General features: G+C 54.7%; 28 protein-coding genes and 1 non-coding gene across 29 annotated transcripts; 19 read left to right on the top strand and 10 right to left on the bottom strand.

Annotated features, from left to right (window-relative positions):
• Positions 1-4,028: 4,028 nt before the first annotated feature.
• ColSpa_08529 (vegetative incompatibility protein HET-E-1) lies at positions 4,029-5,444 on the top strand (the record flags this gene model as incomplete). Its single annotated transcript, XM_049274741.1, has 1 exon — positions 4,029-5,444. The coding sequence occupies one exon, from the start codon at positions 4,029-4,031 to the stop codon at positions 5,442-5,444; it is 1,416 nt and encodes a 471-aa protein (XP_049130698.1).
• Positions 5,445-6,455: 1,011 nt separating this feature from the next.
• ColSpa_08528 (cell division control protein 16) lies at positions 6,456-8,003 on the bottom strand (the record flags this gene model as incomplete). Its single annotated transcript, XM_049274740.1, has 3 exons — positions 6,456-6,579; positions 6,636-7,432; positions 7,509-8,003. The coding sequence occupies 3 exons, from the start codon at positions 8,001-8,003 to the stop codon at positions 6,456-6,458; spliced, it is 1,416 nt and encodes a 471-aa protein (XP_049130697.1).
• A 3,016-nt stretch (positions 8,004-11,019) lies between these two features.
• Positions 11,020-11,963, top strand: ColSpa_08527 (sulfide:quinone oxidoreductase, mitochondrial; the record flags this gene model as incomplete). Its single annotated transcript, XM_049274739.1, has 2 exons — positions 11,020-11,442; positions 11,493-11,963. The coding sequence occupies 2 exons, from the start codon at positions 11,020-11,022 to the stop codon at positions 11,961-11,963; spliced, it is 894 nt and encodes a 297-aa protein (XP_049130696.1).
• Positions 11,964-11,980: 17 nt separating this feature from the next.
• On the top strand, positions 11,981-13,608 carry ColSpa_08526 (sulfate permease 2; the record flags this gene model as incomplete). The annotated part of the gene is made up of 2 exons (XM_049274738.1): positions 11,981-12,032; positions 12,086-13,608. The coding sequence occupies 2 exons, from the start codon at positions 11,981-11,983 to the stop codon at positions 13,606-13,608; spliced, it is 1,575 nt and encodes a 524-aa protein (XP_049130695.1).
• Positions 13,609-17,295: 3,687 nt separating this feature from the next.
• Positions 17,296-18,750, top strand: ColSpa_08525 (uncharacterized protein; the record flags this gene model as incomplete). The annotated part of the gene is made up of 1 exon (XM_049274737.1): positions 17,296-18,750. The coding sequence occupies one exon, from the start codon at positions 17,296-17,298 to the stop codon at positions 18,748-18,750; it is 1,455 nt and encodes a 484-aa protein (XP_049130694.1).
• A 408-nt stretch (positions 18,751-19,158) lies between these two features.
• Positions 19,159-20,877, bottom strand: ColSpa_08524 (uncharacterized protein; the record flags this gene model as incomplete). Its single annotated transcript, XM_049274736.1, has 1 exon — positions 19,159-20,877. The coding sequence occupies one exon, from the start codon at positions 20,875-20,877 to the stop codon at positions 19,159-19,161; it is 1,719 nt and encodes a 572-aa protein (XP_049130693.1).
• Positions 20,878-28,343: 7,466 nt separating this feature from the next.
• ColSpa_08523 (SCF E3 ubiquitin ligase complex F-box protein grrA) lies at positions 28,344-30,123 on the top strand (the record flags this gene model as incomplete). Its single annotated transcript, XM_049274735.1, has 4 exons — positions 28,344-28,398; positions 28,458-28,633; positions 28,670-29,140; positions 29,230-30,123. 4 exons carry the CDS (start codon positions 28,344-28,346, stop codon positions 30,121-30,123), a joined length of 1,596 nt encoding a protein of 531 aa, XP_049130692.1.
• Positions 30,124-36,787: 6,664 nt separating this feature from the next.
• ColSpa_08522 (TBC domain-containing protein C1778.09) lies at positions 36,788-38,204 on the top strand (the record flags this gene model as incomplete). The annotated part of the gene is made up of 4 exons (XM_049274734.1): positions 36,788-37,035; positions 37,094-37,448; positions 37,507-37,676; positions 37,760-38,204. 4 exons carry the CDS (start codon positions 36,788-36,790, stop codon positions 38,202-38,204), a joined length of 1,218 nt encoding a protein of 405 aa, XP_049130691.1.
• Positions 38,205-42,246: 4,042 nt separating this feature from the next.
• Positions 42,247-42,963, top strand: ColSpa_08521 (uncharacterized protein; the record flags this gene model as incomplete). Its single annotated transcript, XM_049274733.1, has 2 exons — positions 42,247-42,812; positions 42,864-42,963. The coding sequence occupies 2 exons, from the start codon at positions 42,247-42,249 to the stop codon at positions 42,961-42,963; spliced, it is 666 nt and encodes a 221-aa protein (XP_049130690.1).
• A 99-nt stretch (positions 42,964-43,062) lies between these two features.
• Positions 43,063-44,630, top strand: ColSpa_08520 (3-phytase A; the record flags this gene model as incomplete). The annotated part of the gene is made up of 6 exons (XM_049274732.1): positions 43,063-43,192; positions 43,321-43,388; positions 43,447-43,708; positions 43,757-43,845; positions 43,897-44,013; positions 44,064-44,630. 6 exons carry the CDS (start codon positions 43,063-43,065, stop codon positions 44,628-44,630), a joined length of 1,233 nt encoding a protein of 410 aa, XP_049130689.1.
• A 1,122-nt stretch (positions 44,631-45,752) lies between these two features.
• ColSpa_08519 (vegetative incompatibility protein HET-E-1) lies at positions 45,753-49,597 on the bottom strand (the record flags this gene model as incomplete). Its single annotated transcript, XM_049274731.1, has 3 exons — positions 45,753-47,045; positions 47,099-49,075; positions 49,121-49,597. 3 exons carry the CDS (start codon positions 49,595-49,597, stop codon positions 45,753-45,755), a joined length of 3,747 nt encoding a protein of 1,248 aa, XP_049130688.1.
• A 1,019-nt stretch (positions 49,598-50,616) lies between these two features.
• Positions 50,617-50,732, top strand: ColSpa_rRNA_030. Its single transcript, XR_007414261.1, has one exon. It is a non-coding gene; the product is annotated as a 5S ribosomal RNA (ribosomal RNA).
• Positions 50,733-53,389: 2,657 nt separating this feature from the next.
• On the bottom strand, positions 53,390-55,099 carry ColSpa_08518 (uncharacterized protein; the record flags this gene model as incomplete). The annotated part of the gene is made up of 2 exons (XM_049274730.1): positions 53,390-54,763; positions 54,908-55,099. The coding sequence occupies 2 exons, from the start codon at positions 55,097-55,099 to the stop codon at positions 53,390-53,392; spliced, it is 1,566 nt and encodes a 521-aa protein (XP_049130687.1).
• Positions 55,100-58,097: 2,998 nt separating this feature from the next.
• ColSpa_08517 (putative threonine dehydratase) lies at positions 58,098-58,871 on the top strand (the record flags this gene model as incomplete). The annotated part of the gene is made up of 3 exons (XM_049274729.1): positions 58,098-58,450; positions 58,528-58,771; positions 58,830-58,871. The coding sequence occupies 3 exons, from the start codon at positions 58,098-58,100 to the stop codon at positions 58,869-58,871; spliced, it is 639 nt and encodes a 212-aa protein (XP_049130686.1).
• Positions 58,872-66,387: 7,516 nt separating this feature from the next.
• On the bottom strand, positions 66,388-66,648 carry ColSpa_08516 (uncharacterized protein; the record flags this gene model as incomplete). The annotated part of the gene is made up of 1 exon (XM_049274728.1): positions 66,388-66,648. The coding sequence occupies one exon, from the start codon at positions 66,646-66,648 to the stop codon at positions 66,388-66,390; it is 261 nt and encodes an 86-aa protein (XP_049130685.1).
• A 1,124-nt stretch (positions 66,649-67,772) lies between these two features.
• ColSpa_08515 (uncharacterized protein) lies at positions 67,773-69,953 on the top strand (the record flags this gene model as incomplete). The annotated part of the gene is made up of 3 exons (XM_049274727.1): positions 67,773-68,336; positions 68,484-68,709; positions 68,809-69,953. 3 exons carry the CDS (start codon positions 67,773-67,775, stop codon positions 69,951-69,953), a joined length of 1,935 nt encoding a protein of 644 aa, XP_049130684.1.
• Positions 69,954-71,343: 1,390 nt separating this feature from the next.
• On the top strand, positions 71,344-72,269 carry ColSpa_08514 (uncharacterized protein; the record flags this gene model as incomplete). Its single annotated transcript, XM_049274726.1, has 2 exons — positions 71,344-71,917; positions 71,986-72,269. The coding sequence occupies 2 exons, from the start codon at positions 71,344-71,346 to the stop codon at positions 72,267-72,269; spliced, it is 858 nt and encodes a 285-aa protein (XP_049130683.1).
• Positions 72,270-73,110: 841 nt separating this feature from the next.
• On the top strand, positions 73,111-74,767 carry ColSpa_08513 (FK506-binding protein 4; the record flags this gene model as incomplete). Its single annotated transcript, XM_049274725.1, has 4 exons — positions 73,111-73,197; positions 73,323-73,790; positions 73,845-74,505; positions 74,562-74,767. The coding sequence occupies 4 exons, from the start codon at positions 73,111-73,113 to the stop codon at positions 74,765-74,767; spliced, it is 1,422 nt and encodes a 473-aa protein (XP_049130682.1).
• Positions 74,768-78,472: 3,705 nt separating this feature from the next.
• ColSpa_08512 (inositol phosphosphingolipids phospholipase C) lies at positions 78,473-79,981 on the bottom strand (the record flags this gene model as incomplete). Its single annotated transcript, XM_049274724.1, has 1 exon — positions 78,473-79,981. One exon carries the CDS (start codon positions 79,979-79,981, stop codon positions 78,473-78,475), a length of 1,509 nt encoding a protein of 502 aa, XP_049130681.1.
• An 879-nt stretch (positions 79,982-80,860) lies between these two features.
• Positions 80,861-82,715, top strand: ColSpa_08511 (WD repeat-containing protein 82; the record flags this gene model as incomplete). The annotated part of the gene is made up of 2 exons (XM_049274723.1): positions 80,861-82,002; positions 82,076-82,715. The coding sequence occupies 2 exons, from the start codon at positions 80,861-80,863 to the stop codon at positions 82,713-82,715; spliced, it is 1,782 nt and encodes a 593-aa protein (XP_049130680.1).
• A 444-nt stretch (positions 82,716-83,159) lies between these two features.
• Positions 83,160-89,632, bottom strand: ColSpa_08510 (E3 ubiquitin-protein ligase ubr1; the record flags this gene model as incomplete). Its single annotated transcript, XM_049274722.1, has 2 exons — positions 83,160-83,427; positions 83,496-89,632. 2 exons carry the CDS (start codon positions 89,630-89,632, stop codon positions 83,160-83,162), a joined length of 6,405 nt encoding a protein of 2,134 aa, XP_049130679.1.
• Positions 89,633-92,098: 2,466 nt separating this feature from the next.
• ColSpa_08509 (actin-related protein 2/3 complex subunit 1) lies at positions 92,099-93,313 on the bottom strand (the record flags this gene model as incomplete). Its single annotated transcript, XM_049274721.1, has 3 exons — positions 92,099-92,139; positions 92,193-93,020; positions 93,091-93,313. The coding sequence occupies 3 exons, from the start codon at positions 93,311-93,313 to the stop codon at positions 92,099-92,101; spliced, it is 1,092 nt and encodes a 363-aa protein (XP_049130678.1).
• Positions 93,314-93,915: 602 nt separating this feature from the next.
• Positions 93,916-94,634, top strand: ColSpa_08508 (U2 snRNP component ist3; the record flags this gene model as incomplete). The annotated part of the gene is made up of 2 exons (XM_049274720.1): positions 93,916-93,998; positions 94,046-94,634. 2 exons carry the CDS (start codon positions 93,916-93,918, stop codon positions 94,632-94,634), a joined length of 672 nt encoding a protein of 223 aa, XP_049130677.1.
• A 1,994-nt stretch (positions 94,635-96,628) lies between these two features.
• On the top strand, positions 96,629-98,871 carry ColSpa_08507 (mannosyl-oligosaccharide 1,2-alpha-mannosidase; the record flags this gene model as incomplete). Its single annotated transcript, XM_049274719.1, has 3 exons — positions 96,629-97,220; positions 97,292-98,631; positions 98,689-98,871. The coding sequence occupies 3 exons, from the start codon at positions 96,629-96,631 to the stop codon at positions 98,869-98,871; spliced, it is 2,115 nt and encodes a 704-aa protein (XP_049130676.1).
• A 661-nt stretch (positions 98,872-99,532) lies between these two features.
• ColSpa_08506 (uncharacterized protein) lies at positions 99,533-100,249 on the top strand (the record flags this gene model as incomplete). Its single annotated transcript, XM_049274718.1, has 1 exon — positions 99,533-100,249. The coding sequence occupies one exon, from the start codon at positions 99,533-99,535 to the stop codon at positions 100,247-100,249; it is 717 nt and encodes a 238-aa protein (XP_049130675.1).
• Positions 100,250-101,798: 1,549 nt separating this feature from the next.
• ColSpa_08505 (general amino-acid permease GAP1) lies at positions 101,799-103,773 on the top strand (the record flags this gene model as incomplete). Its single annotated transcript, XM_049274717.1, has 2 exons — positions 101,799-102,652; positions 102,711-103,773. 2 exons carry the CDS (start codon positions 101,799-101,801, stop codon positions 103,771-103,773), a joined length of 1,917 nt encoding a protein of 638 aa, XP_049130674.1.
• A 976-nt stretch (positions 103,774-104,749) lies between these two features.
• On the bottom strand, positions 104,750-106,545 carry ColSpa_08504 (uncharacterized protein; the record flags this gene model as incomplete). The annotated part of the gene is made up of 2 exons (XM_049274716.1): positions 104,750-106,177; positions 106,243-106,545. The coding sequence occupies 2 exons, from the start codon at positions 106,543-106,545 to the stop codon at positions 104,750-104,752; spliced, it is 1,731 nt and encodes a 576-aa protein (XP_049130673.1).
• A 1,663-nt stretch (positions 106,546-108,208) lies between these two features.
• ColSpa_08503 (putative oxidoreductase) lies at positions 108,209-109,240 on the bottom strand (the record flags this gene model as incomplete). Its single annotated transcript, XM_049274715.1, has 3 exons — positions 108,209-108,638; positions 108,707-109,142; positions 109,213-109,240. The coding sequence occupies 3 exons, from the start codon at positions 109,238-109,240 to the stop codon at positions 108,209-108,211; spliced, it is 894 nt and encodes a 297-aa protein (XP_049130672.1).
• Positions 109,241-113,378: 4,138 nt separating this feature from the next.
• On the top strand, positions 113,379-114,848 carry ColSpa_08502 (uncharacterized protein; the record flags this gene model as incomplete). The annotated part of the gene is made up of 4 exons (XM_049274714.1): positions 113,379-113,558; positions 113,616-114,112; positions 114,172-114,249; positions 114,308-114,848. 4 exons carry the CDS (start codon positions 113,379-113,381, stop codon positions 114,846-114,848), a joined length of 1,296 nt encoding a protein of 431 aa, XP_049130671.1.
• Between the last annotated feature and the right edge of the window lie 5,642 nt (positions 114,849-120,490).

Below are 120,490 nucleotides of genomic sequence, written 5' to 3'. Positions count from 1 at the left end.
TGCGTGCGTTCATGCAAGGAGCAATGACACTCTGCTAATTCGACCCGCAACCTTCAGCATCCGTCCCGCGACAACCGCACACTTACTTACTGTCAGGGTCGGGCGAGCATTGGTTTTTCGTCTCTCAGTCTTCAATGACGTCTCAACCAACTCAGAATGTCGGGCCTGTCGATCCACGCCGGACTCTAAGATTCCCGCGACCGCCACCATTGTTGTCCCCTTGCACGTTGTCGACTTTCTGCCCACACGAACAACCACACCCCAGGGGAAACGAACTTACTGGGGACAATGGCTTGAGCCAATGGAGGATTGAGACGGTCTTCGTCCCGTACCATACTGACGCCGTCTTTGGGTACCGCAGACTTCAGCTTTTGTCAGCTCCAACTAGCGACGAATCAACACGGAGCCAGGTCCGTCCCCATTCGGCCATCGCTCCTCTAGCTTCCTGGACTAGTGCCCTTTTCGTAACCCCTGGAGATGGCGAGTCGCCTGAACTGGGACTATTCGTGCGGCACTTCATTCACTGGCAGATGATGCTACCCAAATGTGGCTGAACCATCCAAACAGGCACAGGAACAACACGACGACTGGGACGCGGAGGCTTTTCTACGGCTTGCAGAGTCCCGCAGGCCGATCCCACGATTGTTGTCGGGTCGTGGCCCATGGGTCATGTTCCTCACCTCCGTCACTCACCTCTCGCCGCATATTTCCTATCGAACCACGTCGAACCACGCACGGCTACTTCTCGTTTCGTTTTGCGCCATCATGATTACCGAGAAGAAGAGTCTAGTCACAAGGCTGTAGTGCACCAGTCAATCTCACCATCAACACCCTGCGGACGCGAGCGCCGAGAAGTGCCGTCTTATGGGGCACGCCTCTCTCGAGTCTGATTCGCCGCTTTCCGCTGTTTCTTTTCTCTCCTCAGCCTGGCAGGGAATGAGAAAGAAATGCTGAATGACACGGCAGCCCCCAAGACGCTGCGTCAGCTGATCCGCGATCTAGCCACAGCTCATTCCGCGCCCCTGCTTGTCAACATTCATTGGCCACTGACATTTACGCTGCCGATCCTTCTCTACTTACCACGGGACAGCACGTTCTGCGCTCGCCTGAGCTTTCCAAACCTGTACCCTCCTCCGCTCATCGTCATTAGTCGTCCGGCTCGATGGCGCGCAAAGCTCGTAGCGGCAACTACAAGAGCGAAGAAGGATGCGCGCCTCGATGCACCAACCGCCGCCCTGCCCCGTATCGGCGACGATCGTACTAAGTGGCCAATGCCATCGCGAATGGGCGTACGACGTCATTCATCGTTCTCCTGGATATGTCCCAGGCTGACTGCAAGCGCAGTCGCATTTCTGCACCGAGCCTTGCGAAAACCCGTACAGTTGTGGAGGACGACCTCGTCAGATGCCTGGCCAACAACGGTGGCTCCGGAGTACCCCCTGTCACAACTGAGAGCCGCCCGACTTCATGGACGCTATTGTATCCTGCCCAGTGACGGCAAGTAAATCGTCTGCCAAGCAAGCCCAGTTGAGCCCTGCTAGGCAAGGCAAATCCAGCCTATCACGTGAAGCCCGAAGACCTCCCTGGAAGTACATAGCTACCTTGTAGAGTGCAAAAATGTTACGTATGTTGACGGTTGAGGGAGTGGGATGGAGTTCCTATGCTATGGTATCTTCCCTGCCGGTTTTGCTTACTATCGGTCAGTTACACGTTCGAACTGTGCCGTAGTTTCCGAACTCTGATGCTCACGTTAGTGATGCCCTGCCGATCGAGACAGTACGTGGATGAGCCACTAGAACCGCGCATATGGAGGAGCCAAGTCATCGAAAAGAAAGCAATTGGCTTTGTAGTTATCCTCCACCAGGACGCAGGTTCTGGCTTCCACTAGACATGATCTCGCTCACAATGCCTGGGTCCTAGCTCTCCATTGACCGCTATGTCTGGCTTGCCGTACAGTCTTGGATTAAGACGTTCGACGGTAAGAACATAAGTGGCAGCATGGACTCTTTTACCTTCTATCCTATAAGATAAATGGTTCTTAGCAAACAAGCACAAAGTGTTCCCTCTTTTCGTTCTTTGAGGACTATCCGACGTTGCTATCCTCGCGACTGGTGCTACTTTCTACGACCGTGTCCCGGAATCTGCCTTACTGCTTTTCTCTATGCACTTGCGTCGAGTTATAGTGTTGGCCAATCATGACGAGGCTGCGGCAGGAACTGTTGTATCTGCAGCCGAAAGAGTCTTGTTCTGCATGGGCATGTCATGTGACGATGACCCCGCAAGTGTTTACAACTGCCTGTTGTGCTGCATCCTGTTATTGAGTAACCGTTCATCAAATCTCGTAGCAACTGTCGATAAGATGGATTGGAAGCTCCGCCCGAGATTCAATTGGTCCCAGCTCGATAAGGCGTCAAGGACTGCAAACGCAGAAGACGGACTATGGGCTTCACACGATTGTTGACAAGGATCCGGAGGCTGAGGGATGTGTCGACGTCGTCGCCATTCACGGCCTGAATGGCCATTACCTGAAAACATGGACAGACGAGGAGACCGGCAACAACTGGCTCAAGGAATTCATACCCCGGATTATCCCCGCATCAAGAGTTATGTCATTTTGGTACAATTCGACTCTCCAGTTTAGCAAGTCGACGTCGGACCTGCTTGTCTTCGCGGACTAGCTACTGGAGAACCTCCTTGCGGAGCGGAGCTGTATGGGGGAACAATATCGCCCGCTCATTTTTATATATCATTCTCTAGGCGGTCTTGTCTTCAAGCAGGCAAGTCATCCAACAAAATAGGATACATGTATGATGCTCATGCTTTTGTTTAGGCATTTCTCACGGCATCGGAAGACCGCAACTACATGCTTCTCAGAGAGAGCATTAGCAGCGTGAGTTTCTTTGGCACGCCTCACAAAGGCTCTTCGCTCGCGCAATGGGGAACTATGACAGCCCAGCTTCTCAGGACCGCCTCGCTAGGCACAAGCACTAACATACGACTCTCCAAGGACTTGGAGCCGGACTCAAGTCTGATGGCCTCAATCTCGAAATCTTTCCGAAACCAGTGCCGCGACCTAAAGATGGTGTCTTGTTACGAGACCCGGAAACTAAAATTTTTGAATAGTCTGGTGAGTCTACCTCTTTCCCTTAATCCATCGCGTACACGTACCATTGTTGACAAGAGGGACTTTGACGGGCCGGCAGGTTGTTGAGAAAGATTCTGCTGTCCTGGGTCTTGACTCTGAAATTGTGATTCCTATTGAAAGTGATCACCGTGGCATGTGCAGATTCTCGGATATCAATGAAAAGAGATTCCTTCCGATCAAGTCGAGGTTAGATACGCTAGCTCGGAACATAGGGAAGCCAAGCATCGTCATCGCTAAGAACGCTCTTATGGGACGTTTGGATACTTCGAATCATGAATCACACAAGACTCGCAACCCGCTCCCTGTCAAAGGAACATGCACTTGGATCTTCAATCACCCGAAATATCAGTCCTGGTTGAAAATGAGCGGCTCTTCTCTTCTGTGGATATCAGCCGATCCTGGGTGTGGTAAATCAGTCTTGGCGTCTTTCCTAGTCGACGAACTCACTACATCTCCGGAATACAAGGGGACGAGCGTCTGTTACTTTTTCTTCAAGTCTGACAACGTTGATCAGTCAGACGTCTTGAACGGGGTTCGCGCCATCTTGCATCAACTATATACCCAATAGCCGAATCTCATTCCTTTCGGCACGGAAGTACTCCAAGGCCACAGCCTTGATAACGTCGATAAGCTGTGGGCGGCGTTTGTGCTGTCTGTTCAATATGCCGAAGCCAGGCCGACGATTTGTATTCTGGACGGCATCGATGAATGCGAACCCCGGCCGCGTGGCCTTCTGCTACGTTGCATCTCTGACTACTTCGCCTCCCAAGACAAGTTACTAGAGAGGCAGCAAACCTCCAAGCTAAGAGTCTTGATAGCAAGTCGACCAGAAAACCAGATCAAGGTGTCGCTAGATAGGCGACCTAGGAACAATAGCTCGAAGATGTCGGTCACCCCTTCGGAACCATACGATACGATCAGGCTGCGAGCCGAAGACGAGACGGACGCGATCAGTCACGACGTCTCCATGGTGATCAAAGCCAGGATCGACGACCTTATAGACCGGGGATTCCCTGTCGCTCTTCTGGAGAATATTCAACTCGAGCTGATAAAACGTGCCGACCGGACATTTCTTTGGGTATCGCTCGCGCTGGGCTTACTGGAAGAGAAAGTCGAAGGCGGCGCCTCGCGCCGCGAGCTCGACAACATCCTCAGAACCCGCGACATCTACAGCATCTACGCGGAGCTTCTCGCCTCGAGACCCGACTTGCCCAAGACGCGGAAGATGCTGAACTTGATTCTTGCCGCGGCCAGGCCGCTAACTGTGAAGGAGACTAGCATAGCCCTCGCTGTGGTACCCGAGAGCAAACAAATCAACCATCCACAGAGATTGCCGAGGAAAGCCAAAAGCCCTGGAAAGCTGACTCTGCGCGACGTAGAATACGAGCTCGTGTACCCGTTCGAGAACCATTTGAAACTCATCTGCGGCCACTTCATCCGCATTACCAAGAACAGGGTGTATCTTGTGCATGAGACAGCCAGGGAGTTCCTCCTTGAACCCAATGACTCTAGCGACATTCCTCAGCTAGATCCCTTTTTCTCACAACCCTCAGCTGTTTTGGGTGGGCCAGAGACTACCTTCCAGCATACATTCTCCCTCATCGAGGCCCACGCCCTTCTCCTCGACATTTGCGCCGCCTTTCTCTACTGCCTGGCCAAACAGTCAAAGACCTCGCAGCCGGGCCAAGCAAGTATTGAAACACAGGCCTTCCTCCAGTACGCGGCCCAATCATGGACTATACATCATCACCGAGCTAGAAAACGGCTGGACGTACTTGATAGCCGATACTATCAGAACCTCTGCCACCCCCTCTTCCCGGGGTTCCACCGCTGGATGGAAGAGTTCTGGTCTCCCGAGCGACCGCCCCACCCCTCAACGAGTGCGCCGGACGACATACAGGACTACTACATTGACCTCTTCAACCTCGAGAACCCGTCGTCGTCCTTGTGCGGCGCGGATGACCCGGGCGACGTCGACGAGTCCTCTGGCGATGAGCCGGAACTTACGGGTGCTGATCCGGAAGTATCCGAGAGGCAGAAGCCCAGAGGGATCTCGTTTGATAGAGCAGATCATCATGAACTCCGCTTGCCGCCATGGCAAGGCGTGGCTGAACGTCTGTCGAGTAACCCCGGTTCCCTGAGCAATCACTACCTTTTCCCTCAAAGTGGACGACGGCGGGATGGTGTCTCTGGACTTCAGAAGAGGGTCTGGCGAAGGCTCCCCAGAGTGCCGGCAATAGACCACTTCGCGGCCAACGTGTTCCTTGGTTTGGCATCTTTTGGTTCTCGCCCGCCTTGACCGACGGGAATCCACACACTTTTATGGAGAACACACGACGCGAAGAGTGCTCCATGTATGTGCTGACACAGAAGGACTTGTTCCCGTTTCCCTTTCCTTGAAAGCCAAACCGGTTTGTGGAAGCATGCTGTATGAGATCGTCCCCAAAGACGAGCTCGCATCAAACGTTTTCTAGGGGACAACAACACTCTCAGAGGGAAAAGATACAGAAGAAGCCTCGGCAACGCACCTCAAGACTGACCTAGCTTTGGGGCATTCGATGTACCCCTCGTCCCACATCGAACAGATCGGTCGGCTTTGTTGACACAACAGAGGGCGACTGGTGACGAACAGGTTTATGATAGACATCCCACCAGATATCTTGGTCGAGCAGGAGTGAATGATACCTCAACCATGGTAATCTTGCTGCAATCCGGAGCAGACCGAAGAGATGGGTCTTGCTCCCCTGGTCTATTATCCCCGGCATTCGTTGTGCGCCCAAGGCAGGAGAAAACATCGCAGTCACTGGCCCGTCTTCCCTTGTCTGTCAAATATCAAAGTTTGCATTAGTTAGGTCGGTCGCCCAGTACGAAGCGGCGAACGTATGCTACTATTTTCTCTGCCTCTGCTTCTCACGGAGTCATGGCAGCGTCCCTCGTCTACCTCCTCTCTAGCGCTCGTGATACGACGCTTTCGTCTCGTTCCCGTTTTTGTGTGCTTTCAATCATCAAGTCATAAATCCTAATATCGTACAGGTACAAGGCATTCCGTATTCGTCAAACATCCTCTCCTCATTAGGTATCCCGCCCCCCTTTGGAGCCGCGCCAGCTTATCTAGCGTCTTGCATCAGTCGTAGTTTCGTGTTGGTTGTTTGAACTGCGAACTTGGGGATGTAGCTGCCCACGAGCGCGTGTCCAAGATAATGACCAACGAGGTCTCATAAATAGCTGCAGTTGTTTATGACGAACAGCGTCAAGTGCTGGTCGTTAATAACCTTCATAACCTTGCACCACCTTACTGAGTCGCGGATGTTCAGTGGGCGTGCGCAACAATAGCCGCGTACGTGTCGTCTGGTATTCTCTCTATGATCCAGAGCGTGCGTTCAATGACCTTATCGGCCTGCAGTGAAGGGAATGAGCGGAGCAGCTTATTGGGGCTATCGCATGGTCAGTACAGTACTTTCAACAACGATGACTTGCTGGGGGTCCGTACCTTGGGGAGCTCATCAGCTGATCCCGCATGCCCATCAGCTGGGCCACAATACAAAGAATGTTCAAGTGAGGCCCGTATGCAAAAAGAAAATCCCACAAGCGAAGCACCTCGGGCAGCGGCGGGGTGCAAGCACACAAGGTTAGAACAGAGGGGAAGGCGTAGATCTCAGCCGTCAGACCCTTGGAGTGGAGATACCCGCTAAGCTTTGAGTCGACAGTGGCGAGAACCTTGTCGACCAAGGCCAAACCCTTGTGTACACCGTCCATAGCGCCGCGTATGTAACCGGGGCACTCACGTGTAAGCAGGGTATAGAAAGCGATGAAGGCCTCGGACTCGCTCCTTGCTGCGTACAGGAAGGGCGCGGCTAGGACGTTCATCCCTTGGACGTATGTCCCCGGTTCGCCTGCATGACTGGTTTCGGAGCCTTCTGTCGTCAATGTCAGAGCCCTTGCTCGGTTCCTAGCGCTCGGCGACGAGGCCGGATTCTGCGAATGCGCGGTTGCTGTCGACGTTGAGCTGTCCTGAGATATAGAGCTCCTGCCAGTGCTCGGCCGTTCTCTACGCTGCTCCTCCCGCGAATCATGTAGACGCCAGGCCACGGCATTGAGGAGGCGGATCAAGCTGGCCTCACTGACACGTCGTCTAAAAAGGGGATCGGTTGTGAGAGTGCGAAATGTATCGTTGCGAATCTTGGAGTAGGCTGGGGAGGCCCCGCGATGAATGAGGCCAAGGTAGTCGTCGGTTGGGAGGACGGGAGTATCCAGCAGGATCAGCCAGACGTAAATGCGCAAAGTTGACTGCGTGAACAGGCATTAGCTTCAGTTCACGGAACAGAGGTACAAAAAGGAGGGGGGCAAGAAGGAGATGATATACCATGCCATCGCTATCGCTCTTGATGCCCTCGCTCAGAACCTTACGGCGAGCCATGCCCAGGGCTTCAACAGTATCCCCGTCGGGCGGCCCTTCTTTTATAAGTTGTTGGAGAGACATTGTCGCGTACTTTGGATTGATACCCATCATGCTACGCTTGCTGGAGGCCAGAGCAGTCATGTGATGGGCCACCGGAGCCGGCGCATCGCTGTTGGATCGTCCTCGAGTGTGTCGAACCATTGTGGAAGAGGCACTCGGATCGCGACGCGTCGGAGAAATATTTCGTTGAGTCAAGCGCTGCTGCGCAATCAATGAGGGCTGATGTTGGGGCTGCAGCTGGAGGGCGGCCTTGGAACCCAGATTGTGTGCCGACTGCAGTTTGCGCAGGCGATGCGTTCGCGGCGATGGCGGTGGAAGCAGTTCGGTCGTCATTGCTTGCGACTGCACAAAGTTGTGCGCCGGAGCGACGAACGGATCCCCTGTTGGACTCGACGGCATCTTTGCGACTGAGAAAGATGAAGATGGTCAAGTTCACTTTTGAAAGTACAAGAGTCTGGAAAGGATTACAACCGATTATACAAGAATAGTCAACAATTGGCAGGGCAAGGGGTCAAAAGAATGCCAGAAGGAAAAGGGGCAACTGCAAACGTAGCGAGGTGACGAACACCTCGTGGGCTACTATTTTTGGCCCGGGGCGGGGGGAAGAGGAGGTTGGTGATTGCGGTCTTGGTGGTGTCGATGGCAAGCATTACAGGTGTTGGTGGCTTGGTGTTGCTTTCTGACTAAGGCGCATCACCTTGTTGCCCGGGGAGAGAGGGGCCCGTTTGAGTACTCGCGACGGCCAGCCGCCGTGTTTTTTCGCGTTCAAGCGCAACCATTCTGACCACTCGGTGCACTTCCAGCGCCGACTCGCCAATGCACTCGTTCAGCTTCACGCTCAATCAGGTACAAGCTGTGTAAGCCCAGCCCTGCTGGTTGGAAGGTTGAACGTTATACGCTCCGAGCGACCACTTTTCGCTGTGACCTCATGTTGAACCGATTGTGGTTGAGAAGACGACGAGACTATCGATGATTTCTTTACCGAAACAGAATCAGCCATCAGGAGGAATTGACAAGCCTGGGTCGGGGCTTTTGCAGCGAATACAGGAGACTACGGAGTACTTGTTCCGACCTGGATAAGGGTTCACTGCTGCGCCATAGTTTGAACTGACCTTGAGCCACGGCCCACGATCCAAGCCACACCAGCCCGCAAGATCGGATCTCGACTCCGGACTCCGAACTCTGGGGCTGTATAACTGTACAGGTATTCGGTATCGGGGCGGAAAATCATTGTAACGGCAAGAAAGGCTCTGTCAGCGCCTTTCACAACCTTGTCGTCATGGGTGCGTCTTTAGCTGTTGGCCTGAGCTGAGCGAGATAGGTATGACGTTTGGTCATCCGTAAACATCCACCCAACGGATCCCATTAGCAATGTGTAACTCCAACGCGGATGCTGCCCCAAGATGTCAATCACACTGTTCCGACTCCCCCCCCCATCGCTTCCACCTGGGGGGGCCGTGGGACCCCCGATCTCTCCAAACTCTGAGCATTTCTTACTTTTCCATTGCAACTGAAATCTGACCAGTCTGATTTGCATGCCCAATAGCTCTCATGACGAATGCAACACAACGCGTTCCGCAGAATTCGGCCACCTGCTAATCTGCTTTGGGGGATCAAGGAATAGCCCGGTAGAGAGAGTCATGTTGGAAAAGCTTCGCATCACACTTCGCCAAATAAGCAGCCAGCCCAAGGGAGAGAGGCTTAAGAAGGGTCCAACCAGGTAGAGCATCTCCGCACCCTCCCACCCCACTACTTCATCACCTCAAACCAGGATGCTATTGCACCATCGCCAGGTTGCCGAAGCTGAATCTCATTGGTCAGACTTGTAGGCACCGGGCCAAAAGCGGTAGTTCTCTGGATACTCGTTCCTCCGCCATGGAAACATGTGTTGCACAACTGGGAACAGCAACACAGCATTGTACGTACCTCGTCCGACCGTCAGCTTCTCGAGTTCTGATTTTTCAGCATCCCCATATTACCGTGTCTGACAACAAGGCAGCTCTTTGCCCCGTCCCCATGACTGACGACATGCAGGTATTGGCATCCTCCAAATTGCGGATTCTGCGCAAGGAGAAATCCGAGCTTTCTCCTGCTTCTGCTATGTCTCTAACAGTGTCGTCGCGTAGTCGCGAGGTGAATCAAGGGCCCATGGAGGTGAGCGAAAGGAAACCACGCGACTAGGTCTCCGAGACCGCAACTCACATGGTCTGTTCCCCCACGCCGACATGCTTCGTCTTATGGCGCTTATTGGAAAGCTTCCGCAGTCGTCCCGTCCGAAAGTCATTTCCATATCAAATAAACCCAAACGTGCAGGTCCCTCCCCGTGTGGGTATAAGATAATTGGGCTCGCAGCAATTCCCGACCCCATCCACCGGGCCCCACTAAGCTTTGAATGGCAAAGACTCGATGGCGACATCGCCCCGGTTTCTACATCGCGGGAGGAGTGCGGATACCACCACCGACAAAGAGCCTTTACTGACACCAACATTGTCAATTGTTAAATCCGCGCCATCGGCCCCTGAAGGTACGACTTGAATGGATTGAGCCACACCCTGTCAGGATTTTCTCTTTTTCGCCGTCGGAACTCTCCTCGGCTCTTCTGCAACACCCAATTCTTGGCTGCCGCCGTCATCCCGGAGCCACATCTCTTGGCCCACGAGATCCATCGTCTTGTCCAGCGGGAGTACCAAAGAGCCTCTCTTGGCGCTCCACTACCGAAGTCTCTGAAGTCAATTAAAAGCTTGTCTGTCGGCCTCTCTCAGCTTACGTTGAAGAGCTTCCGAGAGTCTTTGAAGAGCTTTGAAGAGCTTCCGAAAGTCTTGAAGAGCTTCTGTTCCAGTTGCACAACCCCTACCTCACTGGCAACCACCCGGACCTCAGAATCCCCGTATCTTGTCGTCACTGCTGTGTACACGGCATCCCCCTTACTTGGCTGTTGGTTGCAAGCACTGTGGTTGGCATCCTAGACGCCGCCAAATCACGGCCATTTTCCTCAGTCGGGAATCTCCAAGCTCGTCATCGAGTCGGCCTTGAACCAATTAATGTCCCTTTGCTCGATTGCGCGACCTTGCAAGGGCTTTTGGCAGTGTCAATTTCGTACCTCCTGCCTCAAATCGCCACCCCCGTCGAGGCTCAAAGGCTAGAACCGCTCTAGTCACCGCTTGCGACATCAGCTTCTGCATATTGCACCCCCTGGCTCCCATTCCTACCGCCCACCTGCGAGCGCCCATTTCCGCGGTGACTCGCGTGGACCCGACTCTGTGGTACAGTAACTAACCAGGCGACTCCTATATATCCTTGGGACACCTTCGCCCAAGGAGAAGTCAGCTTTTGTTCCCGGCTAGCCTTTGTAGCCGTGCGCTCGAAAAATCACCTTCAGAGCTTTTCCAAACGCTCTTCAACCCATTCAGCTACAATGTCGAGCATAAGCACCAAGATTGGCCATGGCCTGGCCAAGGTCTTGGGCATCAAGCTCGAGAAGCCCGAGAATGAGGAGATTCTTCGCGGCGAATCCATCCTTTCGGTTCAATCATCTGACACGTTCGTCGAGGAGGAGCCCACAACCGCCGAGTGGTTTCTTGAGCTCTTGCCCGACGGTCAGCAAGTCCTTGACTACCTCCGCTCTCTGTTTCCCTTCCTTAACTGGATCGGACACTACAACCTGCAGTGGTTTCTCGGTGATTTGGTCGCCGGTGTCACCGTTGGCGCTGTAGTCGTACCCCAGGGTATGGCTTACGCTTTGCTCGCGAAGCTTGATCCTCAATTCGGTCTCTACTCGTCCTTCATGGGCGTCATTATCTACTGGTTCTTTGCTACTTCTAAGGATATCACCATCGGCGTATGTTATCGTCCCTCCAAAAGTTGTCTGCTTTTGCTAACACATTGCAGCCTGTGGCCGTCATGTCAACTGTTGTTGGCAATTTGATCACGGATGTCCAATCAGAATTTCCGCAATACGAAGGCCACCAGATTGCATCAGCTTTGGCTATTATTGCCGGTGCCATCATTCTCTTCATCGGTCTGATCCGCATGGGATGGATTGTCAACCTGATCTCTTTGACCTCGTTATCGGCTTTCATGACTGGCTCCGCAATCAGTATTGCTGTTGGCCAACTGGTCACTTTATTGGGCATCAAGGGCGTCAACACCAGAGATGCCACTTATCTCGTCTTTATCAACACTCTCAAGAATCTCCCCAAGACGAAGTTGGATGCTGCAATGGGTCTAACCGCCCTTACCATGCTCTACCTCCTTCGCTTTATCTTTACGACGCTCGCGAAGCGGTACCCCAGAAGTCGAAGCTCTTCTTCTTCCTTTCGACCCTGCGGACTGTTTTTGTTATTCTTCTCTACACCATGATAAGCTGGTTGGTCAACATGCACAGACGATCAAACCCCATGTTCAAGATCTTGGGAAATGTTCCTAGAGGTAAGTTTCGGTGCGAGTTCGGTGTCTGTAGCCCCCAACTAACCAGTACTCAGGTTTCCAGGATGTTGGCACTCCGAAAATCGATACCGACCTGATCAGTGCCTTCCTACCTTTCCTGCCGGCCAGTGTTATCGTGTTGGTTATCGAGCATGTTGCCATCTCCAAGTCCTTTGGCCGTGTCAACAACTACACCATCAACCCCTCCCAGGAGTTTGTCGCTATCGGTGTGACGAACGTCATCGCTCCCTTCCTTGGCGGTTACCCATCTACGGGTTCCTTCAGTCGTACCGCCATCAAGTCGAAAGCTGGCGTCAGGACCCCCTTTGCCGGCGTCATTACCGGTCTTATTGTTCTACTCGCTATCTACGCCTTGACGGCAGTGTTCTTTTACATCTCCAGCGCCTCACTGGCTGCAGTCATTATCCACGCCGTAGGAGACTTGATTACGCCGCCCAACACTGTCTACCAGTTCTGGCGTGTGTCTCCTCTCGAAGTCGTCATTTTCTTCATTGGTGTCTTTGTCACTGTCTTCTCGTCCATCGAGAACGGTATTTATGCTACGGTCTGTATCTCCGCGGTGCTGCTCCTCTGGCGTATTTTGAGAGGTCAGGGACGCTTCCTCGGCAAGGTCAAGATCCACTCCGTCGTTGGCGACCATGTTATCGGCGAGGACCATAAACAAATCATCGGCGAGTACGGCACTTTCAACGCCAGCGACAACGCGGCGCGTAACGTGTTCTTGCCCATTGATCATGGCGATGGATCCAACCCCGAGGTCACGCTCGACAGCCCGTACCCCGGCATCTTTATCTACCGCTTTTCCGAGGGCTTCAATTACCCCAACGCCAGTCACTCCCTCGAATACCTTACAGACTACATCTTTGCACGGACTCGCCGGACGAATATGGAAGCTTACGGACGCCTTGGTGACCGACCTTGGAACGACCCCGGCCCATCGCGCAAGGCCAAGAAGGCGCAGGCTCAGATGCACGAAGAGGAGAACAGGCCGACGCTCAAGGCGATCATCCTGGACTTTAGCTCGGTTAACAACGTCGACTTGACCTCGATCCAGCAGCTCATTGACGTCCGCAACCAGCTCGATCGCTACGCCGCTCCGGATAAGGTGAACTGGCACATCGCCTGCATAAACAACAGATGGACCAAGAGAGCACTGGTCGCCGCTGGGTTCGGCTACCCCGTTGATCGCAGCGACGACCTCCAGCACCAATGGAAGTCTATCTTCAGTGTCGCCGAGATCGGTGGCTCTGATTCTGCTGCCGCCGTGGCGGAGAAGGAGGCCAACGAGAAGGAAATCTCGTCCCACGGCAAGTCATCGAGAGCAGCGGATGAGGAGACGGGCAAAGACGGCGCCTACGACCAGATCGATCCCGTTTCCTCAGGCTCCAGGAAGGATGCTAGCCGGAAGCGGAGGGGAGTTGTCATTAACGGTCTCAACAGGCCGCTGTTCCACGTCGACTTGACAAGCGCGTTGCAGAGTGCCATTGCGAACAGTGAGAGCACAGGTCATATTGACGAAGAGGCCGGTCCCAAGAGCCCGAGCAGCTCCAGCGATTAAAATGAGATTTGCGATACAGGATTTAGCGATTGATACCCTAGGTGGGAAAACATTTGTTACATTGACATGGAAAAATATGTATTGTGGTGCAGTCATGACCAGGTACACAGAGCTGTTTATTAAGAATTTGGCCGTATATAGAGCATAGCTCGCATTCTTCAATATAATGTTACGATGAGCGTTTACGAAACCTACGGGCTCCTTTCGTAGCCTTTGTGAGACAAGCCTTAGCCACGGCAAAGATCTTCAATAAGTACTGTCACCCTCCAAAATCTCTTCAGGCTTCCCTAAATTTACGTTGGATGGTCCTCTTTCAGTATCATTTTCATGGTACTCCAATACCTATCGGTTGTCACATCAGCCTCGATTCCGACCACAAGTGTATGTATATCCAATGGGCCACCCACGCTTTATCTGAATATTATGGATGTTCCTCGTTGAACCAGGTACGCAATAGATCACTGCCGCCGGTATGTCGCCAAGTGCTGAAAAGTCCCTTTCCTCCCGCCAAATCCGCCAATCGGCACCGCAGGTACAATAGCGTTTTGCGTACAGCGCCTACGTGAGGACGTGAAAATGCAGGAAAACATGCAACACTAGGCATCTGCTTGTCTTCGACGACCAACCAATTACCCGGCCCTCAGAAATGTTTCTGAAATTTGCCCGTCGTGTTGGTGTCACCAAAATCGAAGTCCAATCTGTTAGTTATAATCGTGTCGCGTCCTAACTTGAAAACCCTTTGCGGCCATCGCCGTAAGGCGCTACTTCTCCCTTATTAGGCTTCAGAGGCAAAGTTTAGGCCACCAAGGTTTTGATCAAGTTCATCTTTCAGAGGCAGGGGGACTCTTTTTTCATCTCTTCTGGATTGGATCGGAGTCTTGTAGAAGATTTCAAGCGTTCGAAGATGACTACTAACCCTACTAGATCCGATGTAGTATCCAGGTTAAGGATTACAAGTCTACGCCCCAAGACCAGACACGCTCTTTCAACCATTTTATCTACTTAGAGGCATCGCATTCCCACAAGCAATTTTCTCTTGTTGGCTAATTTATCGGAGAACGGATAAGCTCCTGACATTTTTCTTTGGAATGGTAACATATGCTAGGAGGACGGAAAAAAAAGGTTGGCTTGCCTTGCTTCATCGAGACGCCAAGACGATATGAGGGCAACCGGACCGGAGGGGAGCATTTAAAAGGATGGGATCAACTCCCATCTGACCTTATTTGCCAAATATCTAACACACGCGCTGCTTAAGTTAAGAGAGAATCAGTATTACTCCTACCCGGGTATGAGTCGCGAGTTAGTTTTCCAAGGGGGCGTTTTGCGTGAGAAGTGAAGTCGCCCTCCCTGGTTCTGGAAAGTGGAATAACCAGGGTATGGCCCCGATCCGTTTTTCGAAACTCACCAAGACGCCGACAACCAACGTCAAAATTCTGTCATGTGATACGAGACCATGGTATTTCCTCCAACGCCAGGCAACCTCATCCAGACATGGGACATGTCACTGCCTAAGTGCGTCACCACATTTACCTTCTCTCCTGAAGGTTGCAGAACCTCGAGAACAGGCGCGATAGCCGCCCATCCAAGGCTATGACTCGACGCTTACAACTATCTTGAGAGCTCTCGAGATGAGACTATGAATAGCACTCCCATCATACGCGCGGGGTCATTGGCCAATGATCTGGAACAGCCCCTTTTGCCCTTGACGTCTGCCTCATGGAGCTGTTGAAGCTTGGCCTCGTCCAGCGCAGCCGGTTGGTCCGTCCGGGTTTCTGTAGTCATCAGCCGCAGAGACCCGATGTAAGTTCAACGGCCCAAGTTCGCTGGCGATAGTCTCCTTGATTGGACGATGACCGCGACCGCCGAAAAAGAAGAAGAATATGATGATGCTGATGGAGGTCGTCGGGTTCATGCTGCAGCGACTAGTTCGAGTGCCTTGACCAACCCCTCAAGAGGCCTCTTTAGACCGTCATGTTGCATCCAGCAGCAAGGCATCCTCCAGCGGTGTAGCCAGAGATTTGGATCTACCGGCTCCATTGCAGAGAGAAAGCCTTGTGAGGTGGTTATGACGGCCCAGAGGAAGCACAGCAATGATAGCCAAAGAGGCCGCATTTTCGATGCGGCCCACGATGCGGCCCAAGGAAGGCTGTGAATGTTCTGAGAAGCACCGTAGCAAGGCTCTGATTCTCTCAAAACCATTCTGAAAATGGGGCATCCACGACGCGGTCGCAGAAGCGGCCGGCCCGTTCGGCGGCCGGCTCGGGGCTGTGGTTCCCCTTTACGGCGTAGTGCCGGTGGGGCATTAGCGGCCCGTTTGCACGGCCCAGAGGGACCGCCAGAAAAGCAGATGGGGGAAATACGCCTGTGGCGGGCGCCCGGTTGCTGACCTGCCATTGCGGCATTTCGCCAATGAGAGGCGCACCGAGACTGCGAGTAGTGGCTGAAGCTGCCTCCTTGGGCGAACTGGCACAAAAAAACTAAAAAAAAAAGGCTGAAAGCCATGGTGCCGAGCAATGGAAGACGGGGAGAGCAAGGCAAGGGTCTACGGGGAGCATCCCCTTCGGCGTCGGCCGTGCAGATTCGGCCTTTGTAATGCGACCCCACATTTTACCTCTTCACCCAGCCCAGGGTTGCTGGGATGACGACCGCTGCAACTCTGTTCACCTACTCAACTTCGACTTCGCTTCATATCGTCGACCAACAAGCCATCGTCGCACTCTGACGAACCACGAGCCCGGGAGTACAGGATCAGATATCATTGACCGCCGTAATGTCGACATCCTACTTCTCCACCCGCCGTATGCTGCCCTATGGAATTGTGCCTGAGAAGAGCTTCTCGGTCTCTACCTTACTGTTTAAGCATTCGTAGCTTTTTCCAACCCCTGGCGAAAGCGAGGCCCTTGCTCACTCCATCCCGTTGCCGTGCGCGCAAAGACCTCGCTGCGCGATTTCTGCATTACTTGCTCCCGAGCTTCCACCATCACAATCTCCTGATCTGGAGTTTCACAATCCAAAACTCTCTCCCAACTCTAGTCAGCTTCCACTGCCGCAGTACATGGCGCTGCGTACGCCGCGCCAGTTGGGACCTGCCTGGGCGGCCCCCACACCACATACCATCATCCTCTCGCAAGATACCGGAATAACGGTCCCGGGGACCAGGGTTCAGGTGGAAAGGCAAACCAGAACAGGAAACGGAATTGTTTCTAGAAGGTGACCCGTTCAACCCTCACAATACTGGGGATGCCAGACCAGCCAGTAGCTACTCTTCCTTCCGTGGTGTCTCCCACTTGCCGCCACCCTCCTCCTTCCATACTCCAAACTGTTCACTCTATGGGTCCCAGATGCCCACCACTCATGAGCGAGAACCTGGCCGTCCTGCTCGTGTCTTCATCTCCCTCTTCCCACCCCCTGTTCCAACCAAATCCAGCATCGTCGACTTGCCTTGGATCTCTGGGCCTCTGGGTCTGGTCATCGTTGGCCTCACTCCGCCCCCCTTTCCATCATCCCCCTGCCATCTGAACTCCCACTCTATAAGTAACCGCGAACCGTATCGCCATGGAGACCCCTTCCTCATCCACAGCCTGCCTGAAACATATAGATCTGTACTGCTCCTTCGCCTTATAAATGTCTTCCTCCTCATCTCCCGCTCCCGTATCAAAATTCAGAGAGCTCTCTCTCGGAAAAAGGATGCCTCCTACAACCAGATCCCAGGCGCACAGGCAGTCCCTCGGCGACGTCACGTCAGACTACGACGACGAAGACGACAACTCCAGCTCCGAGCCCGAGACAGATTCGGACTCTTCCCTCGTAGACAATGACGACCCCTCCGTCGTCCGCTCCCCCTCCAGACTTACCTACATGGTCGACAAGCTCTCTGCCGACGCCCGCCTGCGCGTCCGCGAGGCTTTCAGAGACCCACCCCGTCTCTCCCTGCAGTACTGCCGCCTCCGAGACGACGTCTACGCCTTCCAGATGACGGAGCTTGTGCCCCGCTCCATCCGAATTGGGTCGCCTGATAGCCCCTTCGCGACGCCCCGTTGCTCATGCCGTGAACAGCAGCAAAAGAACGGGCCCCCCTGCAAGCATCTCCTTTGGCTTCTGGACCAGCTCGTCAACCAGACGCTGTATGATCATGACCCGACCTCCCCGTTGACCATGACCCCTGATGGCTACCCAGAGGAGATCGGCGATCCTTTCACTAACATCTCGGGCTTCCACCTAGACGTCCTGGCGGATGGCCTCCGCTGCGACGTCGTCAATCCGGACTTGGAAGAGGTCTCGGAGGATTCGGACGAAGACGAAGAGCATCCGAACCCGCACCGCGTCCAGGAAGCCCGTGAGATGCTCGCCGCTATCGCCGCCTCCTCCCCAGAAGATTACCGTCCAGACCTCTTCTCCGACCCTCCGACCCTGGGCAAGAAGCCCGTCAAGCGCCACGACCTCGAGGGCACAATCTTCCGCATGCTCCTCGACAACAACGACTTCTTCCACTATTTCCTCTCCCAGATGCGCTCCACCGACCCTGTGAACGACCCCTTTCGCAAGCTCACCCAGCGTGTCGACCGCGTCCTGCGCGAGCTGGACGCCTGGGCTTTCTCCCCAACAGCCTCGGCCCCGAGAGACTCGGTAGAAAACTCCCCTGACGTCGCCTGGGCAGCCAGCCACATCACCGGCGTCGTAGGCCTCATCCGCACCGCAATTTTCAAGCGCGACCGGCCCCTGGAGCCCCAGGAGCGCACAAGCGCCGCCCGCGCCCTGGTCCACATCCTCGCCGCCGTTGTCGAGCGCAACCGCGACTTCGTACCCCCTCGAGCCACAGCAACCACCGCAGCATCCCGCCAGGACCGGAACCTCTACCTCCGCCTCGTAGGCGACCGCGACGAAGACTTCGTCCTCGGCGTCCTCAACCTCCTGCCTCCCGACGCCGCGGCCCAGTTCCTACACACCCTCGAGGACATCTTGGACCAGCTGGGCGTGAACGGCGCACCGGCTTCGTACGTCGAAAAGTTCCGCTCCCTCATCTCTCGCCTGAGGAGGGCCGGCGGCAGAGGCGGCGGCGGCGTCTCGTCCTCGGCGGGCGCGGGCTCAAAGCGTCAAGGTCAGGGCCAGGGCCATGGCCGAGGATTCAAGAGGATGAAGTGAGGCAGCCAGCTCCCGCGCAGTTGCCAGCGAAGGTTCCCTTCAAGGCCGAAAGGTGGTTCGAAACATGGTTCCAAGTATCGCGAGGACGGGCTCCTCACTCGGTTTCGATTCTTCTGTATGTCTGCGACACCCATCCTCTTCCAACCTGTTTTTTTATTCTTCGTTTCACTCCACATACTCTCTCCACCTTTTATCCTCTCCTAGATTACCTGCCCATTATGTAGAACCCCCCGGGCGCGAGGCTTTGAGGCATCGGCCTGGGACGGCGGGGTCACGGTTTCGGCGTTGTCGATTTCGCTTGATGTGCAATACAATACCATTCTTCACCTTGGACACATTACGCTGTATTCTCCTAGTTGTACATGATTAACCTCCGTCCCCCTTCCGCCACCCGCCCTCTCTAGGCATTCAAACCTCATTGCGCAACTTGTTTAGCTCCTCCAGTACCTCCTGTAGACTTGGTCTACCAAAGTGATTCTCATCCCATTCCCCCGCTGATTTGGAGTTTTCTCTCAAGGCCAAGAATGTTTCTGCCCACAACACCTCTCTCTTCCACCACGTCGCGGCAGCTGTGCGGATATCTTCCGGATCAGCCATCTTTTCGGAACCTTTAAAGACAAGCCTGTTGCCATCTCTGCTGATTTGGCTACCCAGTGTGGGTCGACGGCCATTGGTACAGCGGTCGATGAGGGCCCTTACTTTCGGCGGCGTCCTTAGATAGGCTGGAAAGTCGACTTCGGCCTCCCACCGATAAGACTGCCAAACAGCAGCTTGCTGCGGAGCACTGGCCCCCTCAAAGATACACCATAACACCCTTCCAAGCATGTACACCTCAGAGGCTTCCTGTTCTTTCGGGCTGAGGCATACCCAGCAAATGTTGTAGCCGTTGGCGGGGTTCGTATACTCCTCTCTGCTCTGGAGAGCCTCGAAATCAGGGCACATGCGCCTCAGTATCTCGGCATAGCGATCCTTGACGTCTTCGGGTATGTCCTCGTCAATGGCCAACAAGCGGATGTACTCGATGGCATTGATTTCAGGGGAAGCAAACTCGCACCATACCCCGCGCTGCTCAAAGTCGACCATGATGGCATCTCCATCTTTTGACATGACAACGTTGTCGAGACGAAGGTCCGGGTAAAACGTGCCAGAGGTTTCCCGGTGGTGTAATACGCCTGAAGTGATTTGTATGGACCACTTGAACTGCTCGGCGGGGGTAAACGTATTGTGGATTCTCTGGAGTGGCACAATATCTCTCATGGTACCATGGCGGTGGTACTCGAGTGTGAAGCCAACGACGGCTATCTTGCTGCCAAAACTACATCGCTTCGTGATGAGGTGAGCTGGTCGTGACATGACGTTTGGATGCGGCTTCGCTGACAAAAGTAGCTTGAGTTCGTGATACAAGTACTTGGTGTAACTCGTCAAAGTCTTGAGAATCCAAAGGCGGCCCTGGATCTGGACAAGGCAGACACTGTCATGGATCTGCTCGACGACGTGAACCTCGGAGATGTCGAGACAATCTGGCAGTTGGACTGCCGCGCCCCACATGTCAGCCAAGGCAGACTCTGAGAGCAATTGTCGTTCCAGGTAGTACGTTGGCGCAACATCAATTTCCATGGCTCTGACATCCAGAGATAGGGTTTTGAAGACAATGCGAGATCCAAACGGTACAGAATTGAAGAGTGCTGTAGGATCTGGTAGACTTTGTGTCCAAAGCTGTAAAGCGCGGAGAATGTGCTTGGATATGTTGAGCTTTTGGACCCGAGCTCGATCTTTAGTGTGGAAGGCTACATCCAAGTCGAGCAGCTGTCGAATCTCATACGGCTGACTCGACTGTTCCGGAATGAAGGCATCGATGCGCATGGGCGGCACGCAGTGGAGAAACAACGGGAGAACGTAAAACTGGGTTCCCAGTCCTGTGCAGCCATCGATACGCCAGAGAGGATCAGGGAGAGGATCGAGGCTGTCAACGCGGTTCTTGGGATTTAGCTGGGAAGCCTCCCAGTTCGCTGGCGACAGCCGATATGAACCGCCGCCATCGTGGTGGTCCGCTCGAGTCCGAGTGAATTCGGAGAAGGCAGCCGTGGGATGAACGATGTCGTGTATTATGTCCGACCCCAGCTCCATTTTCCGATAACAGTGAGTGAGGGTTGGCAATGTAGGAATTCTGGTTGTCCAATGGCGCTCAGCGTCATGTAGTGAAGGTGTTCCACGGCATTGAAAGGAGGTTAGTGAACGACAAGGTCACAGAATGCGACAGGTGGCGCGTGGGGGAGGACAAAGTGGCCTACTGACGAAGTGACGAAGCAACGATAGACGATGGAAGCTGGTGGGCGTCGTGGTAATGCTGTAGAACTGAGCGGGACTGCGTAGCAGCAAAACCACACGAACCCTTCCGCTCTATTTCCAGATTGATCCGTGTCTTCGTGGCGACTGGTCACTGGCAAGCAAGTGGTTGACCGACAGCGGGGCGATGTTGCACGTGGCCCGATGTTCTAGCCTCCTGCGTTCAAGTCTTCGATACCGGTGACAAGGTGTCTGTGGGTTGAACCGGACAATTGACTCAGGACGTGATCGTGGGCGTGGGGATTTTGCACAACAATGCCGGGATCCTATTTGTGTGTTGCGCTTTTGCCCTGCAAGTAGCTGCAGCTGGAGGCGAGATGCGCCTGGTTGAGACTCGTGACACGTGATTGGTCGAGAAGAAGGATTGACAGTGATGGGGGGCAGTGTTGGTTGACTGCAACAGAGCTGCTTGCGAGCAAAGCAGAGAAGCGATGAAGAAAGCATCAAACCGTGTGTCGATGCCGTAACGAAAGACTCTCAAGGCCATCTGCGCGCACGTATGTATGCGGCGATGCTGCTTTGTTAGCTGGACTGATCCTACCCCAAGTATTGTCCTTGCCAAACCAAACGCGTTTCCAGAGGCAGCTGCCCTCTGAGCCGCATCAGTTCTCCTCCACTTGATTGGCGTCAGCCGTTGCGATTACCTCGCGGGGCAGGAGGGGATAGATGAGGCGACCGATTAACGCAGGGACGGAAGCTGCACTTTCCTACGCGTTGCCTTGGTGTTCTGTGGTGTAGGATAAGAAGGCAGGGAGGGCTCCATGGAGACGGAAGAGCGATGAGCTTCAGGTCCAAGTCTGCATCAGATGAAGTGCAGTCTGCGTCTAGAAGCCGTTCCCCAGCTCTTTCTTTTTTCTTCTAGGCCAGTTCCTTCGCCCCGTCAGCCTACCTTAGGTATCACGGCCACTGCTTCCTTTTTCCCCCACATGAAGCTGCCACTTGGTAAGTTTCCGAAAGACAGCACAAGGTCGCTTGTTGGAGCAGCTAGCCGCTTGGGAGGACAAGGCGAAATGCACAGTCAGCTGCATCGACTCCCGCCCAGAAAGACTCTTCGTCCCATGTATCGGTCGTCCCATAAACATTATTTGTATCGAAGCCGCAGCAAACATGATGCAAAGGAGTAGGTGGCAAGGCAGGTGACATATGATTGCGACGTCCTTACGGCCGCGCGACTAGGCTGGCCCAAGGTCAGCATCCGCCTGGTGGTCGAGATGAGCATTGCAATCACAAACAGTATTCGGGTCGGGAGAGCGCAGCAGTCACGCGTGTTGGTGCGGATGATCTTGATGCAGGTTGGGAGAACAAGGAGATTGTATTTCAAGACCGGTGAAGTGAAGGCGACTCGATCCCTTGGCTGCCCGCCTTGCCTCCATGTCGGGTAGGCACCTCAATCGCCAAACAGGCCATAGCAACTGGAGATCGGTCGGGAATCGGTCATGGTGTATCCTAGGATCAGGTACTCAATTTGGTATGGGCACGGCGAGGCAAAAGGTCATATCCAATCATGCTGGTCCTTCCCCATTGAGACATAGACGCCAACCCGAGGATGAGGGAAATGAACAGAAGGAACAGGAAGGGACGGGACGAGCCATCCCTCCTTCCATCGCCTCCACTTACATACCTATAACGTCGCAGTATCTCAGCCAAAAGGAAGGTACCCGTCTTGACTACCTGTCTATATACTTTTGTTGCGAACCTGACCAGTCGTATTTTACTTTGTACCTTAGGATCCTTCCGTCATACCACAGCCACGGGTAGCGTGCCTGACCCGCCGCTCAACGCTCGCTCTTCGAATTTGGGAAAGGCACCCATCCTCCGATGCATCCACATCTTCCCGCCCCAGGTTCCCACGTTTCCAAGCCATAGCTGACTTATCTAAGGAGGCCTTTCCTCGTCCGGCCCAAGTGTCAGGAACACCTGGGCTGCCGGTGCCCTCCACATGTTGATACCCGCGCGCTAACGACGCACTTGATTTCGTCTCTTCCCATACCTAGTGTTCCGGCCTGCCACAGGAAGCTTTGACTCTGCATCCGGACCATAGGAACCGGAACCGGGAATGCGCTCCACGTGATGGAGTCGGCACGGAGAGGTCAGGTACCTCGCAGCGGAGAGGGGAAACCTCCCTCTCATTCCTCTGCCTCGACGTCGGCCCCGACCTCTGCCTCTGCCTCTGTCTTTTTCCTTCTGCCGCCACCCTCTCTGCATACGCGCCTCCCGCATCTCACCACGCTGCGTTTACCTGGAATGTCTCTATGCGCAGTCTACGACGTTCCTCAACATTTACTCTGTCAAATCTTGCACCCAAGATCACTCAGCTACTGTTTCCTCGCTGCATGACGCCTGTCCATCACACCACTCATTGGCCCGTTTGCGGTGACTCGCAGATTCTGTGGGGGCGCACTTTGCTTTTCGATGCTCTAATCAGTGCCGGCAGTACCGTCATTGGGGGTCATATCGAAGAGGAAGGGGGTTGCATCTTGAACATCCATTGCGTTACCTTTACTCTCCGTTGAGTCCAGCCAACTCGGAAGCACCTTGGAACGCCACTACACCCACACAACGAAGACGCCGGGATGACTTGATGACTTGTGGCCGACGGCGCAGGTACGACCCTTGTCCTTCCCCTCAACAACCCTCCAGAACAAGTCCAGACGCCGAGGACACTCTGCATCTCGGGAAGAAGCTGCTGCTCGCTGGAGCCCATGCGGCCTACCGCATTGCAGGCCACGACTTTCCTACTTTCGCCAAACTAACCAGACAAATAAATATTTGCCACGACATTCATAAAACGACAAGAGTCACTGCCTCCCTGCCACTCATGCGCAAGCTGGCTGCTGGCGTCGGCTCATATTGCAGCCTCGGACCCTCATCCTCACCGGGTGGATACGTCCACTCCATGGCCAATGCTAGTACCCGGCTTTCCCGTCCGCCCGGCCACCATGGTTTAACTGAAGTACAAGGTTGTCCTTGTTCCGTTGGAGACTAGAGCAACGGAACCCCTTCCGTAACCACCGGCCCATGCAGGTGCGCATGCACCTGTACTGATGAACGAGACACCGAACGGATAGGTTAAATCGACTCAAACAGACCCCCGTGGAAAAATTGTTGACTGGAAGCTCCAGGTCCCATGCTCTATCCAAAGGTCCCGTTGATGCCTTTTTCGCATAGTGCCTGACAAGACTGGTTGTCTGCGAGTTGCAGCCTACCTTGGCCAATGTCAGTGCCCAGACCCGAGAGCAACAATGGTATGGGTAGCTGCTGACACCATCGCCTCGTCCATTGTTCTTTAGGGGGGTTGTCGATCCAAGTTGACGCTTTTTGGCCGCCCTAGCATCGATGCAAGCTGCTAGCGAAGTTGTTGAATTCACGATTCATGACATATGGAAGGCTGAGCCTGTTGCCAGTGATTCGTCAATTCGGGACATCGTCGACTGCTCGTATGCGGCGGTGGTTTCTCCTGGCAAGCGTCTTACCCCCTAATACCTCTTCGTTGGTGCTTGGCGAATTGTATGCTGATGGAAGTGGGCCACACAACAATTAGCGCAGCGAAGCGGGCATTGTACACAGACATCGCCCGTCATTCGACTGTCGTGCAGCCCCCCTCGGACGGTGCATCCATACTCTTACGGGTCGGGGCTTTGGGCCTGTCGAGCAGCTATCCACACAAGAGGAGGCTCCAGGCTCACCGGTCGCCTATTTGAGCTTAAGTCAGCTACGGTCTTCGTCCCACCATAGCGTCGGCCTCCCTGAGTCTCTCTCCAACAAACGTGCTTGCAAGTCACAACCGTATCCGTTGGCGAGACGAACTTGTGCACCCAGCAAACATCAAGGCTTGGTTCAGGGATCATGTAGAGAGAATATGCCCGTTTGATGACCACCACCTAACGACCCCTTCGCGTCGTCTCACTGGCTAAACACGGTCGCCTGCAGAGAAACGTTGTACAATGATTTGGTAAAAGACGGTTAGTGGATGGCTCCCTGACCTCATCAGCTGCATCGACTGAGGCAGCCGTCATTGGCAGCGGTCGCCCCTGCATGGCATGCGTTCGACAGGCGCCCTTGCCAGTGGAATGGCCGAATACGTTGACCGGCATATTTTTCCAAGATGAAAGAGGGGAATCAAAAGTTTGCGCTCTGCCGAGTTACCAATTCGTACGACGCTACGGTCTGCATCCTCTCGGCTGTCGCCAGGATGGCACATGCGATTTCCTGGCAAAGACCATTTCTTCCTGGTTAAGGAGCACAACGCTTCCCGCTGTGGGTGGGCCGGACCCATTGCCAGAGTCTCTTCGTCAGGTGTCTGGATCGTCTTTCCGCGGTGAAGTCTGGTCCATCTCTTTTGCGGTCCAGCGACCGTCCGCCACGAGGCAGTATACACAATAAGACCAGGGTGTGTGGGGACGTCGAAGGCGGTCAAGGGCCTGTGGGCAGACATGGGGCGGCCGGGACGCATCCTGCAAGCTTCACTTTCTCATACTTAACCGACAGACTCCTTGACGGAACCCAAGAAGCCAACTTAATAATGCCGCCAGCCATGTCGAATTAGGCAGTGGTGACAGGGTGTTGGTGGCGGTGGACGTTCACCCGGTTCCTGGAGCTGAGCGGCTACGTTTTTTATCAAGGGTTGAATATGCTAATCTCTCAATCCTGTGTGAGCCTTAGCACTATCGACTCATCGATTGGCCGACGGACTGTTGTGTGAACCAATCAACAGAATGGCGAGAAGCAACTGACCGGTCCCGGGTTCAAAGAGGAAGGAAAAAAGCGTCTTCTCAAGGCCCTGCTTTTCTGCTTTGGGAATCTTCATCGTGCCCATCTAGGCTATACTAATACTATGGTACATAGGCGGCGTGCGAAGTCATCATATCCTTACTGGCCCATGCTCGATATCCTTCGGATGTCTTACGGATAAGCGATGACGGTCTCCGGATGAGTACGGGTGTACCTCCCCAAAGTAATCCAACGACGAGGCTGTTCCGAGTTTCCTTGGGCACACGCTTCAACTTAGCCACGCAGGCGACCTACCAGAGGTAAGCAAACAGGTGGACGGTGTCAGACTCTCGGGACCGTGGCGCTTTCCGATGGAACGTCGAAAGCGTGGAGGTCAGACTGCCAGGCAAAAAAAGGATGAGCCAAATACCCGGGGGTTGCGGCCGCCCCGCGAGGTGGTTGGCTGCCTCGGCGTATTGGTAACACAGCACACGCTGTTAGCGGGGCGGGATCATGATGACTCCCAGTCCTCGATCACGTCGTCTGCCGCATGGGATCAATGATGACGCTTCACATAAAGCACATACATCCGAGGATAGCCTTGGGCAGCCTTCCGCCTCCCGAAAACAACCGGCCGCAGTCCTTAGCCAGAAACTACACCACGGCCATCGCCTCGAGCAACAAGCAGGGCATAGTAGATCAAACGTTAAGGCAGCTCTTGAGCACTGAGTCGTTCCCGAAAACCGCTCCTTCGCCTGCAGAGGAAGCAAACAGCAGATGTTGGTTACACAAGAAAGACGGAACAGAGGTCCAGAAACAGGATCAGCAGAACTCACGACGGTCGGTACCGTGGGCATCTTTCCCACCACCCCTGTCAGCCTGTTCCCATCAGACGGGCAGCCTGAAATCCATCCACTCGGCAGGGGCGGGAAGATGCTCGGCTCCTCTTCTCGCGTGGCGTGGTCTCAAGAACCCCTGTCCTCTCACGAGTACCCCTCAGACCGGTGAAATACAATTCAGCACGGGTGCAGCCCACTTCCTCAACTTCCTCTCACCGAGTCTTCTCACTCCAGCCTCGACTCCTTCTCCAGACCGACCGACCAGCACAGGCTACGCCAATCGCCAGCAACAGAGTTTCTATCGGCACGCTCTCTGATCTTAGCCTGCCAACGCGCGCGCAACGCTGTGCTCCACCGCAAGAGACATCGCACAAGCCAGCAACGAGGGCGACAACGTCTCAAAATCGCGCCGGGTGGGAAAAACAACGAGACGGGCAGCGTCAGACCACAGGCAGCAGCGACCGTCTGCGACATCAGCAAAGCACCAAGGAAATCGACGCAGTGCTCCAAAGCGAGGCAGCAGTAGAAGCAAACCCCCAAAAAGCAGAGCGACATATCCAAGCCCGCAGGCGCACGTAGTCTTGCCGTCTCTTCCTTTGGTTCTCCCCCCCCAGTTTCGGCCGAGTGTCTGCTGTCAAGCAGGGCCTATCTGTCTCTCTTCACAACCCCATTCTAGCCCGACTCCCTACTTTCATTTCCACTCCTCTGTTTCCTACCTACGTTGACTTGTTCTTCACTCCGCCTTTTGCTCCTGGCCGAGTCATCAACCCTCCTCTCGTTTCCCCTACCTTACCCTTTCTCCCGTACTCCACTCGCGCACAAGGGGTGCCATTATGTGGCAATGGCTCTCGTGAGACCGTAGCTCCCCCACCCCCTCCCGGTGAGGCGCAATTTTCAACGCTCCCCTTGTGCTTCGCTGTGCCTCCTCGCTCACTCCTGCTTTACTGCTTGTCGCTGCCGTATACCTCATACATGCCACAGATTGTGGTACTTGGTCTCGCTACTAGGCTTTGTCCAACACACCCTCTCTTATTGCATCAATCATGGTAAGAGATGTCCCTGCTTCCCGGCTGGCGGCAGCGTGCATGGGGATATATCACCGATCTTCCCCATTATCCCTCGCGCCCAGCTGCCGTCCATCACCCGCATCATTACACACACGTCGTCCCCTCATATCTTTGTTGGCCCCGGCTTGTTCATATTTGCTGATCAGCCCCCTCCCCCGTCTGCCCTATTCCCCCCTTCTGAATGTGCGGTGAATTGATTTCGTCTTAGAATAATAATCCCAGGAAGCGCCGGGCTGCCTGCCCCAAGGACGACTCTATCAAAGTGCTGGGATCTCAGCAGAGCCCGTCATTTTCTTCATTCCTCGACCCTGACTTCTCTAACCTCTCACCCGAAACCCAATTCCTCATCTCACAAGTTGCAACGCTTTACGATCTCCCTGGGGCTCAACTTCACCAACTGCTCTCACACAACTTGTTGCAAAGCCAATACAATCACAAAAGACAAAGGCTCATGCAATCTTACTCCATGTCGCCACCATACCAATCCAGTTCTCTTTCTCCGGAATTCGAAGATAAGTCTCGACCAGTCGGACATCACGGACATCATGTTCTCGACGGCATTGGTCCGCAGCAATACCCTCCGGGGTTTCAAGGTCCGGGTCTCAACGGGCTGACTGAAGGACTACAAACCATGGCACTGGTAATGTGCCGGAGCTGCTGGAGCCCTTGCGGCGTCTCTAATGGCGGTATGTATCTCGACAAATGATACAACCACTTGAAGTAGGTTGACTGATGTGCGCGGTAGTTTACGAGCCGCTTTCTGGGACGGATACCAACGCCTACGACTACGGGACCAGCATCAATAGACCCTACGAGGTCGAGAAGCCACCTTCGGCGCAAGTCTCTCAGCCAGACGTCTATGTCCCTACTACCATCGCCTCCAATGTACCAAACCCCTTCCCCGTCACAGATCCTGGGATGGTGAGCACGTACGTGCCACAATATCAACCTATACAGGAGAGCCCCAATCACACTATGGCTCCTCAGAACCCCGGACATGACCCCATCGTCTACCCGGCTGATGTATCGACGGCTGTGTACTACACTAACACGACTGTTATTTCTGGCGGTGATCCTATCAACTTTTCCAGCCTTACCAATGATCGTCATCTTTCCGCAAGAGAAGGCATGCCAGGCCCATACAACGACAACATGATGGGCATGACTGTGTCTCCCGCGCTGCATCAGCCATCATCCATTCCTGCGAGGACGGCAAGTTTTACAATGCCCCCCGCCTATGCTATGCAGTGCGTCAAAACCGAGGAAGTGGATATATCAGCCCACAGCAATAGCCTCGATGTTGTTTTCCCTCATCAGCGACCGCCGGCTTCCAAGCGCGGCCCTTTCAAAGATCAGAAGGCGCGGGAAGAAACTGCTGCAACGAGAAAGCATGGATCTTGCATTCGGTGTAAGATGCAACGAGTGCGGGTAAGTGACGTGCAGTCCTTTGTTGATCGGATGAAATACCATGCAATTACTGACGAAACAAGTGCAAAACTGACCCAGAAGACCCGAAGGGTCCATGTGTGGGATGCAAGCCCAAGTCGTCCAACAATCACCATAAGCAACTCTTCAGACAACCTTGCGTGCGTCGCAAGATCACAGAATGCAACTTCTTTAAACGAGGCCAGGCGCCTGGCTACGAGTGGACACGGCGCTGGGGCAACGGCATCGTAGACAATATCAACAATTGGGCATCGAGTGAAGTGAAGACAATCCGTCTATGGGAAGGATACACGCCGGTCGAAATGTGCGTGCAATTGCATGTGCGAGAATTCATCCCGCAACCTGGTGACAAACTGGAGCGCACTTGGGTCGCTAAAGGCGTGAAGAAGTCGGTCGCAATTCCTACATACGCCATCACGAACCTTGACGAAGCACAAACAGCCTACGAAGACTACATCAAGAGGGGTGTCGTTAGCTGCTTCAAATCAGTCATTGAGAGTGTGATGGGCGTCCGGATGGGTGTCCAAGACCAACTGATTTACACCACCTATCTCAAAGCCTGGGAGTTGTCGCAGAGCGCCAGCACGCCGCCAGAAGAACGGGACCTTTTACTCCAAACACTGGAACTCTGGATGGCAGTACGCTTGACGACCAAATCAATCGAAATTGTAGGCGACGAGACGCTTGGCATGAGTCGCGACATACTCGACAGCAGTAGCCCGCAACACGGAAGCATCCCTCTTCCGCCAGTAATGGGAGCACAATTGGACTTGGTTCTCATCCAACACATACAGGCCAGACTTCGACGAGAAATGCTGGAGAAATTGCAGAAGATGACGCTTCAGAACAAACAGAAGACGTGGCTGACGACGTACCTTGTGACTTTCATTCTGCTGCACAACATCGCGCTCGTTACGGACCATGATGCCTCATACGCCCAGAAGCATGGCATGGGTGTAAGTTGACCTGTGCAGACTTCCTGCGGGCACCCCGCCAGATGAATAAGAAAGAAAAAAAAACAGTGCTAATGGTTGATGTCGCGTTTGTTGTAGAAAAAGTTCGCGCGAGAGTCGGACGTTCAAGAATATCACTTAGGTATGGAAAGCAGAGGGCTGGGGCGATATTTTATCTGTCGCGGTGTTCCTTTCTCGTTTGTTTCTGTTTCTGTTGAGTAAGACATGCTGACGAAAGACTGACGGGCAGGAGGCACAATTCTCCTGGCGTATTTCCACTACTGCAATAAGGGAATCTACCCGTTTTCCGATGAGTGCAGAGACCAAGATCTGCGGACACTGGCACAGCTGGACGAAGACGCGGTACAATTTATCCACTGGACGCGGTCACAGGCCATGGCTCACAGTGAGTGATAACCTTCATTTCCCCTTGCGAAGCTGCCACTCCACCCATCGGGGTTCCTTGACGTGCAGGGAGATGGCTCTGAGAGTCTCCCTTCGGTCGGCAGTGACGGACCAACCACCAGATGGGCTTGGTGGCTAACACGTTGACTCTAGAGCATGAATGGGAAGAAGTTCAGCAGGCCAATCAATACGAGCAGCCATACTTTTTCGTCAGCCAACTCTTCCAGCGAGACTGGCAGCCCCAAACGTGGGCATATTAGTCGAAGCTCTAGGTGGGGAGGAAGTGCGTGTCAGGACGTGAGGGGGGAGGCGATACTTTCCGTTTGGATCATTGTTTTGGGGCAGGGATGCACTATCAGCGACGTGCAGAGGCGCAATGCGGGCGGGCCAAAAAAGACAAGTCATTGGCTTTGAAGGTTTGGCATGGAAATCGGAGTTATTTTTTCCTTCCCTCTCGTTTCTTCTCCATTTTCCAAGCAGGCCGTTTGATTCTCACATGTTCTCTTTATTCGACCAAGGCTCTTATTTTGGAGGCCCAGTAACGTCTGTTTGTTTCATAGAGGGAACGGGAGAACGCATTCCGGTGGTTTTGTTTTTCTCTTTCTTGTGGGGACCAGTACGGAAGGCTCGTGATGAGGCCAAGGTGGAGATGGCAATGAAGTTGACGATCATGACGGGGTGGTGAGAATGAGTATGGGCTGGAAGATTGTCAATGTCGTTGTCGTCGTAGCTGGTGTTGTCTATAGTCAATGTGTTTCTCTGCTCATTCGTTTGTCCGGATTCCGTCGTCGCGTGTTGCAGTAGCCAAGGCGTACGTATGCGGTCTGCATATCCAGTCGAGATGTCCAAGGGCTTCGCGGATGAAGAAATTTTATGCGAAGCCCGCACCCAGAACCCAGAACTCCGGGGTGAGCAAGGTACATGATGTTCATCTGATCGCAAGAGCGGATAGACTATATGTGTCTGAGGTCGGATCTGCTGGCCCAGTGATGCTCACTTCACAAGTCATACCGTGATTCTTTGTACCATCCGGGTACAAGACGAGTTCATGCCTTAGACACCAGCGAGACTGAGACCTGGCAGCCAAGAATCAGCATTCCTTTCCCAAACTATGAAAACATTGCCTCGACGGCGGGGGTGTGTGTTTGCGAACTGAGATTTGTCGATCAGCAGCCATGTGCACCGTTTGACAGGGTCCTGCAGGTGTCCTTGCAGACGGGTGTTCCGTCAGAGGTGTGGAGTGGCGCGGTGCTATTCGTAGAAATCCTTCACCGGCGAATGCAGCCCCCGCCTTCGATCAGATTCATCTGCAGCTCTGGTTCGCGGCCGGGCCAGTGTTGTCAAAGAAAAGCTAATTCCATCTCAGACAGAATCAGAAGCCAGACAGCAGGCAGGGACACACGTACTGCTGCGTGTGCGTCTATGCCTGTGCTAGATATGGGAATGTGTTTCGGCCGAGTGGCAATCTGAGAAGAACGATCGATCATCGGAACGCGGACTAGGTATCGGGAGGGTGTTTTGTACAGAGTAATGGGAATGAGAAATGGGGATTAGGGAATGGGGATCATGGCGTGGTGTGGACCATCCGCCTTTCACACTAGGACATTTAGGGGATGGAGCGCGGAGGATATCCAGTGACTATTCTGTTCATTGGGGAGTTTACACAACCCTCGAGCGCAGTATTCTTTTCCAAAAAAACTTTGGCCCAGGACTTGAACCAAAATCTTGACTTACATAAGGGGGAGGGGCGACAAGGAAGTAGAGGAAGCAAAAGCAACCCCAGAAGCACGACTGTCCAACAATAACGCGGAATCGAAAAAGAATAGTATTTTCCTGAGGCCCATCTACTGTTTGTCCTAACCCTACCTTCAAGTCTCGACTGGGTAAATCATTCGGCTCACCGGTACGGATAAGCACCCGGAAAGTTGCGCAAACTGGACTAAATAGCGTTGCATCGCACCTGCAAGGTCGCATTGCTTGGGCAATTCTCTTGGCCATTGACCTAGACGGTCCAGAGGTGACCAAGTGAAGCAGAGCGCAGCGGGTGAGACGAGGTGAGGTTCAACCAGGAGCGGTGGAGCCCAGCGGAAGCTGGACGATACGTTCCCGGCGAATCCACTTTCCCTCCCTTTCTCGGGACCCACAGCAACGTCCCGACGAGGAAGTCGCCGGGGTGGCTGCACAGGGACCCTCCCTCTTTGGAAAATACGCTAGTGAGACCGAAACTGATTACAAGTGGTTCCATCATCGATGACAAGGGTTACGGCTCGCAGGTCCCGTTCGCCTGCCCCTCGGCTACTTGCATATTTCACATGGGCCCAAGTACAAAAAAGGAAGAAAAGAAAAGAAAGGATAGGTCCATGGTGCATCATGCGAGGTGGGATTTGCGAGCCACATCGGACATTCTTCCTCACTTTGCACTTTTCGCCGACAAATTCGACATCGCCGAGGTTCGAAGATGGGGATGTGATGCGATCCTCTCTCCCTTCTCCCCCTACAACCACTTTCTCAGTCTCCCTCCCCCCTCCGCGCCGTTCTTCTCCAGATCCACCCTCTTTATGAGCCTGTTCTTCGTTCTCTTCTGGGTCATGGTGTTTTCCTCCTTTCTTTTTCCCGATATGCTCCCCTTCCATGCTGTTTTTCTGCATGCCTCCGGTTGCGTGCATTTTCTGGGACATGCACCTCTACCCAGGGACACGAACTACTACCTAGACACCAGTACCGCGCCACCATGTACAGTATACAACTGACAGGACGAGATATGCGGCGGACGCATCCTGGGAATATTCTTCATTGCTTTTCTTTGTGGAAACAACTTACGTTGTCCATGCTACCGACTCCACGTTCCAGACATGGATAGCTTAGACACACACACTTCTTAGCCCAACTAGCCGGCCAACTAGCCATCTCCGAACAGCTAGCTGTCTCGTGCTGCATTTGAGCCCCTGGCGATGGTCATTTCCATCGTTGAGCTTGTCCTCATTTTCCACTTGTCATTCTTCTAGTCCAGTCCCCTGCAGGCCATGCAAGTCCCAGTACCCATTCGCGATCCGCCCTCGTCCACGTCAGATGCCCGGCGTCTCCTTTGGTCACTCGGGATCGAGCATGGCTAGACAAGCAGCGCGACCAACAGCAGCAGGGCCGATTAGGATGGTCCACGTCTTCAGAGTAAAGTGGATCTCAGCTTCAGATAGCCGTACCTGAGCGCTAACCAGCTCGCCTACCCGTATTATCACCTGGGGTCGCAAGCTGTCACAAAGAGGCAACACGAAGCACAGATCGGATCGGTCATCATTCATTTCCGATCATGTCCTCGGAGCGTGCAACTTGACTGCAATGCCGGGCCTAACAAGACGGCCGCCGCCAGCCAAACTAACTGCCTTTGCCGTTTCCTAGTGCTCCCGAACACCCGCGAACCCGTCATCGCACCTAGTGTTTTATGATGGCTCTCGTTACACGAGGAGCCACAAAAAGCTCCGGGCGGGTAAGGGCGAGCCACGTCGCTTTTTCTTCTCAATTCTGACCTCTTTTCCGCCCTTCAAGTTTGCATTTCAGATTCCACTCACTTCCTACCTCTCCGCCGATCGCCCAAGCACTGGAGGCGCCGGCCACAAAACGTGGTTTCTGTTTGGAGGTGGCATCGATATTGTCTCTGATCGCACACCCTTTCCCCTACCGGGATGCTACCACTCCCTCCCATGACTGAGCGTTGGTGATTCAGGTTCATCCAATGTCGGACCCTGTTTGCTAGTGTACAATGCCAATCCATCGTCCTATTCACCATCCGAGCTCACATCTGCATGGAAGCGTCCGGTTGCCCACCCACTCCCTCACCTAATAGCACATCACGCACCCGCCTGTCTTCGATCCCGTCAAGATCCCGTCAAGATCCCGTCACAGTTTCAGCGGTTGAGTAGGCGCTACGCGTTCCACAACGAGCCATCTTCCCTGCCATGGCAAAGTGAGTCAGTCTAGCTTTCTTTACTGTGCATCTTGGTCAATTCTCTGGCGGGCTGCCGCTGCCGAAGCCTGCCAGCAGGTCCTTTACGTGCGTAAAATGGACGCATGAAGTACACGCACCACGTACATGCATATGCAGGCAGACAACGGTAGCGGCATGTCGGATTGGACTAGATGGTGGGATCTGGTGTTGTCTGCTCTGATCTGATCTGCTCTGTTTGTACCGCGAACCTTGCACCCATGTACTGCACATCTCTTTTTCGTCGGTTTCCTGCGTCCTTTGCCCTTGCTATCCCTCGCCACAAGTCGAATATCGCGAAGACTGCCCTCATGGCAGCGCAGACCCAACAGTTGTCTGGACCCATCTTACCCCTCCTTACTTGGGGGGGGGGGGGGGGGCGCTCTGCCTTCTTCTGCCAACAGCCTCCACATTTCGTACCAGTTCTCCAACCCATTCAAACCCCCGCCGCCGCCGCGCAGGAGTCAACCAACATCCCTTAGTTTGTGAAGAGATAACCCACCAACGCGACCATATTTTTTGGTCCGGAGGTAATCCACGCCAGGTGAGAAAACAACGGCAGGGCATGAACAATCGAAGCCATATAGCCTCGGGATGGGGCATCTGTGCGCATCGTATTTTGCCTTCGCCCTACACCGGGTTCAGGTAGTGCATCTCAATGACGGCTCAGCTCAGCCCAGACCAGCCCATATCTCCTCCTCCTTTCCTAGCGTTTCTTCTTCGTAGGTACCCGACGAAGGTACCAAGCGCTTCTCATCTCACGTCGTGGCACTGGGCCGCCTGGTAGGCGACCTTGAGATGACACTCCCGTCGACCATTGCCTACATGGAAAGGTACAGCGCCGCGCTTCAAACCAACCACTGCGCGTATTGGAAGGAGCCGGCAGAGCAGTAGGTATGGAGTCGAGGAATGGCAGTTGTCAATCCCCATCTTTCTTTCTTTCTTCTTACTTCCCCTTCCTCATATCCGTTTTGGAAACACCCATGCCATCGCGTGCAGTACGGTCGGTAGGTACCATTCATGTGAGCCATGGCATGGCATGGCATGGCAAGGTAAGGCAAGAATAGCAGATGTAGGGGAATGCGGCTTGCTCTTCTTCCCTGCTGCGCTGCATTGGATCTCTCTTGTTGCGTCGCCTTCCCTCTACCATGCTGCGCTTTCCAGGTTGACTTGCTATGCTCTGCCTTGCCTTGCATTGCTTTACCTGTCTCTTCTTTTTTTATTTTCATTTTTTTTATTCTTTTTATTTAGCACATGCCTTACCTGAAGTCGGGTAGCTCCATCTCAATCTCCCTTCCATGCTTTGTTCGCCTCCAAATCAATGCCGTTTCTTCTTCTTCTCGCGACTGTCCCCATGACTTAAAGCTGTCTCGACGGCAACCTCCCGCGTCACCTCATCTCTTTTCCCAGTCACATCCCAACGGCCTAGCTCACCTGCCAACTGCTGACCTTGCCGCTCTCCCGCAAACTACCTTCCTGCCGCTGCCTCTGGATCTTTGTCGTCGCACGCCCATCACTCCAACCCACACCCACCGCCCATGCGCATGTAGCCATCGACGGTGAGGGACACTCGACAGGAGAGTCAAAAGTAGGTACAGCACCGCGCCTCGCCTCGCCTGCTGTTTCCTCATACTTAATCAACTTCGTCACCATCAGACCCCTACGCAGACGCAGAGCAGGTGCAACACGGGTAACTACCTCACTCAAGGGTCCCATACATCCAGCAACCTCCTGCCATCTCGTCTCTTGTCTGTACCTGCCCGCTTCCCTTCCATTCCTTGCCACCAATCGTCCTGGCCCTGGCCCCTGGTTCTTTCCCGCTGCAGTTTCTTTCTTCACCGACTGCCAGTCGCCCTCGTGGTCAACGGATATATTAGGCATCTGCCTGATCATGACAGAGTCTCCAGAGCTCTCCCTCAGCTGTTTCTCCTATCATCTACGACTTCTTCTTCATCGTCATCATTTTCTTGTCTTCTCTTCAACAAGCCTTTATACCCGGCTGTCTTTGCCGCACACGCACAGTTTGGCCCAGAGCGGACTCGTCTCCACGCGTATACAAGCACACATCTGCCCAGTCACGGCATAGCTCTCTTACGGGACGTCGTCCAAAGCCTCGACCTAATCCAGGGCTCTCTTTCCGTACACCCTTTTCTGCCTCTACATCCGACGCCGCACGGTAGACAACCCAATCTCAAACGAACATCTACAGGTCCGTCTGCCCCTGTCCATGCTTGCTTAGGTTGGCTGTTGTTGTCGTCTGACAAGTCCGATTTCAGTTCTCACATCAGCAAGATGGCGCCTAGTGCTGTTGGCCCGGTCGTGGGTGCTACCACGGCACCCGCTGCCCACCACATCCATCACATTGAATACCACGCTCCAGTCGCGGAGATCCCTGGTCTCCCCACTGGCTTTCCCGAGACAGTGGTCGACGAATCAGCCTGGACCGGCCCGCAATTCACCAGGGAGTCGCAGTACACCTACAATCTCACCAATGCGGACCTCGAGGAGCTTGCCGCCGCCCTCAAGCACTTTAAAGGTATGTTTGGCCTCGGTCCTGCTCAACAACGTCTCGACGTCTGACTGCGGTTATGAAACTAGCCCTGGCCTTGATGGTGATCTTGTCAACAAGGACAACTTTCCCTTGCCCATCCTTGGTGCCGCTCTGGGTCGCGTTGCCCGTGATATCCATTGCGGCAAGGGTTTCGCTGTGGTCCGCGGCCTTGATCCGCAGAAGCACTCGGTCGAAGATCTCACGGTACTGTATCTTGGCATCCAGGGGTACATTGCCAACCAGCGTGGCCGTCAAGACAAGAAGGGGAACATGCTTGGTACGCGACATTCACCCATTGTCTTTGCCTCAGCAAACCTGCTTACTCCGGTTACAGTCCACATAGTTGCCGACAACACCAGCCAAGCCAAGGCTGATCACCATCGCCATTCTACTTCCGCCATTGTAAGCATCTTGTCCGTCGCCCTGAAGGACCCCATGTCACTAAACATGTCATCTTCAGACCTTCCACAATGAGGAGTCGGGCGACGTTGTCAGCTGGTTGACCCGGAACACCGCTGCAGCCGGTGGGAAATGCATCATTGCCTCTGCCCACACTGTCTACAACGTTCTCGCAGCCACTCGACCGGACATCATCCGCACCCTGTCCCGCTCAGACTGGCCATTCGCCCTGTAAGTAAATCAAACCCTGCTATAGTCCAGAGCATTCTGTGCTTTGTGGGCAACAATGGGTTTGTTTGCTAACTGCGGCTCAGCCCCAAGTTTCAATGCCGCCCGATTCTCTTCCACCACGACGGAAAGATCATTACCAACTTTGGACGGACTCCTTTGATGGGAAATTCAACCCATCCCCGCCCCGCCCACTTTCCATCCTTGACGCCTCGTCAAGTCGAGGCTCTCGACGCCTTTGAGGCCGTTGCTAAGGCAACCCAGATGGAGATTCAGACTCGAGCCGGCGACATTCACTTCATCAACAATCTGGCCATCCTTCATCGCCGGGAGGCATTCACCAACGGTCAGGGTCCCGATGAGAAGCGCCACCTCGTTCGGATGCGTGTGCGCAACGAGAAGCTTGGCTGGTCCATTCCTGCTGAGCTTCAACGCGAGTGGTTCGACGCTTTCGAGAAGCCTGCCGACCGCGTTTGGCATCTGGAGCCAATGCCCGACGCGTTCTTCCCCCTCAGAAAGTACCCAAACTGACTCTGGGACATGTTAGTCGTTCACTGTTCTGTTGAAAAGCCATCGGGAACGGGAGTTGAGGTGTCATGATTGCATTACTTGGGCTTGCATTGCTTAATCCTGGGGGCCTGGGCTCCTGGCATGGGGCCGACTACTGCATATTTTCTTTTTTGCCTTTTCCCTCACCGCATCCTATTACCCCTGCTGCGGCAAAAAAAAGTTTGTTGCCTTTGTCACGGTCAGAAAAGCATGGAGTCTCTGGGAGTTCAAACAGTAGAAAACGGCTGGGAAAAGCATGTATACATTGGTGGGGATGTCAAATCCGGCGCTGGCACGCAATACAACACACACAATTCTAATTCTATGATTCCATCTCCCGTGATTTTTCAGGGAGCTGGTGCTGATCGTTAACTGAATGGTCTCAACATGACGGCTAGCGGCTGAGTTGATGTTGCAAAGCAGAGTTTGAGACACCTTGAGAAGACTTTCCTGCCAGCCAATCGCCTGGCTTTAGAATAGAGACAATCTTAGATCACACGACCGTGGTGCTGGAAATCTGCAAGCATGCCGGACCGGTCAGACAGTTGAGACCATGATTGGGCGACTCCGAGACATCGGTGTGCGGCTGCCATGCCGCCAAAGAGGCCTTCCAAGCCACCTGTTTAAGATCTGGGTCAGCAAAGCCCTAGACAGCTACCTGAGAGTCACGGCCTTAGGCTGCGGAAACCTACATGGAGATCACACAAGGACAGAGAGCAACCGTACATCTATCATTTGTGTGTGGATAAGATTGACCAGCCAATAATCGCTACTGGTGCTACCACTTCCAGACATACATGTTCCAAAGGGCATATCCCTTCCGATTGACTGGAGCCCATGAGTTTGATGGAACATCGTTGGGAAGCATGGAAGTACGGCCGCTTCTTCTATTTGCGGTCCTACATTCCTTCTTCGCTGCACCCTATCACGGTGCTTAACCTACATCGCAAACGACATTGCAATGGCCATTTTCAGTTGTAATCGAAAAGCAAGGACACGCATTGGTGTCAAGGGTCAACAGCGGTAAACGTAGTCACGGTTCATTGAACAAATGTGGGTTCCTGTCAGTGGAATACTGGTCGCCCCTAGAGCTGACCGACGAATTGAGTAGGCACGTATGTATGTATATATGTATATACGTATATATGTCATATTTGTTTGGCTGCTTGGCCGCAGAGGCCAGGGCGCGGGCACCGACAGTGGGTAGCGACGGTCATATCGAAAGTCGAGACAGTCGGCCAGAATAGGCCAAGAGCCACATGGCCATCCCATCAAGCATTGAAGACGAAGCCGCCCAATGACGGGTGAGCAAGTGCGTGGCTGCAGCTTGTCGAGAAGTCAAGTTGTGTTTTGGCGTCTGCAACACGACTCGGCTGCCAAAGTGGTATTGCGGGCGATGGGGATGCATGCTCTCGTCGGGTGCATGAGCTTGCCGGATCGCTGGCAGCAGCCAAGCGCCCGCTCCCTGGCATCCGTCCAGGGTCAGTGACGGAGGATGACTCTGGATGATTCTTTGACGGGCCCCCAAGGTGATTGTTTGCCTGCAAGGGAGGCAGCCACCATGCAGGACGCGCATGGGAAAATGCGGGCAGTGAACGGGGTAGCCATCCAGCGGGAACTTTTGTGTTAGTCCGCGGGGTGGGCTGCGCCAGGTCGGTATGATAAAACACAACGGGCTGGTTGTATTATTGCCATCATTATTTGCTTTTGTCGTGTCTTCTTCAGTCCCAAAGGGTCTTGCGGGTCGATGACCACGCTGACCGGGGCCCTAGCCAAGGGCACATCTATCACGAATAAGGCTTGAGCGATGACACGAACCCCATGCAGAGAGGTGGGAGACGACTGCCACCGGGGGTTCATGTTGGTGTGCTTGCTTCTTGTGCCCGCATATGCGCATATGGGAATGGGGCTCTAGGATGCTGGGAAGACGACAGTGGCCCGAGGTCGGCATCGCAGGTTTGCATTTTGGCGAGTGGTTGCCGGCGTGCAGATGGCCCCACTTCGTACTGTAGATTGCTTATTGCGAGCCGGGATCCTCTCCTTTCGTTTCTTTTTTGAATTTATTTCCCTTTCGTCAAGAATAACATGCCTGTACATCAACGGGAAGTTGCCATCGGCCCCTAGCGTGGAAGATCGATCGGAGGGATAAGAGCGGAGCAACTTTGGACTTTCGAGAGTTCATCCTCCTGAGAGTGCGGGAGACCCCTGGTTCGCCAGCGGTGTTGGAGACACGTATGGGGCGCATGTGCTACTGCATCATTTCTTATTCCGTCTCGTACGCCAAGAGTCGATCAAAGAGGACGATGAGAGAGAAGGCAGGAAAAGGAAAAAGCAAACCTGGATGACGAAGCGGGCAGAAATTTTCGACTAGTGGTGCAGGCAGGGAGGGATAGCACAGGTGTTCAAACATTCAACTGCATGTTTGGAAGGAATCACTAACCAGCATTCTGCTGCGACCAAGGATTCCGATGGGGTTCATTTCGCGAAACCGCGGACCGCCAAGTTTCGGGACTAGACTTTCGATCTGGTGGCCGCATCGTCGTCGGTACTGCGACGGGATGCATGAGGCGTGGACGACTCTGAATCTCGGCTCTCTTAGCCTCGGATTCGTGTCCAACCCGCTCGCTTCGCAACCGCTCGGGATGCTACCCGTCTCGTTGATAGGTTATTAAGCAGCACACCGTGGCCAAGGTCTGGAACAGTAGTCGAACAGCGCAAATGTCGCCGGCGAGAAGTGGTTGGATAAAGCTTTACCGCCTCGAGATGAGGAAAAGTAAAAAATGGCCAGATGAGACGCCATGATCGACAGCGTCCGGTTTCCTCTGCAACGCTGGACGCGTTCTTGATAACAGCCTTGTGGCGGCTGAAGAGGCCCGTGACGGTTGATGGTAATGAGCTGAGCCAGGGCCCTTCTCCGGGGATGTCTTCCGCGGCTCTCTGGTCCGGCGCCTCTAGCAAGCCGTTGTCGTGACTATCGGCATTGCCGGGGCTCACGTGCAATGGAACCAAAGCGTCGACAAGGGGTACTGGGAGCCGAGAGGTGAAAGCGCTAACCACCATTCGGGTGAGCCAGCGGCTGGTCCAATTGGCCGGCAAGCCTGTACTTTCGGGACCGGATCCATCGTCCCGTTCAAGCTAAGGTAAGCCAGCCAGGGCCAGCATCGTCGAATGAGAGCGTCGATCCCGACGACACAATGTCCCCAACCTGTTGAGCCTCCCTACACTAATCACCCTAATTACCGTGGGCTCTTGCGGCCTTGTATCGAACGACACCTCCGTCACGACCTCATCAGCCAGCGAGGTCTCGTCTTTGCGCACAGCGACTCTTGACCGCCGTTTGCTCGCCTCGCTCATTTTGCTTTTCACTTCCGGCTCTTGCCGCCCTTTCCGCTCTGCAGTAGCCTCGCAGCGCATTGCCCATCCGGGTGGCCAATTGGAGAGGACACGGACGCCAGCAACCTCCCCCCTAAGGACGAGATCCGAGTTGCGGCTTCGAAAGAAGATTCCCTTCCCGTTTCTGCTGCATCGCTCAACTGCCAGTCGCCATCGGGTCGGCTACCCATCCATCCATCCATCTACCCCCATCTGCAGGCGCGCACCCCCACGACCTTCACACCTTGGCGTGTACGCCCTTCTCCTGCTCGCCCGCCTCATTGCCTGCCCTCGAAAGCTGCATGCAACCTGCGGATACAGCCTTGATCGGTGCAACGGCGCCCTCGGATGTGAAACGTGCCTCCCACCTGACGTACTTGGGTTGATCCTTCACTTTGTCAATTGGAGTCGGGGTCTGCGTATCGGTTTCCACACCGGCTTGTCATTGTGCTCGTGTGTGTGCGTGTGTGTATGTGTGTGGAGCACCGAGCCAAACGGGCTGCTTTTTGTTTCTTCTGTTCGCACGGCAGCCTTCACCGGGCCGTCGATCCCGGAGCCTACGCCCCCCACGTCTTCCCACGACGTGTATCATCTACTCGGCTCGTCTTGATCGCTGAGTAGCGAGTCGTCTACCTAGCTTCGGACGGCAACCATGGCGCCTCGACAGGGAGGCTACCTTCGCGTCCCCGGACAAGAAGAGGACGCTCCTCAGCGGCAGCCCCGCCGCTCCGGCTCCGCCGGCCGGGGACGGAAACCGTTGCCGAGCGAGAAGCCGCTCCCGGCTCTCCCGCCGCCGACGCCCACCCATACGGCGGGCTTCGTCGACGTCGACCTCAACGGCGGCATCGCCAACACGCCCAGCCGCTGCCGCCGCGCCACCATTGTCATCGTCCTCGCCCTCGCCGTCGTGGGCTGCATGCTCGCCTTCGTCGTCCTGGGCTTCGCGTGGGACAATGGCGGCGTGCGGAGGGGCCCCGGCGCGCTGGACGGCCTGAAGAACCTGGACGACTGCCCGTGCAGGCCGGACGACGACGTGCCGCAGTACTTCCGGACGAGCCCCGAGCTGTGGGCCGGTCCGACGGCGACGGGGAAGCCTGCCTTTATGGCGCAGACAAGGGTCCTGCCGACGGGGACGTTTGTGCCGAACCAGCCGCTGCAGACCGACATCCCGATCGAGGGGATGGGGAGCAAGAACGAGAGCATCTTCAACATGATGGGGTAAGTTGTTTTGGTCACGGGTGCCGGAGCATTGTTGACGTTGCCGTGTAGGTATCTCACGCCGTACCAGCCGAGTCCCGGGTTCGGAGTGGACGAGTATGCAATGCCAGCTGGGGCGGAGATTGTCCAGGTTCAGGTACGCTTGCGATGACCGTCGAGGCCCGCGTTTGACGGGATGCCGTGGGCTTGAGCGTGATTGACTGATGGCTCGTGTTAGATGCTTTCCCGGCACGGCTCCAGGTACCCAACCATGGGGTCCAATGTTGCTAGTTTCGGGGAGCGTATTGCGAAGGCTGGCAAAAAGCTCAAGGCGAAGGGCGCCCTGGAGTTTTTGAACGACTGGAAGTATCAGCTGGGTCACGAGATCTTGGTTCCCAAGGGTGAGCGTCACGTTAGGTTTCTATTCATGCGATGATGCTAACGCGGAATTTAGGCCGTCAGGAGCTGTTTGACTCTGGTAAGAATATTAGGCTTGGCCAAGCACCTTCTGATGCTGACTAGTTTCCAGGCATTTTGCACTCTTACATGTACTCTTCGTTGTACAACCCCAACAGCAAGATCATTGTGCGGACTACTGTGAGTCTAACCTTATATCTTGCAAATCCGGGTTCATTCGCGACTTACATTCATGTAGACACAAGACCGAATGTTGAAGTCGGCCGAGTACTGGCTGGCTGGTTTCTTTGGTCTTGAATGGTATGAGCGCTCCAAGTGTAGGCTAGAGGAGCCAATGACTGACTCGATCCGCAGGACCAACAATGCCACCATCGAAGTTATCATTGAGCAAGACCGGGCTAACAATTCCCTTGCTGGGTATCTGAACTGCCCCAATGCTCAAAAGCAGAATGGAGGGAACGATGCCGCCAAGGTCTGGATCTCAAACTATCTATCTAATGGTGAGTCCGCTGTCGTGCCGCTGACGTAGAAGTCGCTGACGCCTTCAGCTACTGCCCGCCTGAGGGATCTGGCGGATGGATTTGACTGGACCATTGACGACACCTACGCGGCTCAAACCATGTGCCCTTACGAGACGGTGAGCATTGCGACAAGTATCGACGGGATCAAGTGGACTAACTCGCATTAGGTCGCCTATGGCTTTAGTCGATTCTGCGACCTGTTTACCTACGAGGAGTGGGTTGGATTCTCCTACTCAGTTGACCTCGCGTTTGCCGGCAACAATGCTTTCCAGAACCCTGCAGGCGTAAGTCCCCCCCTCCGGAGTAGTAAAATAACTCTATTGACTCGCTGCAGCGCGCTGTGGGTATCGGATACCAACAGGAAGTCATTGCCCGCCTCCAGAACCACACTCTGGGCTACTCGGGCTCGCAGATCAACGTCACTCTGGACAACAACACCGTCACCTTCCCGCTCAACCAGAGCCTCTACTTCGACTTCTCCCACGACACCAACATCGCCTCCATCCTCACGGCGTTTGGGCTGAAGCAGTTTTCTCAGCTGCTCCAGCCAACCGAGTACCCGGGCCCGCACAATTTCACCGTCTCGCACATAACGCCGTTCGGCGCGCGCCTCGACATTGAAATCATCAAGACCCCGAAGCCGTTCAAGGCCGACCGGTCGGGCTACGACGAGGACGGCGGCGAGACCAAGTACGTCCACTTCATCCTCAACCAGAGGACGGTGCCGCTGGGGTGGAGCTTTCCCGAGTGCGACGTCGAGAGGAAGGATGGTTGGTGCGAGTTTGATACGTTTTTGAGGGTGCAGCAGGATATGCCCGAGCTGGCGGACTATGACAGGGCGTGTCACGGGGACATTGAAACGGTGCCGTATGGGGTTGTGTATGATGGCAGACCCTTGTAAGAGGAGGAAGAGGGCGTTGCGACGATAGGCTGTTTTGATTGTGTATGGAGTGTACATATGTTCCTTTCTTCCTCGAGGGTGGATTTGCCCTATCTATGTTGCTGGTTTAGAAAGGCGCTTAATTGATATTCCTGGCTCTGACGTTTGCCAACGGCGTGGGGTGACGACACACTCACACACGACAGTACTGCGGAATTATCTGGTCACGAACCAAGTTAGACATTGGCCACATCATGTCGCTGTTCTGCAGTGATTACTTTGAGACCTAGTCTTGCGCCTCGTTGACAACCACTTGGGGGTCGTGGAAGGTGATTCTGCCGCACCGAGTCCCTTACAATGAGTAGCAACTCATGCTTCCTGATGAGCGATCCGTAATCTGTCAGAGACGAGACAGGTACATACAGGATAACTCCAACAGAACCGAAAAACGGGGAAAGTCACGCGAGTATAATAACAGGCGACTGATACGACGATTAAGATATCGGTCACGGCTCTCGAATTGTTGCATGCGGCATTCAGAAAGTTCCACACTAGCAACGGACCAAGGCAACCTCGTCCTTTGAAATGGCTTGTCTGAGGTGTTACTACAAGGGGCCAATCACCGAAAAGCAGGAATTGAGGTCATTCTACGCGTGATAGACTTCATTACGACATCATTCCTACGCTGCTAAGGATTTATACTATGATTTTGCCTCCAGAGCAACTTTTCTGTTATAAATATTATGATATGAGTCGAACACGGTAAACCGACGGGTATTTGCTGCCTCATAGTGGGGTAGACTTAGCTGTTGTAGACTGTATGTGTCGCCATAACTAAAGAGAGAGCAGCTCAGAGGTTGCAAGTATGCTAGATTCCGCAAGAGTGCTGCAGGAAATTCAACCGCTTTTCATATTACCGAAGTTTTTGCCACGGTGAACGGTGAAGAAGTTATCATAGACAGAACGCAGTGCCTTTCTAGCGATAACAATAATGTGATGCCTGATATATCGATGCAAATTCCCAAACCTTTCTGTGCCATGCTACGAGTAAGGAAGTGACAAAAGGAGATAACAATGAAAAGACGAAAAGGACGAAGGCCATACTACATAATCTGCCAACATCTAGGTTGACTGAAAGTGAATTTACACGTCTAGTAATTTCACCCATAATACTCGTCCTGAGCTACAGCCAAGCGCAACACGTGATCCAGCCACATCCGACTCTACTGGCCGATAGTCCGTGGGAAGCCAAAGGAACCTCTTTCCATCTTTCACAATCCAAGTTCTATCAAAACCTATACCATAACCATGAATAAAAGGCTTGCGAGAAGAAGCCTCTGGAGAAGATGTCGCCGTAACGGATGGACCCAAGCTCAAAGTCCCAATATTAGTGCTGAGGCACGCATCATTCCTCGTATCGAAAGAAATTTGAGTTATGACTGTTTCAGTCTCGAACGTCTGAAGGCATTCGCCTGTTGCTGTATCCCATACCTTAACGGTATAATCGTTTGAGCCTGATGCAAGCCGCTGGCCGTCTGACGAAAAGGCTACTGACCTAACCCAGGAACCATGGCCCTTGAGCGTCTGGAGGCATGCGCCTGTTGCTGTATCCCATACCTTAACAGTACGATCGTCTGACCCTGATGCAAGCCGCTGGACGTCTGACGAGAAGGCTACTGACCTAACATAGTCGCTATGGCCCTTGAACGTCTGGAGACATGCGCCTGTTGCTGTATCCCATACCTTAACGGTATAATCGTTTGAGCCTGATGCAAGCCGCTGGCCGTCTGACGAAAAGGCTACTGACGTAACCCTAGAACTATGGCCCTCGAACGTCTGGAGGCATGCGCCTGTTGCTGTATCCCATACCTTAACAGTATGATCGTCTGACCCTGATGCAAACCGCTGGCCGTCTGACGAGAAGGCTACTGACCTAACATAGTCGCTATGGCCCTTGAACGTCTGGAGACATGCGCCTGTTGCTGTATCCCAGACCTTAACGGTATAATCGCCTGACCCTGATGCAAGCCGCTGGCCGTCTGACGAAAAGGCTACTGACGTAACCCTAGAACTATGGCCCTCGAACGTCTGTAGGCATGCGCCTGTTGCTGTATCCCATACCTTAACAGTATGATCGTCTGACCCTGATGCAAGCCGCTGGCCGTCTGACGAGAAGGCTACCGACGTAACATCGTCGCTATGGCCCTCAAGGGTCTGTAGGCATGCGCTCCAGTTCGCTTCTATATCTGGCATTACACTGATCCAGGTTGGTGCCTCTGCTTGGAAATTTTGTCTCACTAAGCTGCCAGTGGGACTAAACACAAGGGCCGTCATATAAATTTGCAACGGATAACTCTCCACAACCGATCTGTGAGACAAAACAAATCGACAGGCATCTCGGACTAGCTCGAAAAGCTGTTGTGTTCCTTCGCTTGCCTGTGGAAACGTTAATCGGTACCCTTTCAAAAAAGAAATGTGTCTAAACTTACAAGCAACGTCTCGAGTTTCTGCACTGCCAAAACTGCTTGTGACATGCTGCGCAGGAGGCTGAGAGCCTCCAGCCAGTAAAGATACTTGTATTTGAGGAAAGTATGAGTGATTTGCATATCGCCGCATATTGTGGCCTCCACGGAATTTGAGTCCTTTAGATGGTCAACCCAGTGTATGCAAGAGTACTTCAGAGGGGCCAAGGGATCCGGGTCAGGCGGAGATACGTCCTCTATATCGACCCCAGGGACGCATAGTCCATATATGTCGCGTCTGAGTTTCCTGGACAACTCCTCCAGAGACCTCAAGAAGATAGTATGGTGCTGTTGCGCAATGCCGAAAGGCAAAATCTGGTTAAAAGCCTTGTTTGCTTCGTCCAGTAAAAAATCCTTGGCTGACTGGTGTACGAAGTAGACGGTTCCCTCTCGGAGAGTCAGGAAAGAGCCACATGATCTAACGATTTCTTCCAGGAACTGAAGGTCATTATCAAACTGTGTCGGTGACTGCATGATGCACATAAGCTCTTGCAACGTGACAGGGCGGTATATGACCGAGACAGTGGCTAAGATCTCTTTACACAGGTCTGCATCGTTCGAATCAGAGATGTGATCAATCATCCGCCCGTACAGAGACTCAAGGCCTGGTGGGAATTTCTTTATGACGTTGAGTGTATGCCACTTCCGGACTTTGTCGCTAGCAAGCTCTTGACAGACCAAGGCCACCCAGAGGAATGTGCCATTGGAGTTGTCGATGAGGTAGTTCTGAACGGTATTACGGGTTACGTCATCATAACTCTTGAGTGCCGCTAATTTATCTACCTTGTACTGGATGTATGTGTGGACGGCTCCGGAAACAGACTTTTCGTTTAGCTCAAGGCGGATAGCGACTTTTTGCGTGGTGCTGTCTAGTGTTTCTTCAATATCCGGCCAGTTACGGCTCGATACAATCCAATTGGCACGAGAGGAGGATGATACCCGAGCGATGAAGTTGAGAAGCTTTGGACGGTCCACCCCACACTCGTCAAGGGCATCGATGATCAAGAGGACACCGTCTAGGATCGGATCAAGGAGCATAGTTTCGAGGACCTTCGACATGACTTCCCAGGCGTTCAGGCCCTCAAATCGCTGCTTGCCACCACTGTCGTGCTCATCACGAACGTATGATATAAGCCGCGGGTACTGTGCTGCAAGAGAGTAGATTAGACCTCGTAGTACAGCTGTCGCATTGTCGAGGCTTCTCTCAGTGGCTTGGCAGAAAAAGTATGATAGCTTGTTGGCAGGGTCCTTCTCTAGCTCGTCGATGATGCCGCACACGAGCATCGTTTTTCCCTTGCCCGGATCGCCCCTAATCCAGAGCAGGCGGCTCTGCGCTTCCTTACGCCATAGCTGGAAGTCCGGGTGGTCTAGAATCCAGCTGTACGAATCTCGAAGGAGGCCACCCTTTGTGTCCTGGATACGTGTCTTATCGTGGCGAGGGTCCGTCTGTAAGAGATCCTTCAAGCAGTCTTTGTCTGCCTGATTATGCCGGGTCTCCTCTTGTAGTCTGGCTAGGTCCTGGATAGCAGAGGTGATACCTTGAAGCTGCTCGTACTGAAGCATCGCGATGGCAGCCATATCTAGGAGGTGTTTATGCATCTTTTCGGAATTGTACTGTTTTGAGACGCTCTTTACGTGGCCCTCCGCAGCCTTGATGTCGTCGAGCTGGCCGGTCCAGTCGTCTAGTTTGACAACATCCCTGAAGAAGACGGCGACCAAGTTCCGGTGATAGAGACAGACACTCTTCATCTGATAGAGGAGGAGTTTCTGATATAGCTGGACGATGTGCTTCTCGAGCTGGCCCCGCAGCCCTTCAAGGGCCGGTCCCGCACTCTTCTCGTCAAGGAGGAGATCCACCAGGTTCCAGTACCAATCCATAGTCAACATGACGTAGGAGATGCCGTCACGGTTGATGCCTGGCTCGGTGAGCGGGTTCGCAAGTATCTATGAGGCGTTAGCGAGCGCACGCAGGTCTATACAGCAACTAACCTCAAAAGCAAAAGAGACGCCAACCCAGGCAATTGCGGCTTGGGGGGCAGCTTGCACGGCCTTTTCCATGACTGCCTTCACAGGAGATATGATCTGCATTCCGTTGCTGATCTTTTGCTTAACAGAGGCGCTCTTCTCCGTCCTTTGCAGCCCGGCCTGAGTGAGCCGTTGCATCTGGTGCCATCTCTTTTCCGAATCGACCTCGATCTGGTTCTTGGCCGTGATGGTACCCGAGCATCCATCCTGGAGTTCGGTTAAAAGAAATTTCTCATATGCTTTGACTATCTCGGATTCGCTCGACTTGAGCTCGTCGTATGCTTGGTTCCAGAGCCGGTCTTGGAGGCTTGCCGGCGACTTTTGGGGAGGCGTCGAGGCTGGTGGAGGAGGGGCTACTGGAGGCAGAGGGGAAGCCTGGGGCGAGCCTTGTCGTGAGCTGCGTTTCTTGGGTTTAACACTTCGCCACCATGAAGGGCTCATCTTTACCCTTCAGCCTTTAAGACTGCGTGTTGAGAGGGCTTAACCAGAACCGAACGGACAGACTTGGTCGGAGTTGTCAAAGTGATGCATTCGACGTTGGGAGGGGTAACGCAGCTGGCATTGGTTTGTCGGCACATTTTAAGAGTCCAATCGGACGCCGAGAATGCGTCGCGTGAGGCTGACAGTGAGGCACTGCATGTCAAGGTGCTTTGGACGTCGGCTTTCGGTCCCAACTGCATGGGCGGACCAATATCCGTATGAAGACGGCGAGCCCCACCTTCGTAGCTGAAAATTCGGTGGGCGATAGCAGTACAGCACGCACCTCATTTCGCAATGTGCTACGTCTGCGTTTCGACGGGGACATGACTGGTCTCCAAGCCCGAGCCTGATGACAGAGTAGCGCAGGGCTGCCGAAACGGAGTGTACTATTACACAGCATGGCACCGCCGTTGCGAACCTTCCATCTTGGACCCACACAGGCCCGTTCCCGAAGATGACTTACACCGGCCGGCCCCGGGCTCTAGCCTCCCACTGCGTCCTCCCGGTAATCAACTTAGCTGTTGACGGAAACCCATAGTCACCGTGCGCCCCGTGCGCCAGTGCCACACAGAGGCGGAACATCGACCGAACGACGAGGACTTTCCGCCACAACCGGAGGGTCAATATGTCCTACAGGGAAGCCGACAGAACACAAGCGCCCCAACGAAGAATTGTATCTGTTTGGGATGCAAAGCTATATGTTCAATTTTTTGCGGATGACAACACAGTGACAGAGCTGCGGCCGTATGTTCAATACTTGCCCTAAATGGTTGGCGATTGCCATTCAAGATGAGGTTGGGCCGGGTGTAAGGGCAGCAGCCCCGTTGGAAGATAAACATTGCCTGGAAACCCTTTTTTTGCGGTACCTTTTTTTTAGAATCTTCCGAATCCGAGAAGTGTGTGTTGGTTTCGTCCCGGAGATGCGCGTCTGGTCAGGCTTGCTAGCCGATATAAGCAACAACATCGTCCTAGATCACCACATACGACCATACCCATTGGAAAACTCGGGATCCCGTCCGCTCTCCCATAGATAAGCCAATGAGGGCCGGATTAGTAGTTGGGTCGGTGACGACCAGCGAATACCTGGTGTTGTATGTTTTTTTGTCGCTTCCGAGGCTTGCAAAGAAGCCCTTCTTGGGGCTGGGATGTATCGCCCTGGTGGGTGACGAGAGCTTCATGAAGCGTTGACTCTACTCTTATAAGCCTTGTCAGATTCTGCTTCTCCATGGCCTACCCTGCTTGGCTGGCTGTTTGTTTTTTTGGTACGGTATGCTTTGTTGTCTTCTGGATCCTCTCAGTCGTGCAGGCCTGGCCGTTGTCATATGTGAACGAGAGAGAAAGTCGCGACTTACTAAGACATCTTACAGCGATCGATGAGTAAACTGTGAAACGTGAAAAACAATACAAGAAAGTCATGTACACTGCGTCACGGTCAAGTCGTCATGGGTGCGACTCCAGAAGAGAACACGACTACCGGTGCCATCCTTGACCACAACCTATGGGCACGCAAACCAACTAGAAGGTATTTGAATAGTCACATGAAATCGAATATACTAACACAAACTGAATATCTGTCATACTCGTGGGTGTTTGCAATTTCAGTCGTGTTTCTATCTTGTCACGTCATGACTACTTATTTCTCAAAATCGTACATGTTCCGTGTCTCTCTTACAGGAAAGCCTTAGATATTTTCTCTTATCTACGAGATTGGCGCCTGGAAGGTCCAGTATGTCTTGTTCAACTGGTGGTTCATTTTACTTGTTTTATTTTATACTTGAGATTAGGATGCTAAGGAGAGTTCTAGGGTGAGTGGTCATCATCAGCCTACTACACCCACAAACTTCGAACGACGTTATGTAGCGAGTAACCCCGGCTCTATGATAGACGTACAAAGTCGATTGGTTGTCAGTAGGTCAGGCTACGGAAGTAGAAACGGGCCTTTTCCAACATGAATACTTTTTGCATGAGCGTAAAGTCGAGGACACTCCATATCCAAGCGGCCCATTGGGTGCTTACTGGCCTCCTTGAAGATATTGATTACCACCAGACCCGAGTGCTAGTACTTGCAAATAGGCTCTTACCAATTAGCCGGTCAGCCACCTCGTTGGTCCATCTCTCTCGACTGACGACTCTGGGTGTGCATATACAGGCCCCAGGGCCAAGTCTTGGAAGAGGATTCCTTCCAGCCCGAACGCCATCCAAAAGACTGAGCCTCATGCTCTTGGCTACATTGTTTTTGGACTACTTCAAGGCAACATAATGACAGATACTTGTGTCGTCTGCCAGCTTAGGTAGCAAATTGCGCCTGGAACGTCTTTCCGGTCCCTCCACGTCGGAGCTCGTCTACAAATTAACATGTCATCACTTTTACAATGTCGATCACTAGATTCCCGTTATTTGCCCAAAGCCAATTGGAGTCTTTGACTCGTAACATTTTTCCAATATCCAATTGAGTTGTAGCTAGCGTTTTCTTCAACCCAGCTACAACTACTCATGAAGCTCGACATCAAAACCTGCCTTGCTAGGCTTGGGGCCTCAAGACTCACCCATCTGACCAGCTCGGTTCCCATCCTCCGTCCATCCATACATACAACAGCGTTCAGCCACGCAATCAGCGATTGGACGAGGTACACGGCGCAGAGTTCGTAATATGTCACAACTGAGTATCCCCCCGAGCTGATCCCACACTGGGCTCGGCCGGATGACATTCCTGGGATGGGTAATGTTTAACGAGGCTCGTCCAAAGACAGGCATGATGGGCAACAACAAATAGGAAGAATGTGCAAAAGGTCGGCGCAGGAATATCTCCGTTATCTCTCGCGAAAGGGGCCTATATCTGTGTGACTAGTCAATGTAATCTCTGAGACACAGCAGTCTACATGATATAGCGTCGGTGGGATGTTGAATAGTGCCAGCTGCGTTGCGGTGACGCAAAGGAGTGTTCATTGGATCGAGAGGCAGCATCGTTCTACAGCCCACCACATTGACAATGCAACGAGACTAGCTGACGGTATTAAGTTCAGACAGATGGGTATCTATTCTATTAGGGGGGTTTCATTGCCCCATGCTTCTAGTTATTATACTACTAACGCAATCTAATCTATGACCCATTCTAGAATGACAGCCATTGGTGTAAGTTAATGTGGACGGGATCTATCTGATGGCTCTGACGCGTGGGCACCTGAGCAGTCACATCATTGTTTGATCAACAGCCCCCATCGCGAATGGCTCGCATGGTAAAACATCGACTTGATCACGGCCTCGTCGTGCCCCAGGGGCACCGGGTCTGACCCTGATCAAAGCAAAGTGTTGACAAGCCAGGAGGGGCTGGGGACTTATTGTGCACAAGTAGGTCTCGAACTTCCAGCCAACGAGCGCGTCCGATGGAGCTGTACCGAGGGCTTGGCCAGACACATCCTTGCGACCAGAACTGTGCCGGCTCCGAGGTTGACCTACTAGCAATGACGTGTTGACAACTGTGCGTCAGGGCCGAAGCTGAATTCAGCAGGGCGTTGGGAAGCTGAAGTGGCTCCCGGTCGACAACTATCGGGCTACAAAAGCTGCCGCATATTAGGGGCGGTGTTCGCGGCGCTGCTATTGCGTAGTTGGAGCCCTTGTAGCTATCTGGGGTTGACGTTGGCGAGCGGTTCTCCCCAAGGGAGAGAGGCGGGTGTAGGTACGTTTGCGGCAGCGTTCCGCCTGACGCATCCCGGCCCTCCGTACATTGCTGCAGAATGTCAGAGGCCGGGACCCTCACCAGGCAAACCAGGCTACAGCACGTTCACATTTCAGCCTCAAAAGACGGAGCACTCTCCCTCCGCCTGTCTGAAGGCATTCGCGAAAAAACGACTGCATGGCCGTGTAGTGGAACAAGATACCACCCAGGACCGCAAGATGCCAGAGGTTGTGGCTGCCGCCAATGTAGTCGAACATGCCGGGGCACCATCGCTCGGGGATCTTGCTTGCGTAAACGAACGCACCGAGGACGTAGACGAAGATGCTCTTGGCGATGGGGGTGTAAAACTCCCATACGAACTCGGGCCCGTGGGAGAAGTAGAGCTGCAGGATCGGCAAGAAACCGGTGGCGCCGAGGCCGCAGAAGAAGGCGACGCGCGCCCACGCCATGTCCGCTCCATTAAAGGTAGGGTGCCATGGGAGGATGACGCCGCCGATGCCAAGGAAGGCCGTCGTGCCCATGTAGAGCCAGCGGCTCACGGGGTCGCAGTAGAAGGCCGTGTACTCTGTCGTGACAATCGAGGCAGCGATAAGCAGCGAGATACCCGTGTAGTCGACGCAGGCGAAGATGGAAATGGCGTCGACGTCGGCGACGGCGTTCATGGTGTGCCAGATGGTCGAGCAGACGAGCGTCAGGCAAGCGGTGAAGAAGAAGACGGCGGCGATGAAGATGTCCGTCTTTGTGCTGAACTGGAAGTTGACGTTGCGCGGGTAGAAGTAGAGGGCGACGGCGAGAACGATGAAGAGGCCGATGGCGTGCGACCAAATGTTGACGAGCTCGTTGGAGAGACCAAAGGCAGACCAGATGCACTCGAGCTTGGACTCGGTGAAGCGGTAGCCCTCGCGGATGTGTGGGTTGATGCGCCACGGTACAGGCAGGTCGTCGTAGGCAATGAGCTTCGTCTCCCGGGCCCTAGCAACGGCGAGCGCAATCTTCTCCTCAAGGCTCTCGGCGGCGCGCATCGCCCTCTCGATACCCTCGTCGACAACCTCCCTCGCCAGCCCGATACCGCCGTCGACGACGCGGCGACCCTCGCTCATGAAGGCGCCCGCGGCATCGGCGGCGTTGGCGAGCCCCTGCTCGCGCAGTTTGTGGGCGCGGTTCTCAAACTCGGAAAGCATGTCATCGAGCAGCTCGATGCCGACGCGGGCCTTCTCGTTGAGGGACTCAGCCGAGGCCAGGGCGCCCTGGTAGCGGGCCTCGAGGGTCTCCACCATAATGTGCAGACGCCTGCGGCCGGCGCCGAGGACCTCTTCCGAGGCGTGGGAGCATCGGGCGCGGACGGTCTGCAAAGTGGAAAAAGCGCGGGAGATGCTCGAGTCGAAGGTGAGCTCGCCGTAGTTTTCTAAGAATTCGAGGCGGCGCTCGAGCTCGGATAGGAAGAGGTCGACCTGTGGGTGTAACACAAGCACATGTCAGCCGTCGGCTTTTTTGGGGGGTTGTAAATCTCTCGGCCCCGACATCGCTGATGTGGGAAAGAAAACACAACAGGAGCAACGCCAGACGGCTTAAACCGCCGAAGCAATTGGGCTTACCTTGAGTAGCAAATGCTCCTCCCCGTCCATGATTTGGTTGACAATAGACTTGCGTCTCGGAATAAAGAAGGAGTGGCGTCTTTTCCGAGCAAGTTCGGTGCCTTCGGTCTGAGCGCCGGACGTCGTGGCTGTCGTGTAGTCGTCGTCGTCTTGGATGGCAGCGCCGCTGCAGGGTGACTTGAGGGAAGTCATGTTGGCGAGAGGTTCCATAACTTGACCAACAGTTTTTTAACAACAGTAAATGTAGTTGGCTCCGAACGATAACGGCCCGGGCTCGGCGGTTAGGAGACCACAGTTGTTAGATCCGGTTTCGTCTATATCGTCCCTGATTATATCGTTCGCACGTGCGGATGTGGTCCCGTAGTGGTGGTTTGGGGTGCGTTACGCCGAAGATATGCAACCGCTCTCGTGGTTGGGGGTTGAGAGGAAGGGTTGCAGTTGTAGTTGTGGACGAGTCGATGTTTACGGATAAGCCCACGGGAGGGAGGCGAGGGAAACAATTGGCTTATACACCAAGGGGGAGGGGGTCAGGGCGGACAGTAGTAGAGGGGGGCAGGAATCCAAGAGCCCAGTCAGGGACCGAACCGGGAGAGAGATATGGGCAAGGTGACGGCTTCTCCACGAAATAAAAACGTTCTAGTCTGTTGAGGGACTTGGGCGGCGGGCGGCGGGATCTCAACAATGCGGAAACTGGATTGGCCGGGCCAAGCGGTAGGTAGAGTGCGGATCGACAGAACACCTGGACCCTGGAAGGATGGCGAATCTCGCTGCGACCGCGACCAGCTTTTGGTGCTTATGCGGGAAGCTGCTCCGAAAAAAAGGGCCTGGGAGCTGCCGACGGACGGCCGTCTCTCGCACGTGCGTCTGTAGTTGGGTGTGTATGTGTTTTGGATCTTGATCTCAGTCTCGGTCCTTGTCAAAGGGAGAGACAAGAAGATAACAGAGAGTTTGGCAAATCAAAGATGGACAGAGCGGGGGGCGAATTTCTCGAGACGAGAGAATGCTTTGTTCCAGAAGACAATATTCAACCTGTCGGATGTTTAGAAAGAAAAAGGGAGGAAGAGGAGGGAAAGAGGAAAGGAATCGAAGAACGGATTACGAATGAGTGAGCAGCACCCAAGCCTGCCGAGGGAAAAGAAAAAAGAGACCTAAGGTAGTAGATTACCTTACAGTGACCAGGGTGGTTGTCATCTCGGGGAGGGGGACTCTTCTGCAGCTGCTTGGGGCATGAGATCCGCCCATCGGAAGAAAGTGGGAGAGAGACTGTGGAGGGGCCTGGAAGGAAAAATCCAACACTAAGAGAAATGGGGAAGCTGGTAATCGCTTTGCCAATGTCGAGTGGTTGGAGTTACCTACGAGAAACTCGCTCACTGATGGAGTAAATGTCACCGGCTCCAGAGGCGAGACTTCCCTTCTCTCCCCTCCCTCTCTTTCATCCTGCGCATTGCGCATTGCAAATGAGTACCAACAACAACTCAATCTCGTTCAGAAGGCCTTGTTTTTGTTCTAAGTCGCATCTCGCATTTGCTGTCCCGGGCGGGTAATGCGTTGCATGCGCGCCGGTAAAGTTCGGGCCCCAAGGCGCGCGCCCAGCGAGGGCCACGTCCCGCCATGGGCACGCCACCAATAGTCGTCATCCGTTGCGCCCACGCATGGTTCCCACTGCCCTCCCCCCAAAGGGGACCTGAGGCACGCAGTAAGAGTGTTTGTTGTAACATCTCCCAATGCCAAACATGCAGGTAGTTGCCGACTTTGCCTGGCGACACGACCGTATGCGTAGACAGAGACGCCTCGGGATGACGAAGATCAGTGGTAATACCGGCATTGCTGCAGACGTGCCGAGCGGACAGGAAGCTAGGCGGAGCTGGGCCCCGGCGGCTGTCAATGCCTTGCGACTGTTAGTTGGAATGGGGGACCCGTCAACGGTCTCGAGTCGGTATCCGACATGAGCATTCCCTGGACCAAGCTGGGTGATAACAGCGCCCAAGCTCTCGACGATCCCTGGTGAATAGCATACCGCATGAGGGAGCTCGGAGGCATCTCATTCAAAGAACGCAAGCCGGCAAGTCGTCATGTGTGTCATGTGGAAAAGTCCACCGACGAAACATGCGCTCTCCGTCTCCATCCCCTGCCTCTCATTCTCCGGAATCTCCCCCCAAAAGGCTTGTCATGCTGATGCTCCTTGCCACTGTTAGCCGCGGCAGTCCGGCAATAGCACAGCTTGGAGAATGACGCTCGACACCAGGCCAAGCAGCCCAAGGAAAACCAACAAACCCCCGCCCTAGCGTGCCTTGTGATGGCGGCCCAAAGACTCCCAGCAGCGCGCGCCCTACGATAACGCCCTTTGGCTAGTGGAATATGGAAGATACCTAGCGCCTTAGCGACCATCCTGCTCATGCCCTCCAGACGTGATGTCTGGCTCAAGCGACCTGTCCCTAAATGCTCCGGCTGAGTCGCGGTGCATTCCTGCTGATACGGCCCGTCCGTGTCTTGCCCACCCTTGGCCTAGGTTCGCCCCAAGCACTAACGAAGGCTGACCTGGTGGCCAAGCGTGGGATTTGCCAGGGCCGCGTGGTGATTTGTGGATTTACAACTGGCTCACCCAGCACCTGGATGGCTCCTGGAGTCTTTAGTCGTTGACGGACAGAGGAATGGAGAGGGGTGGGGCGGGACGCCGTCGCCTGCAGCGGCAGGCACCAAACCCAAACGACCGCCCCCGGAGCGTTGAAGCTGAGAAGCACGGTCCGCACGGCTGCATTGATTTTCCAACGTCCGCCGTGTTGCAGCCAATGGGCCCCGACCAAGCGACACTGCAACTATCAGAAGCTCTGGTCAACCTCGAAGGGAAAAAATAACCGCCAGGAACGACAGAAGCTGCACTCGATCACTAAGGCCTGCAAACTGAGGCTCTATTTCTCTTGCTCAGGCGCCCGAGCCGTTTCTTGTCCCGTCCACCTGTTTGTTCTGTCAACACTGATCCGGTCCCGCCCACCTTCCAGCCTTGCGCGCGTGCGAAACCCACATTCCAACACGTCCCCGACGAAGCGCGAATTCCGATCTCCAACCAACACAAGCTTTCCCTACCTGACGAACCATACCGACCTTGTCGTCAAGCGATTCAGCTGGACGACCATCGCTCGTATCGGATCTGCGTCAACGTCCCTCCCCGCGACGACCTCCAACCGCAGCCATGGCCGTCAACGACCTGGTATCAGACAAGAAGCTGGGCGCGGTCCTGCAGACCTCCGGCTACGCCCAGGACCAAGCCCTCAAGCTCCTGCAGCTCCTCTCCGACATTGCCCGGGCTGAGGAGGCCAGCGGCACCGCCGAGCAGCTGCAGGCGACGCTCTCCAAGGAGCAGAAGCTGCTGCTCACGAACATCTCCCACCTGCGCGGCCTGCACCGCTCCGCCAACTTCGACGCCAGGGACACAAAGGCCCAGACGGCCGAGGCCCGCCACGAGGTCGACCGCCTGCACCTGCAGCTGCAGAACCTGTACTACGAACAAAGGCACCTCGAGGGCGAGATCGAGGCGTGCGAATCGTACGAGTATGTTGTGCCATTGCGGCGGAGAGGGTTTTGGGGTGTTTGAGAATACGCGCTGACAATTGGGTGACCAGCCATACCTACCAGAAGCTCCCTCTCATTCCCGTCGACGACTTCGTCGCGTTGCATCCCGAGCACGCCGACGACGACGAGAACGCCATGATGATTGCGAGGATCGGCCACGAGAGAGCGGAGCGCGAGGCCCTCGAGCAGCAGAGGCTGGAGCTTGTTGGCAGGAAACAGAAGCTCATCGCCGACAACAAGAAGCGCAAGGACGACCTGGCTAACCTCGACAAGGACCTTGAGAAGTTCATTGATGTTTGTTTTCCCTTTTTGCTGGAGTGTATGTGTTATTGGCGCTGACCCGTTGACGCAGGCTGCGAAACCCATTCAAGAACTCTTCGAGAAGGTTGTCTGAACTATTGTGGAGCGCAATGTTCTGATATCACATGGCTGGAAACAAGTTTGGCATGTCCGGCCTGCAGACGTTAGCCAAAAGAAGCCATGCCTCTTCGGCTCGCAGGATGAGGCGACGGTACATGCCGAGGTTCCAAAGACTCGGAGCACATCATGGCATACTAGCGAGCAAACACACCACTATCGAGACGCATCACGGGTAGAACAGATATCCGGGTTGCCGGAGGACTGGGTAAACCAAGCCTAGCTCATGCGTCTTCATTCAGGGAAGGACGAAGTCTCCTTGGCCCATCTCCGGTGTAAGTCGAGCAACGGAAGTACAGCTTTACGGCTCGAAGATATCTCGGCATCTTGCATCAGTGGGCATTGCAAGCCCCGTTGCCGATAGAACTGATGAGAGACGCCCATTCCTCCGCGCCGTGTTTCCGAGGGGGCGAGGAGGCAATGGAGGTTCATGAAGCGGGTATGCATGGAGACCAAGGAAGTCCGATATTCGCAATATAGACCCAATTCTGCATCCTCATAGCATAGGTGGCGCCATCACGACGACCCGCAAGGGCGTCGGCTCCTTTACGGATACATCAAGACACAGGACCGACACGCATATCAATGAGACCGCATGCTTTAGTGACTGTCGTTGGGCTTGAGCCATGCCCTGGAGTGCATCGATCCGGGTAAAAGTCGCCTAAAAGGCTGCCCGATCGGACATGAAATTCCACCGCTCGCCGGGTAGCCGCCGCCCACTCGCCGGCGCCAAGTGCTCTCCGAGCCGGCATAAGCCCGGGCGGCGACGAAACGGACCCGGCAGCAGCAGCAGCAGCAGCAGTAACAGTGACGTGTTGGTTTGCACACGCACGCACAGGGCAGCCGAAGGTCTCACACCGGATCCGATGATGCGACATGTCAGTCCCGCATGGTGACTGGTTGGTCGATCCGTCCGGCCATCGGGGTCATCGGGGGTGTAAGACCTTCGGGCGGGGTTATTTTTGTTTGGCTTTGGGGCGTCTGGGGCAAACCCGTTTCAGCGGCCACGGCGAAGATGTCCCAGAGGTCCGGTGAACCCGTGAGACAGCCTGACCTGTGCCGAGGACCCGGCCGTTTGTCATCGAGGCATTTGTCGCTCGTTGTTCGGCCACGCGGTTCGGAGAGCGAGGACGAAGGAGAAAATGGCAGGTCCCTGGTTGCACCCGTCTTGATAGACTTACTTACCCGAGTCGAACCCTGGAGACCCCAAAAAGGTCCCTTATCTCATCTCGTTGCTGACGCCACGTTACCCAGGGTTTTGCTGGTTTCGCTACGCGTGATGTCTGGAAAAAGTATGCCCATCTTGGCCGTCTTGCAGGGCCTGTTTCACAGTTGTTTCCCACCTTGGACCCCGTCGGCCGACAAGACGGGCCCGACAGTGGTGCGTATGCAGATGGGCGCTCATGCGGAGACCATGGGGCGAACTTCTGAATCGCTACATGTTGAGACATGCCACTCTTGACCAGACGAGTCTGAGTGTCACCTTGGTCCATATAGTCCGTGTCTCACGGGCAAACCATCGAGCATCCATCCCGCTTGTCGAACGAGACTGGCCACGGGTGTCGAAGTCCAACATAGGCCGACAAACGACAAATGGCCTGGTTGACTGGGGGGGGGGGGGGGGGGGGGGGGCTTCGCGAGGCTCTTTTGAGACTCTCAGACTCCCTCGTATGGGCAGCTTTGGGTTGCAAACACTATACATCGGATGTGCTGTGGCGTGCCGAATACGCATCCAGAACCCAGTACGCGCTGGCAGCCTCGGTTCCTGAGTCAAGTCCGAATTTTCCAACTTTAATTTCAACACCATGCTGGCAGCAGGTATGCGAGATTGAGCCAATAACAAGCATCAGCGAGCATCACCACCGCACTGCCGATAGGGCCAAACTCGCCAAGGGCAAAGGAAATCAGCAAAATTGTGATCACACAAGGGGTTTGATGGATGAATGGAGCCAAGCTCGCCAAGAAACCATTCGAGGACCAAGCAAAACCAGACGCGGTCGTTGCCCTTTGAACCGTGACAGTGTCGAATCGTCGATGTGTGGTGTGAGGTGTGACTGGGGGCGGGGGGTCGAGGGGCCGAGCTTCGTTCCTTGGCGTTCTTTCGTTGCTCCTTGGGTTCCTCTTCTCCGAAAGCCCGCCGTTGAGTCCGCGTGGAGTCTGCATGCGGTGCAGGATATAGCGATCCGCGGCTGCGGGTCAATGTGGGTGCCGCGATACCAAGGTTGGAGACGCCAGTCGTTGTTGGGGGTCAGCAACGGCGAGGCGAGGTGGTGGTTGTTCCAGGAAACGCTCCGATCCCAGACGAGGACGGCCGACGGGCGATCCCCAGAGAAAGCCCAAAGAACGGGCAAACGAGCATGTTGGCAGCCGGACGCTTTCAACGCGGCTGGTTGGCTGGTCAGGAAGCCCGGCACTCCATGTCTTTGTCCACTCGGCCAGTCAGCTTCGGAGCATCAGAAACGTTCAATCTCAAACGCCGGCCCGCCAAGGACTTGTTCACCCCACCCGTCTGGCAGCCCCCCCTACGCCTTAAGCCTATGGGACTTCTCAACGGCGTTCTCCCCTTTGCTGGCAGTTGGCTGAACTCATCATTGTGTCATTATCGGATCGCGTGTTAGCTTGCTTCTTGCTCCCCAGTGGAGGTCCACGACATCAGGAGGCACCTCTCCCCTTTACTTGCATTGGCCGCAGCCCGCGGAATAAGTACTGCGCATAAATGCGCAGAGTACAGGGGATAGGAGGATGTCTTTGTCTGGGTTTCTGGCTGAAGCAGCAAGCGGACAGTATGTACGCGCAGCGTGATATAATGTAACGTGCAGTATATGTGTGTTGTACAGACAGTATGTGATGCGCCTCAACAGCGTTGGGACGTAAAGCCCGTATCCGGTTCTTATCGAGACGGCGTGCTGCATCTTTCAGCACGGCGAAAAGCAACTTTTCGCTTGTGACTACGAAATTACGGAGAGCGGCTGGGAAGCTCTGCTGGAGAGCTTCAGCATGTAGGGGTAGACTGGCGTGGAGAAGGAGAATTCAGATACCGAGTGACCTTGATCTGCTCTGGAGGAACAAGCACCATCGGTTGCCAGGATAGTCGGCGTGGTCCGTCTTTTCCTGGCCTTCGCCCTTCGCTTGAGCCCTGCAAGCGCCTCTTGGTCGACATGCCCCAAAAGTGAGATGTTGCCGATGGTTTCGTGTCGTATACGGATGAAGTATACGGGTACTCCTCGCTTCCTCGCCTTACCTAGTGTGCTGATCCGCGATACGCGTCTGATCTCACATGCCTCCTTCATTACCGTTCCTAACCAAAGCCCGAAGAAAAGGCGCTAGAGAACTGGCTTCGATGTTGAGACGAATGCTTGTTGGCACGGATACCCGAGATGGCCTAGATGCGGTGGGTGGACTGCGTAGGACCGGCAAAATGCACTAGAAGCTGACGGCGGCCATTCGACGATGCTCATGCAGCTCCTGATGCCATGCCGAACCTGCATTGACCAATTTCAACCGTCCAAGTCCGTGAGCGCATGTGTTTGTTGACTGAAGAGTCGCGGTAGTGGGATGATATGCGCTTGTCAAGCACATGTTCCTATCGGGCGGCGGCGTGGCCAGGATATCCAAGCCGACGGCATGCAGGTCAAAATCTCCCGCACCGGCTTCCGTTGCTACTATATCCTGACAGGCACATTAGCAATGGCGGCCTGGTAGGCCTTGGTCCCCGGCGGAGGCCTGGCCAGAGCGCAGTATTTTCTTCTTCTGGTAGGTTTGCGGTTCGAAAATTTCTCATCAGGATCGTTGCGACCCTGCCAACTGCATATAGGAGAGAGGAAGAAGAAGGAAAACCGGGCAACGGGTCTCAGGCTCCCATCTTCTCGTCGTTTAGCAACAGTATCCCAGCACGCCACGAGATCCCAGGCCGGCTCTCAAGCCCGGTTGTGAGCGACCAGGAGGGACGCACTATGACTAGATTGGACCGGAGAAGAAACAATGCTAGACTCAGCGAGGGATGGGACAAAGGTAAAGGTTTGACAATGGTGGGATGACCAAGAAGGTGATGGTAAGGTCTCAGCCGCAGGCCATGTAATCTATGTGCTGCAGGGAACGCCATCATTCATTGATGCAATCCCCGGGAAACCGACAATGCGAGCGACCGCGACCCGTCCAAGTCGAATGTCAAAATAGCTAAATGGGATGACATGCTGGCAAGCATGCCGCCCTGCACTGTCGATGTTCACGCTGCGTGCATTTCGCCTGCGTGGACGTGTTTCGCTCGCTGTCTTCCTGGCACCCATGACCCCGTCTCTCTAGGGTAGCATCTCGTGGTACTATGACGACAGTGCAGTAATATATGGCTGCGGCGGATGACGACGGCAGCCACAGCTTGTCAAGTTCCAAGCCTCTAAGCCCACCTCTCGACGGCGGCTGAAGCTGCGACGACCTCTGCAAATATTGGAGAAGCTCATCAACGGACCAATGGTCGCCCGTGTGACTGCTGGCAGCTCTGTACATATACCTACGCTAGTAAAGAGAAGACCAACAAGAGGCACGCATTTACTTTCCCTCTCCCAAGCTGAGCCACGGTTTACTCCGCTTGGCGTACGTACCACTTCGCATGTGGCCGGGTAACTAGAGAGGCGCACTGCAGCACCGCAGTAGTAAATCCCCAGACCTGAAGCATGGCCTGGTGTTCAGAGATAGCGTGGTACAAACAACAGTATCTGCCCGCCGTGTGTTTCGGTTCGTCTTCGCACGCACGCATGGCAGAGGCTAAGCCACGACGGGTGGCCTAGGACATCGTCTTTGTTTCGTCGTCCCGTGGCACACCAGGCGGTATCCATGGTCCATGGCGCATGACAGTCTGCTAGTCGCCGATCTGGCAAACGCGGGTACGGGCAGCGAATGTTTCTCAGAATAACACGCGGATGCTCAGCCGAAGGATGAACGCACCGGCGTGTGTTTGAGGCGATGGGGGTTGATTTGTGACTGAGTCGAATGGTTGACCAAATGATAATGTCTACAAGGCTAGGACCGAGAAGGCTTTGTCGAACACCAAGACTTGTTTGGACCTGGATGCGCTGGGGCTGTTTCAACGGGAAGCTGCGGCTCCCTCATCCCACCTACCTATGTCATGCCCGCGAACGCCGACAAGATTTTGGTGATATGGACACAAGCATGCCAGACGGTTCTCACGGAGCACCGTTGTTTCTCGGATGGTTCTCCTCAAGACCGGCCAGCGGTCGAAAACAGACTCGGGGGAAGCCGGTATTCTGCGTCCATAACATTGGTAAAGAAGGATCAAGTGCGACTGGTCTCAGAATGATAGTTGCCCTGCCAAAAGTCTGGAGAAAGCTGCTTCACGAATCACTTAGCCTCCGGTGGCTCTTTCCAGGCCTGCGTTGCTCGTCACACCAAGACTCAGCATCGGCCCATTTTGGTGCTTACTGAGGAAGGCAAGGCGAGAGAAGCTTCCATTGAGAACCGGGCCTGGAAACACTGGACCTCGACGAAAGTGGTCCGGTTGATGAGGCGTCAGGCGGACAGCGCGAGGCGTTGAGGTTAAGCTTCGCCTGGCTTACCACACCACACCGCCCCTCTGAGCATCTTTCCACTCTATGTATATAGCTATGAATGTAGAAATGGCCACTATGGTAAGCATCGAAACCTGGCAAAAGTGCTCGTGTGTTGAATCCCGCCTCCTCCAGAACCTCCACAGGCGCCGGTTGTTATTCCCGGCCAATTCCTACCCACCGAGGGCCACCCAAACTGCCATCAGCTGGAGACAATAATGGGCTGTTGAGCCCTGGCCTCCCTTTGGATTGAAGCTTTTCACAGGCCTTCAATGGAGCGAGCGTTCTCGAGGCCTGTCCAGTCCCCGTCGATGGTTTGTGTACATCGTAGGTACTCCGTAAGTGCGATTCCGCGCCCGCGGACCCCAGCGCCGGTCAGACTTCCTACGGTGCACTATTTGGTAGGAGGTGGATAGCGGTAAGGAAAAGAGGACGAAGAGGGTCGACAAGCTGTGGACTGTGGACACCTGACCGGGGGGCACTGTGGCGCCCCGGATCGAGCAGTGCAAATTTGTTAGTTGGAGAGGTATTTTTCAAATATCCCGTTTGGGGCGAGCCAGCCCGTCAGAGCGGGAGGAGCGACCCTACGGCACCTTAGTGTCCCTAGCGTGGGTGAAGCACAGGCAGCAAGCGGTCCTCGACCTATGAACTTGGCACTGCTGCAGCGGACACGCACACTGTGCGGAGCCTCCGCCAAATTACGTCCCAGTCACTGTGAAAGGTGCAACCGCATGTTTGTTTGACTGAATGCGGATTGCCATGGCCCATGACCTCGAGAGTCCACCAAGCAGGGTGAGAACTGACGCTGGGCGCTGACGCTGGGGCAGGTTGAGACCATCAGAGGTTAGACGGAAAGAAAGAAAGAAAGAGAGAAAAAGCCTCAGCATCATGTCGGCTTCTCGAAGCCAGTGAGATGGCGGACACAACCGAGAGAGAGCCTCACGAGCAATGCCAGTGAAGACTCCCGCCAAGCGCGGCGGTGCTGTGCCCCGACGTGGTCTATAGTCAGCTACTATAGTCCTCAATGGCCATCACTCAACAATGACGCAGTCACATGCATTCGCGTTGTAACGACGCGGCTGTCAGCAATATACCTGAAGGAGTATCCCATGCGCTGTGTAGCGACTAGCTGGTTGTCGCTCTTGGCTTGATAGGCACCAGAAACCCTCCGTCGGTTGGAATTGGACGCACAAAAGGTGAAACCAGGAACTTTGATCCGTCTATAGCCCAGGTCAAGGTCTTGTGAAATGGGCATTGGCAAAGTCCCGTCGTGGTCACAATCGACAATCGGAGCAGCAATCGAGAAATCGAGAACGACGAACGGGTGTCTGCCGTGCCTTGTGCTGTTGTCGATTGGTCATCCATGAAAAAGAGGAGAAGCAATAACATAGCTAACGAGAGAGAAGAAGACATGCATGGCATGCAGTCTTTGTTCTCCCCCCCCAAAGACGACACACAATACCTAGTGTAGTGTACGCGGAAGCTGTACACAGTGCTGCATACTGACCGCTTACTCGGTAATTTCCCACGTCTCATTTCCCGCGGGGCGATTCAGTGCAAGCGCAGAAAATTCCCAAGGCAGCCAATCCCTGCCAGTCTGTCTGTGCCACCCCAGTCCCTTGTTTTTTTGCGCATCCACGTCCTTTCCGCGCTAAAGCAATTATCGAGGCAGAGGATGAGCGACAAGACTGCGAGGAAGACACAGACTGAGGCAGAGGCAGTGGCAGAGAGAGAGAGAGAGGCAGCCCACCAGACGCGAGCGGGCGAGATGCACTAGCCCCAGCACGGCACACACCCCAGTCCCTTCCCGGATGGACCACTAGCACAGCGGGACTGCGACCTGTCTCGAGCCAATCCCGATCCAGTTCGCGGACCAGGACCAGCCTAGACCAGCCAATGCCACACTGGAACCATCTCGACCCTCACCTTCATTCATCGCCTCTTGCCTCGCCTCGCCTCTCCTCTTCTGCCCAGCGCTGCAGCTTGAAGCTTCAATTCTCCAGATCCAAGGTACTTCAGTGACCCCTGTCTGTTACGGCTGCCATCACCAGTGCGAGGATGCCCCCAGTTCGTCGTCTCGCCAATCCAGAGGGCCTGTCCCATCCCATCGCCCAGTCCAATGCCCCCCAGTTCGGGTTCCCCAAGCCCGCGCTTCTGCTGCTGCTGCTCTGCACGTCTTCTCTGCTCTTGCATTGCAGGCGGCCTTGTTACCTACTTTCCTATCTCGCTTACACTGGTTCCGGCTCAGCTTCTTCTCTCTGATAGGTATTCCCAAGTTAGAGGAGGTGCTGCTGACACGCTGGAGGGGGGATAAACTGAGGCACATGGGACGGGGAGATAACCGACAAAGCGAGCGAGGTACCTGGAGCATCGGCTTCCCCACGCCCAAATTTGGCGTTGGCGCTGGTTTAGCGGAGGTACCTGAGACCCTTTTTCTCTCCACGTCCCTAGGGCCCTCTGGAACCAGTCCCCGTCTGATTCAACACACCAAGCAGCACGCCTCCAAGGGAAAGGCTCTGCGTGGTGTGTGTGTGTGTGTGTGGGAGTGTGGGAGAGAGAACGAGAAGACAGAGAGAGGGAAAAGCGCGCCCCCTTTCCCCCGTTGGCCCTACCTGCTCCAGAAACTGAGGTACCTCCCCATCGTACCTTTGCAGGCGACGGGGGACCTTACCACGCCTTTTAACCTGACGGGACTGTACCTAACTCTGTACCGTGTCCACCACGTCCATGTCGCAGTCCCTATCCAAGAAATCATCCACTCTCTCAACCTTGCACTTCCTCCCTCCTTCTCTCTTCCTCAGTCCCGTCCCGTATCCATTAGTCGCTATCCTTTTCGTGAATATCATCCGACAAGACGCACTCTAATTTTTCTCAGTCCCTCCCTTTTCTCTCTTCCTCTCTTCTCCCCCTCCGCCTCCTGTCTGTCACCATCCTCCTCCCCCCATCCACACGCGCAGCACCCAAGACAGAGCGAGAGCGAGAGACCACCATCGACTTGTTTGGGTAGGGCTCCAGTTCGACAGGTAGCCATTCCGCAATTTCGGGTCTGAGGTTTCCTGCTTCTTTTGCCTCCGCCCTACTTCCCTCTCCATTCCTCTCTCCCTCCCCCATCCCGTCGCCTGTAGCTTGTTGGTCTCGCTCTCCCTCGAGCAAACCTACCTTGGGCTTCTTTCCTCAAGCCACTCTTCCTCGGCTGCTTGCCTCGACAGACAGTCAACGTCGCCTTCCCGTCGTCAACCAACCGTCACTGTCGCTCTCCTGTCGATCAATCTTTCGCTGGCACCGCGCCTCAACAAACTTCATCTTCGGTCATCACCATGTCCATCTTCGCCTGGGCCTCGCGCCGCGTCGGCGGCTTGGCCATGCTGGGCCTCCTGGCCCTGAGTTATTGGGTCATTTCGAAGGAATCAGCTGCCGCCGCACACGGCTACAACTATCTGCACCAAGACAGCCTCAGCGTCTCGACCTCGGCCACCAAGGGTGCTGGTTACTGGACGGTCATCTACGCCTACTACTGCCTGTTCATCCACATCCTCGTCTTCGCTTTCCCTCTCCGATGCTGCTACGCCGTCTTCGACATGACCCGCCAGCTGAAGAAGATCGCTCGCAACAAGACCCTGCGGGACTACAAGTTCTCCCACCGCCGTCGCGGATCTTCGACCTCCCTGTCGAGCTCCGAGACCCTGACCTCCTCCCACGGCTGCTCTGCGTCCAGCAGCGAGGCTGGCGACACCGAGCCCGAACTCTACGCCGACGGCGACGCTGAAGCTGATCGCGTCATCCACGCCATCATCATTCCTAACTACAAGGAGGAGATGGATACCCTGAAGGAGACTCTCGAGGTTCTGGCTTCGCACCCTCAGGCCCGCAGCTGCTACGACGTGAGTACTTCCCTTTTTGCCTGTTTACTGTCCGAAACCGTTAGTCTTGGCCGATTATGGCAATGATCGCCAAGGCGTTGGATAGCGCATCCCCTCATGCACCATCCCATCAGCAAAAAAACAACAATGGCTAACCCGTCTGTGCAGGTGTACCTGGGAATGGAACAACGGGAGCCCAACGTGGAACTCAAGGCCATGACTCTCATTCAAGAATTTGTCAAGAAGTTCCGCAGCATCGATTACACTATTCACCCGTCCGACATCCCTGGAGAGTCCGCTGGCAAGGGAAGCAATGTCGCCTGGGCCGCCCGCAAGTTGAGCCCCAAATACTCTATGACTGCCCGTAAGGATGTTATCATTACGGGTCTTGACGGTACGTGCGCATGTCAGATTCTGAGAATCTGCCGCAGTCAATGTTTCCAAACTTTGCAGGTATAGGACGATTCGCTGACAGAAACTGGGGTACCTACAGCCGACAGCCACCTCTCTGCCAACTTCTTCGCCTTGCTGACTACGATGCACCTGGCCTACCCCGAAACAGCAAACACCACCCTGTATGCAGCTCCCATCATTTTTGACCGCAACGCCCACAGCGTTCCCGCTATTGTCCGTGTTGCCGACATCCTCTGGGGCGCCGGCGGTATGTCTGGACTGTACTCTGGCTCGACCATTGCGCCCCCTACCTCCGTTTACTCGGTGCCTTTGGAACTTGTCGACCGCGTCGGCGGCTGGGATTGCGACAACGAGGCTATCGGAGAAGATCTGCACATGTACCTGAAGTGTTTCTTTGCGCTCAACGGCAACCTGACCGTCAGAACTGTCGTCAGCCCCGTCAGCCAGAGCAACGTCTGCGGCAACGGCTCCAAGGGTCTCCGCGGTATCTACTCGGACATGCAGGCTCGTTACAAGCAGGCGATGAGACACATGTGGGGTGCTCTCGATTCCGGATACGCTCTTCGCAAGGTTGTCGAGCTCTGGCAGGAACGGAAGCACACCTCGCGGGCTTTCCGTCCCCTGCACAACTCCATGGGCGATGCCTCTGATGTCTACGTTCCTGAGCCCCTGGACCAACAAGATCCCGAGCAGCCCAGAGAGAGCGGCGTCTTTTCCGATGTCACCCACGACACTCTGCAGTCGCCCAACTGGGAGCGCATTGTCTACCTGTTCCACCGCCTTTTCGAAGCGCACTTTCTGCCTCTGCAGATGACCATTTACGTCATCTCCTCCACCTTGTACGTCTGGGTCACCGAGGGCAACGAGGAGGTGGCGCACCTCAGCTGGATCTTCGACGTCTGCAACATCCTGCGCACCTTCGGCTTCATGGAGATCGCTCTCTACCTGTTCCTGTACGAGAGCTTCCACCGCATCTGCGTCAAGTCTCGCCAGCGTGAAATGACCGAGGCTGGCTTGTCCGACGGCATGAACTTCTCTTACCGCTCTGTCAAGAAGAACTTCATTGACTACGCCATGGTTCCTCTTGTTGCGCCTCTTTACGGCGCCATCCCCTGCGCCCAGGCGCAGCTTTGCCATTTCTGGACACTAGACCTCGTCTACTCTGTCAGCAAAAAGGTCACCAGGCAAAGAGCGAAATCGCTCACGGCAGCCGATATCGCGTAACGACAATAATTCCCTTTCCGGTTTTATCATTTTACTACTCTTCGACGGGACCTCGCCTTTACGCGCGTCATGCGGAAACTGCGACGGCTCCTCTTTATTTCCTTCGATTCGACGCACAGCCCAATTCCAGCAAGACCCACCAAGCGGCGGTTTTTAACTCGATTATGTGTTTGAAGAAGCTGGGGCTCCCGAGAGCCTCATGTGTAAATAGATGAGGGCATTCTTGATATGCATGGCATGGCATGGTATCGGCATTCTAGAGATTTTCGGGGATTCATGGGGCCTCAAACCGGAGTTCTCGGAGCAACACGCAGGAACTTGACGAGCGAGAGAGCCGTCCAAGTGCATTCGCTTATACGAAAGACGAAGTGGGAAGGGGTAGGACATATCCACGCCAGCATGACGAGGTTCAACCACCAGCGGCAGAAAGATGCCAAGAGGGTGAGGAAAGACGATTGCATCCGCTGGGGACAGGGCGAGCCCAGCAGGAGCAGCTGAGAGTGGGTTCCAGCAGCAAGACGGGGAGGCCAACCCAATGGAATCCCGGAGCCCATTAATATGGACGAGTCCTATAATATCTAATCTTGTGTGTACATAGAACGATTCATGATCATGGCAGCTGACGCTAAGACGTGGATCGGAACGGTGGTCAATAGGAAAACGTTGCCACGACGATACAATTGATGTGAATTACATTATAAACGCTTCCCTCGAGATGTCCCTACGTGATTTCCTACATGGCTGCCACGGTGTTGTGAGATGACGTTGGAGAGTGACGCGGTACAGTCGTCGTCTCGTATCACATTTGCAGGGTGCAGCCTTTCGACCAGTCCAATCAAATCACATCGAGGATCTGGGTCACGTACGAACGGTAAGGTCCAACCAGAGACTGCGACGAATGACTGAGCAATGGACGACACTCTGGGCGTCAGCAACCTGAGAGACGGACCGGTGGCCGGACCTACGCAGCTTGGGAAAGGCGTAAGGGAGAGCCGTCAGGCCCCGAGACCCCTCGGAAGTTATGTCGTCCCACCCAATCAGAGCTCGCGGCGTCAGCCAGCGGCGGCCCGTGTCTCTGACTTTGACGAGCTCCCGGAGACTTATTCGAGGCGCCGGCCTAATCCGGGCCCGTGGTGGAGTGGAGGGCGGTCTTGGGTTCGGGTCCTAGGAGCGACGCTTATGGTAGTGGGAGTCGCGCTGGTGTATATAGATGGCGGATGTGTTCCTGCGATTTGCTCTAGGTACGAGACGTCGCATGCAAACAAAGGATACGTCAGGGTGTATTCCCATTTGAGGATCAGATTCAGTCTCACGCGTCAAGTCGCTTCTCGAGATACTTAAGCCAGCAGACCCCAGTTCATACGCAGTCCCTAGGGAAACACAGCACAGCATGACGAACAACAAGACGGTCAAGATCGGGGTGTTCATCCCGTTCGAGTGCCAGCTCCTCGACATGGCCTGCATCGACGTCTTCGCAATGATGTCCAAGGAGTACCTCGGCGGGTTGCCCATGCTGCCGAAGCACATCTCGGCGCTGGCGCCCAGCGTGAGCATCTTTTACATCACGGCCCCCGCCGCAGCCGGCACCGAGACCGCCGAGCCGCGCCCCCCGAACTTGTTGCAGCTCACGGCGGGCGTCAAGATGCAGGCCACGCACGACATCTTGCACCCGGACGTGCAGCCGGGCAGGCTGGACGTCCTTCTCGTACCCGGCCCGGACCCGGACGCGAGCTGGGGCGAGGATGTGCTCGGGTTCCTGAAGGACCATGCCGAGCAGAGGGAAGTGACGGACGTGTTGAGCGTCTGTACGGGCGTTTTTCTGTGCGGCGCCGCGGGGGTGTTGGAGGGGAGGATGGTCTGCGGGCCGAGGGGCTTGCAGGACATGTTGAGGAAGAGGTTCCCCGGGGCCGAGTTCGTCGGGGAGAAGTATCGGTGGTTCCAGGACGGGAACTTTTGGAGTTGCGGTATGTTTTTCTCTCCTTTCTCCTTGGACTCGGCTCGTCTCACACTCCCCTTACCCATGTCTTTAAAGAGTCGACTCCTGCTTGGAGCCAATGCCGAGATGGAAGGGCCGTGGCTGATTTGACGACAGGCGGCATCACGAACGGCAACGACCTCGTCGCGGCGTACGCGCGGGGCAGTAGGAAGCATTTCCCCGCGGCCATTGCTGAGATTGGGTGCCAGCTGGCCGACGTCGGGGATAGGCCGCAGCTGTACGAGCAAGGTCAGACGAAGTTCTTCTTGGGGTTCGTGTGGCAGATTGTCAAGGCTTGGTTTGGGGAGCCGAGCAAGGACACGGAGAAGAAGGACATCTGAGGTGTAAGGGGCCTGAGTGAGTTCTGTAGGCCAGGAACTCAACTTGGTGCGGGGCAGAAGGCAACTGGTATTGTATGTTAACGTGTCTTTTACTAATGAATCAATCAACTCATTCAATTGACTTTCAGGATGACAACTGGAAAGCAACTTGAAGATTGAATCTTGTGAACATCACGATGAAGCGCCGCAGGATGTTTCCCAGATGCAGGCTGCTCGCCCAAGACGCAAGGCCAGTCAAGAAACCCAATCGCGAAAGCGGGTCAAGGCAGCAGCTGCACCTTCCATGATTGTGTTTTCTCCGTTGGTGGGAATGGGCGCCCAGGCAGAAAGCGGTGTACGAATGGATGCTTCTCGGTGGCTCGATGGCGCTCTCACCGTCCACAAAAGCGCCGCTCTTTTTGCACCTGGAATCCATCCTCTGGGCGGGTTTTGGGCAGGGGTCCAAACGCAGCTCTTCCCCAGACGCACCTTCCCTGTCGTTGCGCAGCGGTTGCCATGGCTGGATAAGAGCGATAAGGCAGGATAAGGCAACACTAGCGGCTTCAGCGGTGGGGTCGAGACCAAGGAAGGGAAAAAAAAAAAAAAAGTTCGGTGCCGTCTGGTCGTCGGTCGAGGGAAAAAAATTTCAGGCAAAAGCTCTTCTAGAACCTCGCCTTTTCTGTACAACCTCCCTCTCACACTCTATCCCATCTCACCTTCCCTTTCCTCAATTCCTCCAATATCCCAACCAAAACTTCAAGCAAAAGGTCTTTGATTGTCTCGACCTCCTTGCAGTCTATAATCAAGTGCAAGAGCACCACCTTTGAACCTTCTTTTCACGTACCACCTCACATCCAGCAAAATGGCCCAGCTTCCTGTCGCTCTTTACGGGCTCGAGATCCCTCCCGGCGAAGTCCTTATTCCCGCCTCGCCCGACTTCCCTGCCACTGTACGTACAATCTCTGCTGTGGTTCTTCGTCTGCGCGTGTCTTGGTGTAGTCTGCGATCAAATCGCAGCATGCGCCGGCCGCGCGCCTCCCATTCGTGAGTTTTTAACTAACTCGGCATTGCCAGTTCCGCATCACCATGGCCGCTATTGATCCCACCGAGGCTCCTGAGGCCGATGCCGATGGCAACATCCCCGCCGTCCCCCGCTCTACCCTGCGCCTGGTCAAGCAGCGCTTCGGTGACGACCTCGAGGCCAACGAGGACGATGAGATCGACGAGGACTACCTCCAGTCCCTCCTTGCCGCCAACGGCGACGACGAGTCGTCTGATGACGATGACGAGCCCAACGGTGGCCCCAGCGACCCCTCCAAGAAGCAGAAGCAGGCCGAGTCCCTCAAGAAGCTGATCGAGGCTGTCTCCGCCGAGGAGTCTGATGAGGACATGGACGACGCTAAGCCCAACGGCAAGTCCAGCAAGAAGGGCAAGGCCAAGGCCTCCGACGATGACGAGGAGGAGGAGGAGGACAGCGAAGACGAGGACGACGAGGGTCTTGACCTCGAGAACTTCGTCCTCTGCACTCTCGACACCGAGCGCGTAAGTTGCACAAGACTATGCAAGCCCCATGAATCCCAGCTAACAACTCGACAGAACTACCAGCAGCCCCTTGACATCACCGTCCAGGAGGGTGAGAAGGTTTTCTTCGTTGTCTCCGGCACTCACACCGTCCACCTCACCGGTAACTACGTTATCGATGACGAGGAGGAGGACTCCGAGGACGATGAGGATGACGAGGACGGCGAGTACGATCTGTCTCCCGATGAGCTCGAGTACGGCATGGACGGCATGTCCGACGAGGACAGCGATGAGCTCGACGACACCGCCGACCCCCGCGTCATGGAGGTCGACACCGACGAGGAGGAGGCCCCCAAGCTGGTCGAGACCAGCAAGAAGGGCAAGAAGCGCGCCGCCGAGAGCCTCGACGACCTCATCAAGGCTGACGCCGACGACTCCAAGCTCTCCAAGAAGGACAAGAAGAAGCTTAAGAACAACAAGGGCGAGGCTGTCGCTACTGAGGAGAAGACCACTCCCAAGTCCGACAAGAAGGTCCAGTTCGCCAAGAACCTCGAGCAGGGCCCTACCGGCTCCGCCGAGAAGGCCAAGCAGGCCGGCAAGCCCGCCACCGGCGTCAAGGTCGTCCAGGGCGTCACCATTGACGACCGTAAGGTCGGCTCTGGCCGCGCCGTCAAGAACGGCGACACTGTTGGTGTCCGCTACATCGGCAAGCTCGATGACGGCAAGGTCTTCGATGGTAAGTTGTGATGCGCCGGTAGTATCTCTGTTCTTCCTGCTAACATGCAATCCCAGCCAACAAGAAGGGCAAGCCTTTCTCTTTCAAGGCCGGCAAGGGTCAGGTCATCAAGGGCTGGGACATCGGTGTCCTCGGCATGACCATCGGTGGTGAGCGTCGCCTCACCATCCCCGCCCACCTGGCCTACGGCTCCAAGAGCCTGCCTGGCATCCCCGCCAACAGCACCCTGACTTTCGACGTCAAGCTGCTCGAGATCAAGTAAACGGTGACTTGCTAAACAGCACCACCGCCTCCGGCGACGAGACGCCGACTCAGGATGCTTCCCACTGTATTCTACACACTTGCTCAGCGAGTCTGCCATGAAAGACATGGCTCGGACTAGCTCAGACCCCGGCGTCCCAGACGTTGACTTTCCCTTGTAATGATGTGTGACGGCGAGAGAGGAATCGCCATGTCGCGCTTTGCGCCGTGCCGCAATGGATAGTCTCCGACCTGTGGCTATCTGCGAAGATCCGCAACCACCTTCTGGATGCGAGAAGCAGAATCTGTTTGATGGGATGACGAGGCGAGGACTTACACTGCATTGGTTGGCGTACCATAAAAAGAGTTTTCTGTTGTAGGAATTTTTCTCACCGGACATGGATGGTTTCCCCCGGTTGGGTTGTACTTAGCTCCGGTTTTCTTAACGAAAAAATCGTCTCCTTACTTCTTACCACGTCTCTTCTACACATGCTCCTGCTATCTGCTCCTACAATATTGTGCCTGAGTTCTGCTGCTGGGTTCCGACACACGCAGCAGGTTCAGTCTTACAAGCTCCTGCCCCGGTCTGAAAGGCATCACCTGCCGACCAGTCCACCGTGATGCCGGTCACAAGTACTTCCGGTAACTTCCTTCACGGTCGTCGACTCCTGAATGGCAATTTTGTCCCTTATTTCCCGTTTCAAGGAAACCTCCATCTTTCACGTAACATGCTAACAGACTAAGTACCGTCATAGCTAGACGACCAGTCCGTCTCTCTTTTGGACTACGCGTTCTCCAGAAATCGAGTTACCAGCAATATTGTTTATCCTGCTGTCGTCAGGTTTTCATTGACATGATGCATCAGGTTACACGCGGCGGCAATATCTCACGTTCAAACCCGACCCCCGTCGCCCCGAGCATCACCGCTACCCACACGCTCTCAACCGACCTTAGCCCCGGATTCGATGGCCAGGCCCGTCACAGTCTTTGGAGCCCGCATGCTCGCTATCCTGCTCCCCAACTGAACGTACTTTTCAAGAACAAGAAACATCAACTAGGTGCGGATGTGCTTGGCACATACCATCCAGCACGACCTGGCACGACAGTAAATCCAGAGTCCTCGGAGAGTAATAGAGGCAGTACCAAGACCCAGAGAATCATCCACAAGTTTAGGGACATAGCAAAGCCAGCCTCCAAACTGATGCACCCTCACGGTTTGCGGTATCCGGTCATACAGCCTGTCATGAACCACCCTCTCAGTCCACCCTCCCCCGTTATTCCACACGATTCGGTTACCCAGCATCTCCCTACCACGAAGAAGTTCCAGGAACAGCCTATTTGGAGCCACGTCTCGGACAAGCAGAGGGTCATCACGGTGGAAAAGGCCGCCGCAGCAAAGATATACCTGGAGACATATTACAAGGAAGTGCTCAGCGATGGTCCGACCCCGCGTGAACTGCGTCTAGCACGGTTCCAACGCAACATGGACCAACAAGGTGCCTACATGGAACAATGGAAAAAGGAAGAGTATCGGAAACTGTATCTGAAAACAGAAACCGATTACCTTCGCAAGCAAAGAAACGCCAAAGCCCATAGCTGCAGGGTTGCGTAGTCTACAACCTCTGGCCATGGGATAATCCGAGGCTCGGACCTAGAAAACCTGGAGACGCTTCAGATCCTCGGAAAGGGGAGTTTCGGCGTTGTCAAGCTCGTTTGGGACCGTTCCCGTCGGCAGGTATACGCCATGAAGGTTATTCGAAAGTCGGACATGATTCGAAGCTGCCAAGAAGGGCACTTGCGAGCAGAACGGGATTTTCTGGCTGCCTCTGAGAGTTCCCAATGGTAAACACTGGTCCACTTTTCCTATCAGTGCTACGGCTATTTTCCTTGTGCTAACATCTCCTCTTAGGATCGTGTCTCTGATATCCAGTTTCCAAGATCCCACTAACCTCTACCTGCTGATGGATTACATGCCCGGGGGCGACTTTCTTGGCTTGCTTATCCGCGAGAACACCCTGACCGAGGCAAGGACTCTTTTTTATATTGCTGAGATGATCATTTGCGTCGAAGAGGCACACAAACTCGGCTGCATCCACCGAGATGTCAAACCAGACAACTTTCTCATTGGCGCTGACGGTCACTTGAAAATTTCGGATTTCGGGCTGGCCTTCGATGACCACTGGTCTCACGACACTTCTTACTACAAATGGCACAGACAATGGCTACTTTCGCTGATGGGTGTTAGGCTGGATGGAGATCGCGAAGACCGGAGAGCAGCCTGTGGTGGAGGACACTCCAGGCGGCGATCATCTCAGGCAGGGTCTTCAAAGCACGCTCCTCCAACTGACATCGTTCAATCCGACTCATCTTTCGTTCCAGCGACGGGCCCGGATATGCCCAAGAACGACCCTCTGACGGTAGATACACTCCTTGAATGGAGAACCGCTGCAACAAGCCGGTCGTACGCTCGCTCTGTTGTTGGCACAAGCCAGTACATGGCTCCGGAGGTAGTAATAGGCGATAGATATGACGGCAGATGCGACTAGTGGAGTATTGGAATCATCTTGTACGAATGCCTCTACGGATATACGCCGTTCCTCTCAGACAAGGGCCGGCACTATACCAAGCAAAATATTCTTGTAAGTTTACCTCAAGCCGACAACAGCCGTTGGCTTATATTGAGCACAGAACTACCAAACGACCTTGGTGTTCCCTATTGATGGAGCTCATGTCTCAAAAGTATGCCGACATCTGATCAGGGACCTGCTTCAGGACAAGAAAGACCGCCTCTCATCGCCAAAGTACCGTGACCAGGACGATCGACGAGCCCGGCAACAACTTCTGGGTTTTCCGGAAACCCCGCGCAACTACGTTTTCCAAAACGATGCGATCGAGATCAAGGCTCACCCGTGGTTTCGGGGCGTTCCTTGGGAGAAAATGCGTTCCGTTCAGCCGGAGTGGGTACCAGATATCAAAAGCTTTGCCGACACTCACTACTTCGAAGAAGACGAGCCGATCAGCGACTGGTCAGAATCGGTGGACTCGGATACGGGAGAAGAATCGGAAACCCGCGCCGACCTCGACTTCGAATTCCTGCAATTTGGCTTTGAGCACGACATACGGGCACTTGTTAACAATTTTACCGCTAAGCCCTATGATTCGACGAAGCTCAAACGGTTCGACCGTGACGTAGATGACCGCCCGGAGCTGGAAGACACCGAGAAGGAGTATCTGAAATGGTACGCTAGACGAGCCGGTCATAAGGAACGCAAACGCCCGAGAGACAAGTTGCTCAGGGATCCTTGGGTGAAGGACGAGGTCCTTCAAATGAGAAAGCAAACAGCGTTCTTGGGATATTCATGGCGATGCAAAAGTCCGCTACACCGTCAGAGCGTCGACGGAACACTTGTGAATCCATGAGACGACGCTGTTGAGGGTATGAGGTGGTATTTGGCGGAGACACAACCGTAGCAGTAGCTTTCTGATGAGAGCCTGGGCTGTGATTGAAGATGGTACGCTGCAGAACGAGGAGACGGAAACGGAGGCGTTAAATAGAAATAAACATTATTGTTTCTCATGCCTGCTTCCGATTAACGTATGCGGAGCTGCACCAAAGCTGCTGGGATCACGCTCCACGACTAGGCAGCCGTCATCCATGACTTTGGTTTCTGCATCCTTTGTCGCAAAAAAAGCATTTCTTTACATCAAATGGCATGTTTGATTAGTCTCAAAAAGACTTTTCCCTCGCAAAGTCCCCAGAAGCACCACTCGCTATTTTTCTAGCATTTGTGATCTCCCACTCAAACTCCTTTAGAGCCCTGAGCTCCGAGTTGAAGAAGAGTAGTGACATGAGACCGTCCACAACTCCGGCGACCAGACCGAGACTGCTCAGAAGCATGAGGAGGAAGGCAACAAAGTTGTGTGGACTAAACCACACGGCGACGAGACACGCTATCAACACGGCGAACCAGGCGAAGAAGTGCACCGCCCGCCAGGTCCGTTGGTTCTCTTCCCGGTGAACATAGCGTCGTATCTCGGAGAGGATCTCGTCATAGACCGGGATGGGAAGTGACGAGTTCTCGGGCGGGCTAGGCGGGTTGGCGGACAGGAAGGACTCTCGGTGCGAGCTGTCTGACGGGTCCTTGGGGTTGGAGGTCTCCTTGAGGATGGTGTCGTTGCCGACTTGGTCGGATTCGCTGCGGGGGGGATGGTACGACAGTGTCGCCTCCACGGAAAAGTGGTCGCTCAGAGAGCAGCCCAGTGTGGGATGCGGCTGGACCATGCCTACCCGCGCATCGCGGACCACCCAACCCCCGCCGCTGTCGTCGCCTCGGGGTAGGGCACTGCTGAAGAAGATGTAATCCAGACGCTTCCCCTTCCTGTCTGGTGCGTCCGGCGGTACCACGATTTTCTCCTTCCCCTCGCCTAGCTTCTTCTGCTGCTCTTTGGACCAGCGCCAGGTGTTGTACACATGGTCCGACGTGGTGCCGTTTTCCTTGAGACTAAAGTCCGCCGTCGGCACGGGCCGGCCGCGAGCCTTCTCCAACGGGTTCTCAACCTCGCCGAGGGACGAGTCCGGGTGCAGCGTCCGCCAGACGTCATGGACGGGGGCATGGGCGGTGATGATGCGGTGCGGGAGGCTCAGAGGCCGCATGTTGAAGTCGCCCATGGCGAGGACGAGGTGGCCGCGCTCCGAGGCGCCGCGGAGGAGCTTGGACATCTCCCAGGACTGGGCGAGGCGATGGGCGAGATAGCTGTCGTTGGGTTGGTTCTCGGTGTAGGGGGCGTGGGTGTGGGTGTTGAAGATGCTGAGGGTGTGTTCTCTGCTGCCCCCCGCGGAGGAGGGGTCGGTGAGGCGGATGCGGATGCGCGCGCACGCGATGCCCTTGCCGACGTACCAGTCGCCGCGCCAAAAGGCCGTGGGCCGCCCGTTGAGGGGGTACCGGAACATGGAGCTCTCCTCAAGGGGCCAGCGGGAGAGGATGGCGAGGCCGCCGCCAAAGGGGCCCGAGTAGTAGAACTTGCCGTACGGGAGGATGTGGCGGGTCTCGGCGCGGATGGCCTCGTAGTCGGCCGTCACCCAGCATTCCTGGAGGGCGACGACGTGGGGCGGCTCCGGGCGGGAGGCGATGCGGCGGCCGATTTCCGCGAGGCGTTCGGAGCGGAGCTTCGAGATGTACTTGAGACCCCAGCAGTTGAGGGTCAGCAAGCGGAGGTCCGCTGGAAGGTCTTCCATTCTGGCGGTAGGAGGTGGGTAGTATTAGGCTGAGATTGTACGACGCCGGGTACTGAAAGGGAAAGAAAGACGCAAAGACCGTAAGAACGATGATAAAGTAGCAGTGCAAAAGGTGTTGGTGGTGACGGTTGACTAGATCCGGGTGTTGACGGGGCTTATATCTAGTCGAGCATAAACATTCGTGTAAGATGGATGAGATGGCAAGTGCTTTCTTCGAGATTGCGCCGAAGCTTCCGGAGTGGGACAAGCAGCGCGGGCGTAAACTCTGAATAACTCAATGCCGCCTCGTCAAATGGCCGGTCCGTCAACAGCAAGCATAAGAAATCGCATTACAGAGCCGGTGAGGTCGGATCGCGGGGCACTCGTGAGATGAGATGAAAAGCGTTCACGGCCCTCGGGCGCCGCTTAGACTCGGTGACGTTGCGTCCAAGTGCATCCGTTTGCTTTTGCTGCCGGCAAGCCGGGGGTGCGTTTGACGGAGGACCCGGTTTATTTTACAGCTGAGAGCGACGGGATGTCCACATGCTTCACCATTGGCCAATCGGTAGCTTCATTACAGACATCACAGATCGGGCTTAGCGTGGCTACTTCTTATCTTAGCGTCCCCATCTAGCTGAAAGTGTAGGGCCGCAGGACAAACCGTGCATCTGAACGAGGCTGAAAGGTAAAGCGCCAGACGTCAAGAAGCACGCCCCCTGTAACTGGGGGGTCCAAAAGCGACGTTCAACTTCTGGTTCCCGTCTTTTTTTGTTCAGCCTTGTCCGAGGGTTTGCGCGCCGATCGTCAACCCATGCCGTTCTCACTACCTACCTAACAGCTTCTTAAACAACACATCATACCGACACTTACCCCTCGCACCTCCCAAGCGAAACGCCCACAATGTCAGATCTCGATTCCTCAGCAGCCGCGACGCCCCTCCCCGAACCCCCTCCCAAACGTCGCAAGGTCCTCGAACTCGGCACGACCGCGACCCCACGATCCAGCTCCCCCGACGAACTCAACTCCCCAGCCGTAATCCCAATCGGCTCGGCGGCGGCTGCTACAGCCGACAGAACTAAGACGACGGCAACGAAACGCACAACCAAATCCCGCCGCCTGGCTGCCCACCGCAGCCGTCCTAGCGTGACGCCCAGCAGGAGCCCCAGCGACGACGAGCTCAACGAGGCGTACTACTCCCGCTCCTCCCATTCCCGCACCCGCTCACAGTCAAGATCCCGATCCCCCTCCCGCTCGCGCACACGAACGCCCAGGTCGCCGACTGCCTCGCCCTCCCGCTCCCGCAGCGAGTCCCGCACGAGGTCGCAGTCGCCGGCCTCCACATCGGCAGGCAGCTCCCCGCGCAGCCTCTCCGGCGCCGTCGACCGCCGCCTGCGGCTATCCTCTACGAATGGCGAAGGCGCCGACACGGGCGCGACCGTAACGACGCCTGTTACCCCCGCGCCGACGAAGAAGGGTCCCGTGAGGCCGCGGTTCGAGGAGCAGCAGGTCTTGAGTGGGCACGCGGGGAAACCCGTCTCGCAGGTGCGCATTTCCCCTGACGGGCGATGGATCGCAAGCGCCTCGGCCGACGGGACCATCAAGCTATGGGACGCCGCGACGGGCGAGCACATGGATACCCTGGTGGGCCACATGGCGGGAGTCAGCTGCGTGGCATGGAGCCCCGACAGCGGGACGCTGGCGTCCGGTTCTGACGACAAGGCGATTCGGCTGTGGGACAGGGTGACGGGGCGGCCAAAGTCGACGGCCAAGGGGGTCGGCGCGCTGGCCAAAGACGGCGCCGTCGCGCCCTCGGCTCGCCCGATGCCGCCGCTACGAGGCCACCACAACTACGTCATGTGCCTTGCCTTCTCGCCCAAGGGCAACATCCTCGCGTCGGGGTCCTACGACGAGGCTGTCTTCCTGTGGGACGTCAGGGCCGGAAGGCTGATGCGCAGCTTGCCGGCGCACAGTGACCCGGTCAGCGGCATCGACTTTTGCGGCGACGGCACCTTGGTCGTCAGCTGCTCGACCGACGGTCTGATGTAAGTTTCACTCCAATGTTCCACCCCCTTTTCTCCCGACGATTCGCTGACCAAGGATCCCCCTCTGCAACAGCCGCATCTGGGACACCTACACAGGCCAGTGCCTCCGCACCCTCGTCCACGAGGACAACCCCGCCGTGACATCCGTGTGCTTCGCGCCCAACGGCCGCTTCGTCCTCGCCTTCAACCTCGACAACAGCATCCGCCTGTGGGACTACGTCGCGGGCTCCGTGAAGAAGACGTACCAGGGCCACGCCAACAGCCGCTTCGCCATCGGCGGCTGCTTCGGCCTCATCCCCTGCGAGGGCGCCTTCGTCGCCTCGGCCAGCGAGGACGGCGAGATTGTGCTGTGGGACGTCGTCACCAAGGAGGTCGTCCAGAGGATCCCCGCCCATACCAAGAAGGACCGCGTCAACGGTGCCGGCGCCGGCGGCGGGAAGCGGGGCAGCAGTGTGTGTTTCTGGGTTGACGTGCACGGGGACGTCATGGTCAGCGCGGGGCAGGACGGGACGATTCGGAGATATAAAAGGGTGCCGAGCGAAGGCGAGGATGGCGGCGGCGATGCTGTGGCGACTGCCGCGGCGGAGGCGACGGCGGCCGTGACAAATGGTCACGCGGCGGGTGCGGCAGAGGAGGAAGACAAGACGGACGAGGTCGAGACCACGGAGCCGCCGATAAAACAGGAAGAGGACATTGACATGGGCGGGACGTAGTGGCACGTCACTGGAGGGGTCGACACGACAAAAGAGATGCAAACCAAAGCCAGCCTGTGAGCAGCTGCTATGCCGGAGAAGTGATACCAAGCAGCGAATAGGGGCAGCGAAGATTTTAGACCGCAAGAAACCGGAGCTTTGCTGAGCATGGACTACAGCAATGTCTCATGCGGAAGACTATTCTAACTTTGAAAAGCTTTATTTTATAATCAAACAATCTTGCCAACCTGCTGAAACTCCTCCCTTCCATCCCCAAGTGACCGCCCTCTCAAATGATGTATGTGTGTGCTCTGTCAGTAAACAACAATGGCGAGCATATGCAATTCTATCAACTCCACACTCGTAGCTCTCTTGTTGGGAGCGTCTAGGTAATCCACGCGAAACCCCGCCCCTTCCACTCCATTCACTTTCGTCATCAGTTCGACCAGTTCCCGTCAGTCGAGATCAGATCGTCTCCCAACCGCCATTGTTGATCTCGGCCTCCAGCTTACGACTAATAAAGCTCGGGATGCCGTGGCTGAGGAACGTGTTTCTCAGCATAGAGTCGTACCGCTTCTGGTTCAGGAACAGCTGGCGGCCGTGGCGCAGACCCAGGTCCGTCTCGCCGTACTTGTCGATGTAGGGCGCGCTACTGAAGGAGCCCGATAGCCGGAAGAGGTAAAAGATGCAGCACTTGCGGATGTTAAGGAACAAGCCAATATTGCCTTGGCACCTGGACGCAAACATGTCAGCATCATTCATATGCATTCAGGGGGGTTTTATGTGTTTGGTTCAACTTACTTTCGCATGTGTTGCTGCGAGCCGCCGATCCTCTGGGGCTCGCGATCGCCAGGCGACGTCTCCTCCTTGAGACAGCAGACAGCCTGGCCACAGAAGACATCTCCGCAGAGCAGGCAAATCATGGGATCCGAGACATCCTTGCCTGTCGTTGGGCACTTGCGTCGAGTGGCTTCTTCAATGAGTGCGTCGTAGTTCTTTGGCAATCCTACCAGCTCAAAAATGCCCGGATGGCTGATGAGTGCAGAACGGGGGAGTTTGTCCATGTCGTCACCAGGCCACATGATCTGGTGCCGGATCCAGCCGCTAACTAGGCTTGTGGTCGAAGCTGGCCATCCGCAACTCGGCCCATGGTCAGTGATCGCGGCGCACATCTCGTCAAAGGTCGGAACTCGGAGGACTTCGGTAAGGCGGTCCAGTTCATCCGCGTCCGGCTGAGGGGAGACATGGCTGTTGAAGTCCACGCCATACTTGACGTAGAGAAGAACAACGCTCTTTCTGAGGAAGGTCAAGGCATACTTCTTGACGAAAGTGTAGTAGCCCTCTAGGTTGTCCAGCTCCGGCTGACCGAATCCACGGTTGTCCCCTAGATCTGCCGGCATTTCATGGTGGGACACGTTGATCTCCATGCCAACCTTGGTGATGGCGAGACAGAATTCGGCAAAGTTCTTCAACGCAGGGTCTTGAGTCTCTCTGTTCAGGAGGTGGCTGACCCATGTAGACACTGGGATGTTGCGCCCCATGTGGTAAACGACCTTGACAATTTCTGCGAGATAACAGAGTCTCAGGATGTGCGTTACGTCGAAGTTTTGCGCAGGGATCACACCAAAGACGCACTCCGTAAGGAAGATGAAGGGGTCCTCGCTGAGCAAGGGCGGGTAGGCGTCGATAGGTCGTCTGACATGCTCCGTCTCTTGTCCAAAGTACTGCGAAACGAAGAGCTGGACGTGCTGCCGCTCGCTGTCCAATCGGAACTCTTCATCTATCCAGTTGTCACCACCAGCCTTGAGACCACCAACGGCTCTGTATGCAGTGGCCGTCTCTGCCAAGATGCGCAGATGCGTCAAGCTCTGCTCAGGGATCTTTTCCAAGAGCGTCATGCCGTACTGGGCCTCAGTGCCGCGCTGCTGGATTTCTGCAGCTGAGATTGAATAACCAACCAGCTTCGACAGAATATCACTGTGGCAAAGCTCATTCCTCTCTCGCAAGTCAATGTTACGTTTTTCGTGGCGAGTCTTAAAGCCATTCGACCGCACAGTATCGCGAAGACGACGGTATACCCTCGCCAGCTCACCCATGAGGGTGGAACCGTCACTCTGTATAGATCGACGGTTGCTGATTGGCGTGCTAGCCATGGGGAACAGAGACGTCAGAGGTGTGCTAGCGATCACAGAGTCAGAACCCGACTCATCGGCAGTCCAGGCTTCTTCCAATAATTGAGGCGCCTTCTCCGCCAAAGCGCCGGTGACTTGCCCAGCCGTGTAGCTGGCAAACGATGACTGTATCTCGTCAGGTGGGCGGTTCGCACCCAGAATGTAGTAGCCCGATCTCATCTGCATATCGAGGAAGTCTGCAAAAATGCGCTGAGACTGGAGCGGCCCAGGGAAACACTCCTCCTGGCCCTTCCAGATGATGGGCAAGAATGCGTTTCCGAGAGCCTTGCACAGCGGGCAGACGAACTCCTGTCTTCGGAGGTTCTCCGGGTGATGCCTTGCGATTTGATGATGGTGCCGCCGGTTGGTCGCATCAAAGTACATCTCGAAACAGGTGTAGTGCATCATATGGCCACAGCCGGTTGAGACAGGCCCAGGGCGGGAAAGGTTCGATGGGAAGCCCTTGCCTATTGTCTGACGCTCCGAAACAAACTTCTCGCCCTTGGCGTTGACCTTCGTAACTTCTTGCCGGTTCTCGTGGGCGACCCCAAAAGGTCGAATGTCCTCTGCGGATCGATCCAGGCTCGAGGGCGTGTGGAAGGCTTCCCGCACAAAGTCGGGGTCCTGTAGATCCGTCTGTCGAAGGATGTGGCTCTCGTTGAAGAGAGCAAACGTTCCGTAGAGACGGCGGTCGTCCGTATCCTCCTGGCATAGAATGCAAGTACCGGTGGGGTATTTCCAGTTGTTCTTACGATCAGCGGTCTGCTCCACCTCTTCCTCGTCTTCAAGATCCGAGCCCCAGTCGATGTTGCCCTGGTTTTCCAAGAAACTCTTCTGCTGCTGCTGGAATTGGGCCATGACCTTTGCCTGCCGGCTCAGCGCCGCCTTCTTCTTGCGTTCGCGCTCCTCCTCTGCAGAGTTGTTCGCTGGGGAGGCGGTATCAATGCGATCGACCGAGACACCAAGTCGCACGTAAGCATTCTCAAAGTTGCGCGGCCGCTTTTGTCGCATTCTCTTGAGGATAAGGCCAATCTTGGGGTGGCATGCCTTGAACTCGTCCTTGGTGGACATCATGTCCAGCAACGCGACAATAGTCTTCGCGTTTGGCGCTTCTTGCATGAAGTTGCTTCGGGCGGTTCGTGTCAGAGCGATGAACACAAACGAGTTGAGAGACTCCTCCGTCATGTCGCTCTCGTCTGCCTTGTCCTCAGAGATCGCAATAAGGATAAGGTGGAGTACGACTTGGAGAAAGGTCTCGATCCGAGTTGTAGGCACGCTTGGCGTGAGTCTGGTAGCGACGAGTGGATACAGCAGTGAGTAGTAGATGATCTGGCCAAACATGCCGGTGCTAGTAAATGCAGCCAGATCCTTGAAGAGACCCGAGGGGATCGGTCTAAGCTTAGGCTCGTATACAATCTCCTCAATTGGCTTGCCAGTCTTGATGGCCATCTTCTTCCGATATGCCAGCTCAGACTCCTCTCGCTGATTCTTGTTATAGTGAGCGATGTAAGGGTCGATATGCTCAACGAACTCGGGCCGGAGCTCAAAGGTGCCTACGTCTGAGACACCTTCGGGGGGTTTGAACGATGCCATCTCGTCGAGAACACGGTGGAAATCCTCCTGTTCTTGCCACTTCTCAGGCAACTTGTTGCTGATTTCATTAAAGGAGAGTGGCTTGAAGCATAGGATGTGGGTAAGATCGCGGCGGATGGCAAGAACGTTGGCGTTGGGCTCATCCTCGGGCGCAATCAGCGAGGTACGATCGCTTAGAAGCACGATCAGGAGGTGAATCATGTCCTCCACCACGTCCAGGTGCTGCGCATCGTCTTGTGCAGCAGACTTCTGTTCGAAGATTCCCTTGACCCACTTCTCCATACCGAATCGATCAATGATGGATGCGAGGACGCGGCTAGGATCAGCGATGACCATGGCGGTCTGAAGGAGGAAGATGTCTCGGTGATGGGAGACATCTCTCTGACTGACTCCGCGATACGTCGCTGCCTGATGCCGCAGGCTGATACCATTGCGCACCCACATGTTCGCCTTGATTTGCGCCAGCCAAGCGCAGACCCTCAACGGATAGTCGAACGCAGCCATGAGATTGTCTTCTGGAGAGTTATCCCGTCGTGGCATAACCTTGCGACCCATGGAGCGCGGGGGAAGCTTCAAGTCTTGCGTGGTGAAGCTCAAGAGAGCTCGCATGCTTGAAGCAGGGAGAGACTTTCCGCACTCAATCAGCCATGAGAGGGTGTAGTGCAGGGCATGATGGAAGCTGATGGGGTCTTCCTCAACCGTAAACTTGACGACGTCGTACCGCGCTGACTCGTTGTCAAACTCGAAATCGCCCAGAGTCTTGAACTTGATCTCTTCTTTAATCTCAGCCTGCTTAAAGCGATGGCGTTCGGCGCCAACGGAATGGAGAATGACAGCCTTAGCTGTCAGTCTGATCGCCTGAGCGACGAAGTGAGCCTCGTTCTCCGGCACGTTTCTGTATGCGTCGGCAAGCTGCCGAGCAAGCCTGTTGATTTCGCGTGTCACCAGCGAGGCAGTTATCCAGCTGTCGGTTTCATATTCAACATGCTCTCCAACGGCGCGAACATTCGGTCCAATGCCCTGATGCAGCTTAACGAGGTCAAGGAATTGCAAGAGGTACCGTTCCTCGGTCCGAAGCTTTTCCTGAACCTGTGGCGAGCCAAAGAGGTATTTCAAGTCCAGATAGAAATGGTACATGCGGCGGTTCGTCACTGATCCGGAATCGAAAGCAAGTACTGCGTTTGACGAGACATCCCATGGGTAACCCACTTGCCTCGTAGTGAGGAAGGTGTAGAAGATTGCGAGCAGGCTCGTCATGAAGTTGCCCCGTTCAACGATCTCTGCGGTGATAGACGGCGTCGTAAGCATCTGCAGAGACAAGTTGATGATGGAGTGGTCAGGCTCTCGGTCCCCAATCAAGTAGAGTTGAGCCAATGTCGTGTACAGTCCGGCAAATCGAAGGCCTAGGATGCGCTTAAACTCGGGTATCGAAACAACAGTTGAAATGTAGAGCGAGCGGAGGTCGTTGCGGACCTTCTTCCACATGCGAAGGTCGAAGAGAATGAGCCAATCGAGCCGAACCCTTTGAAAGACGTCTTCCGCGGGTGGAACGTTCTCCCGGTTCATGTAGCCGGGAGGAGTCTCAAGCCAGTACCTACCTGGCTTCGGCGAGGGCGCCTTCTCACCTTGTCCAGGCGTCTTCGGGATTTCCAGATTGGCCTTGGCATAGATTGCAGGTGCAATCAGCGGTTCAGCTGTGTCGGAATCTGAGGGCGTCAAATCGCGATCCCTGGTGGTCCGCCGAGCAGCTGCAGGTGGGGGCGGAGGCGGCGGGTAACCGGCCATTGTAGCTTCATCTTCTTCCAAAGCTTGATCATTACCACGCCACTCGAGACCAATGTCCCCGGGGCCGTCGGCTCGAACATCAACCATCATGATATCTTCATCGTCAATATCGTCATCTTCGTCATCATCTCCCGCGTCACTGTCCGGGGTGCCGTTACCCCTGCCCATGTCGATATCCTCATCGTCGCTATCGAGAGCCCGGGCTTGTTGTTGAGCGGCAATGCGCTGCATCTGTAGGAGGACATGCTGGGTAAAAGACTGAGACTGCTCGAGGTTCCTCAGGAATCTCTCTTCGTCGTAGATGCCGTCCTTGCCCACTATGGCATGGCTTCCGGGGCTACCCTTCCGCCATGGCTTCATCATCTCCTGGCAGACAATGTTTCGCAGAATAGTATGGTCCGATCCAACGCTGCATCCGGCGATGTCGCTGAGCCACTCAATCATGGCCCCGCACATTTGTTCGCGGAACGTATCGCGTGATGACCTGATGGTAACAGTGACCTTGATATGCTCCAGTTTGGTGGCCATCTCAAGCAGAGCGTCCAGATCGTCGAGGCGCTTCAGGATACTGCGGCCAATGAGATCCGTTTCTGTGGCGCGCTGCAAAGCCTGGGCCTCTGTTGTTCTGCAAGCTCGCGCAATCTGATTCTGTACATCCTCCATTGTGTGCTTCTCGTCATTCCAGAGAACCAGCGCATATTCGGGATGGCCAGAGGGGCCTTCTCCGTAGATGTCTGGGGACAGGCGTGAGAGCTCTTCGTCAGCTTGAATCGATTCCACCGTCTTGCCCTGTCGCAACTGTTCCGGCGAGCACGATATAACGTCGCAGATGTAATCAAAGACACGACCAATCGTCATCTGCATGTTCTGTACGAGATCCTCAGGCAGACCAGCCGGCTCCTTCCCCTTCCCTTCGCCCTTTTCCGGGTTCGTTTCGGAGTGGATCGTACAGAACATGGGGAGCCGCCAGGCCTCGTCATCGCCACAGTCGCAGCAACCACTATTGCCGACCGAGATGCTGATACGGACCATGTGGCCGGCGTGGTCGGTCGAGTCGAAGCATCGCATACACAGTACGCAGGTGTCGTCAGTGCTGCATGTTCTACAAGAGTAGGAGGCTTCTCCGGGCTTGAATATGTGACCGCATCGCTTGCCTCGAGCGGCTTCGGTGTACTCGGCGCCCTCGACTGCGCCCTGGGCATCGTGGAGCTTGTGGTTGTGGGAAGGTCGACCGGAGGGAAAGAAGAGGGGCATGTAGCGCTCGCCTCCCGCCAACGACCAAAAAAGACTTTCGAGGAGGTCGTGGTGTGCTTGGTCGTCGTACTCGTAGTTCCATCTTGCAGGAAGCTCTCTAAGAAACTCGCAGAGCTGGCGCTCTTGAGTTGACATTGTGGGTTCCATTATGACGGCTCGGTCATGGCTATAGGTGTGCCTTTATGCCCAAAAATTTGACAGGTGGTCGGTCAAGGGAAAAGGAAGGCGCGGGTATGTAGGTGTAGCAAGTGTGGTGGAGGTTGTTGGTAATCGGTGATGCGCAAGCAGTGTCTTGCGCAGAGCTCTGGCGGGGTCTTTCGGGCAAATAGTGGCGGGTCGTCTATATGCGGTGAGTAATCCGAGCCTGGAATATGGTCCGGGCAGACAGGTAAAGTGTGCGGTATGGATATTGTGGAGAGAGAGAAAAGAAAAAAGACCAAAAGGAACAAGTCGAAACGAAAATGGATTACATACAAGGAAGTGCCAGTGGAATCTTCACAGGCAATAACGGTGACGTTCTCTGCTGAAAAGAAGCGACAGGACAACGTGGTCGCGGTGTTGGGTGTTGGAGGAGAATGGTTGATCAAAGCACGGCACGCGGCACAGAGTTGGGAGGTCCGAACTTCATACGTACCTAGGTGGTGGCGGGCTAGAGTGGAGGTCAGTTTTGTTGGTGGGGTGGTTTGAGTGGGTTAGATCAGCGGGAAGACGTTTGGGTTGGAGAGCCTGAAGGATTGCAGGGGTGTGGACACCTTATTACTGGTAAATGTCACTATCTTGCTTAACCGCATATGCCCATCCGGTAGCTTGACCTCCCTGTACCCCTACTGAGTGACGCTTAGAAGTAGTTAGTTCACAAAGAAAAGAGAACAGACCGACTTACATTAACTGACTGAGACATTTCTAGTTCAACATGTTCACATGCTATGCAAATGGCAGTACATTGACTGGTGCGGGAATAGAGGGGTAGGCAGGCCTAGTGACAAGATCTCGGTCGTATGCAATCCCTCCCTAAATACCCTCAAGAGGGTGTTCAAATTTACACAACGCTTGAGAAAGCCGGATATGTGGTCCCATTGCAACTGCTCTTCGACCCTTTTTGTACTATAGAAACAGTGCAGGTGTGTGATTCCGGGACTATACTTGTGGCTCTTGGTGCAGTTTGATGATAGTGGTTTGCATGCATCTTATTTGAGCATCCAGCCAACACCCAAACCTAGACTACCTTTCATATCGTTCGATAACTTCTTGGAGGGCTTTCCTATCCCGACAAGTGGTCAGACCTAGTATGGAGTAGATCTTCAGACAACATATCCCCCCAACAGAGATGAACCTCAAGCGCATAATCGGGGGCTAATCACCGATATCTAAACGTTTGCCAATATGAGTCCACATACCCAATCGGTCAATCTCGGCTATATTTATCAGTCACTGAACCGCGCACACAGATTCCTTCCATTGGTAAAACCCTGGTGGATGTTTGTCCAACGTCGTAGAGTGTTCGCGATTGTCTCGGTCCGGTCCAGCAAGTGTCTCATGTTTACCGCTGCAGCCATCTCCGTGCCCGGGACATGAAGTCTGTCCCGCTGAGCCTGCGCCCAAAACCCATCGCAGATTTTACTAACATTAACCAGCAGCGAGTCCGCCGATGCCTCCGCAACCCCAGCCAACGTCTCAGAGGCTGAAGGGAAACCGTTACCGAAGCCTTGGCGGAAGTTGGTGTAGGGAGCAAAGCGGAATAAAGCTCTCGGAACGGTACATCGATGTTGGCGCAGCTCGTACCTGCATGTTCGCCTGCCGTTCTTCGAGATACCTCCGTGCTGCCTGGAGACAGATTTCGTGGATGCGGTGAACCCTTGCCTCAAGTGACATGGTATGCGTACTTTGCGGTGAAGAGATGTCTTCTGGATCTTCATTCTGAGTTTTCGAGTTGCCATTGTGTAGTTGAGATCGTGGTTGGCGATTGCCGACGTCGGAAACATCTTGCATGCAGTAGGGAGAGCTTTATGACACAGCTCTCATCGATATCCACCGCTTCAATCCTGGTGTTCGGGGATAGCTTCGATGTCCATTGCACTATTCTCCAAATCGTTCGAGGTGGCGGGCTCTTGCTCGATGCGGGAAGCATCTAAAGTGGGAAGACGCTCAACTATTGGCACAAAATAGCCAGCACGGATACCTCGTCTCACAGCATCAGGCCATGCCAGGAACGGGTCACATGGCGGTTACGCAAAAGAAAATCGCGGTACGGGTGGGGCTTCGGTCGACGACATGCGTACAACATCGGCAGCGGTGTTGTGCTGTCTGACAAGATCGTAGATGAACTCATTGGGCGAGGGATGAGAATCGAGATGCCCCATGCTAACGTACAGTTTGGCGACGGCAGTGGTTGATGTGAGAACCGTGGCTTGAGAACGAGATGCCGTAGGCGACCTGTCTGTGAACGATTGGGTTGTCGAATACCGGGAGCATTTGCCCAACTTCCTCAAGAGAGAATCGCCGAGGAGGCAGTCAGACGCTAATAAGTTAGAGATTCAAGAACAAGAAGTAAAAGTATGAGACATTGTGGTATTCCATTGAAAGCTCGCTATGAAAGGTAGTCTAGGTGCTCCAAATGACGATCCTTCCGTCGACGCCGCTTGCTTCATGTCTAGTCAGCTTTGAAGGTCAACATCACAAAGGTTGAGAGACTTACAGGAGAACTTAATGAGGCTGTCGCCTGACGACTCGTAGGGACGAAGGGTGGTGATAGTGTTCTGGTGGACCGTCTTGAGCTGGGTGTCATCCTTGACCTTGCCCTTGAGATCCATCTGCCTGAACATGTTCAGGGCAGACTCCTCGCGGGCGTCGCTGAGGCCGGGGCGGCCCTTGGACTCGAGGGTGCCTGCGAGGCTCCAGCCGTCCTCGCCACCCTTGAACCGGAAAGCCTCACAGTCATAGCCTGCAGCAATGATCTCATCCTCTGAGTTCCAGAGAAGACTCATGAAGGGAAGAAGCTGGGTGGTGATCGTGACAACGGCCCGGGGAGGCTGTTCTGGGGCACTGGGGTATACGACAGTGATGCTGCTGTCGTGAGCAGCAAAGGCCAGAGCGTTTCCACTAGGCGAGAAGGAAACGGAGTGCACCCAGCCGGCAGAGTTGTTCAGGTACTCTCCGCAGACGGTATTGAACGGCAAGCGTTCACCCCAAGCAGTCGGTTCGGGGCGGGCGTCGACACCCTTGATAAAGCTGGAGAGAACACGGGCGTGGGCATCGGTCGATCCGGCAGCAAGAAGAACGGAGTTTGGGTGCCATGCAACGGATGTAATGGTGCTTCGGATAGGCTTCTTCAAGTGCTTCGACACCCACCAGTCGTTCTCCTCCTCGAAATAGCAGACAGCAATAACACGGTCGCCCGAGCCAACAGCGAACTTAGTTTCCGAGGGAGACCATCGCACAAAGGTCGCGGCGCGGCTGATTCGAAGGAGAACGAGAGTAGGCTTGTATCCGGTCGGCGAGGGCTCCCAAACAAGGGCGTTTCGGTCTATCATGACAAGTCAGGTACTGTTCTCACCTCAAACCAGCGGAAACGGCGGCTGCGCGCATTGACGTACCTTGAGAGCAGGACACAATGCGGCCGCTGTTGGGAGCAATATCGACACTCGTGACAGTCTTGTCGTGTCCCTTGAGCTCGTCCTTGAGCTTGAAGGCGCTGCCGGCTTGTCCATACAGCTCAATGGTCGAGTCGCGGGCGATGGCCAGCGTCTGACGGTCGGAAGAAAACGAGTGGTCCGCGATGGGAGCGTGGAAGAGGTGGTGAACCTGAGGGGCCGCCATGATGAGAGGTTGCTTCGTGATAGGAGTATAGCTCTCTACTATCACTCTTGTTTTCCGGGTCGGATTTGTTGATGGAGGAAGCAGAGGGAGATGTCGAGGTTGTTGGCAGACGAAGTTGCGACTCTTGGGGCCAGTGCTAGGAGATGCTGGCTGGCTGACCTCGTCCAAGCAAGGCAAGGTACCTCCCCCAGGCAGTACATACGTAAGGTGCATGCATAGCATACATTACTGCGTACCGTCTGGGAGGTGCACCGTGGTGGGGCAGATGGGGGGGGGTTACGTAGGTAGTGGTGCTTGAGAAGAGCAGCATGGCAATTCGCACCGCTTGTGCATTTTCAGGCATTAAGGCCACACCCTGGGGCGTCGTCGAACTGAGTGCAGAGCGTCGGCGCTAGCAATGAAGCTCCCCAAAGGCGTTCAGCCAACTAAACTGTGTGGCCGGACGTTCAACACAAAAATTCAGACCGCGACGATTGTACCACGATAAAACACGACGCGCCACCTCGAGACGACTACGACGCTGAGTCAACTTCTAAGAGTTTGACATTATATCCGAAACCTGTTGATACTATCATCCACGTTTTCCGCACACAAATTGCACAATGGCGGCTGTTGCTCCTCCTCGTGGCCTTGCGCCGAACGCATCACTGCCCGCCAAAGTTGCGACGATTCCTCCGAACCAGACGTGAGTGGACACTGTCGCATACCTTGAGCATTCTCTGATGTCTATAGACTCTATGTAACGAACCTGCCGTCCAACAAGATCCAGAAACAAGACCTACGAACCGAACTCTACCTGCTCTTCTCGACGTATGGGCCCGTTCTCGATATTGTTGCCATGAAGACGATGAAGATGCGAGGACAAGCGCACATCACCTTCCGTGATGTGCAAACGGCAACCCAAGCCATGCGCTCGCTCGAAGGCTTCGAGTTCCTTGGTCGTCCTTTGGTGCGCTCGCCCGAGAATACTAGACTGCAGACCGTGATTGCTGACCAACCGAGTGAACAGACTATCCAGTACGCCAAGTCAAAGTCCGACTTCGTCGCCAAGCTGGACGGCACATTTAAGATGCCCAATTCTACGGCTGGAGCTTCCAGCACCGAAGTGACGGACCTCCAGAAGAGCATCTTCAATGCCCCAGCACCAGGTGCCGCATCAGGCGCTGCTCCAGGAACCGCCGCAGCGAAGCCCTCGACTGGCGGTGACCAACCCATGGGTGATGCACAAGCATCCGACGCGAGGGGTCAGAAGCGGACGAGAGATGAGGAAGAAGAAGAGGACAGTGATGTTGCCATGGAAGAGGACAGCGACGACGATTGATCTTCTCGAGGGCCTTGCGAACTAGTTCAACCAGGGGTGAGATGACGGGAGGTCGGGTGCGACGTGCTTCAGCCGGTCGAATCCATGGCCATCTCTTTGGGCACCCAGAGCCCCACGCAACCGCCGACCAGGCCGAGCCACAGCATCATATACTGCTCTTTGGAACAGTTGAAGCCCGACATGGCGTCTCCGAGAAGGCATGGATGGATGAAGAACGAGGGTAGTCCCGTGAGGGGGTGATGCTGCAACCTTATGTGTTAGTACAGACCTGCAGGTGGTCTCTCTCAGAGTTGTAATTGACGGGTTCACAGCTGATGGGCACTCACGTCGCCGGAAATCCCCCCGATGCCGCCTGTCCTCCGCAGGGCATCCTTGAATTGATCGGGCACCAGCCGTCGAAAGACAGTGTCGAGATTGAAGGCTGGCTCGTCAACCGGCAACCCTTGCAATGTAAACCATAAGCATGGCATCCGATACGTGGGATGCATGTGCACTTCATAGACGACGTATCCGGAGTCTAGTACGCGGGGTTTGGAGAGAGCAGCCTAATATTTCACCTGGTCAGCTAGCTGGCCACGGAATTTCAACCTCGAGGACATTACCTCATCAGACTCCTCGGCATCAATCATAGCCTCATCGTCGAGCCCAAGTGCGTCTCTTTCCAGACTGCCTTCTGCGAAAGAAAACTTGTCCAGAACCGAGGAGAGATCCCCACAATCCAGCGTAGCCTCAAGCGGCCGGATGATTTGCAAGTATGTTGTGTATTCAACGCCAGAGGCAAACGATGTATCGAGTGCTGTGCATACTCTCAACTTGAACCGTTGCCGCAACGGGCCCAGCGTTGCGCGGCAATATTGGCTATCGAAGTGATGACACACCTCGGAAAACTCCTCCGGGGTCAAGAAAGGGAAGTCCTTAAAAGACATGATGTTAAAGCGTCTTTGTTGCGGTGAATATATCGCAGTCGATTCCGTCTTCGCGACAACATCCAAATATGCGCGTTTAATGACTTCTAGCACCGGAGGAGGTGCGGATCCTTTTGGTCTGTGAGTGACTCATTCGCCTTGTACCAGCCGATGATCTTGCAACGGTTTGTGGTCGGTATATTGGTGACACGTGCCTTTCGACGGTGAGCTCTAGAAACCGTTCCGGAAGTTGCAGCGAGTCGAACTCGGAGATCCTAACGCGGTAAAACTTAGGTCTCCGGGACGGTGCCCGCTCCTTGGGGATGATCGGATGCTCGCCGACCTTGTGCCCTTCCAGGCCCCACCAGGCCGGATACCGGTGTTACAAAGCGCCCAAAGTGGTGCTTGGGTGCCAGCAGATGAGGTAAGGTTGTGACCGACTGGCGAATGATTCAGTGCCCGCCCTACCTATGTTCTCGGCGTCGGTAGGATCGGCACGTTTTTGCGCCGGTCCACAAGAGACTACGCACAGCACTGCCAGCCCTGGCAGCGTATTTTTTGGGGTTAGCATCCGCCTTCTGCCTCGACTAATGAGGCCGGTCGCGTCCATAATCTACAGGTGGCCTTTTCTCAGCGTCCAGGGTGGGTAGGGTGGTTCCGTTACCAGCCAAGGCCAAGCGAACTGAGCGTGCCGGTCTTTCCTCCCACTGCTCCGAACAGCCCGATAGTGGGCGCGTGTGCAAGGAGAGACAGCGGGTTGGCGGGTAAAGTGGTTACTGATCCACGGTTTAGCTCGACGCCTCCGCGGCAACGAGGGTGTCTTTCGCAGCTCGCTCCAGTTAATTCGGAAAGTCCACATCATCGAGATTCGCGTGCGCTGCTGTCTCAGTCTCCGTTGCTGTCTCTCTTTTTCCAATCGTCATCTCATTGTTGCAACAACTGTCATTCTTGTTGCTTCTTGTCGGGGGTTGAAATCAGCAGCCTCGCCCCCCTTCTACAGTAGCTTTTGACTTTCTGCGACCTGTTCGTCCCGTCCCTGTTTGCTCGAAACCACCGGTATCCACACTGCGACAATGCTAAGAGCGTAACATGAATGTTCGCGACCCTTTCAATCTACACCGGAACACAGCCCTCAACGTTTTCAAAGTGACGGCTTCCCGAGCTGCCCAGAATATCAAAGAAAAGGCGGTCGAGGCCGGAGCTACTGCCCTCAACGACATGGCTTTCAATGTGCCCAAGAATGTCCCCTCCTTTAGCAACCCGCAACGAGTACTCGAAGATCGTTACTGGGGCGCCTCCGCCGTAAACAGCCGATCCGGCCGTGGAGGGAACTCTGGTATCTTCCACGGCGTGCAAGGACGAGTCGAAGACCTGCTCGGCACCAAGGGCCAGCTGCCCATGTACAAAGACAAGCCCTACGCCCACCACGCGAGTCGGAGGTTTCGTCCTCTGTGGCGGAGGAAACGTTCGATCCTAGTTACCCTGCTGCTTCTCTTCTCGGGCCTGTGGTTCTTTGGCTTCTTCTCAGAAGGCTCCAAAGCCCGCGAGTCGGCATCGACATGGACGGGTTGGCTGGGCGCTTCTGAGCCTACGGGCAAGAAGGTGGACTGGCTCAAAAGGCGGGAGAGAGTGGTGGAGGCCTTCGAGCTCAGCTGGGACGCCTACGAGCGCTACGCCTGGGGTAATGTCGACTCCGGCAATGAATCCGCTTGATGATTATGTTCGAAGACTAACAACCACAATTACGAACAGGCTACGACGAGTACCACCCCATTGCGAAGACCGGACGACAGATGGCACCTAAGGGTCTCGGCTGGATCATCATCGACTCGCTAGACACAATGATGCTAATGAACCTGACATCGCGCCTGACCCATGCGAGGCAATGGCTCGCCAAAGACTTGACGTGGGATCAGGACCAGGATGTCAACACGTTCGAGACCACCATCAGAATGCTCGGCGGTCTCCTCTCTGCGCACTACCTGTCGACCGAGTTTCCTGAATTGGCCCCAATAAAGGACGACGACCCAGGCGCGCCGGGCGAGGATTTGTACTTGGAAAAGGCAAAGGACCTAGCTGATCGCCTGATGAGCGCCTTCGATTCGCCTTCTGGGGTTCCTTACGCGAGCGTCAACTTGGCTCAGTACAAGGGCATTGTCTCACACGCCGACGGAGGTGCTTCTTCGACCGCCGAGACGACCACTCTGCAGCTCGAGTTCAAGTACCTGGCTAAGCTCACCGGAGAAAAGGACTTTTGGGACAAGGTCGAGAGAGTCATGCAGGTTGTCGACGACAACGGCGCCCAGGACGGCCTCGTCCCCATTTATATCTACGCCACGACGGGAGAGTTCAGGGGCGATAACATTCGCCTCGGCTCCCGCGGTGACTCGTACTATGAGTACCTGATCAAGCAGTACCTGCAGACGAACAAGCAGGAGCCTGTCTACCAAGAGATGTGGGACGAAACTCTCGAGGGCGTGCGCAAGCACCTGATCACCTACAGCAAACCCTCTGGATTCACCGTCCTTGGAGAGCGGCCCTCTGGTTTGAACAATGAGCTATCCCCGAAGATGGATCATCTCGTATGCTTCATGCCCGGAACGATTGCTCTGGGAGCCACTGGTGGTATTCCGGAGGCAGAGGCCAGGCGGCTACCAACATGGAACAAGAAGAAGGACGAGGACATGAAGCTGGCTCGCGAGCTCATGCAGACCTGTTGGGGCATGTACAAGTGGATGGCGACTGGGCTTGCTGGAGAGATCACCTACTTCAAAATCGACAACCCTCCGGCGCCTGCTTCAGCCTCGCATCATCCGCCCCAGGACTTTGATCCCGACCCTCACGCCAAGTGGCGGCAGGATTTCGAGGTTCACTCCAACGATGTCCACAACCTGCAGCGACCCGAGTCTATCGAGAGCTTGTTTTACATGTGGAGAATCACCGGCGATCTGAAATACAGAGAGTGGGGGTGGGAAATGTTCAAGTCCTTCGTCAACTACACCGCGGTTGAGGACGGTGGCGGTTTCACCAGCTTGAGCAACGCCAACACGATCCCTCCCGCCGTGCGTGACAACCTGGAGAGCTTCTGGATGGTAAGTCGAGGCTGGGCATGACCATCAAGCAATGTGTGACTAATGTGAGAACTCCAGGCCGAAACTTTGAAGTACTTTTACCTCCTGTTCTCGCCCAACGACTTGTTGCCCATGGACAAGGTCGTTTTCAACACCGAGGCCCACCCGCTCCCCCGCTTTGACATGGGCAAGTTGTTCAACACCGGCTGGAAGCGGAAGCCGAGAGACGCCAACGGAAAACTCGTTGTCGAGCAAACATGATATCATTGATGGAGGCTCTCCCTGTTATGAACAGTCAGGGAGTGTATGTTTATATAGTAGCATGTCTGTGTCTTTGGAGGCTTTCCAAATCCCAAATGGCGCGGCCTGGCGTTGTATGTGGAGTAGTTTGGTCTTCACAAAAGCAACTCAATATCCCAAATTTTATTTACTGCTTTTGACTCGTAGCTTCTTATTTGGTGTCCGTGAGGCAACTGGATGCACTCTAAATGAGATATGCGGGTGATAGTGGTAGTACCACCACTCCCTTGCTACTCTTACAACCAATGACAAGAAAAGCCAACGTTCAACGACTTGATAGTCCGTCGGGAAAGGCGGGTGGAACATGAGAGTACGGAAGAGGGGAAAGGGAACAGCCTCCTGCCCGGCTTTATAAGACGTGCCAAGAGCCTGCTAGTGACATCCTGTTCCCAAGGCCAGAATAACGACGTCTTCAGGGGCTCACGTCAGATCTGAGCACTCAGAATTGGCCAGTTGACCGAGGATTGTTTCAACCATTTCCGGAATAGAGGTATAAGGAGCAACTGAGATGGCCTGCTGAGAGTTGATTGCAACTTTGCATCTCACTCAGATCAAAGCAAAGGACTAGGGGTTTCTCCCAACTTACACCTCGGGTCATACATCAGCCATTTAAACAAGGAACATGCCTTCTCTACCAGACCATGCCTTCACCATTACGGGCGGCTGCAACTGCAGCGCCATCCGCTACAAACTATCTGTGCCGGCACTCGCGGACCGGCCCCCGACGCACATGAAGATTCACCTCTTCCTCCCGCCCGAGCAGGCGCACAAGGACTGGCGCCTCCCGACCGTCGCCGTGTGCCACTGCGCCAGCTGCCGCCGCGGCTTCGGGAGCGTGGTGCCGGCGATGATGCAGTGTCCCGCGTACATGCTCTCCGTCTCGGCTCTCCCTGTAGAGTCGACCGAGAAGACGGAGGACGTTGGGACGGGAGGGTTTTCTGCGCTGACGCCGCGCAAGTCGGCCGGGGACTTGGATGACCAGCGGCAAGCCGAGTTCCGTCCGGCGGCCGAAGTGTTCAAACCCGGCCCCCAATCCGGGAACACGTGGGTCAGGTTCTATCACGCCTCCGGGTGCCTGCCGGACGCGGCGCGGGTGTTTTGCGGGCGGTGCGGGGTGCACTTTGGGAAGGCCTACCGGATCACGGAGGAGCTGTTAAGATTCATGGACAAGCCGGCAGGCGGGTGGGACGAGGTGGTGAACGTCAACATCGCGACTGTGGACGACGGGTTGCTGGAGCAGGAGTGGATGGAGCCGGCAGCGCAAGCTTTCGGGTCGTTGTGGGGTGTTCCATGGGTTGTGAAGACGGTGAAGATGGGCGGGGATGAGGGCCAAGCTTGAACGCTAGTTTTGAAGGTTTAGGTGATGCTTTCCTGTCGTGAGAAGTACATGGAGTAGTCGAGGAGGCGCACTTAGATACGTATGTCGGCCACCAAAGCGCATATGGACTGAACGCTACTTATACCTGCATGCCCCACCTGACACTGAGATTTCATCTTTACGTCGCAGAGGTGACACGGTTATCCAAGCAGTGATAAAATACGGCCCAACATAAGAGACGAGCACAAAGAAAGGAAGCGAACCAGATGGCGTGTTTGGATGTTCGCCAACCGCCAGTTACCACCGGATCTCGGCATCCAAGAAATGGGATGACTTTGCAATCGAAGCCCAGCCCGATCTGTGCACCTGTCAAAAGGCATTGCTGAGTGAGCACAGACGATACAGCGCGCATTCTGCATTTTCCAAAGTCAATTCGTCACGTTTTCTATGTAGCCAAGCCTTCAAGCCTCAAGATTCCCGTTGCGTTGCGACGTTGCCTACACTAAGGGGACAAGGAATGATGCGGCTTTGCAAGATGTCTCGAGGTGTCCTGGACAATGCTGTAAGAGACCGGGTACCCTCAGGAGTGGGGGTTCCCCATATGCCACAGCCTGAACGATGGCCCAGGTCATGCCTGTTGGCCCCCCCGTCAAAGCACCCCAGACAAGCACATGCCTGAACCGATTGCGACTCTGTTAAGCGAAGCAGCAACTGGAGTCGAGGTGCGCGGGAGAGAGAGATAACGAAGTGGATTGTCGCTTTTGGGGGGCATAACCGGGGGGGCGGAGGACAGAGACGGAGGTGGTGCAGGATTCGAGGCCCAGCCGTGGCCACAACCCCCCTCATTCGCCCGATGTCCTGCCCAGCCCGGCCTTTGCCTGTTCAAGGAAGGAAACTCGTTCGTCCTGTCGCCGACCTGACGCTTGAAGGGACCGAAGGTGGTGTTGCCAGTCGGGACATCCTTGTCGCAAGATAGTGAGCACCCCCAATCCCATCCCGTCACCTTTGGAACAGACCAATGCGGCAAACTGTGCTGCTGGTTTGGTCTGGTCTGGTCTGGTCGGGGGTTCAGCATGATAAGCCTTCCGCTCCACGACGAGTCAACCAACCCCTTTCGGTGAGAAAGTAATCATTCGCCGCAACGTCCGTCCGTCCTGCAAAGTGCAGATAGACACACTCGTTACCGGAACAAGCACTCCATCGACGACCCGATCTAGCGACGACACAGCGCTTCAACAAGTCGAGCACGCGACCATCGAACCGATTGCAGACCGTTTATCGCCGTCGTACGACCTTCCCTTGCGACACCATATCCCCTTGACGGACCGGGATGCGGTCCTTCGCGGAGCCGACCGACACTTAAAGAGCGGTATCTCGACCGGACGAGCGAGACGACTTGCACCTCTGCATCTTGCGAACCGGCTGGCGTCAATCAGCGGCCGATCGACACCGATCCCAACAAATCCGCGGCGCTTCCTCCCCAAAAAAAGCCTCTGGGTGCGACCAGCGGTGAAGAAACAGAAATCTCCCCCTCCCGAAACCCTCGCCTCCCTCCAAACCGCGGAACGGGATGGCGCCGTACAACGAAGACGTGGAACTCAGCGCCATCAAGATCAAGGAAGACTCCCTCACCCTAGGGAGCAGCTACAGCATGCGGCGCGAACCCATCTACGACCCGGGCCCCGCGCCGGGCCTCTTCTTCCGCGTCCTCGAGAGCTTCAAGCGCGACCCGAGCCAGATAGCCGAGAACAGGCGTCACGTCCGCCGGGGAAGATCGAAGAGCAACTCGTCCATGGACCTGGAGCCGGGCCACGAGCGCGTCCTCAACGGCGTGCACTACTACGACATCCGCCTCGCGAACCAGCAGACCTCGAACACGCTGCTGAGCAGGAAGCTCAAGGGCAGGCACCTGCAGATGATTGCCATCGGCGGGTCCATCGGCACGGGGCTGTTCGTGGCATCTGGCCAGGCGCTCGAGGTCGGCGGGCCGGCGTCGCTGTTGATCGCCTTTTCACTTGTGGGTGCCATGCTGTATTGCACTTGCCAGGCTCTGGGCGAGCTGGCCGTTGCGTTCCCGGTGGCCGGTTCGTTCTCGGCCTACTCCACGCGGTTCCTGGACCCCTCGTGGGGTTTGCCATGGGCTGGAAGTGAGTATACCACCCGCTGTCCGTCGTCGTTCGCGTTATCAGCCCGGGTGGCTAACGTCTGGTGCAGCTACGCTTTGCAGTGGTTGATTGTGCTTCCTCTCGAAATCATTGCTGCCTCCATAACGATAACGTATTGGGACCCAAGCATCACCAAAGCGATCTTTGTCACAATCTTCCTCGTCGGTATCATTACTATAAACCTCTTTGGCGTCAAGGGATACGGAGAAGCCGAGTTCATATTCTCCATCATCAAGATCATCGCAGTGATTGGCTTCATGTGAGTTCCCCCCCACCGCCCTTCAACCCCGTTTCTGCATGTCTAACACTGCCCACAGCCTGCTGGGAATAGTCCTCAACTGCGGAGGGACCCCGGACTCTGGTTACATCGGCGGCCAGTACTGGCAGACTCCCGGCGCGTTCCACAACGGCTTCAAGGGCCTCTGCAGCGTCTTCGTCACCGCCGCCTTCGCCTTTGCGGGCACCGAGCTGGTCGGCCTGGCGGCGGCCGAGGCGGCGAACCCGCGCAAGTCGCTGCCCACGGCCATCAAGCAGGTCTTCTGGCGCATCACCCTCTTCTACGTCGTGGCCCTCACCCTCATCGGCCTGCTGGTCCCCTACGACGAGAAACGCCTCCTCGGCGCCAACTCCTCGGTCGACGCGGCCGCGTCCCCCTTTGTCATTGCCATCGAGAACGCCAAGATCGATATCCTCCCCTCCGTTATGAACGCCGTCATCCTCATCGCCGTGCTCTCGGTCGGGAACTCGGCCGTCTTCGGCTCCTCCCGTACCCTCGCCGCCCTGGCAGACCAGCACCAGGCCCCGCGCTTCCTCTCCTACGTCGACCGCAAGGGCCGCCCGCTGATGGCCATCGGCGCCGCCGCCTTCGTCGGCCTCGTCGCCTACCTCGCCGACCTCAAGCAGCAGGACCAGGTCCTCGACTGGCTCCTCGCCATCTCGGGCCTCTCGTCCATCTTCACCTGGGCCTCCATCTGCCTCTGCCACATCCGGTTCCGGCAGGCCTGGGCCCGCAAGGGCCACGGCCTGCACGAGCTCGCCTTCCGCTCCCAGGTCGGCGTCCTGGGCTCCTGGTGCGGCCTGATCATGAACCTCCTCGTGCTCGTCGCGCAGTTCTGGGTCGGCGCCTTCCCCGTCGGCTGGGAGAAGTGGGAGGCCGAGGCCGTCGCGCGCAACTTTTTCCTGCGCTACGCCGCCTTCCCCATCGTCGCCATCATGTACATTGTCCACAAGTTCTACTTCCGCACCGTCTTGATCCGCGTCGACGACATGGACGTCGACACGGGCCGCCGCGACTTCAACCTCGGCATCCTCGTCGCGCAGGAGCAGGAGGAGAGGCGGTCGTGGCCCAAGTGGAAGCGCGTCTACAAGTTCCTGTGTTGAGAGCGCGGGGGCGGTATGGCTGTGGCATGTTGTTGTTTTTATACAGAGGATACGATAAAGAGTGATGGATATTTAGCGTGGCGTTTGGACACCGATGGGAATCATTTTGGATATATATCAGTTGGGGGGCTCTGGGATAGGAGCAGAGGTTTCTCGCCTACGCATTGGGCCGCATGTCTTGACCAAGAGACGAGGCGTGAAGGACGATTTCTGGGAAAAGAAAGGAACTATATAGGACGGACTGTCGTGATTGAGACGGGACCCATGGCCTGCCTGTCCGCTCCAGAGGATCCGTGGTCCAGACATGGGTCACTGCCACCTGCAATGCAGACTTTTGTCACGTTGAACAGCTTTCCTTAGCGGCGCTTCGCTCCATCGGCCGTTGATTATGTGTGTGCCTGCTCAATGGAGCACTGCGTTCAATGTCGTGCCGCTACTCATCGACGGAGAGATTCATGGTGGCCGGTCAGTCAAAAACACCCTACGGGCCAGACCATTGTGAACGCACGCGGCAGTCAGTTCAAGATAGTCAACACCATCCATAACCAACACCGAGCGTTCAACACGAGTGTCGTGGCCAAGCCAAGTATAATAGAAATGTGTTCAGTCTGTTGGATATCATGGGCTTAGTACGCAATACAATAATAGAGGAACCTATGGTCTTTCCTCGGCGTCCTCTTCTCCCGCCCTAGTCCAACACAGCTTTCCTCTCACCGTCTCGCCTGCGGTGATGGTACAGCACTCTTACATCCAGGTGTTCCAGGCCAGAAATCCACTTCCCAGAGGCCGGTACCGATCGCATACTAGTTGTGCGGTCCCGCGACTGGGAAGAACAGGTAACGTCTGGCAGCAATAAGACGCTCCCGTGATTCGTGGGCAGCGTGTCAGAGACATGTAGTCGTTACAAAACAATCAAGAGAAGCTCGGCGCTCCTAGGGTATCGAGGACCACAAGCGCGAGCCTGCGACAATCGCATCTAGAAGTCCCAGAAGCTCTTCTGGGCCGCCGTCATGCCCGAGCCCTTGGGCGGAATGGCCCTGACAGGTTCCTCGGGCTCGTCGACGTCGCCGTAGAGCCAGTTTCGGTTGGCACCCTTCTTGCCGCCCATGCCGTCACCAGCAATGTGGATACCCTTCGACTCGGCATCCTTGTCGTCTCTAGTCTTCTTCGAGCCCATGCCGTCTCCAGCAATGTGAATGCCACTGCCGGGGCCCTTCTGCGCCTCAGGCCTGTTCTCCTTCTGCGATGCGGGAGACTGGTCGTAGGAGTCCCAGTTGGAGTTCATCTGGGTAACCGCCTTCTTGCGAGAGTCGCTGACCGCCGGCCGTCCCTGCTGACCAGTCTGGCTTGGCGAGTCATCCGTCATGGCGAAATGGGGATCAAAGTCCTTCTGACGGTGGTTCAGATTCGTGATGTTGCCCAGAGCACGGTCCGGGTCGGCAGGAAGAGGCTTTCCGTCTTCACTGTACAAGTTGTTCTCGTACAGGTGGAGGCCGGTGTTGTGTCCAGTACCCTTGGGGCGTCCTGGCGGTCGGGGCGTGACCGCCGGGCCGTCGTCTTCGAAGTCGAAATGCGCTTCGGCGTCACGACGGCCCTTCACTTGGCCTGCCCGCGCCACCGGGGTCTCCTTGATCGCCGAGTTGTTGATGTCGGTATCCCAGTGACGAACATCCTGGGCGCGCTGCGTCTTGCCGGGCTTGATCTTTTGCGGGGTTACAAAGTCGTCGAAAGACCAACTGCTATCATGCTTGCTGGCCTTGGGACGGCCCTCGGCAGGCTTGGGAGTGTCTTGCGGGTCCGAGCCGTCGGCGAAGTCGAAGTGCTGGAACTTCTTGGGGTTCGGTCGGTAGAACTTCTCGGGGGACTTTTGCTGTTCGGGGCTGTCGGGCACATGGGCGTGCTCGTCAGCGTCGAACAAGCGACTGGGCTGGAAGTTCTTTCCGGCGCCGATCTTGGGAGCGATGGCCTTGCTGGGCGATTCGTCGCGCTCGCGCCCTGCGCTGGGAGAGCCGGGCTCCTCCGGGTCGACATTGCCCAGGATATCCGTGAAGGACCGTTGCTGCGGTCGAGTACCCGCATAAGGTGATACGACCGCTCGGGGGCTTTCTTCGGCCTGTTGCTCTCTGGGCGCGAACAAGGAGAGAGAGGCGTGCGGGTCGCGGAGCACGTTGGTCGAGCTGCCGCGGGAGCGGCTGATCAGCTCGTTGGCGTCAGGAGCTGTGTCGGCCTTGCCACTAGCCTTCAGGCCCTTGGTGATGAGCTTGATTTGCTCGGTGCTGTCCCGAATAGGCCAGTTGCGGCCCGATTTCCCAATGATGTCGCACTGCTTCAAAAGGGCGCCCTGGTCCCAAGTCTGCCTGATCTGTGTGATTCTGCCATCGCTGTCGAAGTTCACAACGTGCATCTGTTGGGGCCAGAGGCGTCAGCTGGGTCAGACAACAGGTATCCTGGGCACGGGGCAGTACGAACAATAGGAAGGTAGACAGTTCGGTCAGCCAGGAAGTTGTCATCAAGGCCGGGCAGGTAGGCGCCTCCGCTGGTGACAAACTCCAGGGTGGTGTCTACCTCAACGGCGATAGCATCGCGACCCTCGACGATATCCAGGACCTCCTCCTTCTTCTTCTTGACCTGGTTGCGCAGGGTGTTAAGATGCTTGATGATCTCGGTAGGGCCACTATAAGTGGTGGTCGTGGTGATGTAGTATAGGGTCGCGTTCGGCGCGAGCACCGACGAGTTGGGGGCAGTTAAAAACTGCTTGTACGTGGCGGCCATCGTAGCCAAGGGTAGCTTTGGAATGCGACAAGATGCGACGCGAAGGTGGTGGTTTGTCTATTCGGTGTTGGTGGAGTCCTTGCACGGCTCGAGGGGGTTCAAGCTGTTACAGAGAAAAGCTCAGCAGGCCAAAGAGAAACAGAGACATGGACAACTGGGCGAGGTTCGTTTGATGCAGAGGAGGAGAAGAAGAAGAAAAACAACAGATGGAGAATATGTGGGTGGCTCAGCCCAAAACAAGAAGACCAGATGAGTTGTTCTGGAAGGGGGAGAGGGAAAATGAAGGGATGGGCCTGCGACAGGGAGCCGGAGGGAAGGGGAAAGCGCGACACGTCTTTTTGGAGGGGCCCATTCGGGTCCTTGGAGGCTTCCAGGTATCCAGTACTCGCAGCACCCTGAAGGCTAGCTTAAACTCGGCCCAACAGGTGGAAGCAGAGTGTATACGCTACCTTGCGAATTTGGCGGCCGAGCGCCCCCAGACTCGGCCTTGGCCTGCCATTGGCCGCCCACCTGTCCAGGTACAAGATCCAAGACAAAGGGTCAGGTACCTGCCAACACCTCCCGGCGTCACAGAAGACGGACTGGTTCGATTCGAACCATTACGACCGTTGCTATCGTTCCTTAGCAGCGGCCCGCTCCATTTCTGCGACTCTGCCAAATGGGGCTCCAAATGTATTTGCTTACATTGTACGATGTCTCCCACTGCCTTCTGTACTGTGGCCTGCCTCGACATGATTCTAGTCTGGCCGTGCGAACGGCGTCGAGGTTCCTGTAGTTCCCCAAACTCGACATAGCTCGACTTGTCATCTCATATCATCTTATACAAGTCAAGCGGATATGGTCCACCGATCAGCATCAATACCTGGACTTCAATCATAATGGGACCTCCATTGTCTCCGATGCGTTGTATTGGCAGATACGCGATACAGTTACGCGCGTTTGAGTTGACAACATGCTCTCTGGTTTACCACACAGACGTTGCTTGGCAAGGCTAGCGTAGGCTAAGTTGCCCCGCCAAAAGATGCGTCTTTCGTCAAACAAAGACGTCGTGTCGACGGTCAGAGGCAAAAGGGGTTGGTGCACACCTGTTATGGTCGGCAAATGATCATTCCTGTCATCCAATGAGGTCGACATGCCAATACAATACATGTTCACTTCAATATGGACGGACATGCACCAGAACCACACACCGGAAATGTAGTTCATGCACAACACTGAGTGCATTCTCCTCCGCCCCTCTATGGCAGGTCGTCGGTTGTTTGTGATTGGCCCCTTTTCATCCTACCTAATCCCCTGTTTCATCAATGCAGCTCCACCACTACGGTTAGCGTTGCCGCCTGGATCTTTATGGGTTAGTCTCGTACCGACAAAGGTAGCCCTTGAGAGGGGGAGGAGAAAACTATCTGTGGTTTCGCAGCTACACATGTAGATGTTCGCCGGAGACAGACATTCAAGATGAGTCCTTTTGCTCAACAATCCATGTTTCTTATGGAGTAGCACATCTCGGAGAATTCGGTACCTTGGCAATGCACCATTAAGCAGCAACGAAATTTAGCATCTTAGGAGCAAACGTGGTGTTCATTCATCATACGTCATTGTCCTGGTCGTACTAGATAATTACTACTGTTACATGCCTCCAGCGACCAGATGATTCCGACTATGCTTAACCGTTAACAATAACACCTCCGTTGCAGTGGATGGTCTGTCCCGTAATGCTAGCGCTGTCGGTAGAGGCGAGGAACACTACGCAGGTCGCAATCTCAGAAGGCTGAGACGGGCGTCCGATGGGGCTCGTGAACTGCTTCTGGGCGTCGTCGTTCATGGTCGCAGGAATCAACGGCGTCCAAACAGGGCCCGGGGCGACTGCGTTAACGCGGATGCCCTTGTCGCAGTACTGGTTGCTCAATCCTCTGGTGAACGAAATGATGGCGCCCTTGGTGGACGTGTAGTCCAGAAGATCCGGTCGACCAATGTATGCGTTGATGCTCGCGTTGTTGATGATTGTTGAGCCCTTCTTCATGTGAGGCAAAGCGTACTTGGACAAGTAGAAGATGGGGTGGATGTTGGTGTTGAAGGTGTGGATCCATTGTTCCCTACAATGGTGTCAGTGGCGGATCTTCACGTCTCACTCCAACGACAACGTCAAGATTGGTACACGTACTCCTTCAGGTCCTTGATGTTTTCAACCATCATCTGGTATGCGGCGTTGTTGAACAGAATGTCGATGCCGCCAAGCTTCTCCAGGGCGGTGTCGACAATCTTTTGGCAGTTGGCGCGATCAGTGATGTCAGTCGGCACAAGGTAGCACTTGCGGCCGTAATCCTCGACACGCTTCTTGGTTTCCTGTGCGTCCTCCTCCTCATCGGGGAGGTATGCGATCAAAGAGTCGGCCCCTTCCATGGCGAACAATATGGCCGTGGCGCGACCGATGCCAGAGTCACCGCCAGTGATAACAGCCTTCAGTCCCTCAAGCTTCCCAGCAGCTTGATACAGTTTGGAGCCGCCATCGGCTGTCGGAACTCGGTCGAACAGAGGGGTGACGGGCAGTTTTCCCTCCTTGCCTGGGAAGTCTTGGTGTGTTACCGGCACCTTGTAGCCTAATGAAGCATTGTCAGCATGCCATCTGAATGAGGCGGTCGGGTCGGTGCGAAAGCAAGGGAATCATACCCTCCTCGAATTGTCCTTTGTCAGTCATGTTGATATGTTTGGTGTGTTTGGTTGTGATGAGTGGTAAAGGTCCAAAACTCAGAATGTGCGTCAAGGATGGATGGAGAGGGTTTTAATGGGCAATTCTAGAGATCGAAGGTAGGACATAAAGGAGGCTGTTGTGTGTATATGTCGTCAAGTCGAACGAAAGAAGGTGTGTAGGTTGACGGGCTACCCACCTACCTCATCAACGACGTCATTGTGACCGCAATCGCTGGAAGCATTATACGGTCTGGGCCCCAGCCGCTGCTTCCTGTCTCCGTCATGAACACGCAAGTAATTGGTCAATCTGTTGGAATGAGGAGCCATGCAGTAGCCGTTCGGCTCTCAGTTTTCTGATCGCACTCAACCGTTCGATTCTTTGCATAAGAAGGTCCGGACCTAACCGCCCGGCAGCGTATGTTTGGTCAAGCTAGCTGCTGGAACAGCCCGTGCTGCAGCGGCCCGTATTGCCTGTCTCGGCTTAACATTTATCTTTGGAGTACTAAGCTCAATGATAAATATTCGGGGGGAAGCAACCCGAGTCGTAACGACAGCTCCATGGCAATGACGCTTGCATGTGACTACGGCAACAGGTCCGGATACAACGGGCCTATGGTCTGTGCATGCCGTGAGAACTGGACCCCACTCCATCGCCGACCGTCCGTTACCGAAACCCCGCGCCTGGTGCCGATATGGCATGTTGTGACGGCGGGGTCCTACCTGGCCGGAGGCCCCTACAGCCGAAGTGATCCTTACTGATTTTCTTCGGTACGCCGTTCCTGGCTCCATCCGTCTCGTCATCCCCCGCCGGTTCTACCCCTCCCCCTCCTGGACACACGAGCCAACCAACGCTTATGCAATCAGCGTCATAATCTGACCATTCCTCTCTACTTTCTTTTTCTTCCCCTGGGCACCTTGGGGATCAGAAAATTTGTCTCCGTGTACGGATGGGACACAGAACAGCATTGGGAACAAATCCGTAGCTTTGTCGCCACAGCTATTGCTTGGCTGTCTGCAGGTCTTCGCGTACGTTTCCGGAGGGTGAAGACCAATGGCAGAGGAGCCTACTCAGTTATCGAGGTGGGCGCTATGTGCACCTCAATCGCCCTGTCTCATTTTCATCCTTACAGAGCCACTACAGACCGTTGATGCAAGTCTCGGGAAGATAAGTGAGACACTGACGCTGTGCTCGTGGCTTCCTCGAGAGTGGCTGGCAAGCCTCTCCCGAAAAAAAATTGGCGTCGAGAGACCAACCAGCTCAGACAGAAAGGTAAACGGTGGTGGCGCACAACTGACATGAAAACCCCGCGGGTATTTGGTGAACACATATTTGAAGGTTCCGAACCACAAAAGTGCTCACAAGTGACATATCATTTTTCTCGAGCAATTTCAGCGACTCCATCCGACTGCGCGAATATCGCGATCCTGTCGTCAAATCGATCAGACTTGGACCTCGAGTCTGGAGAAAAGAAACGGTCCAAAGGCCACCACAAGCTATGTATATGTGTTTAAATAGCTTGACACCGTCAGCGAACATAAACGCGACCCGGAATGCCTGGGCATGGTCCTTGTTAGCGCCCGGGCGAGAGGATCAGGAGCGCGCGCATTGTTCGCTTCCTGAGCTGTCGTCAGTTGAAAACGACTTGACAGACTGATTTTGACTCTGCCCTGTGCGCTCCAAGAAGCAACAAGTAGATACTTCTGCCGGTTCTCAGATGCAACCCGTCCCCTCAATACGACTCTGTTGACACTGACGGGTACCACGCCTTGCATTAGTATGGCACTGCGGCATCTATCCGGCATTGCACGTAACTGTTGAGATCTTCCTCCAGCAGGGTCGTTGCAACTGTGCCCCGGCTAGTGTGAAGCACCTGACATGTCGCCGGCACCTCCACGATTGGCGAGTTCGACCCAGACCCTGGTGCAAGCACCTCCCCGAAGCCTGTGCCACCCTGGTAGTTGCTACCTCTCCATTAGACATCACCCGTACTCCTCCCACTTCAACTTTCTTTTCTTCACAACCCTAGCCAATTCGACCTCCTTGAACCTGCCGCTGATGCTCTCGAGATGTCCCGAACATGCCATGGCCGTGTTCCGATCCTGTCAGCCCGTCCTCCACTTTGCAACTGACAGGTCAGTTGAACTGCATCGGCTCAGTCTGGGTACGTTTACCCGTTGCATTCACCTGGTCCACAGACGTGATTTGCAATCTTGGTCGTTGGCTGATGAATCTGGCTCGCCTCGAAGGCTCGGCGATCATTGGTCCCGCCACGAGAAGGGCTGAAGTAGTGAATGGCGCCTCCTACGGCCGGTATGAGTGTGGCCGCATATGCTTCTGCAGCTGCCCATCCACCGCATTTATTGCACTTCCTGTCAGGCTTAGTGTATTGCCATGGAATCATACGATATACATACCTGATAACCCGTTAGCGTCGTCAAAGGTATTCGATCTGAACGCTAGAAAATAATCGTCCCATGCGATTTCCAGTAGGAGCCGTTGTCAGCTTCCCCGATATTAGCTCCAGGTTGTAAAAAATCACAATCACCACGATTCTTCTAGACAGTTTTCGCGGAACGACACATACAGCAGAACTGGAGTACTCTGTTGCTCATCGATGGTATTGGTTCGTTACAACCTGCGTGGCCATCGAGGATCGTGTCTGCCACAAGCAGATGTTACAGCTCTCGTCACAAACGAGAAGTGGATGGCCGGATCGTGCGTCATCCATCTCGGTATGCGGCTCGTCGTTGAAACTGTTTCTTTCTTTTCCCAAATTGATCCAAGTGGTCAATGCATAAACACTGACGAAACCCTGGATCGTTTGAGCTACGGGCCTCCAGCCACCAGATGTCTGTAAGCTTGTATGGTAACCAAGACAAATTTTCCCTGCCACGTCAAGCTGGACCAGAATACCCCATTTGTCTTTTAGTCCTCCGTTACAGGGCCAAAGCCACGATCCGGCTTGTTGAACTCCAGAGTCCGCATTCAAGACGGGAACTCCAGTGCAATACTAGTGCCAGATTGCCGCCTCAAACCCGTGGCTGAACACAAGGTCCCTTCCATTGTAGACATACCGGGCCTTGGGAGATTGAAGCATCAGCCCTGTAACTTTGGACAATTGCTTGGCAGACCAAAGCATACGTTAAGGAGACAGAGTTGATCATAAATTGGTTTAGTGGAGCCCATGTCCCAACTCTCTCAATTCACGTCACATATCAGAGTTTCCGAGGAAACACCCATCTGCGTATGTCGCCCCCGAGATTGTTCACTCTGGAGAACAGGTTTCTGTTCGTCTGAACCTCTAGTTTCGTCCAATGACAACCGTCCCTATCCCGCCCAACCTTTCCTATGCCCATCTAACATCTTGTGGAGAATTTCTTTTCCGCAACTGTGGGTTTACATCTCCAAGCACATCCAACTTGCAGATGAACCACTTAGAACCACGGAATGGTCGGAGACAACAAGTGTTGGATACGCGTCGATTGTCAGTTTCTGCTTTGCGTTTTTTGCAGTCTTTGTGGGCGACCCTGGCACTCCGTGATCGCCATCGAAACCCTAGATGGGTGACCTGTTTACCTCTCTCCCGGAGTCGTCTCTACAAGCAGCAACCCTTGTTCACTCTCCACCAAGATGAAAATGAACCCTTCGTGGCAACAAGTAGACTAAGCAGAAGGTTTGTTTTATAAGCCATCAAAACAGACCTTGTCCCACACCAAATTTTCTTCCAAATGGCCATATCTGATAGAATGCGGATTGTCGGCACGGAGAACCTGGCTCGTTCTAAACAAGTTTTCCTAAGCGAAATTCCGCTTTGAAAGAAGGTTTCCGGAAAGCCAGTCCTGCGTTAGAAAAACACGATCTGGCTTTTTTTGGTAATGACTAAAAAAGAAGGGTACGAGATGTTAGAAAGATACATTTGGGGACTTTGTCCAACCCTGGAGAGGTCCGGGACTAAGCACATTTCTTTTTCCTTCCTTTGCACCCCCACCAGGGGGATGTTTCTTTTCTTGACTGATGGGTGGCGCAACTTGGCATTGCGAGTCTATGTGCCTGGCTGGGTTATAAGTTGCTGCCATCCGCCGTCATGAAGCCATACAGACAACGCTCTTGATCGTTTGGCCAGATAGCTTTATCGCTTTACAACATGGACAACTCACTATACACACGAGGCAGCGATGACCTCCAATACCGGGGCATGCAGCTGTTCGCCGTCCAGCTGGCGTTCCTCATCGCAGCTGGCATATTTGTACTGGCGAGAGCGTACGTCAAAATATGCATTGTCAAGAATGTAGCTGTGGACGACTGGCTCATTTTCGGTGCCATGGTTAGTGAACAGTGTCCAACCTTCCAACTCCTTGATCTGTGATTGACCTCATTCTAGATTGGTTACACGGCATATGGAGGCATTGCTTTGCACGGAGTCACCAATGGCGCCACGGGGAAGCACATCACAGAACTCACCGTCGACCAAGCCGCCGTGTCTCTGAGAGCCTGGTACATCTGCGAAGTCCTGTACTCCCCAATCACGCTGGCAATTCGAACGTCAATCGCTCTCCTGCTGCTCCGGCTCGCTCCCAACAAAATCCACCGCTGGATCATCTACGCTAACCTGGTCGTCGTTTGGATGATCTCGATCGCCTTCTTCTGCATCATGACATTCCAATGCATGCCTCCGTCCTACTTCTGGAGGCAGTTGTACGGGGATCCTGGGTCGTGCATTGACCTCAACATTGTTCCGGACGCGACCATTGCCCACAGCATCATCTCGGCCCTGTCGGACTGGTGTATGGGTTTACTACCTATCGCACTGTTGTGGAACGTCAACCTTAACCGACGGACAAAGGTGTTGGTTGCTATTCTCCTGAGCATGGGCATGGTGTAAGTCACATATTTCCAAAAACAACTCACTTATGGTATCCTCTCTAATGTCCTCGAAGCGCCGGTGTCGCTCTCATAGTCCGCATACCTTATGTCAAACGTCTGGCCATTTCGGCAGACTTCCTCTACGAGACAATGTAAGCCCCCTGGCCCCACGAACCGTACAACCTTGTGCTGATCATGACATTCCGATAGCGACGTCGCCATATGGAGTGTCTTGGAACCCGCTCTTGGAATCATCGCAGCCTCGGTGACTAGCTTGCGACCACTCTTCCACAACTGGGGGTTTGGATGGAGCAGCAAGAGCAAAGAATCCCATCCTTCGGGGTTCAATACCAATGATCCCAACGGAAGGAAAGTACCCCCGCCCCCCAACGTCAGAGGGAAAAATTTGGACAGCTTTACCTCCACGGGCGTGACGTACAACGACGTTGACCGGACTCTGGCCGGCACGGGCTCGGACATCGAACTGAACAAGACCGTGCGGGACGACATGAGGGACGAGGACGACGATTACGACGGCTCACGACCGTCTTCTGACCTCGGACAGAGGGGTCACGCTCAAGAGACAACGGATTCAGACAACAGGCGGGTGATCAACGTCCGGACGACTATCGACATCTTGACGCACTCTATCAGCCGTGAACTCCCCCCGACTGAGTGTTCGGCTGGTGACAAAGAGGAGGAGAAGTCGGAGCGCGGAGATGTGGTTGATCGCAGGAGCAGGGCCGTCTAATTCCCGTTTTCGGACTTTCCTTACCCCCTTTTCTTTGCTTACCTTTATATGTTGATCCTAGAAAGGGATCTTTGGAGTTTGGGGCGTACAGTCTGAAAGTGGCGCAAAAGTGTCTAAATAGGGAGCCCATATGTATCCCAGCCGGGTAATTTGACCTAGGCTATTCATGATATTCAACGAACTTATGACCCAAAAATGACTGAGCACAGGGAATAGGCCTTCATTTTCATTCAACGACGGGAATTTCAATTACGTAAGCCTTTTACAGAATGCGTGAAGACTCGAATCGAGGTGCCATGGATCCGAATTGACAGATCGGACCAAGCAGCCCACTATGAAAAACAAGCTCCGAGACCATTTCTATGTCTAGACCTTCGCAATTCTTCACTCCCTCCATCAGAAATACCTGTTCTGTGCTATTGATGGCCCGGCTTCCGGCATTGCGGCAATGTTGTGGAAAGGCTCCAGACGTTTCGGTTGACACAATACCATTCTGAACGCAAAGCCCCGTCTCAAGTACAAGCGATCGGTCCTAAAATAAGCAAGGAAAATGATATGTTCGTTTTTTGACGTTGCGTGTGAATACGTCTGGAAGAGGGTGCAGAGGTCAGCTTCAAATCAGTGACCTGGTACGCACAAATCAAGCAAACATCCGGTAGGACCACTCTTCGCCTCAATCTACACTGCACACAGATACTTTGAACCATGAACAAGTTACTCAACCGCACTCTACTGACTGCAGGCACTCTACTCTTCACATGAAAAACATTCTCAGCCTAAGTTGTTGACATCAAACAACCCTTGACGAAACTTTCGCACATCGCACCCCCTAACGACACCCTTCCCAAAATGCCCTCTACATCCGCGTCACCTCGAAAGTCCTTATAAGCCTCTTCCTTTACTTTTTCGTCACAAAGAGAAAACGCCGAAAACCCACCGTGCCCAATGGCGCCGGTCCTCAACGCGACGACATGCGTCCCCCTCGAGGCCGTGAGCGAATGCTTCGGCAACTACTACTGACCACAGTTACACGACCGTGCGCATTTCATGTTCATCACCCTGGGAGGGGCTTGATGTCTGCTTCTGAATCATCTGGTGGCTTTTTGGCGCCGTCGTGTGGTGTTTCATCTCTTGGCGCCCTCATGCAGCGAGTCGCTACAAGAACCTTACGGACGTATCTTGCCCTTGCAAGGTTGTTTGACGCTTCGTTGGGAGAGTATTTGAGTAATATACGGCTTGTTATCTCTCTATTGAGGTCACCGGCTGCTGTCGTGTTCAGACTGTTTCTGTAGCGGTGGGCGTCCTGTAACGTCTCGGCATTGTTTCTTGGCATCTCTGGGACGTGGCGTTATTGAGAATGACTCAGCGACTGTCATATTGCGTGATGATCTATAGTGACGATGCTTGCACTTTATGCTAATCATACTTACTACCATTGCCCTGGTCACGCAGACGCACGGTACTTGACGTGCTCCTTCGCATCAGTCTAAGCTGGGGTCATCATGGGCGTTCTCCTAGAGTGCGATCCGCTGGCTTCTTATCAGGCACTAGGACGGTCCTGAGGCTATGGAAGTGGCCTTGCAACGAGGAAGTTGACACAGCCGTCCACTAGCAGACAAGGAACACGTTTTCGAAAGAAGGAGGACATCAGAAAAAGAAATGCAACACCACATAGAAATGATGGGTACGGAAACAAGGCCTCATCGACCTCTGATGCCAAACATGAAGTTAGTTACATCGACTGCCTTGCGTTGAATCTCTTGCAAAATCCATCCTGATTCCTCGTCGAAGCTACATAAGTTCAAGATCAATGATACATTCCTTGAAAATCTAGAGTACACAGTAACCCTTCTTGGGACGGGCGCTCATTGAACGGTCCATCTTCTTACGCCTTCGAACCGGCGTTTGTGTAACTCTCACCGGTATCGAAACCTCTGAGCGAGCACTCTCGTCTTCCTTCGTCCAATTACTGGCACCGTCACTGACAAGTAGCACCTTGATCAGCAACCTTGGCGATCTTGCTCTGATTTCTTCAAACAGCTTGTGGAATTCAGCGAGCCACAAGAAGGATGTTGATGGATTCAGATTGCGATCAAGAGTAGACAAGTCAATCACCAAGTAAACCTGAGACTGAACTTGGGATAATGCAGACCCGAGCAGCTGTAGCCAGTCCTCTTCTGTAGTAGCTCTGGGAAACCGTCCGCATTTGAGCGAGAGGCTTTTCTCAGAAGCAGAGTTCTGGTCTAGCTTCAAAGCCTGGAAGACCAAGTGCTTGAAGAGATCTATCACTGAAACTCTTTCAACTTCTTTCTCGTCTCCCGGCCCAGGTAATGCCCAGAGGACGGGGACGTGTTTGGATTGCAGCTCTTGTATGACGTTGACGGAGAAATTTCTCATGGCAAAACGGGCACGAAAGTTTCCGTTCAGGACGGCCACTCTAGATTCTGGAAGCGATGACCAACCGTTGAGCTTCGGTGATTGCCAGAACTTGTTCGTCGCCTCGAACGCCCGGCTGCCAGCCTGCCGCCTCTGCATAGATTGGTTGAAATGAATGGCCCTGAGGGGGTCTCCAAGTTTGCCCGCAGAGAGATGAAACATGATTTGTGAAAATTGTAAGTCAGAGAGTCGTTGATTGGTGTCGACTAGAGCACTTGAGTGCATAGCATGGAAAGAGTCAAGTTTGGAAATAACGTCGTTGAGCTTTGAATTCACTTCACGAATTTCAACGCGGGCACCAGACGCGGCGAGCTGGTCGATTTCACGAGAGGCAGCGGTGATGTCTTCCAGCAGATCCCGATATCTCAATTCCACAGGTCGTGTGATGCTGTGAAGCAGGTGCCGGAACGAACCTTCAGAGCACCATTCGTGAGCTCTGATGAAGAACCGCATAAGGGTCGCGTAAAGTCTACCGACAGCCTCTTCCATACGGTTTGTGGGGTAAAGGATTGACGCTAGCTCGACCCGAGGCAGGCAGTCCGCGATCTGAGAGAGGGCCTTTGACAGAAGGCATACTGTACTTTCGTGATTCTGTGCGGCCTTGTCTCTGTCAACTTATTGTACTCGTCCGAGACTGTGTCGAGCTTACCACGATGACGAGCTTCATCGCTCCCCAAGCAAGTGCAGTGTACTCGGGGTGATGTTGAACGAAAACATCCACAATGTTTCCGTAGTGGTGTGCCCTTGAAACAATCCTTTGAAGCCATTTCTTTGCACCGGGATGCCGCCTCTCATTCGAGTACTCAACGAACGAGTCGTGTAAAAGGCCTTGGATTTCTTGTATGCTTTCAATTCCCCTCGCCAACTTAATCTTTTCTGGATCCATCGTCATCTCTGAAGAGAAAATGCGTACCCCTTCCTCAAAAGCCTGCTGTGCTATTGGCGATGCATAATTCCTGTATATGCCAGTATGCTCGTCAGAAACAACACCGAAATCTAAGCTCGTGGCAGAAATTTACTCATCAAGCGAGATCTCAACTTACTTCCCTGAGCTCGATTCGGCGGAGTACCAAGAACTTAGATATTCTGATGTAGAGGGTCCAGTAGCCATGTTGAAGGTGGAAAAACAAAGACAGGTATTGAAACAGAGCTCCCTGCAATAAGGATGCAAGATACATACGCTGGGCTTACTATCAAGAAAGGAGGTCAGACTGACTGTTTGTTAGCTGTAGAGAGGTTCTTCGTCGAAGAACTTGCCAACCTGATCTGCTTAAGGACATATCCAATCAGATACGATGCTGCCTGTTATGGCACGTCTGGTTGAGGGCTGTGTGGGCTACAAACAGCCAATGCATTTTACGGCAAGCCCAAAGTGGAATTATTCACTTGCATATCAAACCAGGTTCAGCCTGATCTAAGAAGCGGGGTTGGGTCAAACCGGACATTCTAATAGCATACTCCTGCCCCTTACTTGTCAAACTACGACCCAGTGTAGATTATTTTCCACTGCTTTGAACTCAAAACCTAGGCATTCGGAAACCCTGGCGACTTCGCAGAATTCAGAAGGTACCAGTCCGTTGACGGGCCAAGGACACCCTCAGCGGTTGGTTGGCCCAGAGAGCTGGACCCCAAAATGGTCGAGCGTGCAAAACAATCAACTCAATGACGTTTTTTTCTCAAAGACTGCCCATTCCTACGATAGTTATTCCAAAATTCCCAAAACTTCCAAACCAGGTGACGAACATAAACTAGCGGACGAGACCGAGCGATCAAGCGAAGAAGGGGCCGAGTGGCAAGAAACAACCACGAAAGACGAAGACGACGAAGACGATGAAGAAGACGAAGGAGAAAACGACGAACAAGACGACGAAGATAACGAAAGCTATATAAACTATGAATATTACTACAATAGCGACAACGACAAGCAACAAAACACACTAGCGGAAGAGGGAGAGGACTTTACGATTGAGAAGACCAACAAGGTCAATTCCACAGGAGACAACGAAGAAGACTTACTTCTAAGCTATAGTCCCCTGTCGTACGTGAAGATAGGCCCGGAGAACTTCGTTTCTCACCAAGATCAAGGTCTTTTAGCGCCCGATGATACCTGGAAATACCGTCGGCATTTCACTTTATCCCGCGATCAAACACAGGCCGGTTCCTTTGAAAAGGAAAAACTATTAATTCTTCAACCGGTCCCGGAACCCGAGTCCTCGTTCGTAGTGAGAACAAACCTTATGTTATTAGATTATTAGGCACAACTGATGCTATTAGAACAGCCATTTTCTGCGTTAATGGACCTGCAGCGGATAGACAGAGAGGTATCCCCAACTGTGCTTAGGGCTGTCCAAGGAACAATGCCTACGTCCATTGTCTCGTCTCTTGCCTCGCCCCTTGCCTCTTTGGCAGGAGCCACGGAGGGACGGGCAAGCTTCCAAGCTCATCAGAATTCGGATCAAATCGGTCAACTGGAAGAGGAGATCCAACGGCTCAGAGGTCTACAGCAAGCTCTCGGATCTACGACCTGGCAAGTGTTCCACCGAATCATGGACGAGGACACAACCTACTTAGCGGAGCCTTCATGGACTCTCGATCAAAAGCGCGACTTCCGTCTCAGGGGCAATTCACCACTAGCGGATGAGGTTGGGTATCTTCGACAGAGGCCTGACTTGGCTTTTGTTGTCTATAAGCACTACAGACATGACTCTCAGTTGAAAGCGATACAGGAGGCCAAGACCGAAGGCCAAATGCTACCTGACCCGGCCCCAGTGCTTGCAACTATTCAGCTACTATCCGAGAAAATGGTCTCGGCCCTAGAAGTGTTTCTCAACGCACAGCCGACTTTTATAGAAGACTTCCCTGGCTGGAGTTCGAGGAAGCCGATCGAGTCCCCGTTTTTATTCTGGTACCATTACCGGTCAGAAGGCTGCCTCGAGGCATTGAAAGAACCTTCTAAGAGTCAAATGTACCTTCTGACTCATTGGATTAACGAGAATTACGAGCACATATATAACAAAGCTCAAGATCAGTTCGCCAGAGGATATATTTCCCGGGCAACCATACCGTTTTTCATTCGTCCAGGTGAACTCTTGGTGTCCAAGAGTAAGGAAGGAATTCAAGGCCACGTCGCCGAGTCTTGGGCAGTAGACATCGCGATGGAGCTCCACAATACCCGCTCTTCTTGCCGTGGAAAAGAATCGAGAGAA

The sequence above is a fragment of the Colletotrichum spaethianum genome, assembly GCF_022836535.1.
Source record: "Colletotrichum spaethianum MAFF 239500 DNA, contig23, whole genome shotgun sequence".
Taxonomy (NCBI): Eukaryota; Fungi; Ascomycota; class Sordariomycetes; order Glomerellales; family Glomerellaceae; genus Colletotrichum; species Colletotrichum spaethianum.
Note: the sequence above shows the minus strand (reverse complement) of the source record. Positions and strands in the feature narration are given on the sequence as shown.